This window comes from Glycine soja, chromosome 18, assembly GCF_004193775.1.
Source record: "Glycine soja cultivar W05 chromosome 18, ASM419377v2, whole genome shotgun sequence".
NCBI lineage: Eukaryota > Viridiplantae > Streptophyta > Magnoliopsida > Fabales > Fabaceae > Glycine > Glycine soja.
In genome coordinates, this window is record NC_041019.1 from 2379333 (window position 1) to 2522557 (window position 143225).

Sequence of the window (143225 nt, forward strand, 5' to 3'; positions counted from 1 at the left end):
TGATGAGGAGTTGTGGGTGACAATGATTGATGGTTATGGTTTTTGATTGTGGTTAACTAGAGGTGCTCTTTCTGGAATGAGTTTGATATAGTTAAAGGGTGATAGTGTTGGTTATTGAATGACAACCTCCGTAGTGGGTGACAAGTTAATAGTAGTAATTGTTTGCGGAGCTAGTAGTAGTAGGAGGAGTTTCTATTTAAAAATCTTATTTTCTTTTTTTTTTTATATTTTTTTATAAATCGAATTTAGTGAATTGTCTTTTACTTAAAACTTAGCTAAAATATCAAAATTCACTCAGAATTAAAAAAAATTAAAAACTTCCATCTTAAAACCCTAATTTCACCTTTTACAAATTTGTTAAGTTTTTCGTAATTTTTTAAAACTTTTAAAATTATTTTATTTATTGGTTTCATTATAAACCTCCACATCTTTAGATAAACAAAAGAATTTGATATTTTTAATAAAAATTAACAAGAAATAAATTCACTTAATTTTAAAAATAAGGAAACTATATATATATAACAAAATAAAAATAAGGAAACTCAATTAACTTTGATTTTTTTAAAAAAAAAAATAATAGAATGGTATACAATATAATTTAAACAAACTACATGTGTAATTAATCAAAGGAAATTTGCACTTGTGTGTGCCATTAGCACCATAAAGAAATACACAGAATGAGAAGAACACGTCTTATCTAGAGCTTCTTCAGTTCTACTTGCAAATAGATGCCAACCACCAAGAAAAGAACCAAGAGCTACATGACAGATAAAAAAAATCTAATTAATATGGTCGAGCTTTTCTCATGATCTGTCAAGAGCAACTTGCCCTTATTTAAATTACAAGGATTTTTCGACCGAAAAAAAAATCCAGATTTGGACTTGAAACAATTAATAAATAATAATCCCAAAAATTTAGCCTCCAAAGGATCTTCCTGACAAGCCGCTGGGTTCTGTTCTCTAGTGGACCCTGGGATGCAACTGCAGCAACTAAAGATTATACTTTAAAATTAGAATCTAAAAGAAAAAAATTGTTTATATAAAGTGGATTTTAAAATGTCAAAAGATGACTTAGAAATGCCTCTTGGACAAGAAATATATTCTCCATTATTGATTGATATGCACAGTTTTAATTCATTAAAGATAAAGTACGATCTACTGGTGGTGATAGATCCTTCTCTGGGGCAAAATTTCAATGGTTACAGCCCCCAAATTAATTTTTTGAGTTCATAAAATAATCGTTCAATTAGGTGTGACGGGTTAAGTTGCATTATTGCCAAGCACGGCGGCATGCTTCTTAAAGTTGAAGGAAACTTGACGTGCTTTTCAATTAACAGTATCACCTTCTAGATGATTATAGCTTTACAATTTAGCCGTGACGCATTCACAGAGTGGCTTAAAAATTCTCTTATATGAGGGTTAAAATTTTCAATTCATGCATCTGAAGTCTGCGTAATGACTACTATATAAAAATCAATATTTGCAACTTTCTTTTCTTTTTTCCATTATATATTATTCTTTCCATCTAAGCATGAAAAAAAAATTCAAAAGTTTGTTTTGTTTCTTCTTTTACAAAGAGAGGATTACATCACATATTTAAAACATATATATATATATATATATATATATATATATATATATATATATATATATATATATATATATATGATCATAACAAAATCAAAATTAAGGTTAGATTTACAATCACTATTGGTTGAAGCTAGGTCATGTATATAATAATAACCAGCCGTATGGTTGAGTATGCTTTAGTTGAAATTGGTCATTTCTTTAACAACTTAATTACTATGTATTATTTTTTTTTATATAATTACTACTTATTAAATTTAATACTTATATTTATCAGAATTTGAACACGTTATATTATTAATTATTTTAATTTAGTTAATAAAAAAATTATATAACAACAAATAATAATTCATTAATACATTTTTAAAACATTGCTCTCACGTATGCAAGCCAATTAGATCCAATAGAAATTAAATTTGTTTAGATCATTAAAAAAAAAGGTAAGGAAAGCAGTTGGTCTTGATATTTAGGGGGGGTAAAATAGTATAAATATATTAGACACTTTGTGCTCAGTCATAGCTTCAATTAAAAAAGAAAAAAAAAATCCAGCACGTTGACGAGAGTGAGTGTCCACTAATAACTAATTAATTACGACCTACTTCAGTCATTCTTCATTTATTTTTTTTTTATTGTTGGTTCATTCTTCATCTTTATTCAGTTTCATTTTTAAAAATATGCAGCAATATTTTATTTTTTTTACACAAATACGGGGCAATAATAATGACAAATCTTGCGTGGCAGTTTAGCACTACACCTCTGCTTGAGTATTACTCTTCCCTTTAGGGAGTTAGTTAAATTTACTCTTACATTTTTTTTTAGGTTACAATTATATCTGCTTTGTTGAGAAAAGAGACTGGCCATATTTATTTATGTAATAAGGCTGATACTTAATTGCCTTCCATAATGGGCAGAGGGCTCAGCAAGATTCGACCTGATCACTAACATGACATTTTATAGCTCTGAAACGAAATAATATAAAAGCTCCTAATATATAAATATTAAAATGATATATTGTTATTTATCTTTCTTTTATTCATATATGTTTCATTACATTTTAATAAACCTTAACAAATTATCAAAGTTTCAGACTAGATAAGAATAAAGATAAACTTATCTTAACTTGTCTCATGCTCACCCCTAATAGGTAGTTGATAGATATGCTTGGTGACGATGTAGTAATACTCTTAATCCAATGCATATCAGTACGTAAATCTTCTTTTCTTATTAACACTATAACGTCACATTAAAATATATTTCATCCGAACTCAAATATAAGTAAACTAATAAATTTTTGTGCCAATTAAGAACTTAATTAATATCATTTAATTTTATTAATCATATTAAAAAATATTTGCCAATTGATTGTTGTATAATTTTTTTTGAATCGTATCAATTCTGTAAAATGGTTTCTGCGCATATATTTTTTAAGTTGGTATTTCAAAAACAAAGTAATGCTACCAGATTAGTGCTGCTAGATAAGGTTTGAATCAATCTTGAATTGCCAAGAATATAGTTTGGCTAATAAAAGTGAATAATAAACTAATTTCAATTGACTAAAAACTGTCAAATTGTCGACAATTTCAAACTTTTTATTTTTAATAGCAAATAAAAACGTATTTTTTTTTTGAAATTAGGACGTAAAATAATGAGTACAAAAATGGTAAAAAAATTATGAAATTCAAAATCTTGTTTTGATGAAGATTAAAAAATATTATGAGAAATATTATCTAGTGTTATCATATAAGATTTAGATCAATTAGTTTAATTAGATATAGCAAATTATGTCACATTACACATTAATTAGTGTTTAATTTTTTTGAGTAAACTTTAGGTTTTAGATTATCTAAATTAAGTGACCGAGATTTGATATAAGTCTAATAACTTACACATATGGTGTAAATAACTCATACTCTCTATATATATAATATTAGCATTTTGTGTGTGTGTGAAGGAAGGCTAAATGTCCCAAAAGAAAATTACAATTGAATCTTACAAGGTATAGATAATCCCATTATCTCTCTAAGTAACAAGTGAGAACACACTAAAAAAAATCTACCAAGAACATGCAATAATAAACTATGCAAATGGACTAATAAAGATACACAGATAATTTGCTAACAACATTTATCTTTCGATAAGTAAGTGAGATTTTAACTCTTAGCAAGTCAGGTTTTGACTGAATCTATCCCAAATTCCAACTAATATATATCTTCTAACAAACATGAGAACATGCAACCTAAACTATGTAAATAAACTAATAAGAGTATATAATCTACAACAACATTTGCCTCCCGATATGCATGTCAGATTTTAACTCTTGATAAGTCAAATTTTGATGGAATTCATTCTCAATTCAAACTAATACCTTTTAACAAACACAATAATATTTATATAATATCATAAATTATTTAATATGAAATTTGCCTCCCAATAAGCACGAGAGATTTTAACCTTTAACAAGTCAGGTTTTGACTGAATCCATTCTTAATTAATTTAAACTAATACAGTATATTCTAACAAACACAATAATATTATATAATATCATAATTTATTTATAAAAAAATCTCGAGCAACTTTCGCTTGTTATTTTTAAAATTTTACATTTTAATTTAATTTAATATTTTAGTTAATATAGGTTATAAAAAAAATAATATTATTTCCACAACAATTTTTTTGTCACATCATTTATCGATCTCATCCCACTCTTGCCTTTCTTCTCTCTATAACTCTTTTTCTTAATTATGAAAAATGTCACCTCCAAAACATCCCAAGGTTAAAGATCAACTCACATTCATATGAAATTTAGGGGAGATCAAGACTATTTATTTTGTTGGAGAATAGAAGGAAAATAACTAGCGACAAATAGAAAATAATGTATCTCTGAGTTATTTTATTGTTTGGGTGGCTTCCTTTTTAAATACTTGGGTGTTCCCCTTTTATCATCTAGATTAAATGTATGTTACTATGCTCCCTTGCTTTCCAAGATTACTGACCTGATTCAGGGATGGATTATCTTATGCAGGTAAGCTAGAGTTGATCAGAGCAGTTATTCAAGGAATTGTGAATTTCTGGATGGGGATTTTTCCTTTGCCTCAATCTGTTCTAGATCGGATCAACGCTTCGTGCCGTAATTTTTTGTGGGGCAAAGCAGATATTGGCAAAAATAAGTCCTTGGTTGCATGGTCAGTAGTTTGTTCTCCGAAAAAAGAAGGGGGTTTAGGTCTTTTTAATCTCAAGGACTGAAACCTTACGCTTCTTTCCCGTATCCTGTGGAACTTTCATTGTAAGAAAAATTCTTTATGGGTTCGGTGAGTTCACCATTACTATTTCAGAGGGAGCGATATGTGGAATTACAATACTTCTTCATCAGATTCAGTTTTGATAAAAAAAATCATTCAAATAAGGGACTTTATTATCTCAAAAGAGCTAAGTACGGAAGATGCCAAAAAGAGGATTCAATCTTGGAGCACCAATGAACAATTGCTTGTTGGCAAAGTCTATGAACACATTAGAGGTGTCAAGCCTACTGTTAGTTGGTGTTCTGTTATATGAAACCCAACAATCCCCCCTAAGATGTCTTTCATTCTATGGCTTGCTAAAAGGAACCGGCTGCTTACTCTTGACAAAATTATTTTTTTGAACAAGGGTTCCCTCTGCCCTTTATGTTCAAATGAGGCTGAGTCAAATGCTCATTTGTTCTTTTCTTGCAGGAAATCTCTTTAAGTTTGGACTCACATTCGTGATTTGACTCCTTTTCGCAGGCGTTTCACTTCTTTGCAGTGCATTACTGACTTTTTAATTAGGGGCAGATCCACATCAGGTGTTCAAGGAAAATTTTGTTGCCTGACTATAGCAATTACAGTCTACTGCATCTGGTTGTCTAGGAACAAGCTGATTTTTGAAGATTATCAATTTTCTGTAGTAGAGGTTATTAGCAAGATTAAGTTTCTTTTGTATAGACAAGCGCACCTATTGCATTTGTTTTAGCATCTTGATATAGACTTTCTTGTATTAGGGAAGCTTTTGATTTTCTCTAGCTGCGGGGTATGCCCCGTTTATTGTTGTATCATTTTGGGTTTAATATAATTTAAATTTTTCCCAAAAAAAAAGAAAGGAAGAAATGCAATTCACATGAGTCCCACGAAAAAATTATGTTCCATCCAATTATCGACAAAGTAGAAAGGAAAAGAAACTATTTTTTGATAAAAATGAGACAAACCACGACTATTTTTCATGAAAGAGAACCCTACTCGAACTACATAAATTTTTGGCAAAATTGCATTTTTGGTTCCCCAATTTATTTTTAGTTTTAGATTTGGTCCCCCGATAATTTAATTCACGAATTGGGTACTCCTATTTTATAAGATCGTGCAATGTTGGTCCCCAGGCTATAATTAGACGTTGACCGTTAGCAAGTGATGTTGACTGCTACGTGTCACACTCTTATTAGATGATGACTGTCACGTGTCATGTTCTGATTGATCAATGAAAACAACGTATTTCATCTTTCATGGAGTTGACATCCAATCAGAACATGATACGTGATAGTCATCATCCAGTAAAAACGTGACACGTGATAGTAAATTGTTAACGGTTAACGTCCAATTGTGCCCTAGGGGACCAACATTACACGATTTTACAAAATAAAAAGACTGAATTCATGAATTAAAGTACTGGGGACCAAATTCAAAACTGAAGATAAACCGAAGGATAAAAAATGTAGTTTTATCTAAATTTTTATAGATAATAGAAATTTTTCCTCAAATATTTAATAAAATTTTATGATCATTTTTAGTTGAAGATTACTCATTAAACTAAAATAATTTTATTTCCTTTCATATCAAACAACTTTACAAAAATATTTGAGTTATACTGTTATTTTTATTTATTTATTGTCTTTTCTTCTACTTTCGTGAATCAATGGTACCCTTGATAATCTTAACTTTGAACACCATTATACTTATCTTATTTTTTTTTTGTTATTCTTATATCTTTTGGTCCACCACACGTCACACAGGCGACTATGGTTGCCGGAAACAAATCCGGATGGGAAAGGGTGTATGTAGCTGTTCCTAGGATGAATATTGTGATAACAGAACGGCGTTTGAAGCAGTGACGTGTTACATCAGTACATCACATCACATCACGTAAATATAGGTAATAAGCTCGGAAAAAGTTTTGTCGTTTCACACCCATCTGTTTGGCCCTACCATTTCCTCACTCATCATCCCCATAACCCATTCCCCTTTTGCCACTTGAACCAAAACCTCTGCACCTTTTCTTTTCACTCTCAGTCTCCGATCCAATATGACGGAGGAACGGAACGTGCGGAAGACACGTGTGGTCGACGTGGTCCTCGACTGCGTCATCCCTTACATCGACGACCCCAAGGACCGCGACGCCGTTTCCCAGGTGTGTCGACGCTGGTACGAGCTCGACTCGCTCACCCGCAAGCACGTCACCATCGCGCTCTGCTACACCACCACCCCGGCTCGCCTCCGCCGCCGCTTCCCGCACCTCGAGTCGCTCAAGCTCAAGGGCAAGCCCCGAGCCGCAATGTTCAACTTGATACCCGAGGATTGGGGCGGACACGTCACTCCCTGGGTCAAAGAGATTTCTCAGTACTTCGATTGCCTCAAGAGCCTCCACTTCCGCCGCATGATTGTCAAGGATTCCGATCTTCAGAATCTCGCTCGTGACCGCGGTCACGTGCTTCACGCTCTCAAGCTTGACAAGTGCTCCGGTTTCACCACCGATGGTCTTTTCCATATCGGTCGCTTTTGCAAGTAACTAACTCAATTAATTGCCCTTAATTATTGTTATGTTTCAATTTTTTTTTTCTTTCAGAATTAATCATGCTCCTAATCCTATATCCTACCACATCGCCTGCTGTAAAAAATTAATGAGTTAAACACCAAATTTAGTGATAGAAAGTTGACTTTCTCTAGCTAACTATGGGGTAACTAAATTTCAGTCACGAATTTTCTAAAGTTCGGGTATTAATTGAAGTGGTTTAATATAGTTTGAGTTTTTCTTTGAATATGTGTATCCTTATTCGTTGGATTATGTGACCTAAGATTCGTGGACTGCGTGTTTCGAACCTGCTTTGTTGTTGATACTTATTAAATACTGTGAATTTGGCTGATGGTGGTTGTTCTAGTTACTGTTTTTTGGATTTTTCAATGGTTAACTAGCAGCGCCAGGTGTTATTACCTGTTTTGCCTATCCTCCCTGCCTTTATTGCTATGTTTCCGTTCCAATTGTTTGGCAGAAAGTTTTTGTTATATAGCATTCAGCAATAAATTGTGCTTTCATCTGTTACGTTGACTCTTGAGGAATCATAAATTAATGAGGAGCGTACACCCCCCCTCCCCCTCCCCCCCCCCCCCCCCCCCCCCCCCCGCAAAAAAAAAAAAGAATGATAGAGAAAATAATAGATGTAGGTGGGAGGACAAGACCTACTAGATCTGAAAAGAGTGAAGAAGTAATGAACTCTGGTAGATCTCTGAAGACTGTACCGAGTTGATATGAAGCCCTAGCTTGGCAAGTCCATCTACGCAGAAATTCTCCTCTCTCTAGCTAGCAATGTCGAAAATATCTCTCCCAGTCTCTAGCAAAAAAGAGGTCGAAATGATGTGATAAAAAATGAAGAAACATTTTTTTTAAAAAATAGAAGTAAAATGAGATGAATGAGAAAGTAGAGAGATATATTAATAATGACTACTAATTATTGGTGTATACGGTGGCAGATGTAGCTGTTTTAATTTTGTTTTAGTCCCAACGTCCAGCAATGCTTTTCTATTTTCTCTTGCAGAATTCCAAACGATTAAATGATTTGAATTTCATACTTCTGAAGTTTCAAATCTTCAAATTGAGAGAATTTTCTAGGGATTAATCATTCATTGACTTTGAGTAAGTCTAAAGAATATGAAGTTCTTATGTTTATTGACTAAAAATGTGGTGATCAGTTTCTGTTACTTGTAGCATAACTTTTATTTTTCATCGTATTTTTTTTAAATAAAATTTATATGATATGATGATAATAGGCATGTTTATTTGTAGGGGAAAATTCTAAACATATTAGAGCTTTCATGTACATTGATCTGAGACTTTGTTTCTTGGAAGCTAGAATTTATGCCTACAGTTAATTAAATTATTGTGGCTCTCAGTAAATTTTTCTTTTTGGCAGGAGTTTAAGAGTCTTGTTTTTGGAGGAAAGCTCAATTCTTGAGAAGGACGGAGAATGGCTACACGAGCTTGCTTTGAATAATACAGTTCTTGAGACTCTCAATTTTTACTTGACAGACATTGCTGTTGTGAAGATTGAGGACCTTGAACTTTTAGCTAAAAATTGCCCCAACTTAGTGTCTGTGAAACTTACTGACTGTGAAATACTGGATCTTGTGAACTTCTTTAAGCATGCCTCTGCGCTGGAAGAGTTTTGTGGAGGCACCTACAACGAGGAACCAGAAAGATACTCTGCTATATCATTACCAGCAAAGTTATGTCGATTGGGTTTAACATATATTGGAAAGAATGAGTTGCCCATTGTGTTCATGTTTGCAGCCGTACTAAAAAAATTGGATCTCCTCTATGCAATGCTAGACACGGAGGATCATTGTATGTTAATCCAAAGGTGTCCAAATCTGGAAGTCCTTGAGGTAAGTTCCAGAACTTTGCTTATCAAGATTTTCATATTTACCTGTCAACCTCTCTATTCTATATATGCATTTCAATTATGAATCAGCATTATATTGCACATATATGTATATATATACAAGGGTTTGATAATGTACTCCCATTTGTTTTATAAAGCAAGTATGTTAACTAATTATGATCTTGAATTTGTTAAAATTCTCCAGTTAAAAAATCAAGTTGGAGGGATATTTTGTTAACACTCATTTGTCAAATAGTGGAATGAATACTAAATTACTAATATACTCCCACTTGTTTTTTAGAAAAGCTACAATACAACTTATATACATAGTCTATTGAAATAGATTACTGGATATTTTAAATGACCAGAACCGCATTTGAAATGTTTATTGTGAACTGATACCTTGACAGACAAGGAATGTAATTGGAGATAGAGGGTTAGAGGTTCTTGGTCGTTGTTGTAAGAGGCTAAAAAGGCTTAGGATTGAAAGGGGCGATGATGATCAAGGAATGGAGGATGAAGAAGGTACTGTGTCCCATAGAGGGCTAATAGCCTTGTCACAGGGCTGTTCAGAGCTTGAATACATGGCTGTTTATGTGTCTGATATTACAAATGCATCTCTGGAACATATTGGAACTCACTTGAAGAACCTCTGTGATTTTCGCCTTGTGTTGCTTGACCATGAAGAGAAGATAACTGATTTGCCACTTGACAATGGGGTGAGGGCTCTACTGAGGGGCTGTGACAAGCTGAGGAGATTTGCTCTATATCTCAGGCGTGGCGGGTTGACTGATGTAGGCCTTGGTTACATTGGACAATACAGTCCAAATGTGAGATGGATGCTGCTTGGTTATGTGGGGGAGTCTGATGCAGGGCTTTTGGAGTTCGCTAAGGGGTGTCCTAGTCTTCAGAAACTTGAAATGAGAGGGTGTTTATTTTTCAGTGAACGTGCACTTGCTGTGGCTGCAACACAATTGACTTCTCTTAGGTACTTGTGGGTGCAAGGTTATGGTGTATCTCCATCTGGACGTGATCTTTTGGTAATGGCTCGACCCTTTTGGAACATTGAGTTGATTCCTTCTAGAAAGGTGGCTACGAATACCAATCCAGATGAGACTGTAGTTGTTGAGCATCCTGCTCATATTCTTGCATATTATTCTCTTGCAGGGCAGAGATCAGATTTTCCAGATACTGTTGTGCCTTTGGACACTGCCACATGCGTTGATACCTAGAGGCCAGAGCTGTGTATATATACCAGTTTTCTTTTGTTTTTCTTCTCCCCTTTCATATGCTGTTTCTATGTTCCTGCTCTATTTGTAGTTCATTTTAGACAATTAGTCTTGTAATAAGCCTGTGTTTTCATTTGAAATTCTGAAACGCTTCCCCTAACGCTATTGGCTCCCTTAAAAACTGAACATTCTCAATTTTGTGAATAAAAAGCAATTCTTCCCCCCTTTTGGATCTATCCTTTGAACAGAGCATAAGCAACCCTTTGAGCTTGGGTCACCTCTTATAGGTTGTTGGGTCACAACATAGGTTAGGAATGCAGGGGTGGCGCCGGCGGTACAATACAATGATAATATGAATTAAATATGTTTTTAGTTTCTCAAATACAGAATATGTCTGTTTTAGTCTTCCAAATTAAAATTTATTTGTTTTAGTCCCTCAAAATTGGAAAATGCATTTTTTAGTCCTTCCATCAAGATATTATTAACTAAGTTTGTGACTAGCAAACGATGTTATGATTAATGGTAATTTTTAACTGCTAAAATTCTGTTTTTAATTTAATTTTTTTAAATATGATTTCTAACGGTTAAAAATTGTTAGAATATAAAAAAATATTAAAAAAAAACTTGACTTAAAACTCCTAAATCCCAAAGAGGTCAAACCAATAATCCTCCATCTCCATAATCAATCCCCACAATCAATATGAATAACCGCTGGGTTGAATCAAATCTTCAAATGAGAAATTCAAAATTTTCAACTCAAACATTGTTAATCCCAAATCCAAATAATTAAGAATAGATTAAGTCAACCAACATGAAAGGGTACTGTTTATTTATCGAAAAGGGCTAAAACTTAAAACTTTGATTCTAAGAGCTATACTCATCCAAATGGGGTGAATTTTATATCAAATCCTAAGTTTTTAAGACCTAATGAGTTCATTTTTGAAGTCTATGCACAGATATCAGCCCCAAAATCAAATTTCACGAAAAACAGAGGAAGCAAGTATCTTTATCTTAATAAGCAACCAGACAAGAATTTAGCAAAGTGTAAGAAAGAGCACTAATGTTTCTTAAACGCTATTAAAGATCAAACAATTGATTTCACATACTTCTAAAGCAATAAAGCTCCCTCTGCGAAAAAACCAAAAGCGCCAATCACCATTTTCCTTTCATTAACAAATAATCCTAAGAGCCCAGTACCATGCATTCACATAAATTCTCCTTCGTGCTTTCTGTTTTGTAAAAGAGACAAGTTCCCACACAATATATTGAACGACTGTACACATCAGAATTTGACAACACCCCAACTAAACATAACTCCAATATGAGAAGAAATGTGCCTTCTTTAAAGCAGAGACTCTGGACTAGAGTTCACGAAAACTGCATAAGGTGCAGTTGCCAATCTCAATCACCCCTTTTTATTGATATAATGTTTACATTTTACTATATAAGAAAATACTTTTCACTATTGATTTTTTGTTGATTATATTTTTTTCAAATAAAAATATTTGTAAAATATTTTAAGTATTATTTTAAAAAATCCAAAGTTACCCCATATTAATATTCAATTTCTCCTAGTTGCGATACCAAAAAACAAAACAAAACTCCAAGTTCATGTTTCTCTCCAGAGGTCATAATCTCATATCTAGATTGAATTTAATTTGATGAACTTATTTGAAGTTTTTCGCCCATCCATGTTTATAAAACATGCATTTTTTTCCCTCTCCAAAATTGAGCTTTACCTATCTCAGATTATACACTCACTTAAGTTCAAACAATTATTGATCTAGGCATTCCTAGTAGTACCCATGGATCCATTGATCTAGGCTTTACCTATCTCAGATTATACATATCTATGTCGGCAACATTATAGTACAGTATGATCATGTGTGAAAAGGATCCATGGATATGTGGGCCAAACCAAAGTGTGAAGGAGCAATCCTTTTGCATAAGCATGGCAAATGCATCGTTGCTGTAAAGTTTAGCCCAATAAAGTTGCCAAGTAAAGATTTGTCTTAAATCTATTGAGAGGTTAAAAAAAGGGTAAAGAGAGGCAACTTGTACGGTTTATCTTTCTCTAGATACGATCAATCTTAAAATAAAATGTGGCCTGTGTAGAGAAGATTCGAGGGGAATAAATTTTCTCTAGATACGATCAAACTTAAACTAAAATGGGGCTGTGTTGAGAAGATTCGAGGGGAGTAAATATCAGATAAGTTTATATTAGTGTAGTACAAGACATCATATAATGAAACTTGATATTATATTTTAATCTAAAATCTTTAGATTTAAATTTATAAATTTTTTTCTCACTTTTATATGGTGTTGAATTTTTTCATTTTTATTCGATGTGAGATTTTACTTTAACTCACACCATGAAGCTGAGCTTCTCTAGATATACTCGGCCATATATAATTCTAAAGTCGAAGGTTGCGTCATTTACAAAAGAAAAGTTAAGACAATCACATTCGTTGCATTGGGTTGGACCTTTGATGCGCTAATATCGTCATGCGTAGTTTGTAAAATGTACGACTGGTTAAAGACATGAGCACGGGCAATGAAAAGTTCATCCCTTCAAAGATGAAAATGTTGATGAATTTAATCATTCCTAGGAACTAAATTAATATTACAAAGGATTAAATTGATCGACTTTTTTTTTATCTCTTTCAAAGATAAAAGTGATATTTTTCAATTTTTTAAGAGACTAATATGCCTAATTCCAAATCTTTTACAGAACAAAAAATGGTGTTTTATTATAGAATTCACATTGTAGCTCCAAGAAAAACCGATCGAGTGACATCATTGCTTATTGTTGTTCGACATATTTTGAGATGGTGACAATCCATGTAATCCCACCCCACTCCCACCCCTCCTTTTCGAAATAATTAAGCTTTTATATATTTATGCAAACAAAAATGTTTTCACACCTTTAAAACTGAAAAGATTACCAAACAACTTGTGCTATTAATTTCTAAAATGAGCACACACAAAAATTCTATTGGGATGCATTTCTATTATAAACTCGGAAAGAGAGATATATATGCTTCACAAAGTTTAGTGAAATATATATTATTACCAGGCCAAGGAGCAGAAGTATTTAGGAGTTCAATGTACACTACGCATAATCTAAAGTTGGCGCTGCATTTATTCCTATTAATAGTTTTAGAGAAAACAAAATCCTCATAATGCATGCGGCTATAACATGTTATTGGGTTCTCAAGTAAAATAAAGAATCAAAATAAAGCATGATTGTTCCAGAGACCAACAAAAGAAGCAACAATGCTGACACAACAGTATTGCCCCCACAAAAAGGTAGATTTGGCCGAAGCAAAAAATATCAAAGAAAAGGAAGAACCGGATTGGCTGAAAAATCGAAAATAACAAAAGATGGCTATGATAGTGTGAGTCACATTGGCATTCCTACGTGAATCTGCCTATTTTTCTGACCCAATGAGCATGAGATTCAAGTTAAGTGGAATGCAAACTCAGATTCTACTACCAATAAAGAGATGCTGATTATCAAACCTGGTCAACTTGGCCATATTGGTCTCAAAAAGCATATGATTAATGATGGTGGAAAGTGTCTAAAGACAAAAAAGCTTACTATATCATCAGAATCTACCCAAAATTTCAATTCAAGTGCTCATGTGAGTCAGCCACATCAGCAAGTGAATTGGCTACCTACCAAAATATATGTACTATTACAAGCTATGTTTATGTAAGGTATATATGTCAAATTGTTTATATGGGAGTATTTAAGGAGCGTGTGCGTAAATAAGTTTTTGCAACAGTTATAACTATCTAATAAGTCCATTATTTTGGCTTGGGGTTACTTTTTATTTTTTATTATTATTTTGGGAATTGGAACCCCGAAGTAAGAATTGAAAACGATCACCAGCTTTTAGATTCTCCTCACGTATTGATGGCTGAACATTGGTACCATTATGTGCTTTAATTTATAGTTTATTGGACAAGAATGAAAGGCTTCAAATTGAAAGTAAATTACATCTTAAAACCTTGATATTATTATGACACACGATTGATCTAATGGAATTCAATGATTACTGAATATTGTCTCGTTGCCCGAGACTGAGAATACCTGAATGGCGCATCCTGTGATGCAGATTGAGTCTATACAAAGAAATAGACATGTTAAATAACTGTCTGACTAGGAGTAAACACAGGGAAACTTGAAAAGGGTACATTAAACAGCTGAAGGAATGAAACATTATTTATGTTCATAACATAAAACAAGTATCCTTGGGTCTATGATCTATGTAGTAGAACCGGTATGCTGTTCATAACAAGATCAGAGTGCATGAATACCTTCCTTGTTGAAGTCTCTAGAAGTTGTCCTGAAACCCGAATTTTTAAGCTTAGCATAAGTCTCATGAAAGGCACATTCATAGAAATCTTGCCCTTGCAACTTGAGGGTCTTGGAAGAGATGCCAGATGAAGGTGACATGAACATATCATAATTTGGGTTGACAACCATACGTGACCCATTGTCGTGGTGATTAATCCATTCTAGTTGTACTTTTGGCATGCTAGTTAGCTTCTGTTGCTCAAAAGTCATGTGAGACTCATCATTGAGTAAAAGAGGCTTCTCTTGATCTGATGTAAGATTAACAATGGTGATATCATGGATACTAGGCCTCCTTTTATTGTCTTTCCCTCCAGAAAGCTTTTGCCTTATGTAATACTTTTGAGCATGGCTTGCCACTTGGGTGGGAGTTTTTGTGACCACAAAATTACGAGAAATGTTTCTCCAATCCCCTTTACCATACTTTAAAAGTCCCATCAGAAAACGTCTGAAACACAATACCCCAAAATCCATGTCAAGCACAGGAACCAAAAAAAAAAAAATAGAGATTGAAACTGCATAAATAGTACCTAATTGAGCTAACTTAAGATTATGTTTAACATGTCAGCAGTTTCGGAATGCACACGATTTAAAATTTAATTTACAAGTAGTTTTCATCTGCCAAATTGGAATGTAACCAAGCTAGATTGACAAGGAAATATATCATAGAAGCCACAGGTATGAAAACAAACCAGTACGAGTTGTTTGTACAAGTTGAGTTGCTTGTGTCATATAATCATGATTCAATATCCTATATCAGTAAATAGTTATTGTACTAAGTGTAAAAAGTTTTTATTTTGTCATTTAATTACAAATTCACAATTAACATATATGAGAAGTTTGTTAACTTTCATAATAATTATCTTAAAAATTATACTTACTGTGATTTTTGATTGATTGATAGTGTAAATTTTTTTACACCAGAGGTGCATTGAAATTAAACTCCTGCTATATTTTCATTAACTCCCCCCAAACCAATGTAAAACATAAACAAAAAAAAAAGACAAAGGAAGATGATGAAAGTCACCTGTGTTCCTCTTCTGTCCAAGGAACCCCTTTCTTCCTCTCCTGATCAGAACTCCTGAGAGTTGCAGGCTTCTTTCTGCATGCATCATAACATTGGTTGTCAACCATCTTCAATGTGAAAGAAGAGATAGGGTATCCAGGAACTGGAATCCTCCCTGCTTCTATTTCACAAACATCTTCTTCCAATTCTCTGTATTGTTTGATGACATCATAGACAGTTTTTCCAGGTAGCATGGCTGCAACCCTCAGCCATCTGTCTGGGGTATCCTTATCATATATGGCAAGGGCACTTTCAAACTTCTTATTCTCTTCTCTTGTCCATTCTGTGTAGTGGCTTTCTTGAGAAAACCAACTTGAATTTGACATAAAACAAGTTTGATGTGGAGTCTCGAATTCCATACTTTATAACACAAATTGCCCTACACTAAAGAGATGGAAATGAGAAACTAGAAAGAAATGCACAACAGTTAAGAACTTATGAAACTTTGATTCAAGGGGCATGGAATTGAGAATCCTTCAACAGTAGTCAAGAATCTACTTTCAGTGAGAGCACAAACTAAAGAATCTGAAAAATTAAAGTTGAACTTCTACCCTTTAGAATCGAGGAGAATCTTGGAAAAATCATGACGTACCCAGAAGTGAGAGCTTAGAAATATGATAGCAGTGATAAATGTTAAAATCCAATAGCAAGTTGATGCAGAGTGAACAGTGATATCCCAAATGATGAGAAAAGAGAGATTCTATACAATCAGGTAAGGAAAAGCAAGAAGGTGTTTCCTTTTGTCATTTCTTCCTGCTGAAGCAACTGTGAAAGCAAATTGCAGATGACACTAACAAAGTGAAAAACTGGAACTGAGAGATAATAGGAATGGGGGTTAATGAATTTCAAAGGATTAGATTTGGATCTGTTGGTAACTCTGGTTGCGTTGTGTGTTCAAAAGAGAGAAGAAGCAGGAATTGATGTGAGAGAAATGGCTTGAGATGAATGTAAAAATCAGTTGCTAGCAGTTAGAACTGGTGACAAAATTCAGTTCTGTTTTATAAGCATTTAATTAATCACATTTTTGAAACAAAAAAAAAGACACTTCTAAGGAAAAAGGAGTTAATACAGAGGATCAGTATTTGTCCATAATTTCTTAATGTCAAATATTACCTCAAACTTTAGTTAGAGCAACTTAATATGCTGGTATTCAATTAGAGGATACTTAACTATATTTTTATTTAGTGAAAAACTAGGAAACAAGTTAGTTTTTTTTTTAATGTGTGATTTAATTAATCCCTTAAGTATATTAATTAAGGTTTAATTAGTAGCCGTGTGTATGAAAGTAATTTTATCAAAAATAAAATTCATTTCCTCAATCTATTTCAAAAAGAATTAGTCTCTACCTTTCTAACTATTAATACAAAAATAAGTAAGAGATCAAATGGTTTAAATGCATATATTCAAATAATTTCCAAATTGATAATTTTTTTATGCCAAAGACAACATTGAAAATGGTGAGGGGGAAAGAGTGTGATGAAAGTATAAATAAACTTAAAATAAAGTAATAAAATTATCAATTTTCAGAGTAAGGAAAATACAGGTAGAATGAAGTTTTTCATTTTGATCAAGACAATGATAAAGAAAAAATACACAAGGAAAAAAAAACGAAGGTAACATTATAATCTTTGAATCTTCAAGAAATATTGGGATTTTCGTTTAGAATTGAAAGCTGAAACACCAAACGTGTATAACTTCAGACCACTCCATCCCAATTTACATTAATTTGAAGGAAAATGTTTTGTGAAAAGCTATCTAATTGACAAGAAAGTAATTAAATTATATAAAATAATAAATATCCTATACATTGTATAAATGAGTACTTTTAAATAAAAATAAACTATTCTGAAAATATATCAATAAATTAATTTAATAAAAAAATAATTTTATTAATGATAAAAATATAAAATAAATGCCAATTGCAGTTATTTGACTTTTTTAAATTTAGAAAATCTTAAAAATTGGTTTAACTGATGAAAGATTATTTTCCTAGCGACTTACAAATATCATTATATCTAATATTGATGAAAAAAAGTTTTAATATAAAATTTTAAAAATCTCGTATCATAAAATGAGGAAGATTTTATGTAAAAAAAATAAAATAATATGAGGAAGACTTTATTGTTGAATTTGTAACTTTAGAATGTTATTTCGTCTTTCTCGTTTCCCATGAGTAGTTTTCGTACAAGGCAATTATATTCAAGTTTGACAATAAATTTGAGTATTTTTTCTCAACAATTGAAATAGGATTTGTCATTTTTTAAGAAACTATTCTCTTTTGTTAAACTCATTTCACTTGATAAAATGAATTAGGTTTTAAACGTTTTACCATAAACTTTAAAACTTTGTTCAAAATTTTATTTCATCTTTTAAAATCTCAAAATTAATTGATTGTAAGAATTTAAAGCTAATTACTAATGATGCTAAAAAGAGGAAAAACATCTTTATATATTTTATATATTAAAATAAGTTAAAATATAATACTAATAATCTTTCAACATATATAGGAAGCTTAATCTTTTAAACTATAGAAGAAGATGACGTCATTTTAAACTTTATTAAAAAGAGAGAAATATTTTTCTATCATGTTATAAGAACAAAATAATTATCTATAATAAAGTATTTTTTATTAAATTTTTTTATTCACACTATAAAAATCTAAGACTTTGTTTAAGATATCTAAATATAATTTTCTTCTTACCAATGTAATATTAATAATACAATTTGTACTATAAATTTCTATTAAAATTTATGACATAAGAATGGGTCAATTTAAAGATAAAATTTTAAATTTACATCAAAATCATTTTACTAAAGCAAACCAAACAAATGTTGGTACTTTGAAAATTTCAAACTTCCTTTTCACAATCAACATGTATTGGGTTGCATACTACTAAGGAAGTTAACAGTCCTTAGTATATAAATAATAAAGGAAGCCCTTCAAGTTAGCTAGCGCTTGTAGCTCAGTGGATAGAGCGTCTGTTTCCTAAGCAGAAGGTCGTAGGTTCGACCCCTACCTGGCGCGCCTTTTTTGGTTATGTTTATAAACTTTAAATCATGCTAACATCATAAACTTTTATGTCTCTCTTAGGGTTCGTGACATCGCATGTTGTTTAATGTAGTGTGCACTCAAATTATCTCTCCCCAATTCAATTTTTCATGCTTTTCTAGCGCTTGGGAATTTCCATTTTCTACAAAGAATGCCATTTGATGGTGCAACCGGTTAGTGTTCATGGAAGGCCTATGAATTGTTTGGTGGCAGATCATATTTTAGAGCATGATTATGTACACCTTCAACATCTGATCACTCATACTAAAAAAGAAAAAGAAAAGGTCAACCTCACATAAAAAGAAAATTGTATGTGCATGGAAATATTTAAGCCCCAGATACAGGTAACCTCATTAGGAAATATAGCTGAAATAATTAACACTTGCAAAACGTTAACACATATTTTAATGTTAATATGTGAATAAAAGTTGTTAAATAAAGTAAAAGAAAAGTCGTTAAATAAAAAGTTATGCACGTTGTTTTGTAAATCTCAATAAATCAAATCTTGATCATTAATATATAATTAGTTTTTGTACACATGTTATACACATGGCATTTATTTAGTTTTTTTTAAGAACTAAGATTATATTATTTCATTGATAATTAAAGACTAAATAGAATATGAGATACATTTAAACATCTTGACACCCTTATTAATTTATGACTAACAAGAATAACTTGTTTCCGAGTAAAACTCACTACTACTAAGTTTGGAATATTTGATAGAGTTGCCCTACATTTGGCTAATATACATTAATTAAAATCAGAAATACTTCCTTTAGTTTCAAATGTAATCAACAAAAATTTCTCTCTCTCTCTCTCTCTCTATATATATATATATGAAAATCTCAACTAAGACCCTATTTAATGAAATTATTTTTAAAATACTATTTATTTAATAAGAAGTTTCAACCAGAGATAGTTTAAAATATGTATTTTTTTTTCTTATATTTCAAACAGAATTAAGTATCCTTTATGGAACTTGCAACATTATCAACTACTGCTTTACAATTACTTTCAAAAATAATATTTTGCATACCCAGTTCAGAAACCCATTGAATTGCTTTGAAAAGAGCCCATGCTTATGCTTCCAATGGACAAATAAAGGCTTCTGAAAAAACAGTTTTGCTTTAATGCTAATTCATCAATGTTGTTAATGCATTTGAAAATGGTTGCATCAACATTGCATTTGAAAAAACCAGTTGAAGGAGGCTGCCACGTTGTTGGAATTGGAACATGAGAAATGATCGATGCAGCGTCGAAAATTGTCTTATCCTGAAATTCACGTTGCTTAGTGTACACTGCAGTGCTCGTAATCTTTATTAGTGTTCTCCGCCGTGAATGAAACTCCTCCTATCGCCTGATGAATTTTTAAGGTTTAATTTTTTTAATTCTAGCAATTTAGTATTTTTTTTATTTTTCATCCTTGCAAGATTATTCTTTTATTTTTTGTCTTTACAAATTCTGTTTAATTTGTTTTCGTCCTACAAACCGTCTAAATAATACTTTTTTCAATTGTTCAAAACGATATTTAAAGTGTTTTAAGGAAAAAAATAAAATAAAATAAATACTTTTTATATAAGCAGTCTTACAGTAATCCCATATATCCTACGGCCAAGATGATTTTCCCATTCGGCTCTCCCACAATAGACTACTCCGGTTAAGGAATTCTATTGGTCTTTATTGGAGTGTAGTTAGATAGTAACTAGTAGTTTCTCTATTCAGCACAGTACTATAAATATTACCATTGTAGTAGAATTTAGTAAGTGAATGAAATACATTTTCTAAAGTTTCATTTATCTGTCAATTGCAATAGTCTTAATGTATTATGGACTATAGTTGTATCCTTGTATGGTACTTTTGGAGTGTTTAAAACTATTGAGGTGATTTATGAGCAGAATTCTGTTTGGAGGTGTAGATTGGTGGAATACTGGATCGTGGGGGTGGAGGTCACACGTTGGGACAGCAGTTTATTTATATAGATTCGTGCTGAATTGTATTTGTTACTTTTCACTCTTTGTATTTAATTACCATACATCACAAGATGAGTAGAGGGAATGCATTATGCTATCAGGAGGTTGGTTAGTTGGGACTTGGGAAAGGGTTGTTGTTTTGGTGGTATGCTGCTTTATGAGATGTAGGTCAACAACCAAAACACTTGCCACTTTTTGTACTGTTTCGGGCCTGGTTTTTGCTAGAACTTGTTACAATACTCAGGCCCATGTTATAATATATCCTTTTGCTAGAACTTGTGACAAGACTCAGGCTAATGTTTCGGGCCTGGTTTTTGCTAGAACTTGTGACAAAACACGTGCCAGTTTTTGTACTGTTTCGTAGACCTTTAACTTAATAGTTGTATATATTAGTTGTTATGCATAAAATATATGTAGGTAATACTATATCACAGTATAATTTTGAAAGAAGATTTCATCATTTTGCATTTATGCTGGTATGTACTATTGAATTGTAATCTATATTTATAGACCCTTTAAATATTATGACCATGTTGTTTTCTATTAAGGACAGTAACTTTTCTTTTAGTTTTTTTATTTTTGTCCAGATCCAATCAGCCATACCAACATAATTTACCTTGTTATTATAGTGATAAACAGAAATGTGACTAAATTGCAGGTACTTGTCTGAAGATAGCATATATCTTTTTCTAAAAGCAGATAAAAATAGACAATGAATTGCAGGTTTAACAGATTAAGCAGCTGCTCCAACAGCTACACCACCCTTGAGCCTGGATTTACCATACAGGGTTTCTTCAAACCGGATTATCTCATTCTTGGACCCATAAGCAACTTGAGTTCTCTCATCAATGTTACTGATGACTTTGTCTAGCACAGACTGATGACCATCACTGCTGTAACCTCCAGCTTTTTCAATCAAGAACCCCAAAGGAGCTACCTCAAACAACAGTCTCAGTTTGGCTTTGGCTGATGGTGATGACACGTTGGTGAAGATTCCTTTTTCTTTTACAATAATCTGCAGATAGATGACATTTTGAAAGCATATAACATTATTATCCTAGCCTAGGTTGATAGTGAGCTCACAGAACATTCATATCTCTGAAATAATACAAAAAACTAGATCATATTAAAATGTAATTTGATTGTGTTAAGAAAAGAACCTGGTTGACGTCTGGCACCATTCCTCCAGTGTATCTCAATGTGTACTTTTCATTGACATAGTAATCGATCAACTATTGGATGACAAAGAAAGATGTAAGTATTCATTTATACACACCATAATTACACTAAAATCTTCCTTTACTGATATAAGAACACAGGTAGACCTTAGCATAATCGGGGTTGTCAGATGTGGCTCTCAAATTTCCTGGGGAGAACAGTTTTCCTTCACCAATTTCTGTGGTCTCTTTGACATGCTGCCATTTTCCTGAAATATGAATATATGTTAGATATTTTTGTCATGTGATAAAGTTTGAATAAGACTCCTCTAAATCTAAAGGGAGTTTATCTAAAATGAGCAAGGATATATGTATAACTGAAAGTTCATTGTGATCTTAACCCACTAAAATTTAATGGTGGACACATCCTTGTTCAATTCAGAGACAAGCTCGCCTTGGGGAATCTTTATTTTTTTTTTCAAAAAAAGATTTACGCTAGTGAAAAACAATGAAGGAACGAACATAAACAATTTTCATGTTGAGTGGTCTGGCATGTCATTGACAAGTTTAATTTTAAATAAACATATGGTAATGTGTGACACTACTTCTTTACTAGATTCTTATAAATCTTATGGCATCAAGCTGACCTTCATCAAGCAGAAGAAATTCATGGGTGCCAGGGAAGTCTTTTAGAGCAAGCACATATGTTGTTCTAGGACCCAAAACCCCCATGGCTGCAGCAACTTGATCTCTTCCGGTGATCCCAGTCAACTTATCTCCAGGCCACACACCAAAGATGGTGCCTACTGTGAAATTTGTGTCCACAATGCTGGAGCCATCAAGGGGATCAAATGCGACACTAAATCCACCTGTTTTTTTTTGCGTATTCACACAAATGCAAAAGTGACATTTTTGTATTAGAGACAAGACTCAATTTAATTGCCAGTATAATATAACTATTATGGCAGACCTTCAACTGGACCTCCCATGTCCAGGAGCTCAGGATTTTCTTCAGAGCAAGCATACTTGCAGAAATGAGAGTAATTTAAGGCCTATGCATAGAACATTGGAGACGTCAGTTTCATTGCACATTGAATATAATGACACATATTTTATATGCATTGACTGTGTAATGGTTTTTTTTTTACACTATTTTTCAATTCTAAATCGTTATATATGATAAGATTGTTGATTTTTATAATAATTATCTTAAAAATCATATCAACGATGACTTTTGATTGTTTGTTTGTGTTTAAGGGTGCATGTCTATTAAACTCTATATTTGTGAAAAAAACCAAGAGTTCAGTTCTATGTAAGATCAAAGAAGTTCATCATCAGTCCTGACATTAACATAACCGAGTGCCCTTTCATAAATGAACTCTGGGGAAATAAAACTTTAGATGGAAATGGTTTGGTACATCAGATCCCAACTTAACAACCTCTTTGAATATATGGTAATGTGTGACTACGAGGATGTGAACATTTTTTAGCCTATTCTAAGTGAAATTTTTGGAAAAGCTAAATTGAGAAGACTTCTGCATATTAGCTCATTTAATAGGAAAAGCTAATTTAAACTTATAGGAGAAGTTTATTTTAATTTTTCTCTTACTTTATTCTCTCATAAGTCCTTACGAGGAAGTTTATTTAAACACGGTCAAATAATAATTGAAAACTAAAGTACTTCTCTTGCTAAAAATACTACCGTTGAAGGGAAATGATTCATGCATGTCATTTTTCATTTCAAAATCTTATGCAAAAGCCACACACTTATGTGTCCCCTGTGTTATGACCAATCAATATTGCATGAATTGGGTTAGTTAAACTATAAGTGTGGAGAAATATGATGCACGAGAATCAGGATTTTAATTTATTGTTTAATTAGGAAGAAACTTATTTACAATATCACTGGCCTAACCTCAAAAAGAAGCTGATTAGCTAGCAAATCCACTGCAAGCTGCTCGTCCCCAAAAGTATTAACACATTGTGTTCCACCACAAGAAGCCGTCTTCACTTTGAAGGAAATTGTTCTTAATGCTTCTCCCATGGACACCAACAACCTGATCAACCCCTTATCTGGTGTTGCTTTTGTGAGGAATTCTTCCTACAACACACAAACACCAACATCACTTTATTTCACGTGCATGTAAACCAAAATACCAAAAATGTTGGCTAGTTTGACACTGCAAGAACTTTCTACTGAGCAAGTAACTACTCACCAGACTGTCACCAATTTCACATCTGGTCACGAGTGAAGTATTCTTTGTCTTTGAAACCTTTAGTGTTGATTTGGATGCCACTCTTAGAGATTCTCCAAATAAAGAGCTCGATTTCAGACTCTGTCATTGCAAACAAGTTTTATTTGATTAAACATCCATCCTCTTTTCTTCAATTTGGTGTCTAGATATCTCACATAGAAGAAGTTAGTCACATAAAGAAAAAGAATAAACTATGTATGGTAGCACTTTCAAAGTGTAATCGAAAAGATTCAATCATGCAAATGAGAACACTGATTCTGCATACCCTCAAGCCAAAAGATGGAGAGATGGAGGGTGGAGAGTGCTTGGAAGAAACACTAGGCAAGAAAGGCCCGCGAGTGTAGCATGCTATGCCTGTTTCCATGGCTGCAAAACGATGTTCAAAGGCTTGAGGATGTTATGTTGTTTTGTACTTATGTTATTGCAGTGATATTTGATAGTGAGACTAAGAAAGGAGAGGAGGAGGGGATAGCAATTTTAGATATGTGGCTAACTATGTGTGTAGTGCCACGTGGCAGGTGCTGAGTAGATAGGCTAATGAAACTGCATTTGGGTATGAAATATTTAGCATCGCAAGTATTTATGTGGTTGTGCTATGGCCCTATATAAAAAGAGATATGGTAGGGAGATGCTACTTGCTAGCCCCCACTGTTTTTAGTTAGTTAGTGACTTTGTGCATATATAACTCTGTTCTTCTGCATACGTGTGGTGTGGTCGTTAATATTTCACTTGTTAGTGCCATAACGTTTAGTTAATTATCAAATGCACTTTCTGTGTAGAGAAAGCTAAAAATCTTCACCAAACTTTCTTAAGCCACGAACACTGTTTTATCATTCATGTGGCCTAGAACGTGTAATTAAGCAAAGGAAGAAGGCATTCATTTTAGAAAAATCTAATGAGGTTGTTGTTACAAAATTCTTAGCAAATTATGCTTTTGGATTTTAGAATGAAATTAAGATGACAATTTTGATTCGACTTGCCTTACATCAAACATAAGTGGGATGAAAATAGTAGCTAACTAGCTAATTTAGACACGACTGAGGATGGGGTCTTAGTCTTTCAAGAGATTTCAGTTTTTTTTTTTGTCCTTATGGGGATTGTTAGGGGTTCGTTGCTCAGAAGTTTAATTTAGTTGTTAATCCTTTTTAAAAAAAATTCCCGTAAAACAAATCAAAGAGTATGAACTTATTGACATTTCCGGCAAAAGAAGGGATAAAAAAAAGAATATGAATTTATTGAGATTTAGAGTGAGTGAGTGTGTTTTGTTTCAATTCATCCTTAAACTTTATCATTTTTGCAAATATACATCTTGAACTTGAGTTTCATTCTAATTGATCCTTAAAATCTATTCTTCTTACAAGTAGTTAACGTTCTTTCTATTAAGTTAGAGTTAAATTATTTATCTTTTTTGCTGCAATTAAAAACAATTAAAAAGTCTTATTTTTATTTTAAATTTTATTATGTTTTAATGTTTGAAAAAAATATAAAAATAAAATTACTAAATGATTGGGATTTAAAATAAATAAATAAATGGTTGATATTTTTTTAGTAGTTTATCCCCGATTTAATCTCAGAGACTATTTACAAAAGGAGTAAGTTTTACAAATTATTTGAAATAAAATAAATTAAGATTTTTATGTGCAAAAAGAGATAAAATTTAAAGATCAATTAAACAAGGCAAAATTAAAGTTTAAATTATTTATTTGCAAAGACAGTAAATAGTAACTCTAAAGATGTGAGTTACTTGTTAGAACCATAAAATTTTGTGAGATGGGAAATAACTTATCTAAAGTTATTTTTTAAATAACTTGATCCATCTTTTTTCAATAAACTTATTAACCTACTTATACTAATATGTTTATTGATTTATTTATAGGCCTTATTTCGAAACAAACTCTTAAATAGATTTTAAGTTAAGTTAGACTTTTAAATAAGTAAAAAAATGACAGATAAATAAGTTAGGCTAGACTTTGTAATTATGAATAAAATCATTCTCAGATTTTATAAAGCTTAAACTAACTTGACCCACTTCTATATTTAACTATTTCAAAGACAAAAAAGTATTGATTTTGAATTGTTCAAATAAAAAATATTTTTCACACCTTTTCTATAATAATATTTACAAAGTAAAAATTTCTTGTATTTTATCTATTGTTAGAACAAAAATTAGTAGTAATAGCTCTGTAACAAAGAAAAAAAAAAGTCTTCAAGACACGTGTCAAACATTGCCTCTAACAATATATCTCAATAAATTTTGAATGTAATAATAGTAATGGTGAATTTCTTTCGAGATATAATGGAGTCCCTTAATTAGATTTGCACACCCATAATTAAGTCTTCAAAGAGACATCCTTTTCATGAAAGAACAATATAACTATATATAACATTTCACACTCGTAAATTTTTGTGAAAGAACACACTTTTTATGAAAATGATACAACATTTAATATACATTCTGATGGAAGGATTATATCTTTTATGAATATATATATATAATTTCATGAAATGATACTTTTCATTAATGTGAAAATCTCTCACATTTATGACTAATTTTTAAATGTACGATAAATTTTCATATTACAGCACATCACAAAATATTCATTCCAAGATAATCAATATTATAATTTTTTTATTAATTATATAATATAATTAGTCATACTTATACTTTACCATAATAATTTATATGTATAGATTAATAATTTTCTTCTTTCAATTATACTTTATCCTGTATTCTATTAAAAAATATAATAATGTATTTTCTAAATTTAAACATTATAATTTAATATATTTATATTTTTTTAGTTGTTTTTAATTTAATTTTAAGTATAGATGAAAAAGACATTCTATAATTTCAATTTCACACATGAAACAAACAGTAAAACAACACGCAAAAAGGCAAAATCAGAAACAAAGGAAAGACACACAAAAACAAAGGAAGCTTCCTTCCGCGTCCGCATTCTCTGCTGTCTCAAATGCAACTGAATGAATCTCACCGTTAATTTCACTTTTGATATATTAAAAGGTTAATAAAATTTAAACTAGAAAAAATTTAAACCGTTGGATTGTGAATGCAGAATCCTACAATCACAGTACGGTTACTAGCAAAAGAAGCGGCGAAATATATCCATAGCAAAGCATTTGTTTTGGCATTCTTAACGAAAATAGATAGATATCCTATTTTTCTTTTGTCAAGATTTTTGTTTTGGCACAGAGTGATGTCTTTCTCAGGTGCTTTTTCTCATTCCACAATATAATTTCATCATCTCGTTCTGAAAGTTTGAAAGAAAAAAAAATTACAAGTTTTTTTTAAGAAGAAAACAGCTAATTATATTTAGTTTAAGAATAAAGTTTTGTTCTTTTTCTGTGCCCCCTCAGTGAAAATTGCATATCTCAGACCCTTGTGTTGATGCTTTTGAATTTGAGGTTATGAATGATGAGCAAATGAATTCATGTTAAATTATATAGGCTATTATTCCTTTGGCACCTGGAAGCAAAGTGGAGGTGCTACTTGAACTGGATTATAGGTTCATATTAGCTTGCAGCTTGAAGCTATGTCTGCATATGCTCATCAAATGGAGCAGCAGTACTCTGCACCTAGTCTCTCGGATGATTCTGGTATGTAATGCTAATTTTCTCACCCTTTAACTAAGAATTATTAGAAAATAAATAAAAGTACTATGATCTATTGTAGAGCCTACCCCTAAATAGTTTAATGTTTAGAGTTCAGTAATTATTCCATGTACTTACCTTTATGCAATTATCATATTCATCAATGGATTAACTTGTAAAAAGTAGTGTTTTAGGGATCACAACTTTGTACTCCCCCTCCAATGACAACAAAAGCCTTATCCCGCTTGCTGAAGTCAGTTACATGGATCACATGGTGTCATTCAACTTAGTTAAAGACTGAGTGATCCATGTTAAGTATATTAATGAATTTTACGTTAGCTGGCGAGAATCTAGCACAAACCTCCTCTTCTTTTACCCGGGCTTGGGACCAACTTTGTTCTCCCCCTCCAAGAACCAAAAAAAAAAAAAAAGGCTCTTCAATTGATTTGATTCAAGTTGGACTAGTTTACCTTGAAGAATGACTTACTAACTGTATTTGATGCTTGTGTTGGCTGATAACAATTTCTTGGTTATCTTATACTTTTTTGCTTCTTCCAAAAGAATCCTTTTCTTTCGCGTTTGCAGAGACAGGAGGCCATTATGAATTAGAATCAGGATTCTTCATGAAATCGTTTACTGCAACAATCTTCGTTGCTTCACTTGTCACTCTTGGAGTTCTACTAATTACTTTGGTGATTTCCTTGGTGATTATGCTGCAATCCTGTCAAAGTAAAAGTGCCGGAGGAGTTATCGAGCTTCTGAATATAAATGAATACTACAGTTATTGCAGGGTGTATTCTCTGCATGCTGAGCTAAATAACTTAGAAGGATATAATCTTCCTAGAATCTGCAGAGACCTGGCTGTACACTATATCAAAGTAGGCCAATATGCTAGAGACTTGGATTTGACTATGTCTTTGATTGACGATTATTTCAAGAGTGTTAGACCTGCAGAGGATGGTTTGGATGTGGTTTTGATGGACATAGATGACATTTTTCCTCGGAACTCTGACTCTTTCAATTTGTTTCACAGGTAGTCTCTTGCAATTTATGTTTCCTAATAATACAGGATGATCGAAAATATAGATTATTACATCAGATACAACTAGTATTGTGGTGACTAAATTTTTTGCTAGTGGTTTGTTACTCTAACTTGCATCAGTTCACCAATTTATATTTCTTTCTTTTTAAAGCTCTGTTGATTATTAATCTAGCACCCTTTATGTTATTTTCCAACTTGATGCTGATCTTTATTATCTGTTATTGTATTGCATATAACATAACTTAACAAGGGGTTTCTTTTGGTGTAGGTTTTACAATGACAGCACTAGCAACTGTATTAAAGAGGCAAAAAATGTAAAGCTCATGTTTGTTTCTAGACTATACATGTACCTTCAAACTGGTGGATGGTCTATAATTTTGTTATCGAGAGAGCCTAGAACACACCGAAACGTCACCATTAATCATCTTGACTCTGCGGGACTTAGAAGTTGGTCTGCCTTGATGATGAGGTATAGTGATCATGTTCCTTTTATATATCCAAGATCAAGCCTTGTTATGAATAGAATATTTGGATTAGATTTAATTTTTCCAGAATCAATTTCAAAGCCATGTTGAAAGCCAAAGCAACAAAACTTCCACTTTTTTTTAATTTTTCACCATGATTTTGGGTCCTAGAATCTATTATAGTAGCTATCCAAACATGCTAGAAGTCTTATGGGTTCTCAATCAGTTATGCTTTAAATAGCTCATCTCGGATTGAGGTTTACATACATATTTTAGAAGTGCTGTAAAAATTTCAGAATTTAAGTTGACTTGTTATCTAGTTATCTATCGGGCTACCATTTAAGTTAGCTTTAGCTTTTCCAAAAGCATTATAGAGGTGCATTTTTACAAACTTAGCTTTAGCTTTACCAAAAGTATATTATAATAACTGAATCTTATGCTGCCAATAATTTGCATTTTTGCAGAGCAGAAGATTCAGATCCTACCAAAGGGTATGAGTATTTCTCTAGGCAAAGGAATGTGATAAGGAAAAAGGGCTTCAGAATAAAAAGTATCATAAGTAGCCATATGGATGCAGTGACTGTTCCAGAGACCGAAGTGCGAAATTATTTGCTTCCAGGCCATCTATGTGACAAGTTTGAGAAGCAGGTAGAGCATAGATCCTGAACGTTAGTTTCATGATTCATCCTTCAGGAAGAGAGTTCCATTCAATTATATAGGTTCTTAATCTCTGAATCTAAGTTTGTTCTTGCTACTCATTTAACATCAATACTACGTAATTTAATCTTACCTCGAGGCTTAGAATAGCTCTCCACCTTAGAGTTTGGTAATTGGTTTGTAGTTGTAGATACTTGCACACTACAATCAAATATCTTTTTTTTAAGCTGTGACGTGTGACATAAACAGTGTTGCATACATATATGAAGTTTTTTTTTTAATGTATGATCACCGCAATATGCTTGAATACAAGCATGGACGTGCGAGGCGTTTTATGCAACCAATGTGAGATTTACCAAACACAACGTACAAAGTGGCCATAAAAAATATTTGGAAGTTACTGGAATTTCAGGAAATTACTGAAATACTCGTAATCATGTTCCTTTGGAATGTCTAATGATCACGCTTAAATTATGGAACTAAACCTCGATGATGAAAAACATACTACAAGGTCCTGCAACTTAAAATAATAATGAGACTTCAAATGTCTATAAACTCAAAGTTGCACAAACGTGGTTCCCTATTTAACTTTTTTCACCATTTGGCTTTTTTTCTTCTTTCACAAAAAAAAAGAAAAAGTTGACATGAGGTTGCAATTTGCAAATAATAGTATCTGACTGGTTTAAAATCAAAGGCAAATGGAAAAGTAACTGCAACAAAATAACGTCAAAATAATATTAAGAGATTCCTCTTCTATTTATCAGCCATTACATTAATGCGTCAATAGTTATTGATATACATTTTTAAGCTTCCAAGTGCAGTCACGTTTGGGAAATCACCCCCTGAAAAGTTATATCATCGTCATATTGTAAGGAACAGACCATTGCCTAAGCACACCACATTCTATGAAGAACTACAAACTAAAAAAAAAACTATGCAAGTATGACAAAACCCTAGACTGGAGGTGGACCACAAGACTGAAGCCGCTGCAACCACGAGATCCTCAGATTAGGCGTTTTCAACTGCAGAAAAATTTCCCTATATTCCTGCTTAAGGAATACATCTAAAGCAAACATGTAGAGATCACTTCCTTGCTCTATTTCTTCCATTCTATCAAGGCATTCAATGCATTCACCGATACTATAATTGCGTTTACCTTCAGTTGATGAAACTGCACTAGCATTCTTCTGAATACTCACACCATTTCTTGACGCAACAACATCACAATGACATTCAGCTTTCTCGTCGAAGTTGTCTGTATCAGGCTCTTTTATGTGTAAAGGGAAAGTAACAACACTATCGTCACTTTTCCTTTGTTGCACAGCAGGTTCAGTCTCTCCAGTAACAGTAGTTCCATTAAAGATGGTTTCCAATTGGTCAGTGAATTTTAGTTCCTTATAGCGAAATTGTGCAGCTTCTGGGTTTTCCTGCACCAAAACCACTAATGTGAGATGAGTTAAAGTGGAAATCATGAACTTCTATAATGGTGTGTTTGGTAGAGAGGAGAGAAATAATCTTGAAGAGAAATTTTGTACTTTTTTTGGGACCCACACCTTTTACACTCTACTTTAAAAAAAATCTCTTCTATTTCCATCCTCTAAACCAAACACACCCTAAGATTTGGAAACTTGCATGGACTACAAATTAGATGCACTAAGCAATTTAACATACCTGTAAATAGTTGGTCCAATCTTCTTCACTAGCCTCAAACTTCTGGTCAGATGGATCCCATTTCATGTAACTGGTGCCAATAAGCTTACACCAGGTTCTCCATTGTTCCTTGGTAGAATCCCAGTGATTCTTAAGTTGTAGTCTACCATAATTCACACCAGTTTTTGCATAAAATGATTCCATAATGTTCTTCCAACCTTCCTTTGTAAAATGTGTCCCAGGCTTATTCCCCTTTAATGTCTCTTGCATACATAGATCAACAAAGATCTTGTGCAGTGTAGGAGTCCACGTGGCTTTGACCTTGGTATATGATGAACTGGACATGCTCTGCTCACTTGGAATTGTACTGATTGGGATGGCATTAACCATAATGGCACTCTTTAATCCACAATCCCGACCAACATTCCTGCGTTTCTTCTCACGCTCTTTTCCACGCAATGTAGCTGAAGCATCATTCTGCCTCTTAAGCCTTGTTATCATTTCCTCAGTTGGCATAGCTCCATCAAAGATGACGTTTAATTTGTCAGAAAACTGGAGTTCCTTAAACCGAAATTGTGCAGCTTCTGGGAATGCCTGTGACAAAATGACTTCATTACTATTAAATCAAAGAAGATCTATTACAACATTGAATGAATATTAATAATTACCCTGAATACCTTTATACAATTGTGCCAGTCTTCCTCAGAAGCACCAAAAGTATTGGTTTGGGGGTCCCATTTCATGTTGTCATCACCAGTCAACTTAGCCCAGATTTTCCATAGTTTCCGGGTTGAATCATAGTGATTCTTAATTTGTTTTTTGTCATATCTCATACCAGTCTTTGCATTAAAGGATCCAACAATATTCCTCCAGCCCTCCTTGGTAAAATGCGTCGCAGACTTGTTCCCCTTCAATGTTTCTTCGATGCATAAGTCAACAAACATTTTATGGTATGCAGGTGACCAAGAAGCTTTTGGTGTTGGCGAATAGTCAACCACAATGGTACTATCTAATTCACAATCCCTATCAAAATTCTTGCGTTTCTTCTCTCGCTCTCTTCCACACAAGGGAGATGTAGTTGAAGAATCATTCTGCCACTTGAGATTGGCCCACCTTTTCACTTCCTCAATTCGATTCCCTCCATCAAAGATGATATCCAGTTTGTCTTTAAACTGGATTTCCTTAGACTGAAACTGGGCAGCTTCTGGAATTGCCTGTGACAACATGGCTTCATTATTATTGATATGGAACCATGAAGATGTATATTACAATCTTGGATGAACATTAATAATAAATTAATAAATTAAAAATTACTATCCATACCTTTACATAATTTTGCCAGTCTTCCTCGGAAGCACCAAATGCCCCCGTTTCTGGATCCCACTTCATGTTGCTATCTTCAGTCAACTTGACCCAGACTTTCCATAGTTTTCTGGTAGAATCATAGTGATTCTTAAACTGCTTCTTGTCATATCTCACACCAGTCTTCGCATAAAAGGATCCAACAATGTTCCTCCAACCTGCCTTGGTAATTCGTGTTGACCCGGGCTCATTCTTCAGCATTTCTCCAAGGCATAAATCAACAAATACTCTATGGAACCCAGGTGTCCAAGTGGCTTTTGAAGCTGGACTGGACATCCTTGTACCATGAAAATGTTATGCTATTTTTTACCTGCAATTAGCTAGTAAGTAATCCTTATTTTCAATTCCCCCATTTGTATCCCTACCAATCACACCCCAAAGAATAATAATATCTTGCCAAGACTAACGGCAATAACTATTAACACATGAAAAAAATGACATTAAAACTAAAATAACTCTTGAGTGGGTACAATTGTACAAACCCTTTTTTCCTAAGAGGAAAAATTTTACAAATTTGACAAAAAAAAAAAACAATTTTCCAACCTCAAATGGAGGCTCTGAGCCATGATATCTAAGATATACCTACATGCACGTGCATGCTCAGCTTATAGAATGAATCAAAGTATGGGGGAAAAGGGGTTTCAGTAATAATGGGACTAAAATTTAAAGAAAGATTCATTAAAAGCATTGAATTGGTACTGTCTTTGCATGCACGATGAGGTATAAGAGTCGAAAGGATAAGAGGGAGTTAGAGCGAAGACGCGAAGAGGCGAAGTGTTATACCTGAAGTTCAAGGACAATGCTGCATTAGGAATAAACGTGAATTTGATCGTCGTAAGCGCTTCCGAAACTCAATACTCGAGATATAAATGTTTGTTCTTTCTTTTTCCCCTGCGATTAGCTTCTGAAACCTTCTCTCATTTATGATTTATTGTTTTGTTTGGTTATGATTATTATTATAAACGGAGTCCATAATTAAATGGGCCTAAAGTCAGTTCTGTTCACAACCCAAGTTAAGAGAGCCCAATGTATTTTGTCAACTTTCTATTGACAAAAAAAAAAACCAATATTTTCTTTAAGAGCTAGACATTACGAATGTTTTAAACTAGTATAGTATTTTGTTTTTATCTTGGCCATGTCTGAAACTTTGTTGTCTTTATTGATAAAATAGGTTATGTACTGAAAGTAAAATGTTTTTATACTTTCATTATTATATATAATAAGTTTATTGATTTTATGATAATTATATTAAAAATTTAAAAATTATATCATTGTTTATTATGATTGAATGAGAGTATAAAGTTATTTTACACTATGAGTGCATCACCATTAAACTCATTAATTAAATATAAAAACTTAACATGACTTAAAATTAAAAAATATATTTCTATTTAATTCTAATTAATTAATTGTGTGGTTGTTTATGTTTTTTTTTTAACTTTTATCATTTTAGTATAACAATATTATTACGATATATTTTATATATCTATTAAATAATTTAAATAAAATGTAAACCATTGTGATTAATATATGATACCATCAAGTTATAAATCTTTTTCGCTAAAAAAAAGTTATAAATCTTTTCTATATTTGTCCATCAGAAAGTATCTAAATTATCAAGTTAAGCTGTACTACAAAATAAATTAGTTATGAATGATTAGTGTATGCAAGAGTTTGTTTTCCTTTGTTAGGCCAAGGAAGCTATATCGCGAACAATTTGATAAACCATTGTGGCAAGCCAACGTCATCTTCTTTATGATACTTCCATCCAAATTAAATTAAATTTAAAGCAATAAATTGTTTTTTAGAAGGACATAAGAGTAGTCATATATTAGATACCAGAGTTGTTACAATGTAACTTATTTATGAGTCTTTATAACGAGCTCAATAGTGTAGTCCGAAGCTTTGAAGACTAGTAAAAATCTCATTTTGTGTAACTAACGTTTTCAGCCTTCTGCAAGCTGCAGTTAGATTAGAAAAAACAGTAAGTATATGGTACGTACTTCGTAGCAGCCAAAAGTGATGACTATATACATGTTTAATTAATTTAGTTTAGTTTAGAAATGTAATCATTTATTAGCTTATTTGGATAAATTAAGTTTGTGAAAAGTAAATGATTATTTTTTAACAATATATCTACATGGTAGAAGAATATGTTGACATTTATTATGATAGATAAGTACCTCCATGGAGTGGGAGAAATCATGGGAGGCTTGACGAAATGACAACGATTGGGAATGACCATTGCAGTTTTGGGATCAACGCCAAATTTCTTAAAGGCATCGGAAGCAAAGATATATATAGCATGCAAGCAAGTGATGCTAACCTTTTCAAGGTCTTTGTAACACTGTAAAGAAAGAAACAAGAGTCTTCACATCTTGATCTTGTACAACCTCTTTACAATGAAGAAGCTCCTTTTCTGTCAATTTTTCCAGTGTGCTCAACTTTCCGCATGGACCATGCTTATTGTGTTTAGAAGGATACACATTACTATGGTCCTTGTGTTTAAATTCACAATACTCAGGACTATAGTCTATAGTCGTATTCAGCAACAACCACAGTAAAAAGCAGCAGGACCAACTCAATAAACTTACTCACCATAATTAAAATCAATTTGATTCCTTTATTTTTTAAGTGTTCAAACTTGGAATACAACTCACATAAATTGTCTAACACTATGCTCTATATATAAACAATCAACCATACTCTATATAAATTTTGTATTCTTTGAATATAAAAACCATGTTTAGATTCTTATTTTTTTAGTCAATAAACAAATTATTTTCATTAATTTAAATAAGAATCAAGTCCTAAATCTTTAGTGGTTAAATTTTCATTTAAGGAACAATACTTATCAAATAAAAAGTCAAATACATACATAATAAACATAAAAATTTATCCAACGTATTATATTTCATCGTAAATCACAATTTGGTCAAATTTATAACAAGTCAAATTTATAACAACATCTTCATGTTTACAAAAATAATCTTAAGTTTTCTAAAAATGAAAATTTCCTTTAGTTGTTAACTTTTTACTTGAGAAGTAATACTTATTAAATAAAAGTCAAATAGATAATAAAAAATTATTCAAAATCTAAAATTTCATCGTAAAATCACAATTCAGTCAAAATTATACAGTCTAAATAATCTCAAGTTTTCTAAAAATGCAAATATTGAATATACTTGCGACTTTGACTTGGGCTATAATTTTGACCAAATTATAATTTATGATAGGAAATTTGATAAAACTTTTATCAATTTTTCTATCATGTTCCTTAAATAAATGCTAAACTACCGTTATTATTATAATTTTCAATTTACGATAAACAAATATTTTAAATTTTAGAAAAAATGAGATTATTTTGACTTGTGATATAATTTTGACCAATTTGATTTATGATGAAATTTAATATTTGAACATTTTTTCACCTGTGGTATAATTTTGATCAAATTTTGATTTATGATGAAATTTATTTAAGAAATATGATAGGAAAATTGACAAAAGTTTATTATGCTTGCGATTCGGATTAATTTTAAACATGAAAACTAAAAATCAAATCAAATAAACAAATGTGATTGCTTTTAATTTTTTAGTTTTTCTAATTAAAAATTTATTATTGTGGTGTTTTTGCATGCCTCTTGTTTAACAAAAAACAAGAATTTATTCAATTTTCGAAACTTTATAAATTTGTAGTGGTTTAAATTGGTTTTTGAACACTACTAGTAAGTATGTAAATTAAAATATTCATAAAAGTAAAAAAGAAAATGCATATGAATTTTTTATTCTTTTAAATACATAGATAAATAGAAACAAACGTTTAAAAAGACTGCCAAACTTTCTTTCTTATTTTGTTGAATGAAGTCATACTTTCGTTATCCACACTTTAATTAACTGTGAAAATTAACGAATAAAAAATTGACTATGTATTTTGTTTAAAATACTATTGAAAGTTCTTTTATAAAAATATTAATTACAAACATATATAATTATAAAATATTACAAACAGTACAATAAACTTCCGTAGTAATAAATAGTTAAAATTTTAAGTTTTAGTATTTTTCAAAAATCTATTAAAAATCTCTTTAAAAACTATTAAAATATTAATTACATTAATTAGTTGTAATTATAAAATCAGTATTAGTTATACAATTTAAAAAGACAACAAATACCTATTCACCTAATCTTTAGAATCAAATTTTTGAAAAGGTTATAAAATTAATAAATGTAAATATTGTTTTAATCCAATAATATTAAAAGAAACTAGAACATGAAAATAATTAAATTTCTTGTTTTGAAAAGAAAGTAAAACAATTAAATTCGTGTGCAATGTTACTTTTATCATAATATATTTTTTATGCATTATTTTTTTAACTTTACCTCTATTATTATTTTCTCTCATTTATGGTTAGTATATATTAAGATTTAAGAGTTTTCATAATTAGGTTTAAATCAGTTTTAAAGTAAACAATCATTTAATCCAATCAATCATAAAAAAATTTGATTCAGCTTGTATTAGTTCAAGAACTATATCAATTTTTTCTTTAAAAAAATAGATGAATAAAAACCATTGAAAAACAACAGAATAAGCAAAAAGTCAAGTAAACTATACAACCAAGAATTTTAATTAAAATCCTGATTAATTGTGAATGATCAGTGTATGCACAAGATTGTTTTATGCAGCTAGGCCAAGGAAGTTATATCTCGAATAATTCAACAAAGCATTGTCACCAACCAACGTCATCTCTTCTTTAATCTTTATGATACTCATTCAAATAAAGTTAAATTTAAAACAACCAAGAAGTTGTGTTTTAGAAGGACGTCAAAACTACTTTATACTAGATTATAAAGTTGTTGCAACTTAACTTTTTATGAGCCTCTAATGAGCTTAAATACACAAAACACAACACTCTATAGCGTAGCGTGAAGATTTGAAGCCTTTTAGAAATTTCATGTCAACGTTCTCAGCATTTTATCAACTGCAATTAGATTACAGAAAACAATGAGAATAAGCATATGGTACATCGGTACTTTATGGCAGCTAAACGTTATGACTTAGTTTATTTTAGAAAATAAATGATTATTCTTCATAAATATATCTATATACTATAATAGTATTTTGGCATTTATAATAGATAGGTACCTTCATGGAATAGGAGAAATCTCGGGAGGGTAGGCGAAATAGCTAGCAATTTGGGGATCAACATCAACTTCCTCGAAGGCATATGAAGAGAAGATAGCATGCAAACAAGGGATGCAGACCTTTGTGAGAGCCTTGCAACTCTGAAGAAATAGGAACCTTCACATCTAATTATTGTTCAAAAGATATGCAAAACTATCATCATCGATTCGTTTAAGAGAATATGCAGGACTATCATCATTTTTTTCAAAAGGATATGCAAGACTATCATCCTCATGTTTGGGGAATACACAGGATTATCATCATCGTGTTTGAGAGGATATGTAGGACTATCATCGTCGTGTTCAGGAGGATACGTGGGATTATGATCATCGTGTTTAGGAGGATATGTGGAACTATCATTCTTGTGTTCAAGAGGATACATGAGACTATCCTTGTCATGCTCAGAAGGATATGTTGGACTATCAACGTTTCATTCAGAAAAATATACAAGACTATTGTCATTTTGTTTAGGAGGATATGTAGGACTATTGTCATTGTCTTCAAGAGGATACATAAGACTATCATTGTCTTTAGAAAGATATGTAGGACTATCGTTGTTGTGTTCAGAAGACTAAACAATATTATAATCCTTGTGTTTAGAAGTACACTCGAGGTCATGGTCGTATTCAGCAACGACCACATTGATCAAAAGCAGCATGAACAATCCAACAAACTTACTTGTCATGAATAAATTCTATTTGATTTTTTTTTAAGTAGCTTCAAGCTTGGAATGAAACTCACAAAAATTGCCTACCACAATATTCTATATATATTCTGAGAATTAGTGAAATAAACAAGCTAGTGAAGTCACCAATAAATAAAAAAGGTCAAATACATATTAAAAAATGTAGTCAACTTTTCCATTTATGTAATAATACTTATTAAATGAAAAGTCAAATGTATATTCAAAAAATTAATATATCAATTTGCTCTAGAATTGCAAATATATGTTCATAATAAATTGAACAATATTATAATGACTTTAGGTTAATTTTATTTCAGCAATATGATAGGAATATTTATAAAAATTTAATATGCTTGCGATTTGATTTAATTTTGAACATGGAAACTAAAATCAAACTAAACATAGAACAACATAGAGGGAGACAGAGAGCGACATCAAGGGAGACAGAGTCGTGAGTGAGAGCTTCAACGAGCGTTTTCAAGAAAAAAAATTCAAATTCCTTAGATTTTGAGAGAATATAAAATTCTAACATTTTAACTAATTGAAATACTTTGTAAAAATATTAGAATTTAAATTCCTTTTTAAATATTGTATCCAAACAATATATTTTTCTATGAAACAATTTAAATTCCATAAAAAAATGAATTATCTTGTTAAATATTATCATCCAAATATACCGTAAGGGTTCTATTTAAACTATTAGGTAACAAAAATTCTAGGTCCCAGCAAAATAAAAATATTCAAATTGATAAAAACAGTCACAGATACGTTTCACGCGCGGGTAAACTCTATTTTACAGACTACTCGTGAACTTTACTGCCGAAGGTTTGGAAGTGCCAGGGGTTGATTCACGGGCTAAGGGACTGCCACTAAAACTTAATATGTTGTTACCTACGATAACCAAGGTTATTTTATTTAATCCTTTGATTGAGAAAAATCTCAATGATTCTCTATACTAAATTCTTTGAAGGAGATAAAAGGTTATTTTGATGGTGATAAGAGAAAGAAAGTGAAAAGAGATTATGAGTTGGAATTTTTTAGTTAACAAAAAAACTAACAAATTAATAAATAATATTTGTTGAAATTTATCTTCTTGGGTAATCAATGTTGCACTATTTTTCTATTTGAAAGTTTAACGTACCCAAATGCGTTGTTCGAAATGGCCTGCATTTGCAGATTAGCAAAGCAAGCATAGCATCAGTGGCAGCATTGGTTACGTGTAGAAGGTGATTCATGCACACACGCACAAAAAAGGATGTATGGGAGAAGAAACAAACAATTCTTCACTAATAAACATCACTTTTGATGGAAACGTAAACATTCATCAAGGATGAAGGAACTAACAAACAGCCTAACACCAAGCATACAAGCATTAATGATAGGCAACAAGGTTTTTTAAGTGTCTGCAACCACATTTGGAACGGCATTGGTCGATATTGAAAACTTGATTATAGGTGTATTATTAATTCCTAATCCTAATAGGTTGTTGGTGGGTTGGCAGAGAAATAGGCAAGAGCACCTACAAACGGCGCATTGATGTATGTTGCTGGCTCAGACTGCTGATAGTTATGTCGATCATCAGAGAAGTTGTCATTGTTATCAGGACCACCTACGATGGCTCCAACAAGGATATTAGGGTTGGGCGAGGAAGAATGGAAAAACTGAAAGCCGTCGTTGCATGAAATGTGTTGAGTGTGTGCGTGGATGGAAGGCAGAGAGGAACCCCTGTGGTGGATATGCTTTGGATACCTCTCTCCAAAACCCACCATATAAGACATCTTTGTTGGATTGTTGCCCAGAATGTAGTCCACTTGTGCTTTAGCTAGTGTTACTAGGTTTTCGCCCGTGACTGCTGAAGTCCCACATCGAACTACATTACCGCCGTTTGTGTTCAGATATTTGGCGTATGTCAAGAGAAGGAAGCTAGTTGATGTTACGTACTGCAAATTGCTCTCGCTCCCTTTGTACAGAAGCCCCCCTTCAAAATTTCATTTCATAGTTTCTGGAAAATTAGTCTCATAAATTGTAACCAAAAATTCTTCATAAGATAAAAGTTACTATGGTGTTTGACGTTAATTCGAAGATGAAAAACTAAGTTTAGTCAAAAGTTGTTAATTAAGTTAAATTATTGAGTTAGAAATATTTGGAGAAAAAAATGTTGGTGAAATAATTTATAAAACGTATAAATGTAAAGTAAGATAATAAAAAATATGTTTAAATAAATTTTATATGTTTTCTATTTTGTATATAAAAAAATATACTTTTGGGTAGTTACAGCTCGAACTCTTGTAATTTTTTTCTTCAAAACTCAAATATTTTACTATAAATAATATAATATTAAATAAAGCAATGAATGAGATATTTTATGAAAGTATTGAGAGTAAAAGTGAGATAAAATAATAATAATAATAATAATAATAACTTGTAAGTTCAAAGTTTAAACAGTACTTCTAATAGCATATAAACAGCGAGATAATTAAATTGATTTATCATCAAATACTTTTTAGTTGGGTTAACTATACAATTAAGTTATAAAATAAAGAATTAAGTATCTTTTATAATTTAATATTTTTTTATTTTTGTAAAATTACTTTTTTTTATCTCTACAAATTATGTTTATTTTATTTTTTACTTTTTGTTTTAAAATTTTGCAGAATACCACACTTATTTTTTTCTCTTTGACTTTTTCAATAAATTTTGTCTAACTGCAACTGAACCAAGAGGATAAATAATTCGAATTGCTAACCTCGGGTGTACTGAGCCTGGAAACCGGGTGTTCCCGACATTAGCGAACAAATGTAATTGTCTGCATGTGCCTTATATAGTTGGAACTCTTCAGAATTTTCCTCTAGGAATTCCTATCGTCGTGTCCGTGCAAAAATAAACCTTTTAAGTGATACATATATACATGTGTGATGGCATTTAGCGTCTAAAAAAATGAATTGAGATTCTCTTCTAACTTCAAAACTTATTTTTATACAAGTTATTTTATTTAATTTCTTCAAAAGCTAAAACTGAAATAATATATAACTCGATTTTAACTTCCAAAAGGGTACCTTGGAAAGCAGGATTTTTGTTCCAGGTCGCTTGTCATCCCAACTGAATGTGTAACCATCATCATCAGCCCCTAATATGTGGCCATTGGATTGTATATATTGTATATAAGTGTTAATTCCTGATGCTTTATAAATCCATGATGCACCCCACAGAAGCTCATCCTATTTACAACATGTTTAATTAGAAGCCATGCATATCAAGGCCTCCCAACAGAAAAGAGTAATATATAGGATCTTTTAGTTCACATACGTGACCTTTTTTACTTTAAAAAATTAATACCAAATGTTTGTAGGCATAAAGTTCAAGCTTTAGTTATTTTATTCATTGGTCGATCCTAAATCATATTAACGGGCTATGTTTCTAACTATAATTTAATTAATAATTAAGTTGAAGGTATATATGTCTTACATGGTATCCAGAGTAAGAGCAGTAGAATGGACAGACAACCGAATTAAGAGAATCACTATAAGAACCCCTGTAACGGTCTGCAAAATTGAATACCTGCAAAGTAACATTCATATGATTAGAAAATGAAGAGTACACAACACTTAGCAATGCAAGAAATGAAAATGGGGGAACAGTTTATTTATTTATATATGTATTACTTTGATGGCTGCTTGAAGCAATTTGGAGGAATAGCTTGGATCAGAATCTCTGAATACTATTGAAGAAGCAGCCAATGCAGCTGCCGTCTCTGCTGCTACATCCGAACCTGGGTTTGTAGCTGATACTTTATACACGTTGCGTGGAGTGTCCATATCTTCAGCCCTTTCCCAGCACCTATGATCCATGTTCGGCTCTCCTACCTGCATTAATTAATTAACCTCTTTGTTCATTTCTATCAAAAAAATTTCATGACTTTTCTTAGAGATTTCACGTCAACAATGATATATCTAAACATAAAGTATATAAATATACACAACCCTTATCTTATCAACTAGTTTTTTAAGTAAAGTTAGGCTTGAGTTTAAATTATAATATTGTTAGACTTATCAAACCACCTGGAAATGAAACTTTTATGTTCAATATGTCTAATTCTCAACGTCTATATTATCTTTTGGGATTTAGCTTAACTTAAACTCAAATTTTAAGGATTTTAGCTTGTTCTATCCATGCTAGCACTATGATATGATAATGATTTATGTAAGGCAGTTAAATTAAGTTTGCTCACTTGGACATATAATGTGTCAGGGGTGGTGGTGGCTGCCTTAAGAAGGTAATCCGTGCTCCAACGAATAGCAGCTCTGGCATTTTCAAGTTGGTCCTGCATTGAGCTTCCAAATTCAATCACACTCCATGCTAACAATGTAGTGGTAAAGGCCATTGGCAACCCAAACTTGACGTTGTCTCCAGCATCATAATAACCGCCTACTAAGTCCACCTGAATAACAAGAATATTAATCATGATTAAACTGTATGTGAGCAAAACTAATCAGTTTAATTTTCAATTTTACATATATCTATATACATGGTAGGAAGAGCCATCGGACAATCCAGAATCTCCCCTCCATGTTTGTTGCTGGTTGGAAGGCAATTTCCCAGATCGTTGTCCCTCGAAGAAGAGAATGGATTTCTCAAGAGCCTCATGGTACTCTTGCGACGTGAAAGCTAAGCTTAGCTGACCAAACGAAGAACATAGTATAAAGAACAGAAACTGTAACATTAGTGAAAATGTGGTGACTGAAGCCATCCCTTTTGGCATGTGCGCTTCTTTCTTTAACTGACACACAGAATTAGAGGCTTCAGAGAGAATGCAGTGATGGTTTGTTTAAAACGTCCAAATGTATTGTATTTATAAACCTTGAGAAGTAGTAAGTTTGGAGGTTAGTTAACTTGAACAAGCAAGATCAAGTCACGTAGAATTATACTCAATTAATAGTCTAGTCTCCGGTTCAATTTCTAGATATATAGTTATATTTGTATTTGGAGGGAAAATTTTATCATCTATATTAGGGTCTCTTTGAGTAGGTTTCTCTAAAAGTACTTTTAGGAAAAACAAATAAGAAAAAAAATATGAAATGAGATTCTGCATAAGTTAAAATGAGTTATTAGTTAACCATTAATTAATTAGTAGATGTCATTTTATCTTTTAGAAAAATTATATACAAAAACTTCTATAAATTTAACTAATAAAAAGTTTATTAGAGTAAAATTTGGTCTATTTTAAAAAAGAACACAAGTTAGATAATTTGAGGTTAATGCTGATTGGTCACAGGATCAACTGCGCCAAACCGGGCTAGCAGAAAGTCCAAACATCTGACTTGTTTATTATCCTTGTTATTATTGGATACTTGAGCTGAAAAAACCATTTTCACAAGAAAAAATGCACGTTTTATTAGAATATAGATATAGATGTTACTGTAATTACAATTGGCGTAACTTACGCCAGGAAATTGGACTTGAAACTTGTTAGAAGTTGGGTATATAGGATGCCAAAATTTAAGGCGCAGTATGGAAAACAGTAATTTGTCTGTAGCAAGCAAGTCACGGACACAAAATTAGAGTCACATGAGGGGCAAATCAACCAAGTTGACGGCCACGAGTGAGACCGGTGGAGGTAGGGATGTAGAAAGGTTTGCATGAGAACATTTTTAATGAATATAGAAATGCCTCAGAACCAATCAGAAAAACCATAATATATATCACGTGATAGGGATGTTCACATGAATGGTCAAGGATTCCTGCATTTCTTTCGGTGGGAAGAAGAGAAAAGAAGTGCAGCCTTCTAAATTGCAATGCGTGAAAGAAAGTGATGCGGCATGATTTTGGGTTACCCAATCTAACGCCTCCCTAATTAATTGGATTTCTTTCTGAATTGTGATCGTTTAATCTAGGATTTGGTCGCACTTACTCCTTGCTCTTGTTTATTAAATTCTAAATTTTGAATTTAGATTTTATCATCTGATTCGAGTAATCCTTCAAATTGGTAATTTAACAACAGACTAGTGAATCCATAAATGATTGTAAGTATATAATTAATATTTTAATATTTTTCTTTTATAAAGTACATATATAATTTGTGGTTAGATGCTAATGAAGTTTTAACAGTGATTATATTACCTTTAAGTAATCTCTTGCCATTAATCCAATGGCTCTCTGCCTAACATGATAGGCATATGTAGATGTCTTGGCCTTTGTGGCTTTGTCCATGGATAGCCAGAGAGGTGCTTGGCCCTAGGTGGGGGGATAGCTTTGGCCAGGAGTGTTGGACTATGATTGGAGGGGTTCTTAGCCATATTTTTGGTAGTGGTTTGATCCCTATGGGCACAAAAGGCAATCTCCCTTTTAAGTCTTAAGGCAACTACAAATTTAAGGATCCAATCCAAGATTATGCGTTCAATGTATGGACAATACACAAAATAAATTTTAAAAACAAATTAATAATTATATATTTTATTGATGTAAACTACTACACTATCATTGTCAACCAATCAATAATTATTATAAAACTCAATAAATTAATCATAACAATAATTTATGATTAAGTGAAAATATAAATTTATTTTATATTATTAATACATAAATTATTTTCTCATTAAATGTGTAAAATTATGCCATAAATAAAATTTCTATCAAATGAATATTTTTAAATATATCAAATACATTTTAAATTTACAAAAAAACATTGTATTGTGATACAAAATTATTTTTATTTATTGACCTTTTTATAAAATTATTGAAATTCAATACATGAGCATATTTTCAGATTTAATCAGCTAATCAACTTTCATTTTTCAATAACTTAAAATTTTCAAAATTTGTCTTTTTTTAATCTCATGTTCTGTTCTATTTATTTTATTTTAAAAACATACTTCCACAGGAAATTTTCATTCCATCAAGCTTTCAATTCCTCAGTTTGATGCTCAATTATATTAGGAGTGAGACAAATGGAAATTAACAACACGAGATTTTTTGTACAATGTAAATCAGAAAGAACAACTCCCCGACTCCAAAGCAGAACATACATTAGAATGAAAAGCATGAGTTCAATTGACAAATCAATAGGGTAGGCTGGTGAAAATCCTAAATTACTTTTTCACATCCATAGGTGCAAGTTCCACATCTTTCTATATTGGTGTACAGCATTAAAATATTTTTAATTGAAAATTCTTGGTATAAGCATCAGCCTAATCTTGCTTCTCTTCGTAACACCTGGAAGATAGAAACCCAGAAACGAAACTATCAGTTTAGAATGTAGCTAACAGTATGTGCACACATGACAAACAAAACCACTGACAGTATACCTCTTCAGCAAATTTTATCAAAATTGTTGTCCGTGGTCGTTGTTGACCTTCCATGGGGACAAAATGAGCTGTTACAACAGCTGGAAACCCGGCACCATCCAAAACGCCCTTCATTGATGAATGAAACAAAATAAAACCACTCTTTAGACCTTTCTCTAAGAATCAGATTACTAGTTGACAGTTACTGAACAAAGCAAAGCAATTACCCGTACTATTCCAGCAACAAATGCTCCACAGTTAAACGTTCCCATGTCCTTTGGGATAGAAATGAATCTATAAAGCAGAGATCCATAAGCTCACTACTTAATGAACAAAAAATCCAGTATGTGTAATTGTCGAATAAAATGTAGAGACTGAAATTACTTGTTTACTAGGAGCTCCTTTTCACTGATCATGTATTCATCTTCATGTTCAGTTCCTTTCTCCAGTGAATCAGCTACCTAATATAAGACAAATAAAAAACAATACATTGAAACTTAGGGAGCTGCTAAAATATTAAGATAGCTGACAACTTTACACATTCCAAGAAAAACGAGTATATGATACAACCAGAACAGAAAAAATAGTCCTTGGTTGTTACAAGAAATTGGTACTAATGCTCCATTGGGTTCAAGTCACATCTCTTACACCATTGATTATGATTATAACTACTAGATACATGTCTGGGTATTGAATAATTTTCACAGCTAATGCATTCTGTATGTGTTTCAGGTCTCTAACACCAGATCTGCAAAGTGAACCATGCATACAGAACACACATGACAAAAATATACCGGTAGATCAAGAACCAAGGTTGTATCAATGTATTGATGATTCTTTGTATAAATAAGTAAACATAATGATGATCAACCCAACCCAATATGCCTTTGAGCACCAAAGCCATGGTCTGTTCATGAGTAGTGGAATATAACACTTTGACCAATAGAATGTAAGATAAAAACACTATATACTTAAATGTTCAACATTTACAGGACCACATCAAGTTGAACCTTAAGAATCACTGGTTAAATTACTCCCACAAGCTTGCTAAAGCTGATCATCATAACTTTCAAGAATGAACAATCAAAACAGCTTTTATAAAATAGTCTATCTTGTCATCTTATGCATGCATCACAGCCAAGATAATCTTCTTTTCAGGATAGTAATGTGAATATTTCTTCTCTCACAGACAGAAACATCACAGAACCTTTTTGCCAGTCTGGAAAGGCCATACCATAACAGGATGACAAAGGTTCTCAAGACTAAGAAATATCATGTCTCTAAGCAAAGGTATTTTATGTCATTATATCAGCATTTAATTCACCTTTCCAAATATTGAAAAAATCACGGTAATGGGGGAATAGAAGCAAATTTTGATAAAGAAGCTCACCTTTCCAAATAATACTTTCCACACTGTACTGTGTACAAAAGAAAGAATATTCAACAGCCGTGTCTCTCTTCTGTTTCCCTGTAATTTCAAAATAACTCTAAATCAATCATGCTAACCACATGCAAAAATACATAGATCTTCCACCCTCGTGACCATACTCAAATCAGTACATGTCAATTTTCAATATACACAAGCAATCAACTTGCTGACACAATGAATTTGCAAGTCCATCTTTGAACGATAATATCAAATGGACAAAACAAAATTGACAGTGCACAGGATGTGCATGGATTCTCTCACTTTAGAGATAGAATTGGATGATCTGAACTCAAGTGATTTTTCTCCCCTTCCCCCCTTCATTTCTTTGATAAAAGTATTGAACCTAAGGGTCTGTTTGGATTGATGGAAGGGAGTGGAGTGGAGGGGAAAGATGTTCCCTCGTTTGGTTTGCAAAAATGAAGATGGGAGATGATGAGAGAGGATGGCACATGATGGATCCCATTCCACTATTTAATCCCATCTTCTTCTCCCTCCCAAATTGGGGTACAAGGGACGGAACGGTTATTGCCAAGTTATAAAATGTCTAATTTAACCCTGTAACTATTAGCATCTCTTCCTCACATATTTTTGTTACGTGCTTTATTTTTTTTAACTGAACCTCCATCTTTCTCTTCTTGATAAGTTACAGTGTTATAAATTATAGAATTCCATATTTATATTGCTGTCAAGTTTTTCAATTGTTGTTAAAAGGGAAAATGTAGAATTTCAATTGCTCTTTTTACAAGTGGAGCAACCAGCCAACTCTCTGCTTGATGAATTGTAGAATATAATGGACTTAAAAAAATGAAATAAAATGTCAATACACACTTCAGGCAGCCATGATAATAAAAGAAAAACAAAATAAAGTCACTTTAAAATAAGGGTAATACAGAAAATGAAAAGTTATAATTTATTCCATTCCATTCTCTTTCCAAACGATGGAACAAAATATTTGTCTTGTTCTTTTATAAATTACCTAAACAATGGAATGATATTTTTAATCCAATCCGTTCCACTCCATTATTTTCCAATCCGTTCTGCTCTATTATTCACCGTCAATCCAAACATAGCCTAAGTGATACTGCAATCTTGATAGAAAAAATTGCTTACAAGTCCAAGACTCCAAGCACAAGCTAATGGATCAAACTATAACATTGATGCATAGTTGTATATCATGGGTGTATGAATGTAGAACTAATTATACCATTCAAAATGATAAATCCTTCAAAGAGAGGAAACTGCTGGGTAAATTAAACTATAGTCCAAGTCTAAATATCCCATCTTATCAGGGTCCAGGATTGCCAGATTCGAATTTGATTTCCTTGATATTTAATCTTGATTATGCAAAACAATGAAAAATTTTACAAGAACTAGTGACAGCCGGCATACCTTATCTCTGTGGCAAAGCAGCTCAAGAACTCGAGCCCCAACCGCATATCCAGCATCCTCCAGTCTGGTGGATTTACATTGTTAATTTGAATATAATATATACATTACAACAATAAAGCATCAGGAAAATAGTGTTTTCAAGCCAAATCAATCTAGAATTTATATATCTTCAAGCTTCTTAAGTTTCAAACAAAGTACAAAGGCACTATTGAATTGTAACTAAAATGTTAGATCAAGTGTTTACAGTCCTGGATCCAGGGAAACAAATCATCCTTAACAATCAAATACCTACTTATTATCATATGATCTCCCAATTTAAAACCAAAATCAGCGTTTCTCTTAATTTGAGAAGGCAACGAATAATAAAAGAGGTTTAAGAGGATAATAACCTTCGTTCGAGCTCGCCAATGTTGTCGACCTGCGTTTGGTTGTACTGAACAAGCTCCGAGAACAAGAACGCGAATGCACTCAAACTAACCTGCACCAACACATCAAATTCGAAACACGGAATCGAAGTGATGAATTACGCGAGATCTGAATGGAAATAAAAGAGGAGAAGAAAAATAAGAAGAGAGAGAGAGAGAGAGAGAGGACCTCTTGCTTGCCCTTGGTGAGGGGCTTGTCGAGGACGTTACTGTACTGCTTGATCTTTCCGACGCCGATCATCCTCTTCCTATTACTACAGCTACTTCTCTTTCTTAGGTTAACGGTGAATTGGCTACCTGATCATTTTTCCTATGCTATATTCAGGATTTTAAAAATTGACAAAAACCAAGGGTTATTTATTTATTATTACATTGAAATTTCTTTTTCATGTACCCTTAACAAATAAAATTAATTTAAATACATTATATTGATAATGTAAAAAAATTACAGAAATAATGAATTTATATCTTTCTCACGTCACAAATATATTTTTTTCTTTATTGGCATGGTGGTGCACGGTAAAGTTGTGCCTTAGTGACTTGTTGATTGATTACAATATCCCTCCCCCATACCTTCTCATAGCGAAGAGTGTAGTGTAATGCGGTACGAAGTTTTTTTGACATGGTTGTGATTTAACTTTATTTTGTAAAGAAATTTACTTTAACTTTATACCAATTTGTTGGTAAGTGAAATTGAATTTAAATTGTTTTCAGATTAATATTATGATGAACTAAAAATAATAATTATTTAAAAAATATTTAATTCTTTAATTCAATATATAATTTAATTTTTACATGTGTTACAAATTTTAAATGTAACCTATATACTTTTTTTAAGAGAATTTAACCTATATACTAAAAACTTCTTAAATCGATCTCTAGTAAACGTTACATATTTGTGGTTTGAATCAAAGAAGCAAATTTCATATAAAAAAATGAAACAAGCAAAACATGGAATAAAAATCTTAGGAAGGGTTTTAACATAACTAAGCCAAAATGACTTTTTGAAGCCTAAACAACAACCAATCATCAATAAACTTCAAACAAAGTGACACCATATTTTTCAACAAAATATTCCGTGGAAATAAAAGGATAAATAAGCTCCCTTTTGTTTTAGTGTATCAATCAACGAAGCTTTGGATGGAAAAAATTGATATCCGTGCTTTGACCTTTTAAAAACAAAAAATATCAACAATCCCAGACGTTTTATGAAATGAACCAAAGAACAAGATGTTAAGCTCTATTTGGGGTGATTTTGGGGTTTGAGTTACAAAATTTTGAAAAATAACAACTAATTTTAGTTTTAAATAATTTTAAAATATGATTAATTTCAAAATAAATTTATTATGAAAGTTTTATATTATATTTAGTTTTATAATGTTTTTGTGTGGGGTGACTACAATAGAGATGATGTCAACATCAGCGATAAAGATACTAGTGATGATTGCGGTAACAATGGTGATAGAGATGGTGGTGATATCAATAGTGATAGTAATAGTAGTAAAGGCGATTGATGCGGTAATGGTTGTGGTGATGATAACATTGATGGTGGTTGTGACAACAATGTTAATGGTGTTGATGACAGTGACAGATGGTGACTGTGACAGGTGGTGGTGCTAGCAGTGGTGGCAATGACATTGATGGTGACAACCAATGTTGGCGGTAATGATGGTGGTGACAATGAAGAGGTGGTATTGGTGGTGGTGATGGTAGTAGTAGTAATGTCGATAATGGTGATGGTGATAGTGATGTTGGTGATTGGAAAGACATTGGTGACAGTGATGAATGTGGTATTGATTTATGGCGATGATAATGACATTGACGGTGATAATGGTAGTAGCAATGATAGCAATAGTAAAAAGTATCATTTTCAAACGTGGGAAATGTGTTTTTTTTTTTAACTAAATCAATTTTACAAAACCTTTTTTCTTAGTTTTGAAAATGAGTGTAAAAGTATTTTGAAAATGATTTTAAACAATTTCAATTCTATTATTGTCAAACACATTTTGTTTTAAAAATTACATTTAAAAATCAAAAATCAAAAACTCACAACCACCCAAAATAGGCCTTAAGAGGAGGTTTTGAGGTTTCAAGAAAAAAGTGTTAGAAGGGGTGACAAAGAAATCATGAAGAACTTACCTTAAATGAACCTTCACTGGCGCTTTAAGAGACAAATCGACGCACAACCACTTAAGCTTTGACATATTTAAGAAGAGGAGCATTCTTTGGGTCATGCGTGTAGTATAACTAGGCAGTAACATATGCATAAGTAATTATGCTCTTTACAATTTTTAGAGTCTATGTTATTGTTGGCTCATTAACTTTTGTTGGAAAGGTACACATTGGCATATTTCATGTTATCGGTGGAGTTGTAGTGTAGCTACTACAAGTCTTTGCCCTTATCATTTTCTTGTTTAGGGTACAACTTGTACTCATCTCAAGACCTTTTATCTTAATAAACTTCTTTTGCTTATAAAAAAACTAAAAAAGCTTTGACATAGGAATTTTTTATGAAAGGTTTCTATGGATGAAAAGAAAGTAAAATGGAAGAGAACTTGCTTTCTATAGGTTCGACCAATAGAGAAAAAAGGAAAAAAAGAATAAAAAAGGGATCAATGAAGAAGATATAAAATTAAGATGAAGGTACACAAATCAAATGGAATCTTTTATGGTGTTAATAATGGAGGTACACAATATAATAGTAACTAATGGAGAAGATATAAAATTGACCTATTGGTTAAAAAGAAGGGACTTAAGATGAAGGAAAAAAGAAAAAAAAAAGAAGTCGTGAGTTTGAATATCTCTATTGATAATTCTAATAAAACTATCAAAATAATATTTGTTGATAAAAAAAATCACAAATGAATTTAACTCAATTGATTTAACAAGATACACGAGTTGTTGTAAATTATATAGTATATGTCTTTAATTCTTATGAATAATAAAAAAGACAAGATAATAACCAATAGTAAAAGGAGGTTAAGTGATTTGGTTGATGTAAAAGCAAGTCCATCACAAGTATTGTGCACAATTTTTCATAAAAGAGTATTGGTTCTCATTGAAGAAACTGCATGTTGGAATGTTGTATCCAAATTTCACATAATCTTATTCCTAAATAAAGAGTAATGCTTACATACGAAATGGTGGGGACACTATGTAACTTTTTTAATTAAAAATAATAGTTTGATGAAATATAAAGACTTAGAGTGCGTTTGGATAGAAAATTTAAATTGAAAAAAGTAATTTATTAAAGAATTTAAATTTTTGTAATCTAAAATTTATTGTTTGGATTTTTTATGAAGAATTTAAATTTTTAGAATTTTAAGCAACTAAAAATGTAAAATTTCAATATACTTCTAAAAGGTGAGAAATTGAAATTCTCTTTTAATAGAAGAATCTTCTAAAACGTTCGTGTATTTTCTTTATAACATTCATCATCTCTTCTACCTGAAAGGTCTTGAGATCTCGTTCTCAAACTCACAACTCTTCCCTCACGCCGATGATCCTCTTCTTCAAGAAATACCGTTTGAGCTCCTGGAATATTGATCGAGTGTGGGCATAAGGGGACATGTAGAACTGCCAGACCCTGGTTTCCCTGTGACTTCCCATGCCGCATCAGTATTCTTCTCTTTGGAAGCACACCAAACATATATTCTATTCTCTTTGTATTTATTTTCTTTCACCCTCACAATTTTAAATTTTTTTTATCCAAACACAAAATTTTAAAAATAAAAGAATTTCAATTAAAATATTTGAAATTCTTACCTCCAAATACACTCTTAGGGTTATTTGAAAAAGGTAAAAATAAGTATATTATAAACAAGATCCACCTAAGAACCCAAAAAGAGATGTTGCATGCGTGCATTACATATGGTCTAGGGCTTTTTACACTTCAATCAACTTTCCAATGAAGGCTTCAGATGATGTAGAGTAGAGCGTCCAAATAGGTATAAAAAAATGGGTGGAAATTTTCAAATTTTGCTTATCTAAATTGGCCAGTAGGATTATCAAATTAAATAATAAAAATATAGGAAAATTAGGTAATTAAAGTATAATTAACTTTAATATCTATGCTAATCACTTTCTCTGATACGTCAATGAGACTTTAAAATCAATTTAAGTAATTAAGAATAGTTTCAAGGTTTCAAATCAACTTTTATTCTCCCTTGAGTACCAGATACCTAATTAGAATAAAGTAATTTTAATAGACAGTGTTAACATTAATAACAAGTAATCATAATTAATTCCCACAGTTTCATAACTATTTGCTTAATTTCATAGTATAATCTTATATTGTTAGCTTACAATATACTCTCAAATTTTAGTGAAAAATCTTACTGAAACAATGAAAATTAGACACAAAAATTATACATATTTATTATTAAATTTTCTTAACTAAATATATTTTACCACTTATAATTATTTTCAATCAGTTTCACAAATTAGAAAAGACAGAGTAGAGTGGTTTCAAGAAATATTTTTAGAAAAATAAAATAAATACAAGTTTTATTTGTATTAACCTTTTGTTTCGAGCTAGATAGAGCAGAATAAAATTATGATAGTTTTGATGAAGTCCACGTGTCCCAGATCTGTTTTGGCAAAAAGAATCAAATCATCTGCAAAACGGTAGATGATAAAAAAATATTTATTTTATATAATACACTTACTAAAATATTAGTTATCGAATAATTTTAAATACAATCAATAAAATATTTTTTATATTAAAATTCTAGATATTTGTATCAAAGTTTTAGTTATCAAAATTTCAATTGGTTTATTGGGTCAACGTTAAATTGAATTGATTGTTGAGATTTGGGAAAATTTATTTTTATGAGACTTTTTTAAGAGTTTAATTTTTATAGTGTACTATTATAATTATTTTTATATAAAAATTTTAAAATAATTATTATAAAAATAATTATAAAAATAATCTTGTTATATAGTAACAGACTGTAATTTGATAATGATCAATATATTTAAATTAGAATAAATAATATATACATGAAGTGCAACGATTTTCTTACATTATATTCAATTATAAATCAAAATATTTACATGATAACTTTGTTAGTTTTTATCGTAATTATTTGAAAATTTACAAAAAAAAGAAGTTATAAACTCTTAAAATCAAATTATTTTTTTATTTTTTATAATTAAGATCGTAATACATTCGCGGGTCTGTTGAAGGCTTCAAGGTTCAAGAGGCAAGCCGGATGGCGTGTCTGAAATTCATCGACAGATATTTGCAGTTGTTTTTTTGGTAGAATGTGAAAACTACAGTTTAACTTTGTATTGCATTACTTCTTTGTTTTGACAAATTAATAGAAATAATTCTGTTTGACTATTTCTCTAATCAATATTTTATGTATTTATTATAATTGAGTTCTTTATCTGTTTTACTTCTTTCTATTTCATTTTTTTTTCTTTCAAAACTATCAAATCATGTATTATACATTATTACATTAATAACATTATCATTAAATTGTTTATGACATGGAAAAAAATTAACAACAAATGTTTTATTATTATTATTGTTGTTATTATTATTTATACATAAATATTTTATTACTGTTTATGTATTAAAATCGAGGAATCATTTCACGACTTTTTTTGTCAACTTTTTCCATTCATTTGCATTTTTTTCCTTCTTTTTCTATTGATGTAAAATTGTAAATGATATTTTCTCGGTCTTTTTATTTTTATTTTTATGCCTATTTGGACATTTTTTCATCAATTTAAATTATTTCTCCGTGCATCATTATATATATTTTTTTACCTTTTTTTTGTTGTGTAGTTTTTTTTTTCGTCTGAATGATTTCTCTTTCCTATTTTTAAAGTTTATTTTTTTTGTTCATTTAAATATATATTTTTCAGAATTGTTCCACTCATTTGCATTATTCCTTTGCCCAATTTTCCCCGATAATTTCATTTGTTTTTATCGTTATTTTCTTCTTTTTATTTGCATGATTTTCTTCATTCATTTGTATTAATTTATTTCCTTTTATTTGAATAATTTTCTGTCACTTTTTTACATCTTTTTCCCATTCATCTAATTTTTCTCACTTTTATTTATTTATTTTTCACCTATTTGATGTTTTAATAACAATTTTGTGCAAATAAAATGTAGGTTGTTTAATTGTGATTAGTGATTATGATTATACGTGTATTTAGTTAATTTTATTTATAAACAAATTATAAATATTATTTACTCCATATTTTATATTTATAAATTTTGGCGCGGGAATTATTGTACTTACAATTTTTTCTTAAAAAAGTATATCATTTTAGAAAGAAAAAAAAAGACTTTAATTAATTGGTATTTTTATAAGAAAAAACCAGTTCTAATTTTCGTGCTCTAATTGGGTTGTTGCCCACGATGGACCACGACATTGAGACAGAAAAAAAAAACAGCGTTAGTGGATTCTACCAAACGAATAAAAAAGTGTTAATGGAGACAGCAAGGATATTTGTATCCAGGTTCCTAATAGTAGTAGTTATTATTTGCAATTAAAATCTCTTCATTTTTCTCTCTTTATTACATTTTCATTATGGTGACCAAGATATGATCTGTTATCAATATATATTCAATGACATTCACAGTCCCGAGTCCTAACCTGAGTTGTGTCTCAACTTGCTCTTCTTCTTCTCTTTCACCCTCCAAATTTTCTCACTCTCTCTTTATCTTCACCTTTTCAGTTTAAAGCTTCAGATCACAACCGATCCACCATTCACCACTTTCTCTTCACAAGGTATGCTGAAAATGAAATACCCACTTTGACTATGTCAACTTTATACTATTTCATTTCTCTGAACCAAACAAAACAAAACAGATTCATTTTTTACGAGTATGTTTTTTTTTTTTTCAAGCTTTCAAAATTTGACCCTTTTTTAACCGTTTGCTGAAACTGCTTTCTGCTCATTGTTGTTTTATGTTTTTTGTTCATATGAGTAGCTCAAGTTACTGACAGGCAAATCTAACAAGAAAAGTAGTCTCTGAAGCCGATCCAGTGCCTTGTGAATTTGGAATTGGTGGTGAATTTAGATCTAAAAGCCATAGCAATGTCTTTTATCGGTACCCAGCAAAAGTGCAAGGCTTGTGAGAAAACGGTTTATCCCGTTGATCAGCTTTCTGCTGATGGTACTGCTTATCACAAAGCTTGCTTCAGATGCTCTCACTGCAAAGGAACATTAAAGGTGCCTTTTTTTATTATTGTATTTTTTTGTTTTTTGCCTGTTTTGTTAGCTGCATTATTTATTATTTTATTTGATAGCATATAAATATTCTTCTTATTTTTATTTGTTCAATACTGCTAAAGATCCTTGCTTTTGTTTGACGCTGCCTTGCATCCATGTAAAATTTCCATGAGAAGTTCATGATTTGATCAGAAAATGAATGTAGACACCACTCTCCTTCTTTTTGAGTCTGATGAAACTAAGAATTTTTTAAGTGTAAAATCTTCACTTTATTCCTGCTATGACACAGATCGGCTCCTTTCATGTCATGTTTGGATAAATTGGAAAAGAAAATAAGAAGGCAAAATGCATTGAACTTCTCTCATAAGCTAAAATCAACTTATGTGCATCTTAACTTCTATGATAGTGCTTCTATAAAAGTTAAGTGCTTAAATTGATTTTAGCTTATGGGAGAATTTTGATTCATTTACTTTCTTATTTTCTTCTTTTATTAGTACATATGAAGTTTATTCAGACAGGACCTTAATAATGTTGGACACTAATTGACTTAGCATTTGTGTGTATGAGCTTAAAGTTTTACACGGATTAAAGTTGATGATCTTTATGTTTCAGCTGAGCAACTATTCCTCAATGGAAGGTGTTCTTTACTGTAAGCCTCACTATGAGCAGCTCTTCAAGGAGAGTGGCTCCTTCAGCAAGAACTTCCAGTCACGTATGTGTTCTTTTTCTTCTTTGAGGATGAAGTTGTGTTTGTGTGGTTTTTTAATCATATGCCTCTTTAATTGGCCATATTTTCATTTTGAACAGCTGCAAAGCTAGCTGATAAGACAACTCCTGAGCTGGTAAAATGCTTAATTTTGCAATCTTCAAACTTCATTGTGATAAGTAGGTCTACAGCATTCGATCTTATTGAATAACTATTGGCATCTTTTGTTTATTCCAGACAAGGTCTCCTAGTAAAGCTGCGAGCATGTTTTCTGGCACACAAGAAAAGTGTGCCACATGTGGCAAAACTGCTTATCCATTAGAGAAGGTAGGATTCAAAAATCTTTGAAACAAATTAGTTGATGATATTCATTATAAGGTTACAAAATGTCTGTTACAATTTGGGTATATGGATGTTCATGCCTTAAGCAAGGAAATTTGTTATTATTCCTATCTAGATCCTGTAGATTACTAGAGTATCCTTCTTCTCTACCTGTATATATGTGAGTTACCTTATTGAACATTGGCATGTCTTTCTCTGAAGTTGTAAGGGGATAGTTGGTGTAAAGTCTCTCTTTATGTCATTTTCAGGAAATATTGGTAAGTTTTGGCTTAAATTACCAGCATTAAAGCACATGTATTAGTTAAGGTACTCATGGTTCTGTGAAATCAAGCAACATGTGTTACTGCCTCCCAAAATATCTTTGTGCAAACTGCAAAGTAATAGGAGTTTGAACCTTTTTTTTTTAATTTGGAAGATACATGTGCCAAGATAAAAAAAAAATCGTATTCAGTTTCTGTTCTTAAGACGATGAAAACTATATTCTGACTTAGTTCATAATTCTCACTAATCAAGTAAACAAAATTGCATTTGCTTTTGAATAATTCTGTAATTTCTTTCTCCACCCACAAATAATTATAATAAAAATTCCACAAAATGAAATCCATGCTGATAGTGACATATGCCTGACAACTTGTGTTTGTGGTAATACCAAGTTCTTGTATCAGTTTATTCTATTTTTTTGTCACTAGAAGGGAAGAGTAGATTGGCAAATAGAAATTGTTTTGGAAACAATTTTCAAAACTTAATAGATTTTGAATGATAAATTGATTGCTGAGTGGTAACTCTCTTAAGAAACCTGGTGTCTCGTTGACCATTTAGCCCTGTTTAGATAAACTTCTCCATAAAAACTTATATAAGAAGAAAAAATGAGAGTGTTTTTGATTTGAGAGAGCTAGCTCTGCTAAAATAAAAGTAGATAGTATATAATCAAACTGAAGAATCTACTGATTTTATTTGTCAGTAATTGCATGAATGAGTAAATGCAATTCTAATTATTATAAGTCTTCTGTGTTGCAGTTAACCTGAAATAGAATTTCATCTTGGTTTTCTTGTTACTATATGTAAATATGTATATCTGTTCTTTGAGTGTAGGTAACAGTGGAAGGGCAGGCCTATCACAAATCATGTTTCAAGTGTTCACATGGTGGATGTCCCATAACGCCATCGAATTATGCAGCCCTTGAGGGCATTTTGTATTGCAAGCACCACTTCTCCCAGCTTTTTAAGGAGAAAGGGAGCTATAATCATCTTACTAAGTCTGCATCAGTCAAACGGGCAGCCGCAGCCACAGCAGCAGCAACAACAGCTGCCTCTGTTCCAGAATCTTGAATGTTGGTTCCTTCAATTGCCTTTTCTTTTTCAAATACATTTTGGTTTGTGAAGCAAGTGTTTGTATGTGTGGCCTTTTTGGTTTTTGATTGTTCTCTCGTGACTTTGATCATTTCTGATATTTTTACTTACACATGCGTGGCGTGCAAATCTTGTGTGGTTTATTCATATAATGGACATTTAGTAAAGACGAGACTAATGAGAGCGTGATTTGCAAGATATATCATTCCAGGTTGATGACATTGCCTCTCATAGCATTTTCTACCAAATGCTATCCTATATTTTATATTCTTATCATCTTATGCAATTTTTAGAAGATTGAGAAATATTGGAGGGTTTGGGTATCTTGCTGCCTTTAGTTTCCTGGGCGTCTGGAAAGTGATTTTTAATTAGAGTCTCTCCAAAATCATTATTTGAAATAAATAATAAGGTACACATATCCTCATATATTTGCAATTTGAAATTATTTAAATAATTTTAATTATGTATACATGGTCAATAATTAGGAAAAAAATGGTCAATAATAATGACCATGGTTTTAATAAATTAGAAACATTTAGCAACAGGTACCCAAGTAATATTCAACTTAAAAAGGAAATATTTTTATTAAAAAAAAACTTAAAATGGAAATATATTGGTAAGAATACTTGAGTATATATATAAAAGTTCCTTCATAAAAAATTATCATTGGGTATTTTTTAATAAAATAGAAAATACATACAGATTTTATTGTGTAGAATAATCTAAATTTTAAAAATTATACATACTGTATTTTATACCTTTACACTTTTAATTTTTTGTAGCTACTTTTCTAATTTTGCAAAATAATACAAATTAAAAGCATATTAATTGTTCATAAATCATTAGAAATATATTTTATTTTTTATATTGATTATAATCGAGAATTTTTTAGTATGATAAGTAAATATTATATTATCTTATTGATAAATTTTGTTTTCTTTTAATCTCATTCTTATAAGTTTTCTTGAAAATTTAATTTATTTTTTCCATAATTAGTAATGCATGTCAATAAATACACATAATGTTATACTTTTAGCATTTCACATTTTATTTTTGATGCCTTTTTAAAATAAATAGAAATAAAAAATGTGTTAATTCTTACTAAATAATTTAAATATGTTCTATTAATATATTGATCATAACTATGAGAGATTATATTTTAATAAAATATAACCAAGCATTTTATTAACTTAGTTATGAATTCTATTATGATTTAAAATTCAAACATGTTTTAATGGAAAAAAAATATATATTTGAATAACATACCTGTTGGGTTTGGCTATATCCATCATTTAATCTGATCGAAATTCTATGAGTTGGATGAGATTTGCCTAAATCTTTTTTTTACAAATTCGATCTTACACAATTCGATCATAAAATGAGTTAGGTTAATTGGAACTAAATACTTTTAAAAAAATTATTTTGTAAAATAAAATTAGAATAATAATTTGTTTTTATCTAAAATTTAGTAAGTATATAATGATTAAATGTAATTAAATTGTGATAATATTTGACTAATAGAATTAATGATTTCAATGTTAATACGATATTTTTATTTTAGATAGAAATAAAATATTATATTAGTATAAGAAAATATAAACAAAATCAAAATAGAGATAAAAACAACTTAAAAAATTATGATTAATTTAATTTAATAAATTATATGAGCTATAAATTAATGTATTTTATATTTAATAATTAAATTACATATAATAATAAATTTAATTATATGATATTAGTTGAGTTCAAACAAATAAAATCTGTTATCTAATTTGTTTATGATTAGATTTTAATTGAATTAGATCAAATTGGATATGAACATTTAGAAAATCCAATTTCATATAATTGAATTGGATTAAGTCACATGTAAATTCAGATTCATAAGTATCCTATTAAATAATATGAAATTTATTTAGTTTTTACCTACTTAATTCATAATATATTTCAATAAATATACATTATCTTATCTTGATGAAGAAAGAAAAAGAGAACAAAAATTGATTTAAAAAAAAAAAAGAACACTTAAAGAAATTTACTTTACTCTCAATTGATGTACATACTCTACTAGACAGTAGATACCACTAATTGGACACTTCTACTAGACAGTAGATACCACTAATTGGACACTTAAGTGGCATAAGAAGTGCACATCATTACTATTTATGGTGTTAAGTCCTAATAAATATTTATTTTAAATTAACATAAAAGATGATATGCAATTTTAGAGTTATTTTTTTCCCCTCATTTAATTTTAGGATCTATCACAAAATTAAATTGGAAATAGTGTAAAAACACCGTATTTACTTAATACTATTTATTATTATTAAGATTATGTTTGATTTAAAGTTTGAAAATTGTTGTTTTAAATGTAATGCATAATCCAACAACACTCTTCGCCAAAGACATTTAGATAATTTTAAATGTAAAATTTTAATGATTTTTTTTATTTTTTTAAAATCATATTATTGATATAAAATATATATTAATATTATCACTTTTTTAGTAAAAAAAATTTCTTTTAATTATATTCTAGTTCAATATCCCTTGAATAGTCTTAGCTTTTAACGATCTGTTTATCATTACTTAAAATTTAATAGAAAAAAATATAGAATTTACTTCATATTTAATGAATTTTAGTAGTTTTTAATTAATAATTAAAAATATGTTGAGATTAAATCCATATTAGTACATCTTTTTAAAATGGCCGCAGCGCAAAATGTCGTCAAGCCTATTACGATGTCGTTTTTAAGAAAACCGGCAGTATTGCCGTTAGCGACGCAGCCAAAACCCTAATCAGTGCCAAACGATGGAATCACCGTCACCACCTTCCCCGTTCCGAGACCTTCTTCTCCGTTTATCGACCGGAATCGCGGAGTCTCTGGCCACCGTTCCCTACACTCCACACCAATCCTCCAACGTCTCCGTCAAAGCCTTTCTCGAACCCCTCCTCGTTCCCACCGCCACCGTCAGAGACTTCGCTCTCGCGTGCGCTCTCATTTCCTCTTCCACCGCCGTCGACTCCTCCGGCATTCTCTCATGGATCCCCAGCAACCTCTCCTCTCTCGCAACCTCGTCCTTCTCCGACCTCTCCCGCGCTTACCTCGGAAATCGCGACCTCGCTGTTCCGCCGGAGAAGAGGCTCGTGCTGGAATTGATGCCAGAGGTTTTGCCTTTTCTGAAAGAGAGGATTAAGGAGAGCTCGATTGATGTGTCGGATGAGACCGACGAGTTCTCCGCGGCGACGGCGAGAGTCCCCGTTGGGTTCGCCATTCTCGCTGCTTTTCAGTTTAGATGGTTTGTTACGCAAGTAAGATACTATGGGTTTGGTACTTTGGTTGTCTTTAAGGAAAATAAAAATGAAGATTATAATTTAAGAGTTTAATTTCTATGTAGGTATAAAATATTTTATACTGTTAACTAATTAAAAGTCATCGTTGGAAGGAATGACTTTCAAGTAGTTAATTAGTTATTGTAAAAGTCAGCAAACTTATCAAGCTGTGATTAGATATTGGTGTATCAAAAAATTATACTATCAGTGCATACATTAAGATAATAATTGGATTTATGGTATGGTTTAGTTATTTGTCCATGATGAGACATTGAGATGATAATTGGATTTATGATAGGTTGATTATCCTCATTTGGGCAAGTTGTGTGGATTGGTGATTCCTTGTGCACTGACTGCTGTTGATCATTGGTCTCCGGTAGTTAAGGTATGTGCTGGGCTGTAATTGCTACTAAAATATGAAGCTCGAAAGTAATCTAGTGTTTGTGTGATTTGTGATTGTATTGAAACTTAGGAATCATTCCAACTGTATGTATGGAAGGAACTGGAGTCTCGAAATAGTGTTATAATTCAGTCGGTGGTGAGTTTTTTTCTTTCCCTTGTGTGATTTCAGGGACAGGGCATGATTAGCCTTATGCATGTTGGAAAAAATGTGGATGCTGCTCAGCTTGGTGGGTATGTGGATGTGATTCTGGATGCCTGCTGCCAGAACACGGCTTCTGATGATGAGATATGGCACCATGTTGTTGAGGCATCTGTAGTGCTTGTGACTCTTACTCAGAGAAGTAATCCACGTAGTCCATGGTATATTCATCCATTTCCATTCTATTTTCTTTCAATTGTAGATGTTATTGCTTCAAGGGAATTTTTTTATGATTTTTGCATGTTGAATACCATAGGGAATTCTGGCATTGGAATGATTAGCTAACTGAATAAGTAGGAAAGTGGGTATCATTTAGCTATGAATTCCTGCATCTTCATGCAATTGGTTCTTGACTGTTGTTCATACTTAAACTTGAAACATAGTTTTCTCTTTTCAGAAATATGGAATATTGTAGTACCCATTGATTAGTCCATTAGTATTGATTTTTTTCATTTAATTAGAAGGGAGTAACAAATTACATAGGTTTGTTTTTATAGCAAAGGAAGTTTTGGCCAGGGGAGCATAAACTTAAAATTTTTTTACAAACTTTTACTATGATTAATTGATATCAATCTCATCAAGTTGAGAGTGAAGATATAATGCTATTGGGGCAGATTTTGATTATATGTTGCAAGTGAAGAATTTTTATTTACTACTTGAGAGGGTGTTATTTAGTTTGAAAAAAGTTATATAACTTCCCCATAAGCCATACTCATATATGTCCGAAAGTTTCCTCAATATCTAAGGTGTTGGAATAATGGGCCATCCTTTTGTTTAGACTCTTGGCTCTTTGAAGCATATCTTCCATCATTATCTTGAATAGGTTTGAAAGAATGCTAAATGAGATGTTAAGTCACTTGGAGCGCCAGCCTAGAAACAAAGAGCGCCGCATCGCATGGCTTAAATCTGCTGATTCACTATTTAATGGAGTTGGTATCATGCTTTTAGCTCACTTCAGGCGCATTTTCCCATTATTTTTTCAGTGGATGCATGCTGACGACAATGAGACTATTATTTTGGTGAGTACCTTTAATTTTAAATATGTATTGAAACTTTGAATGACACTTTTTAAAGTTTATCTTACTGAACCAAAATCATTGGTTGTAACCTGCAATGTCGAAATAGATGTACATTCAAAATAGTTGCAATTATTTTAACTTGGAAAAAGTTTTGACATTGGCTTTCCTTTTTTGACATTGATGAACATATATGCTACTTTGTTCCTTTAGTATTTGGTAAAAAAAAAGTTATTTATGATTAACTCTTGGATATGTTTTTATTCTGCAGGTTCTAAAATGTACATATGTAATTTTGAGACTGACGTGGATAAGGAACTCACCATTTGTTGCAAAGTAAGTTAAAATATTACCCTATGAAATTTTTATTTCAGATAAATGTGGCATTGGTGTTCCATCAAGGAATGGTGTTGTTCTTATATTTTTCAACGGTGATCATCTTGGTCTCCAACTCTAGAGAAGGGATGCCTTAGAAGTTAATTTCACTGTAGGCATCCATTGATATAATAGAGATTTAGGAAAATTCCAAAGTTACAGAAATTAATCTTGGTTTCCCACTTACGTGGCCGAATCCTGGGTCTGTGGATATAAACATCTTTATTTCCTATTCTGTATTTGCCTGGTTGATATAATTCATTTGAAGCACATGATTTGACTTCAGATTGGTAGATAAACTTGCTCTTGTGTATAAGGAGGCTGCATTAAGAACAGCTCGGGAAGAGATTAGAGCAAATATATGTCAGATACTGATCCTACTTCAAGAGTAAGGCTTTGTTTTTGGATTAATTTCTACAAGTGATATATTCATTCCCTCATATAGTCCATCTCTTTTCTATGTACCCAGAAGCAAAGGACTGTATTTTAATGCAGCCTGGGACAAGCATCGATCCGATCCAGACTTGACCACTCTTGATTTTTCATTAAGTGGAAGAAGTAATACTAATACTGTGCCTTCAGAGGATTGTCCTCAGCAGGGTTTAGTACCCGTTCAATGATAAGTTAATTGCATTTCTGATTATTTCAATGTACCACAATTTTGAGTTGATATAGGTTAATGTAATTAAAAAGTAGAATTGTTGGAACGAGAATAACAATATGCAAAGTTTGAATTTGTTTTGTATTCTTTGAATTTGTTACGATTCTCTACTTCAAAATATCTCAAAAGAGATATTAAAGAAATTCGCGATACTAAATTTTATCATTATCAACAAACAAATGTTAAACAGTAGATGTGTAGATATCCAATTTTACAACTCTTTTTCCTCCAAGAATAAATGGCAATAAGAATTCAATTTTTTGCAACATAGGTAAGCTGGAGAGACATCAGTCACTTAATGCAACTTTTGGACTGTGGGCTATTTCTGCATCGTTGCTAATTCAATTAGAACTTAGCTAACGATTAGTGAAGACACACCAATGAAAACAATATAACCCAAATTCAACATTTTAAAATGAGGGCGTCTGGTTCTTAGTGTATGGAATACAATAATAAAAAAAAGAAAAACCTTCAAACATTAAGGGCAAAACTAACATACACTGTAGAATAAACAGTAAAAAGTGAATCGCTGAATACAAGACAAATGTAAAGTTATATTAGTATTTGTATAAGAAAAAATCATGAATGATTTTGTGTAAACACGCACATAATTCGAAAAAACCAAAAAACAAAAGGCTCAAAGATTAAACACAATTTGCAAAGAAAAAAAAAGAGCTTCAAACGTTAAGGGCAAACACACTATAGAATGAACAGTGAAAAGTCAACCACCGAAAAGGAACAAATGTAAAGTTATTGATAAACAATGCGAGCACCATGTTGCAATATATTAGTACTTGTATAAGAAAAAAATCATGAATATATTGTGTCAACACGGACACAATTCGAAAAAACCAAAATACAAAATGCTCAAAGATTAGACACGCAAAAATCAAAGCAAAAAAAGAGCTTCAAACATTAAAGGCAAAATTGACTGCAAACTGTAAACACCATGCCGCAATATATTAGTATTTGTATAAGAAAAAAACCATGAATGGTACTGTGTTTACACAAACACAATCCAAAAAAATCAAAAAACAAGAGGCTCAAAGATTAGACACAATCTGAAAAAAGAAAACAATAGAAAAAGAAAAAGAACTATAAACATTAAGGGCAAAACTGACTACACTGTAGAATTAACAGTGAAAAGTGAACCACTAAATACGGGACAAATATTAAGTTATAGATAAACAATGGGAGCACCATGCCACAATATATTAGCATTTGTATAAGAAAAAACCATGAATTATATTGTGTCAACACGAACACAATCCACAAAAACTAAAAAACAAAAGAGACTCAAAGATCAAACACAATCCGCAAAAAACCAAAACAAAGAAAAAAGCTCCAAACATTAAGGGCAAAATTGACTACAAACTGTAGAATGAATTGTGAAAAAATGAACACCACTGAATACAGGACAGATGTTAAGTTATAGATAAACAATGAGAACACCTTACCGCGATATTTCACTACCACCCACAAAGCTCTGCATCCTGATTATAAGAGCAAATAGCTGTTGTAGAATGGAATATCCCAGCACATGACTAAGCAAAACAAAACCAACCAAGGGCACACATAAAAGACTAGGAAGCAAATGAAGTAATCATAAGATACTATTTTTATCTTCAAAGTTACCACAACCATCCATAACTTCCAAGTTACAAGTTACCTCACAAATTTGATGACCAATGGCTGTAACCTTCAATGTTGAAATTAGCAATTGTTTTAAGTTGGAAAGCATTGACTTTTCTTTCTCTTTATATGGTTTTGACATTGATGAACATTTATGCAACTTTGTTCTTTTAGTATTTGGTTTAAAGAAAAAAAAAGTGATTTCTTATTAACTTTATGAAATGTTTGTTATTCTCCAGGTTCTAAAATGTGCTTGTATAATTGACTGACGTGGATAAGGAACTCACTAGATGTTGCAAGGCGAGTTAAGAAATTACAGTATGAGTACAGAGTACTTATAAGTTAAAAAAATCATGGAGCATGAATAACAAATATGTAAAGCTTGATTTTCGTTTTATTTTATATTCTTTGAATTCATTTATTACTATTCACTAGTTAAAAATATCTCAGTTCTCAAATGATATTATAGAAATTGGACGATGGGCAAAAGTATGAATTCTATCATTAATAAACGAATGTAAATAGAGTTGAACAATAGATGTGTAGATATCCAATTTTACAACTCTTTCCTCCAAGAATAAATGACAAAAAGTACTCAATTATCCCAACACAGGTAAAGTAGAGAGACATCATTTATAGCAATTTTGTTCTGTGGGCTATTTCTGCATCGATCATTGCTAATACAACGAGAAACTCGTTCAATGAGGTCTGGCGTGTGGGTAAAAAAAATGTATATTATAGTCAGAAAACTCTGGATTCTGATCACTAGCATGCTAAACAAATTTTCCTTCAGAAATCTTGAGGTTGACTGTGCAGTAACGAAAACTAAATGTTGTAATTGTAGGGTATAACTAAAGGTTGTCCTTTCACTGCAGCCGAGAGCATGAATGATGATGCATTATAGTATCACTTGCTTCTCTTTTTGGCTTCACTGTAGAGTATAACTCCAAAGACTGTGAGTGAGTAACCCATCATTCCAGTGACTGACACTGGGTTTCTGAATATTAGAATAGAAACTACTACTGCTACCGCCCCTTTAGCATTTCCTAGTACCTGCATGAGCCAACTCTTACTTAGATTATCAATTGAAATCAATTTAAGAATAATGATCAGAAATTAAATAGAAAAATGGATTACTTGAGCAAGGGCAAAAATCAGACTTAAATAAAATGACATCTTTCCACCAATTTTTCTACTTATGCCATCATTTGAATCACACAGCTTTCAGTAATCAATCCAAAAGCATATTGTGATATACAAACTCTCACGAGAAGAAAAACAAAACAAACATCAACAAAAGCTGTATATCCCACCATGCGAAGAGGAAAAACAAAAATCAAAGAGAAATTAGAAACATGTGTAGATTTCATTTTTGAATGTATGTTTTCATGACAGATAGCCTAAACACTAATTGTATAATTTTTGCAAATTTACACATTAATTTATCATCCTAAATCCATTGCTAACTTGATCAGGGATTTACATGGCATAAAGTATCAAATAGGATCATAGTAAAATGGGAGTTCAACAAATTAGGTTAACAGTTATAACAGTCACCCTACTGGGTGGACAATAATTTACTCATCAGCAAGTTCTGATCACAAGTCATCTCGAACAATTGGTAACAAATACTGCTTAGCAACTAACTTGAAGACTGGGAGCACCAAACTTGAATAATTGAACCTTACAGACAAAATTTCACTAAACTATTCAACCACATTAGTTTTATATGCTTATGAACTATCAGTAGCAATGTTTGAATATAATGGCCTAGCATTAGCTTTAGAGATCCAGCAGAATGTTTGAATATAGTTGGCAAGAACTAATTTTGAAATATATGGTAATCACATGATCTAAATTCCCCCCTTCCGTAGAAACTAGAGAAAAACAATACATATTTATGAATTTTGAGAAACTAGATTGCAAATGCAAAATACTAGGCAATGTAAAACTTCACATGACCTGAGGTAATTTGTTTTAAAAGAATTCCATTCTCAAACAAAAAAAGAATAATGAGGGAACAAAATAACTCAACTACCGGTCACATTGCAACAGAACTAACAAAAAAACAAAAAAGTGACCAAGACAATGCTGATAATGTGATACATATCTTGTGATTTGACAACCACCAAAATCTGATGTCCCAACTACCAACAGATGAGACAACAGACAGTTTGTTGGAGTGAAAAGTACATTTAAAAAAACAAAAAGGAATGAATGCCAATTTGAATAAATAATCAGGACTTACCTGAAGGGTTAGAGCACTGGTATGTTTCGTGACCAAAAAGTTGGTCAGGTTGACAAAATATGCAAGTGCTGAATTAAACAGCAGATACCAAATGATCTTGGAATCATCTCTGGCAAGAGCCAACGTGATGCCAACCACATTCTCTTCCATTATAAGTGTTGCAGGAAGAAGGAAAACCACAGCCATTGGAGACATGTAAAGGAGAAGGTTCATAGAATTCAGCTTCTCTCTGCCACACAAGAACTGTCAGTACCCATTTGAACATGTAACTCGAAAACCAAAGACAAACATAGAAATAATTTAATCACTTGAACTATTCACTTGATTAGTCTCTATAATTGTCCTCTGCTTAATTTTTAGTCCCAATAGGAGAAAATTGCAAGTTTTAGTCCCATTTAGTCCCACGCGTTAACATCATATGAAACTTTCTCGCGGTGTAAAATCATTTTCCGCTAAAAAAAACTGTGCAAGGACTAAAACTTACCGTTTTCTTGTATAGGGACAGATACTTAAAAAGGGGACAACAATAAGAGGATCAAATGAATAATTTAACAAATGTATCTGGAGTATCTTAATCCTTACCCTTCAGAAGAAAGCAAAATCCCTTGTAGCACTGATTTCAGAGCCCTTGCAGCTGTAGCCGCAACACATATAATAAATCCAAACAGATGGAAACTCGGTTCCCCCTAATGGCCATATAGAAGAAGACACGCACACACACAAAACATCCATATCAGAAGCCATTAAAAAAAATGTTATTTTTACGTTAAACCAATCTGAAATCACATCAGAAACAAACCCAAATTAACAAAAACATTTAAAAGAATCAAAAGGGTGTTATGTTGTGTGACATACATACCCCACTGGCAATGATGACTCCAGTAACAACAGGAACAAGGGTGAGGTAAGTGAGCCAAGCCTCCCTCTTGAAGGTCATAAGGTAAGCGAAAACGGCGGTGAAGAAGGGCGTGGTGGCGCCAATAGCCTGGTTAAACGACACGGGGAGGTAGCGCAAGGAAATGTTCCCGAACACGACGGAGACGCAGAAAACGAGGCTGAGAGCAGAGATCTTGAAGAATTGCACCCTGGATCGAATGCTCTGCAAAGGCACGACCTTCATCCACGCTATGGCGACGTAACTGAGCAAGGAGCACGCCGTCATGTGGCACATGGTGAGGAAGATTGGGTACTTGAAGCCGTAGTTGCTGAGCAAGTACTTGTTCAGGAGAAGCACCCCAATGTTTGAGGAGTACCACGCCGCCACCAGCGCCACCGTGAAGAACCGGTTGTTCGAACCCTTCATTTTTTTTAAGCCTTCTTCGATTTGATCTTCTTCCTGCGGTTTCAGAGGGGGAGAGAAGGGGGGTTAAGTTTGACTGGTAAAGGGGTTGACTTTACGAGGACAAGCCATGGATCTGGGAATCCATGGCTTGCTTGTTTCTTTTTGTTGGGGTCGGAGATATTAAGGAGGAAAGATTGTGGATTTTGAGGATGACAAAAGAGAGAAATCAAATGTTGTGTTGTGAATGTGTTGTGTGTGGGATGTCTGCAACGCAAAAACAGACCCAAACTACGGAAACAGGAAAAAAGAAGAAACAAAAATACAGCATTTAAAGCTGCACAGCACAAGATCTAAGGTACAGAAATATTAATTATTGTTGCTAAATGTTAAGGAATTAAAAAAAACTTAAAAAAATATTTTTATTGGGATGAAAAAAATTATTACTGTTCATAATTCTTTTGATTTGCTATGTTTTATTAGTATTAATATTAATACCTGTTATAGCGAATTGAAGAAAGACCCCTATCAGTTACTACTCCTTAAAGTGATTTGATTTGGGCTGATTTGCACCATTTACTCGTTTCGTTTGCAATTATGATAAAATGTACGCTGCAAGAAAAGTATAGAGAGGAACAGTAAACTTAGGAATAAGTTTGATAGCAGTTGATAGTAATTTATTTTTTAATTTTTAATTCAAACTGAGTACGTAAAACAATCGGTACAAAAGTAATTTTGTTATCTTATCTTAAACAATAATGTTGAATTAGAGCTAATTGCGTTCAATATTCAAAATAAATTTTTATTGAACTTGATAGGATTGATTCTTTTTATAAAAAATACACATGAGATCTTAAAAAATATAATTTGTGTGGCGGAGGAAAAATAGACAAATCTCTTTAAATATTTTTATAGGATTGTTATTATAAAATATAAAAAATAAAAATAAGGAGTAATAGAAAAAATAACGTACTTATTGCCTAGTTAACGGTTTGATGGAAAAATTTAAAAGGTTCTCTGTATTGTTTGTATATATAAAAAAGATGATAATAGGGTAAGTGTTACGAAATAAAAAGAAGCCAAAAAATATATTATTATTATTATTATTATGTAAAAAGATGAGTAATAATTTCGTAGGAAACAAATAAAGGAAGGGAATCGTATATGCATTTGGGAGGATGAATGAATGCATGATCCATGATCCACCCACGATGAAGCGTGCGTTACGTGTGGCTTTCGATGGAAGGGGAAAATATTTATTAGTAGTGTAGAATTAGTCCAACTTAGGCGCAAAAATTGGACTATTAATTATTATTGCTGAACTCAACGCGCTTCCAATGCTAGGTGCTTCAAGTTAGGCACAGCGAGTTGACCAAAAAAGTTTGGCTTAGGGAGGTGCCAGGAAAGGCCGTCCAAACGCCGCCTTGTTTATTTTCTTCTTTTGTAACTTTTTTGTGAAAATAAGAAACATTACTAACTCACAACACAAGGGGTTTAGCATGTGATCGTGAGGACCAGTTTGTTTAGTATTCTCTCCTGTTTCTTTGCTCAAATTTGGTTCACGCAGAAAACACAATTATGTTCCCGGGGGAGTCATGTTTTCCTTTAAGTGCATTTTTTTTTTATCCAAAAACGTTAAACTTATAACAATTAGCTTCTGGTTAAATGTAAAAAAAATCACATTCACAACACCGAACACTATTAACCATATATTATTATGCTGTGAGAACTCATTAAAGCCCTTTTGTATCTTCAACCCAAGAGAAAATCTTTGTCGGTAAATTGATCTGCTGGTTGATAAAGACACTTAGACACATTTAGGGTATCCTCACCTTTTGTTTAGGACATTAATTTTAATGAGGCAGGTAATTAGACAGAACAAATGGAAGGGAGGGAAGAAATGGCAGAGTTATACATGTAGCTGTTGTCTTCGGATCTTCTTTGCATATAGAAGCATCCTAGTTTAGTAGACTCTGACATGTATGTTATGCTTGCAAATTGGAACTGAAAACAGAAAGCATGTTTCATAAGAAGAACCATGTCCTCGCCAAAGTGACCAACTGAACTAACCATTGAATTCATTCATAGTCTTGTCACTTGTGTGCAGAATAGGGGGACCTGGTGTATTTAATAAATAAAAGGTTGCAAAATGTGAACACTAGAAATATAGGTTTAGGAGTTAATTAATAATTTAATATAGTACGCGAAAGATATATTGGGTCCTTCAATGCATATTCGTTTCGAAGAAGAGTATTAGAAATAATTATCAAATCCTTCTTTTCTTTTTGGGACCATAAGACAATCCAATCCTTTGTGGATCATATTTAATGTGGGCCTTTGGGCCCATTCAGTCCGGTTTTGAGCCTTCTTTTTTTGCAAGAACATTATGGTTAATCAATTAAGTTTCTTCACTTTTCGTTAAAAAATGGAAACTGATTAATTCGCGTTACTTTAGGATTTAAATAAAAGTAAAGATAGTGAAAATATCAATCAACTGTATTAAAATTTTTTTACAGTATATTAAAGACAAAATGTAATATGCTTTCTTTAGCTTTTACGAGTATTTCAAGAAAAGTTTAAAAAAAAAATTGTTACGAGGGAAGAAAACAAACAAACTACTGAAAAAAACTTTTCCTGCGGCATATCACTTCGTAATGCATTTATTTATCATTCTTTAACACTTATAATTCATACACAGATACTGTAATTTAAAATATTTTTTCTAATTTATAATAATAGTTTATTTATTAAAATAAATAAAATGTAATTAATATTTTTATTATGAATGATTAATAATTAAAAAACGAGACTTAAGGGCATATTTACAGAATGAATAAATAGAAATTTTTTGTTGCAAGATCATATTGAATCATGAAAAAGTATATAAGTTTTCAATAAAAAAGTTTCTTACTTTTTATTTCTTAACCAATGACGTGTTTTTGCTATAGAGACACAAAAGTAATAATATGAAAAGTTAGTTTGTGCTGGCCAACCGTGAGGGAGAGAGATAGCTCCTCCATCAGATACCTTCACCACGACACTTGTCCTTCTATCATCGCCTGAATCATTATTATTTGATGAAGCAAACGCAAACGTTGGAACCCTTTGGATCCTCCAACTACGAACCAGTGATGCTAAACCCACTTTCTTTCTTGCATATGACAGTTTTTGTTGTTGTTGTTTCCCCCTACCTGAAATTAATTAACCCACCAACACACATCAATTCCTCAAATTACATGACACAATCGAACTATATATCTCTCTGATCATGTGATTTTGCTTGCTTCCTACTTCCTAGGAGAATACATGTGAAGTGAGAAACAAAATAGGAAAAGAGAATAGTGGATGGTGAATTTGATAACATAAGAGTAAGTAGTACATGCCAGTAATAGGTATAACAGTTGCTGGAGCAATAAGCGCAATTTGAGCCATTGAAGAAGCAACTACACTAATCTAGCCAGCTAACTGAGACATAGGAGGGAGAGAAGAGAATATAGAAAGGAAAAATGAAAGAGGTTTGAGTTGATAGCAAAACAACAAGAAACTAAATATGAGCTTGGATTGAGTACCGATTCATGAGTGACACAGTAATTAACACAGTAACATATTATATATATATATATATATATGCATAAACAAAATTAAATATTTTACTAATTTTAACTTAATGACTATCACAGTAACATATTTTTTGGCTACTTAGTACAACAAATCTTAATTTAGATCCAACAAAGCAACAAACATTTTTTGGCATACTAAATTTGTCTACTTCTTAATGTTTACAGTTAAAAGAAAAGTAATAGAATTGGCCCTTTGATATTTGTCACTAAATTTGTTTACTCCTGGCACGTGGAACAACCCCTCTAATTTTACCAACTAATAGAGATTTGCCTTCTGTGTTACTGTACGTAATATATCCTATAATCCTTGATACCGAGACTTTTCTTTTATAGTTTTATACTGTATACGACTAAGGCTCAATGTCAATCCATTAATTCAATCTCTTTGTTTGCACTGTTAAGCACCGATTCTTCTCTTGAATTTAATTTACTTATAATCAAATATTGAATGTTTTAGCAATCATTTCTAATTCATATAAAAGGTTTTTCTGTCTTTTTAAATTTATATTTAAAGAAGATTAAACTAAATGATTTGATATAAATGATTAATGTGTTAAAATTAAAATTAAATAATTTTTTTTTATCAGACTTTACTTAAATTTTAATCGAATTTCGAATTAATCAATGTCTTTTTTCTTTGATGAACAAAAGAGTTAAAGATAAAAAAAATTACATATTTTAATCTTAATAAACTTTAGGATTAATTCACGTAATATTTATTTATTTTTACTTAAATATTACATTCAACTTTCTAAAGTAATTAAATATTATTTTAGTCTCAAATTGTTAATTCACCCATTCACCTTAGTTGCTAGCATAGCAAGATAAATGGAACAACTATGTTAAACAAATTGTGGAAGAAAAAATTATTATCGACTGCACTGTTATCACTTAATGTCAAGATTTTAATGATTCTGTAAAACAATTAGAAAACTGAGTTTAATTAATAACGATTATGCTTGCAATGCTCTTTAGTTTATGGGTTAAGTTTAAACGACTCAAAGTTATGTTAGGTTATTTTTTAATGTTATGTTTAAATTATTTAAAAATAAATTTTTAATTTAGTAGTTATAATTTTTTAAATAATATTTTTTTTATTAATTTATTAACTCTATTCATAAATAAATAAAGAGTGGATCACATTTACAAATACACGTATATAAATATCCACGGTATGAAAAAGATAATTAAAGTTGTTATATGTACAAACATAAAACATGAAGAAAAAGAAGTTTCAAAGGCCAAATTCGCTAGAGCATCATCGCATCTATTTCCTTCCATGAAGATGTGCACAATCTGGACTTGCCAGTCAAAGAGAAGTAACTTCTTGATTTCACAAAACACACACCATCCTGTTGCATTAGCAGACAGTTGAATCCACTTGCAACACCAAAGCTCTTAGATCTAGCCAGCAAAAGCCCTTCAAAAACACTCCAAAGCTCTGCTATATAAGCTTACCAACCAATTCCCATTATGATCTCTTAGCAAGGCACCACAACCTGTCATATTTTGGGAACTCCTTGTAGCTCCATCAAAATTTAGACAAATCCACCCATGATTCGGAGCTACCCATCTAACCTGGACTTCATGATTAGACAAATCAAATATTGTAAAATGATCTAAACTCTGATTAATTTGATGAGTACCTTGAAGAAAAAAAAATCTTGAATAAAAAATCTTTGATATACAGGTTTGTTTGACATTTACAGTTTGTTGTTGCCGAAGAAGGCCACCATTCAGAAAAAGAAGAAGCTGTGACACAAAATTGGCAAGATGTGTGTTCAGAGTTTGTTAATCATTCTTAAACTTAGTTTTGTAATTGTAACCCAAATATCTTTTTTTTAATTAAAAAATATTATATCTTAATCTTATCAATTAGGATTTAAGGCGACAGTGAAGAATTACTGCGCGCTTATAAAATTATCATTCTCATGGTTTTCTTATATAAGTTCTAACAATGCATGATTTTCAACTTTTTCCACCCGTGAAGTTTATCTTTCACAAACATAGACCAAACCGAGAGTTTTACTGATGAAAAATGTCAAATATGCATTAAATTGAAATGAAAACTCACTCAAAACTCAAAAATACTATTAAATCTTGGTTTATCAACCACATGGAAGTGGAAGAGGTAACCTGGTACACAGGATCAGCTGCAACCTCCTACTGTTGCGAGAAGGTCAGAAAGGCCACGTGGAAGTGGAAGAGGGAGCACACAACACACACTAAGTAGCCACAACCTCTTGTTGTCGTTGAAAGTAAAGGAAGACCACGTGAAAGTGTAGGAGGGTGAATAAGTACTGGACTTGAATTCATAAGAGTTTTCGTCGCCGGAGGAGGAGGAGGATGAGTAGGATGAGGGGAGGTAAACGTTGTTGTGAGTATACCCACAGACCTCAACTACATCTGCCTCCACCACCACCGCCTTCATTGTCTCCATCACCACCATCACTGCCACCTCCATCTCCACCGTCATCGTCGCCGCCTCCACTGCATTGAATATGGATTTGATCACAGGAAATATGGATAGAATTGTTAATCTGAATTCTTTTGCAGTGTGTTGAATTTGGTTAGTATTTTGAATTGTGTTGTGCAAGAGTTTGCAAAGTATCATGTTCATGCATAAATAATTTACGTACCTCTTTTTAATCTTCTAAATATTATAAGTGAACTTCTGATTGTTTACTCTTATTGTTCAATCAATATATTGTGGTGACCTTGGCAATTGTATTAGGGTGACCTTTGTAGTTTTCTAAATTTTATTATGATTCTTGAGATTCTAAAATTGTTGATTTCCTAGACGACACATTGAAGTGTCTTTCAATCTACCCGATTATATCATGCAAGAGCTTAGAATTACATGATTAATTGTTTTTTGATTAGTTGCTTTGTAAGATTGTTGATATAGGTAGCTTGTGTTTCTATGTACTTTGCCTTTTCAATCTACCTATTACTATGTCGAATAAACTAGTTTTTCAATTAAATTTTGTAGATATTAATTTATGTGGACTATTCTTTTCACAGGATCTGTTTCTCTTAAAAAAAATTAAAGATTTGAAATTTTTTATATATATGTATATAAATTTAATATCATACTTATTATTATTTTTATAAATATTTTGTAATTCTCTTAATATATAATTAAAATGTTTACTCTCTTTTTTCTTTCCAAAATTCCATTTTCAAACACTTGCTAGAAGTTTTCTAACATTTCATTTCTTATTTTTATGAATAATTTTACACTTGTCACGTTGTTTTTATTTTTTTAAAAGTTTGTTTAGAAAACAACAAAAATAAGGTAACTTTTTTTGTAATTGAAAAAAAAAATATTTTTTCAAACTAAAAAAATTAAATTATTTTTTTCCAGTTTTGCTGTCGTCAAATATAAATTCATTTGTTAAAGTCAGTATACATTATAATTATTTAAAATTGTTTTTAATAATTTAACAATTTGATCTATTAGAGTCCATACATGGAACAGGAATTTTAATTTGAAATCTAGTTCTAAAAAAATTAAAATTGGTCTAAAATCTTAAAATTTTATGTTTAGATCCTTATGTGGTATAAACAATTATAGAATGTAGAAATATATTTTTAAGTTGGCTTTAATTCCATGAGAAACCAAAAACCCGACAGTGACACGCTCGTCTTTGTTTTGGGTTTTTTTTTCTATCTGAGTGTTTTGGGTTTGCTTTTCGGTTATGTTCTCTCATTATTGGGCTTACGGGTCCAACATAAATATATGATTCCTAGTAAACTCTTGGCTTCATTCAAAGAAACAAGAAAAACGGTGCGTTTTTGTCAGGTTGGTTTTCTCCTTCCTCGCTCGCACTTCTTCGTTCAGCATCAGCATGATCTGATTGTGTTTCGTCTCATCCCACCGTTCCGTTTTCAGATTTTTACAAATCTTCTTTTCAAAACTAACTCATTTCTATCTTAACTTTGTTCCACTTTTATTGAAAAAAAAAAAAAAGATCATCATACTTTTTCCTCGTTGCTTTTTTTTTTTTTTTTTTTATGAAGATCTAGGATTCCGCATCATTCTCAATCCTTAGTTTTGTGGCATTGGCTGAATGTTGTGATTTTTTTATTTGAACACGATTCCTTTATTTTTTTGTCTGTCACGTCGTAAAATGTTTGCACCTGTTTCTGTTAATTTTTTTTAATTTGAAATATGGTTTTTGAATTTTTAGTAGGTGCAGTGCACCATATTTCTTTAAATTTAATTAGAAATAGTAATTTAATTAGCGTATATGAGTGAATTTGAGGTGTTCCAAGCCAACAACTGATTGCAAAATTGTAACTTGTGAGTGAGATATTGTTATGAACCACCAACCTTCAGTTCATGAAAAGTGATGAATCATGAAACTCTTTGATAAAAAGCTCTCTTTTAAGCTCCCTGAAGATGGAAGCATACTCATTTGCCCTGTAACTGTCAATGACTAAGGTGATTGTTTCCTATTGGATTAGTTATGTGATGGCCACAGGGTTGGATTTCTTTGCAATGCAGGGAAATGGGTCTTTGGACTTTACTTGAGGGGTTTCTTCTTCTTGCAAATGCGCTAGCAATATTAAATGAGGACCGCTTTCTTGCACCTAGAGGATGGGGCTTCCAAGATTTCTCAGGTGGAAGGACTAAGTCGTTCAAAGGCCAGCTTATAGGCCTCATTTATGCAACTCAGTACCTCAGAGTTCCTCTCATACTTCTCAATTCCATCTGCATTTTTCTGAAGTTGGTGTCTGGCTGATGCTTGACAAGGTTAGACTGAGATGTCTACTTCAAGCATTTTATTCATTTTATATACGATTATTCATTATATATTTTAATAATTCAAACAAACATTTGTTGTTATTGGAGTGCCTTGAGCTCTTCATCTATTTTAATAATGAAAGAAAATATGTGAAAATGGACATATATGTTTTTTTTTTAAAAGATGAAATATGTATTTTCCTGAAAGTGATGTTTGAGCCATTTCGACGTATATTTTTCTGGCATCATAGTATCATACTACTCCATTGTATGCTACGTATTGACTTTATACGTATGTGTACATGGGCTGTAATGTGCTCACAATTTTAGTGATTGGTCATTTACTTCTTAAGTATTGCAATACGTATGTGTACATTTCGACGTACATGGTCATTTACATTACATTTGTTTCTTGAATTATTTATTAATTTATCCATTTATTTATTGATACAGATGTTTACTTCTTAAGTATTGCATGTTCAGGAGTTTTTGTCAGATGATTTCACGAAGGTCTTTAAGATAGTAGGTTTGCCAAATTCCACTGGAGACATATCAATTGAAATATTTGTCCTGTTTTTTGTGACTTTATTTATTGCCACAAAATAGTGTTCTTCTTTACAATAGTAACATAGGAAGGGCATCATGATTTTCAATTCAGAGTTGTATTCAATTTATTGAGTATCAATTATCATTTCTCATTTTTTTTTGTTCTACTTGATTCTAGCTTTGCTTGACCGAATTGATGCTGATAGAGTAACTCCCGATATGATCAATTTCTTAACTAGTACCAAATATGTGTATTTACTGATCTGAAAAACCATTGTTGACCAAAAGTGCAAGGTTTACGCAACAGGATACATTAATGCATTGATACAACACGACACAATGTTCTTCTAGGAAATTCTATACTAATTTTTATTTTAAAATGAAAGCATCTGAAACACTAAAGCCTCTGGTGCTACAATTGCTGAAAGAATACAATGAATTTAATCACAAATCAGCAAAAACATGGTATGTTTTGGAGTCTACAGAAATGAGCCGTATGGCTGAAATTGTTGCTGCCAGAGACATAATGGCAAAGAAACCAATATTGAACCGGTGCCAGAGCTTTTGTGAGCTGTTTAGTTTGTCCTTCTTTGCCTTAAGGTACATGTGGTTTGCAAGAATAAACGTAAGGGGAAATGTGCTGATCGCCCCTGTGAGGCTCATGAAATCTCCAAGGAATGGCAGGAAAGCCGCCACAAATGTGTTAAAGGCTAGGTAGCCACCTCTTACCACGACTCGGAATGACAAGTTTTTAGCATTCAGTGCACTTCCTTTGATCCCATATTTAGTATCCAAAAACTCGTACATTGGACTTGCAAAAATCTTGTAGAAGCAGAACAGGGAGAATTGTTAAGCCAGGGAAATAATTCAAGTAACACATTCAAGAGTAGGGAGAATTGTAGTTTAAATGTACGTACATGCAATGCAATGACTGATTGAAGAAAGGCTGTGATGTTGGCAGAAGCCTTCACCCAAACTGGACCATTCACACTATTCAGCAAATACACTTCTGTGGAAGATCCATAAGCCCAGTATCCTGTAAAGGCAACCAGGTACAATGGTAGAACTCCAACGGTAAACTGAAAGTACAAGGCTTTCATCATGTTCTTAACAACTGGTTGCCTAATTGTTGCCTGCAAGTTATGCAAACAAATAAAACTCAATTTCTAGAGCACATATGAAACCAAAGAAAATTGTGTATCAACGAACAACACAATATATGAAGATTTACAAGCTTCTGTCTTACCTGTATCTCAGGAAGCATGCCGGTATTAAATGCAAACACAAGGTTAGCAGATGCTCCAATTATTGTAAAGATTTTGCTTACACCATCTCCTGGAATCTCGTAATCTCGAGGCGGTGATTGTAATCCTGATAACGTTCTATTGGTTAGTACGCAGACACACTGGGCATGTCTTTCATAATATATTCAACATAACAAAGTAAACATACGAAACCATATTGCAAGTCAATTTTTAGTATTGACATGATGCAAAATCAAACATATACTTAATGTGTGTTTGGATACCCGTTTTAATAAGAAAAGTCATGTCAATTCTCTTCATAGACGTGAAAGCTTAAACTACTTGTTACTCGTTTTGACTTGAAAAATCAAACTATTAGTGTGTTTGCTTTTGCGTTAAAAAAACACATGCATAAGCTATTTGTATGTGCTTCAAGTGACGTGCATTACTTTTTAGACAACGCTAAATCAAACAGATTTATTAACAAGTTATTGTAAGATAAGCAGGAACAGATATAAGAGATTACCATCTTTAAGCGACAACACAAATGATATAACAATATATGCCAGGCTGAAGACTGTTGAAAATCCTAGCCAAATTCCCAGAGCTGAAAGATGAGGAATGCAGATGGCAAACATTGCACACACAAATCCACCTATGGCAATACAATATGGAAGTTTCAGCAGCCCATCATCCCTGAATAGAACATAAGTAGCCTGCAATCACAATGAACAAAAAATTGGTTTAGAAAAAAAAAAAAAAAAAAAAAACTTCAATAGACATGTATTTGAGAGATTCAATTTTAGTTTGAATTGAATGGCATGAAGAAAAGATATACTTTTGTGTCCTAAATCTCTCTTACTTTCAAGGCTGAACCGGCCAAAATGATGTAGCCAGTATTTATCATGAAAAGATTGATATACTGCAGAACCCATGTGAGATTATACGCTTTCTTACCTGAAATGAGAATGAAATGAACATAAGCTGCATGGAAATAACATAGCAAAGTGAAGAGATGATGAAAGTAGCTTATGTGTCCTACCGTATATAAATCCAGCAAGATCTCTATACCTAATGTGCCTTTGGCCTCCTAATTCATGGAGATAAGCAATTAGAGCATTTGCATAGAGTGACACCATGGTAGCAAGAATTAGACCAATCACACCCCCGATCCAACCCAGGGGAACCATGACGGTCCCTGGATATCCAAGAACAAAGGCACTGTTGATTCCGGTTGTGAGGATAAAAGCCACTTGAAACCATGAATCTGCACACACCAAAAAAGAACATAAAAAAAAGGCATTAAAGGGGAAGAAGGGTCAAACACTTAATGGCACATAATTCCTTGCTACAAAAAATCTCGTTAATTGTTTTCCACCTCCAACTTTAGTGCATGTTTAGAATTCCAAACATGCTCTTAATTTATACTAATGTTCAGATACAAATTGTATATTTCCCTCAGTTTACAATTTCAATATTTAAATAGTAGTACAATAAAATTGTAACATAAGCACGATTCAATCATAATCAAAAGAAAAGAACACATTGAACATAGGTAAGAGGCGGTTGAATAAAGTCAAAATTCAGACATAAATGTATCACACAAGTCGAAACTTTGACTCAGCTCGTAGACAATCAATAGGTAAAAACAAAAGGGTAGTTTTGAAAATTCAATTATTTGCCCGTGACCTCTACATTTTTTTTGTTGTTAAAGAAAAAGCATGGGTTAATTGCGTTCTTCCTACTTCCTACCATTTCCATAGATTCAGCTTCTCAACCTTGGACTCTGCGGATTCCGTAAACATATGAATTTAGTAAATGTAATGAATGAATGAATGTAAAAGTGAAAAGCAACAAAATTACAAACCAGTGCTTATCTGATGAGCGGTATCTGGGACTTCAACGTCCCCTCGTGCATCCTCGTAGTCATAGACCTTGTTTGTCTCGAGTTCCATGTTTCCTTTTCCCATTATTTGATGTTGTCACACGAGGTTGTCGTCGTCTTCGTAGAGCAGCGTCACGGTGAGAAGCTGCTCCCACCAAACACAAGCCTTGCAGCCAGCGTGAACCAAGGAACCAAAAAGAAATAAACTCTGTTGTTTGTCTATTCAAACACTACCAACAAGAACCGGCCAATTGCACTTCCTTTTATAGACCAAAAATATAAGGTAAATATACTAAGTACCAATTTCTCATGTTTTCCACCAAACTCATCATTTCATCCCTTTTTTTACTTAATTAATTAAATTTGAACTAATTCTTATTATAAAAAAATTCACCCAATATAATATAAATACTGTTCAACAATTTTTTTATGAAATTATTACAAGTATTATTTTATTCGATTTATAAGTAAGCAATGATTTTGTGGAATTTCAAATAAAAAAATAAACATACTACCAAGTGTATGAATCAATTCACATAGAATTATTCCAATTTAAGCCAACTTCTTGAGTTTAAGTTTTTCACATGCAATAACGTTAAATACTTAAAGAAAAATCTTGTCACTTTTAATGATCCTAGTGGTGTGAAGGAGTGTCTTCATCCCTTTTTGTAAATGTGTTAAAATGAGTTTTTTTTTTCATAATATTAAATAAAATGATGTCGATTATGGTTGTCTCTCCTAAATGATCCTTCGGATGTCTATGATAAAAAAAATAAAACTAATTTAAATTATCATATTGTTAAGTACATAATTTTAAAATAAATAATAAAGTATAAAATCAATTTTTAATGACAATAATAGATGAAGAAAAAAAATGTTATTATAACAATAAAAATAATTATATATTTTATAAAATAAAATTTAAAATGTTACAAAATAAAAAATATTTACTCTCTTGCTTGGATGAAATTGGTACAGAGCCTAATTGTTTATTGTTTTAATAGTCAACAATAAAAATAATTATATTAACAAATAAATAGTTTAATCTTTGACTTTGTAATAATTGAAATTCAAAGAAAAATCATAAACTAGAATGCAGATCTTGTTACAAAAAAAAGGCATCAAAAGGTATTGAATTTTGTTCTTTTTTTCATTTTCCACTTCAGTCATTTTTATATTTTTTATTTTTTATTTTTTATTTTTATTCTATTAAAAATATATTTAAACTTTTTTTTAATGCGGTACCGACGTAGCGTAGATATCATAGATCGCGTAGATAACTTGGCTGGCTTCACATTTATTCAGTGTGTCCAGACTTGTGGGGACCCACCGCTCCATCCATCATCATCCTCACATTCAAGGGCTTCACTCCTTGGACTTGGATGAAGATGAATCATCCTAACACTACTAATTTGTGTCTAAATTCCTAATTGGTTTTTAAAAAATTATAACATTATTGTATTTGCTTCTGTAAAAAAAAAACTATAATAGGTAAAAGAAATATCTTCACATTTAATTTTTATGGAAGACTAAATTAATGATGCATAAAGTCATGTTTAGTAATTAATTAATTGTTTTATATATTCAAAGGATTGATTTAATAAAATAATTGTCCTTTTAAAAGTTTAACTGAAATTTTAATTTTGAGGACATTAATTGAAAGGTTTATTTTAAATTTTCAACTTAAGAATTTGATTCATTTTAGAAGAGAATTTTTCCCCCGTATGAATAATGACAGTGTTAGAGGTTTAAAATAAGAGAATTTATTAGGAAACAATTTTACTACAATATCCTTATTATCTTTCTTAATTTTAATAAATATATTATTAAATATTTTATGACAACAACATTTGTTATATGAAAAAATTAGAAGAAATGTTTGAATATTATTTAAAAGTGAAAATATCATTTAATTTGATTTTTTTTTCTTCAAAAGATTAAAATTACAATCACTTTGGGATGCAAGAAGTATTATTCTTTTATCATTCTTATATTTGCAAAAGATGGTGATAAAGTCAGTGAAAATCTTGAAAGGTTTGATAATGTTTTTAAAGATTTGAATAAGTGAAAAGCTAAAAATAAATAAATTAAATGTGTATACTTTGAAGAAGTGTAATTGTGTTGAAATTCTAATTGAAAAGGTGATTTGATTATTGATGAGATTGTTCAAATAAAGTGAATTTGATGAAGAGTGATAATTATGTATAAAACAATTTATAAATATATTTTCACTATGAATTCAAATGAACTTAAACAACAATTTTAATTTTTTTACTTCCTAAATAATGTAAAATAATATTTTTATATAATCAAATGAAATTGTCTCAGCTTAATTATTATATATGCATATATATATATATATATATATATCATAGAAATTATTTAATTAAGGAATTATAATATTTTATCTAAAAAATAAAATATATATTTCTAGAAAAGATATAAATTATAGTTTAGTTACTTATTATAATCTACACGAAATATAAAAATTTCATACATCACACGGGTACAGAGATTAGTACTTAATTATATAAAAATAAGAAAATTTCCTAAATTAAAACTATATAAAAATATTTATTTTAAAACATTAACAATCAAATTAAACACTAAAAACTAAATTATATGTTTTAATAGTAGCTCTTATATTGTATGCATTTAATCAATGTCATTAGGGATGAAAATGAGTTGAGTGTAAGATTAACTTTTTATAACACTGACTTATTTATTAAATATAAGTGACCAAAGTATATCATTGGACTTTGTATTCTCAAAATTAGTGAATTTATGCCGAATTTTACGTCGCAGGTCATAAAATTACTTTAAGCTTAGGAAGGACTACTGTGCAAACAACCAAAAGTGTGACAAAATATCTAAATGATCTATTTGGCTATTTGCTGACATTGCTTTCATTTTTCATGTAAATACTCTACACAAATACCCCTTTTAAGTATGTTCTCTTCACTTCTTAAAAAAAAAAGTATGTTTCTCTTCACACTAGTACCCAAATTTATACTACTAATTTATGGCTATGCATCGAAATATTTACAAATGACCATGACTGTTGGTTTTTTTCTCTCTACTGTGACCGTGTGAAGCATCTTCCAAAGTCACCTTTGTCACTTGAACAACAATAATCATATCCATCAACTTATTTTATGATAAGAAAGTTCTATCTTTATATTTTATTTTTATTTGCAACGAGCACTTTTTTGACTTCATTGGATGGTAAGCATTCGGTTGAAAACAAAGTTAAGGAATTTCAGGAGCACAAACTATTCGTACATTAGAAAATGATTTGCCAAAGGAAATGTGCGGTGAACGACAATGGCACTAATGAAACCTCTCATTCGTCTCTTTTTTACTTTTCCTTCCCATTCATTTGTTATTATCTTTTGGTTAGGGTCCACTATTTCCAACTTGCTAATTAAGAAATTAACTAAAAGTTATTTTGTTGGAATCAAATAAGACTAATAAAACGTTTTTTATGAATATTATTTAACGCATACTTACAATTTATTATTAACATTTATCTTTCTTAAGCCTTTTTCTGTTTATATTTGAATGAATCAATGATTAATACAAATTTTGCACGTCAATTTCTATTGTCATATTCGTAAAGTGAAAACGTGATTATTTGAATAAAGAGGTGATCGAGAATCCACTATTAGTGATTGATTGATCAATTATAGCTGTTATTAGTTCATACCAAAAAAAAAGAAAAAGAAAAAGAAAGAAAGTTGCTGCTGTGATGGTGGGCGTTTTCCCGTCCTATGTGATTCCAAGTTAAAGGTTGGTCTTCTCTTCCTATTGGATATGATTTGATCGAAGGATAACCAGATATATATTCGTAACTTTGTATTGGTTTTGGGTGACTTGTATAAATCGCTTGAAACTAAAGACGCCTTGTTTATTACACTTGACATTCTTTTTCTTTTGGATTTTCTTCATATGAAAATGACACTATATTCACTACACAGCAAATTTAAAGTGGGCAAGATTCTAACAAGATTTTTTTAAAGAATGTGAGGACAAAGATTTTTAAAGAGAGTGATATGATATCGTTTGGAAATCAAAGGGTCGTTTCCCATTTTGACCATCTTAATAATTGATATAATGTTGACTCTCTTTTTTAATTAAAAAATGCAAAATTAAAATCAGTCATTTAGGAGCTGAATAAATTTGTAAACATCATCAAAATTACTATTGTTTTAAAAATTACAAGTTATAAAGAAAGACTATACTAAAAATATCAATCATGTTTTTAACAAAAATAGTTCTTGAGTAATAATTAAGCAAGATTAGTATTCTTAATTAAACAAGAAAGATAACACTTCGCATTAGTGCCACAGTGACACAAAATATTATGTTGATCACTTCACTCATGAGTCAACTTAAGCAAAATACTAGTATTCCTTTCATGTTTTCATAACATTATTTCTTTCTTTCCTTTGCTTTTCCTTTTATGAAATTATACGTGGAAATGGTTAATTTTGAATGCAAATCATAATTAATTTCGGGAACGGATCAGAGTGATATAATTTTGCGTATGAACTTTTGATAAAATAACCTTTATATATAATAATTTATAAGGTAAAGATAGATTTCTAAAAAGGTTAATAGGGACGAAGTAGTGCTGTTAACCTTTTCTTAACAATCATGCATGAAGTTGTCTCCTTCGTGGTGCATCTTTACTTTTTTAATTTCCACGTTGAATGACTTTCTTTAATTAGATGCTTTTCAATTATCACTGATGCTAAACCAAAGAATAACTCTTATCAAGACGTGTGGAAAACTTTCTCCTTTTTAATTAGCACTAGCACATAGTGCTGCTGGTTTTAAATTCAAAGGCAAGAACGGAATTATGTTGGGGGAACTAACCTGGCGTGAGGAAAACTGACTTCTTCAGCAGCGTTTTAAAATTCAAAGAAAACGAGAATGCCCTTGAAATTACGACGAAGTTATAAATTAGGATAATTAATAATGTTTTGCTAACCCACGTTTTGATAAAACATATAGAAGCCAGTCATTTTTCATACTTCCTGGTGAAAAGTAAGAACTAAAAGTAGAAGGATATAAATTTAACTATATATAACATTTTAATTACTTGTAACATTATTTTCTAATTAAAATTAAAGTTTTTACCTTCATAATTAGTACGTATTATATAAAAGAAAAGAAATGTAATACACCTACAACATTATATGTATGTTTATCTTCCTTTATGTTATGTTGAAATTCAAACTATTTTAAAATAATTGTTATTTAACAAATATAATGATTAGAAAAAAAATATTAAATTGACCTGGTCATTGGAAATGAGGGTTTAAGGATGAATTGAGAAGGATGAGTGGGGGAGAGGTGGCGATTGCGGACTTGAATTCTCCTTAGGGGTGTTCACAAGTACGGGTTATTTGTGAATTCGAATTAATCCAAATCGATTCGAATAGTTTAGGTTGGATCGATCATTTATATAGTTGGGTCAAAATTGAATCAAATCGATCAAAATTATTCATATATGGTTTGAAACACGAGTTTAGATTTATAGATCTGATCAAAATCAAATCGAACCGATCAAAATTTTTAGAGTTGTTTGATTTGACTTTAAATATTGCTAATATTGAGATCCTAAGTGATGGAATGGGTACGATCCATTTAAAAAAAAATAGAAAAAAAAAATAAAATTGGAAACACTTTCATTATTGAGAACCAACAGGTCTTGACCCGACCGGACCTGACTCGAATATGAGATCCAATATCCAAAACCACAACTACCACTACACACAAACGCAACGCAACCCCACACCCCACCGCTATTTAAATTTCCTTCGAATATTGCAAAAGCAACGTCGCTCTAATTCTCAAACGCAAAACCTAGGGTTTTTCCTCCGTTCCCAATTCCGATCACTCTGATCGATCTTCGCTTATTGTTAGGGTTAGGGTTGTTGTGAACGAGGATGTCGCTGAGGCCGAATGCTAGAACCAAGAGTTTAGAATATTTTGTTTTAATTTGTATTAGTCTATTTTAGAATATTATGTTGATGATACTAAATGGATCAATTTTACTATTTTTAGATATTTGATAATATTGTGTTGATTGTATTAGATATTTGGATGAATCATGATATAAAATAGTAATTTTAAGAAGAAAAAAAAATCAAATTTAAATGAGTAATTTGTTGGTTCGAACTGAATCAATCTATTTATGAATGAATTGGGTTGAGTTGGATTTTAAAAAAATTCTAAAAATCAAACCGAACCAAATTGATCAAATTTAATTTTAGATCCTAAATTTGACCAAAATCGATTCGAAGCAGCCTGCGAACACCCCTCATTCTCCTACTTATATTTTTAACAAACTAATATTTGTTGATAAAAAATTATTAAATGCTCTTAATCTTTATAAAGATAAATCTATTATTAAATTTTTATTGATATTCTCCTACCTCATATTTAATTGAAATAGTAAGAAAAAAATTGAAATTAAAAAAAATCACCAATGCATTTTTATTTTAAAAAAATAAAATAACAAAAATATGAAACAAATTAAAACTTTAAACTGACAACGATTTTATTAGAAATGAAATATTTAATGATAAATTAAAATAAAATCTCTTTAAAATATTTTAAAGCAATATAAAATTTGAAACAAATAAAGTTTGAGTTTGAAAGAGTTTATATAAAGCTTATTTATGCTAAAGAAAAGTAAGTTACAACTCTTTGTAAGTTTCAGTAAGTTATGACTTTTATAAGTTTTTTTAAGTTATTTGAGTAACAAAAAATTATTGAATAACTTTTATATTTATTTACCAAAATAACCTTAAAACTTTTATTTTTATTTGTTCTACATTGTAAGTTTTCCAATTAAAAAAAAACAATATAAACTTTCCTAACACTATTTTTGATTCACAGGCATAAAAAATGACCTTATAAGATAGTGGGGACTGATTTTTTTGGTGTGAATGATTTTTTTGGGAACCTTTTATGTTTCAGTAAATGCAAGAACTTTAAGAAAGATTAGGTACTGGGTATCTTGTATTCCAACTCAATAAGATAGTGGGGAGGAAAGAGATATGCCCGTCGCTAGCAAAACCAGGAATATGCTTGAAGGTCTGGTAAAAGAAGGATCATTGAAATGGTTGCTTGGCAAGAAGAGTTACTTTGGTGAAGAATTTGAAGAGATGGAAAATTCTCCTTCTGCTGGGAAGAACTTTATACGAGAGCTCTCTCCTGTTGCAAACCTAGTTGTTCGTAGATGCTCAAAGTAAGTGCATTTCTGTACATCTTAGCATGTTTTCTTGGAAATTATTGCTTCATAATCAGTTTTCAATTTTCAGTCTTGTTGGATTTAGTTTATTTGGTATATTGGACCTTTCACTCCTTTTTGTTTGACACAATGGGTCATACTTTTGATTGGAAATTCAACTGTAATATAAAACAAATAATGGAGAATCCTTAGGACCTCTTCAAGTGATCTTCTGGAGAGCTTCAATCAAGAGGCTTCTGATTCTATGAAGCATCCATCACGATATGCGAGGAACTTTTTGGAATATTGTTGTTTCAAAACCCGGTTAGGACTTATCTTCGAAGACCATGGAAGCAATATTCAAGAACAATTTTAATGAAGACTTATCTTGATGGCTTTATCAATCCTCAAGGTTCGATGGAATGGAGTGGTAACTTTGCATTGAACACACTTTATTATGGAGAGTACATTGAACAGCTACAAGTTCTTTTTTCCTTTTGGCTTCAAGCTTGACTGGTCTTTAACTCAAGAAGAAAAAAATGCTTTAATATTTACCTTGTTGATCATTTTATCCAGCATATACTTTTCACTTTTTATCAATTAGTAGGCCATTTTGATTCCTGTATACAATTTGTATTTTATTCTTTAGTGTTGACTCTTGACTCATTTTTTTTATTCTAATTGTTGTTTCTCCATTATACTTCTGCTTTTTAAAAATTCTCATAGATACATTAATTAAAAAAAAAGCCAATGCAATACCGAAAAAAATTAAAAAAAAAGGCAAAAAAAAAAGTCAATACAATACCAAAAAATAAATAAAAAAAGATAAAAAAAAGGCAATACTACGACGGTTATTGTATAACCGTCTTAGTATGTTGCACCTACTACGCCGGTTATTTTACAACCGGCATAAAAATCCATTTTCACATGTCATATACAACGACGGTTCGTGGCCAACCGTCGTAAAACTCGTGGACATACAACTACGGTTCATGGCCAACCATCGTAAAACGCATGAACATACAACGACGGTTTATGGCAACCGGCGTAAAACGCATATACATACAAGGATGGTTTATGGCAAGCGTCGTAAAAAATATTATTTACAACGACGGTTTAGAAGACCGTCTTTAAAATACTTACACCTTCTACAACGGCGGCTATTACGACGGTTCAAAACCGATGTTAAAATAACTATTTAATCGACTTAAAATGTCGTATTTGCAGTAGTATTATAAGCTTTGTAAATGCCTTACCAAACAATATATATATATGTATGTATCAAATTATTTTTTATTTTTGCTCTACATTTGTCATTAGCACATCATATCCAATGACTCACCACAAAAATGTAAAAGGAAGGATAATTTTTTTTACAAATTTTAGTTTGGTTCAAACTTCCGTTTGCAATAAATATGCATCGACACTTTCCACTTGATGCCAAAGACTTCTCATCCCAAAGTGATATACTTCTCTATTGGTTTTGGTTTTGGAGCAACCTACAATCTGCAAGCCACCCTAATTTTCATATTTTTATCTAATGAAATTTTTTTGTAAGTCAGAAGCAAACAGTGAAAGAAAAATAGTTTCTTTTAACAACAAAACATATTTTCTAAAAGTAGCAAAAACTCACTTAATAGCAAGTTCATACACAGAACCCGAAAGTAAATTTGCCCTTTATAAATGGATGCTACAAAACTTGGAGATAGTGGTGGATTTTGGATTCCTACAAAATTAGTCTTGCTCCCAACTAACAATAATTACCCAAATATCTTTTAAACACTTCATCCCACCCTTTCTTACCCATCATTCTTTTCTTTTTTCCTTTCTTCATTTCTTTTATCATTTTTTCTCTCTCTTTCTTGCGTTCGTTTCTTTCTTTTCTCTTTGTCCTCTCTTCACTCTTTGCATTATGCTCGTGAAGGTATTTTTTTTCCTGTTTTTGTAAATATAACAAAATTATGATTCCTTTTTTTCATATTTTTATATAACATAATGAAATCATAATTTTGTTAGATATTTTTTTACAAAAAATATTAATTATAAAAATAAATTACCTTTTTTATTTGTATTAAATTTTGATACAATTATATTAATTACAATACATATTGCTTTTTTTAATAGTAATTAAATTATAAATATAAATTAATGATAACATAACTTACTCTTTTTAACTATAATTAAATTAATATCATGAATTAATTTGGTTACTATTAATAAAGGTAATTCTTATAATAATTAATTTGATTATTTTTATAAATAAAAACTTGCATTCAATTAATTTAATTTTAATTAAAGAATACTAAATACTATTAAAAATAATAAATTATATCAAAATTAATTTGATTACTTTAAAAAAATATCTTTTATTTATAATTAATAAAAATCTTAGAAGAACACAACAGAAATATAATTGTATTGTATTCTTATAATAATTAATTTGAAAATACAATTTCGTTGGACAGCTTTTTCATAAATCATAATATATTTATTATGATTCCATCATAGTAGAATTATGTAAGAGAATGCAAAAAAATATATTGAAATCAAGGTTCCGTTGAACAATAGTTTTTACACCTTTCTAATGTAACAGAAACATATTCCATTGTGTATTACAGGTAAGGGTAAATTTGAAAATTTGGAATGATAGTAGGAACCAATAGCAATTTGGTTGGTGCCCGAGCCAATAACAACCCCCTAATTTTTTAATGCCATTCATGTAAGAACCGAAGCCCACAAAAAAAAAAAATCTTATCCCCCCCCCCCCCCCCCCTCTCTCAAACCTATGAAAAATGCAATATAAATTATGTTGGTAAAATTACTTCAAAATATATTAACTTATTAAATTATAAACATTTAAATATAAAATGACAAAAAAATAATAAAATTATTATATATTTAAAATAATAATTAAGAAATTGGATAAATATATTAAAAATAAAAATAAAAAAAAAATAAAAAAACTAGAAATGAGATATTATAATTTTAAAAAATATTACTTGAAATTGCATTTTAAAAAATATTAAAAATTACTTACAAAAATTTGTTTATCAAATAATAAACAAATTTTTTAACTAATAAAAGAAGTTAAAAATTGAACATGACGTCTGGTACAATATAATCATAACTGCCCAAACATAATCATAACTGACAATTTATTCTATCTAACAATCACTCTGCCATCATGTCAAACTTCTTTTATTTCCTGGCATTGTTCTCACCTCAGTTTCATCAAAGTAAATTTCTTTCTTAAGAAGAATGCCACCAAGAATAAAAACATGGTCGGGCACAAAATTCACCAAGCACTTTATTTGCCACTATAAGTGGAAATGAAATTGACAAAGAATATGTTTACGTAAACCACTAAATTAAGTGTTCATCTTGTCAGGTCAATATGAAACTTATTACAATAAATTGAAAAAGAAATTTAGATAAGTTTTCTTTTTATTACGAATAGGAAGTATTAGTTTGGTTAATAATTAATGTAAGAAAAAAACCTAGCTAACTAATTATAATAAAGTCTATTTTTTATTTATTCATAAAACTTGAATTTAAAACATGATTTAAAAACTTATTGAAATAAACTCACAAGAATTTATAGAAATTGCAAATTATTTTCAGAAGGCACGGAGAAGTTTTTCTAAACACCTTTAAAGACTTTTCTCAAAAAAAGTCTTTGGAGAGACCAAGGGATATAGGATTTCAGGTAAGATAGAGGTTATGTTATATATGTAGCCCTTATGTCAGGGGAGAATACCACATCCCTCATTTCAATATTGTTGGAGGATACCACATCCCCTTCACTCTAATTGGAAAATGCCACATTCTCTTCAGCACATGCACATATAAATATTAGTAACAGGAAAAGGCATCACAATTCACCACTCTCAAACAAATTACACACAATTTAACAATAAGCTTACATCCACGGATGAGAACTGCCAAATTTGCAATAGAACACAATCAATCCTATAAGCTTCGTTACAAAACAATCTCTCTTGCACTCTTTCTCATAAGTAACCACCCTTAAATAACATTCCTAGCTTAGTTTTCTATTACAATCAAATCTCTCACATATCTTTTCAATCTTTCACAGACATTCTAAACATCTTCCGCATATCCATGAATACAACAATAAGAAACTATCCATAATAATATTTAATGAAATTTCGCTCAAACCCAACACACGACAACGAAGAAGTAAACAATAACTAGAATATCACAGCTGCAACTGCAAGCATGGCCATTATACGCTGTCAAGAATCAAATGTTACAATAAAATTAAAACCAAAGTGGTTCCCAAGCAGGGCGTGCACACGCACACATATATTTTACATAATCGATTACAAATAAATTTACAGTATCACAATCTCCTACAAAAGTGTATATATCCTCCACATCACAAAAACAAAAGTTACATTACAAAAACAACATTGATCATCAGGGATCACCTACACTCTAACTCTAACAAAAGTTTGAAGAATGCGCATTCTTGTCAACAGCCACATCAATTCTCTCATACCTGACATCCGAAGAAGGGTGATTAGGGATTTTCACAAGAGACTCCTCTTCACCCTTTTGGAAGAAAATCACCCACATAAAAAGCACCACGAACGTCACCATCGCAACACACCCAGTTCCAAAAATAACCCCAGCGAGAACCGTCAAGGGACACAGCTTCTTATGCTCATCCTCAAACTTATTATTATTATTACCATGAGGATCCGCAGGTAGAGAATGCAACCCATTTGAAACTGAAACCTTCTTCAAACTAAGCTTCCATGAATAGACACTAACAACCTGAACCGAGTGGGCCCCATTGGAAGAGCTTATGCCCGCAATCACAGGATTCGCACCCCAAATCTTGGAAAAATCAATGTCATGAGAAACAATGGGATCAGAAGGCTTTTGTGCACCCCATTTGCTTAACCTAACTTCCAAAACCTTAGAACTGGCTTCGTAATCAACCCAAGCGTTCAACTTTTCCCCGTTGTTGAGAACCAAATGCACGTCGGAAACATTCGCGACGGCGACCGACACGTGGCTTCCGACGTCGATGCCGACGTGGTTCGCGTTCGGGTCTCCGACGTTGTCGTCCTTGGACGTGTCGAACTCCACGCCGACGTAATTCGAGAGGTTGCCGCCGGCGGCGAGGACGAGGAGGAGGCCGTGGCCGTGGCCGGTGACGGAGAAGGAGAACTCCGTGGAGAGCGACGTGGGGTCCGCGAAGGCGAGTGGCTCCCGGCGGCGGAGGATGCCGGAGGAGGAAGGCGCGGGGCGCGTGAGCCGCACGTGGGAGTCGGCGTCGGCGGCGGTGACAACGTGGGCGTCGCCGAGGAGGTAGATGCTGTCGGGGTCTAAATTGGGGGGTTGTTGGGTCGAAGAAGAAGAAGGCTGAACGAGGAGGATTAAGGAACAGAGGATGAAGAGGGAGAATGCAACCATGCCGCTATGTTTTTTCGATGGAAGAAGAACAATGCCTCTTTCTTTGTCTCTTTGTTCTTCAACCGTCATTCTTCCAAGCATTGTTTCTGTTTCTGTTTTTGGTGTGAAATCGCTCACAACAACCTTTTGCGTTGTCTTTTCTTTTCTTTTCTTCCGCTGCTTGCTTGATGCTACTAATGTTTCCTCCACCGCCCAATCAACCTCGTTTTTAGTTTGCTTTTGTTTGATTTTGTAATGTGAACTTAAAATAAGAGAGAGTAATTAGAATTTGTTGAGACAATGAGACTAATAGCTATTTTTGTCTTAAAGAATACCCTTTCTATTCTATGATATAGTGTAATAATTGGATGAATGAAGAGCTGGCTTCCAGTGGATCTTATGGCAAGTTTGCTGTACTACTAACTAACAACAGGAACATGTGACTCTGCAAAGCGAGACCTGACTCATTTTTATAACAATATACTTTCTTATCTCGTATCATGTGTGTTTGTGTCGGTGCGAAATTAAGGATTTGGCACTTTTCTAATAATAAGTTTACTTTTTTTGGTCCTAGCATGAGGAAGATGATGACCAGCCTAGCTTCTCTTACTCTTAGTCTTACCTTTTGGGCCTTTTCATTTTATCTCTTGTTCATCTGTACAAAATTATATGGAATTTCACTAACTCTTAAAACGTGGGTAGTCTAAATTTAAATACGATTGTGAAACTGTATGGTTAATGTTTTTTTAACTTAGTTTATGATGAAAGTTTATAATTGCAATTCTATATTGATCTATTCCGGAAATAGATTCTCTCAGAAAACTGGATGCAACCTTAACCCTTGATTAATTTAATTTTAATATATAAAAGATAGAAAATCGTGTATTGAAAGGTGAGATTTATAAACTGAACACTCTCTAGTTTTTTTTTCAACTTCAGAGAATATTGTGAATTGTGTCTTTGTGATGGTGAGATGAGACGTGATTTTTTATTTTTGGGTTTGGGGTGATGAAACGTGGTTGAGGGAGTTCAATAGACTATAGTTGGGTTGGACCCATTATAATGTGGGCTCAAGCTTTCTGCCCAAGGTTTAAGTCTGGGTGTTGCTAGGTGCACCCTGCATTATTGTTGGTGCACCCAGCACTTTTAATGAATGGACAAAAATGTCCTTGGTTAATTTTAAATAAAAAAGCGAGACCCACCCAGCGCCACTACCTTCTTCCACTTCTTCTTCCCCATTCCTCTTCTTCCGCAGCTTCTCGCTTTTCGTTTTCTTCATTTCCGCAGCCATTTCCACCTACATTTGCTTGCATCTTCTCTGACGTCGAGGTTAGTTTCCTTTTCTTACCCTTTAATGGCTTTTATCGTTGATTATTTTTGTAGGGTAGATGACTTAGAGCTTAGGACTGCATCCATGGAATGACGTTAGGGTTCACACATACGGATGAACTTCATCTGTATGTGTTTTTGCATTTGTGTTGTTAATATGGAAGAAGTTCTTCCGTAAGTGTAACTTCTTTCGTATGTGTCATACGAATGAAGTTACACTTACGAAAGAAGTTCTTCCGTATGAGTTTACGGAAGAAGTTCTTCTGTATGAGTCATACAGAAGAAGTTATTCCGTAAGCTTTAAATTACTACATACGGATGAAGTTCATCCGTAAAAATCATATGAATGAACTACTTCTGTATGATTCTTATGAATTAACTAAATCCATATGTTATAATTCTTACTTACGGATGAACTTCATCCGTTTACAAACTTACGAATTTAACAGATCTACTAGAATACCAGTTACCCAGAAAAGCCAAAAAATGTGTATCTCCGTCGAAATAAAAACACTACTGTTAAGAGTTTCACCTTCACGGAACCACTACCTCTCTCAACACTTGCAAAAACTACCACCAACGATAGAAAACCGGACCGCAATGAAAAAAACAAAGCTTTAAACACAAAAGAAAACGCATAATCGGTGCCAATTTAAAGAAAGAACATGAAGGGGCAGAATTGGAATTTTGAAAAAGTGTTAGGTGCACCAGCAAAAGTGCAGGGTGCACCTAGCAACACCCTTGTTAGACGAACTCCAAGCAGACTCATATTTCTAGCTTAACTGCAAAAACAAAGTTCCATAGCTGAAATGATTTGGGCATGCACATGTTTTTTTTGGAGAGAAATACAAGTATAGAACACATTCGTACGTCAATATACTTTTTAAATATTTTTTATTGTTTTATTAATTTCATTTATTATAAGTTAGAAAATTATCTGAATCTAACTCTTTGTCTAATAAATTTCATTTATGATTTTGTAGTTTATAAATGTATTGCTAATAAATTTTCATTATTAGTAATTAATAAATGTATTAGAAAGAGTATATTGTTAGTGTATATATTTTTCCTTTTGTAATTATGGGAAAGTCTACCAGAGCCGGTACTTAGAGAGTAGAAAATGAAATTGTAATCCGTTTTTTATTAGTATTAGGTTTATTTTTAAACAAATATTTTTTTAAAAATCCTTTTTTAAAACGATATATATGTTGCGATTAATCTATTTTGAGACTCACAACTTTCTCTATAATAGTTTAATGAAAAAGTACTATAAAAAAACTGATTATTTATATATTCATAATTAAACGTTTTTAAATTTAAAAGGTTGACATAATGATATAAAATTCTGCTGTATTCACGGTTTACATGTGAAAAAATAATATATTAAGCAGAATAATTTATATTTAATTCTCTTATAAAATTTTCTTAAACTAACAATAAAATTTAATTCTTGTTGTGATTTTAGTCTTTAAAATTAAAGATGCTGTCAAGCAGATTTATAAGTATTTTTCTTTTCTACATCTTCGTGTGTCTTTCCTATTTTATGTGCATACGTGTCAGTTGATCATCTTCCTTGTTCCATTTATTTTCTTGCCGTGCGTTTTAATATTCTGAAACTATTGTTACACTTACACCAAAACCCTCTCGGGGTGTTTAATATTCAAAACATTCTAGTTACACTAAGGTTGGATTTCAACTCTTTGTTAAGGCTGCCTATCTATCTATCTATAGCATTATCCCCCCAAGAACAAGGGAGGGAGAGAGCACAATAAGTTAGACTATTTTCGATAACTTAAATATTTGGCGTTCAATTATGACGCACGTTTCTCCACTATATTATATGGTCCTCCCACCTTGCTTAGCTATCAAATAGTGCCAATATTATTGATAGCACTGCCATGGTTGCAAATGCTCACTCGCACGTGCAGTGCAGAAGGGCACTGGATCAGGACCACGCTAGCTACCATTACCATGTCGTTACCTATATGCAATGCAAACTTTGGCACACAACCCTATAACGCTAGCTATAAGAGCCAATGTCGCTAGCTGACTATGTCTCATCACACTACACCATACATACTAGTATCATTTTAATTAATTCATTATAACTCCAAATAGTGAATGCGTGGTGGCATTCATTGTTTTTTTCTGCACCAAAAACTAGGGTGCATTAGTTGCTCAATATGATGCTACACCTATGTGGGACTCCCCATATATATATATATTGAATTTGTTCTATGCTTTCACACAACATTAACATATATGGTCATTCCTTAATCATGGAAGAGTTTTAAGAATACATGAGTCCATACTAATTAATTAAACAAATACAATGAAATTTAGTGAACAGTTATGAATAATTGTTTTAATGACATTTTTTAATTAAATATCCTTATTCCTTATGAGACTTTTGTTTTCTGATTAGATAAAGATAAAAGAAATTGTTTCTTAATTTAGTATATTGGAATCATAAGCCTGTCTTAGAATTTAAATCTATTAAGATTCTCATGATCTCCTAATGAACTAAACTAATTTATGCTCATTAAACTCATATTAATTTTCTTTTAATAGTCTAATAGACTCACCAAATTAAATTTTTTATATTGATAATATTATAATATAATATGTCATCCACATTAATTAATTAATTAGAAATTATAAAATTCGTAACAGTTTCATCTAAATTTGTGCTTTGGCTTCTCTAATACATGCAGTATTACCTAAAGCTTTGTGCAACCAGGGTGTTGAAACCCCCAAAAATCGGGGATTTTAGTTTGGTCATACAAAGTTACAAAATCTCCAACTGATCACCACCAATACGGATTGCCCATTGTTAATATAGCTAGGTGTAGTTGATCGAAAAACTAATTAGCTAGCTAAGCTGTTTTTTTATTTATTATTTTGTTAACGTGCGAGAAAAAAATAAATAAAAACTATTAAATGACATTTGACTAGTATAAAAAATATCTCGTTCCAATAATAAAAAGTATAACAAATAAACATCTTATAATTTCAAGAACTTTAAATAGGCGAATGTTTCTTATATCATTCGAGGAATAAGTGTAAATACTCAGTTTTGTTTGAGTATGTAAAAATATTTGAATTATAGAATGGAGATAATTGAAATGGAGAACTTTTAAAAAGAAATGAATTTAATAAGCTCATTTTCGTTTTATGCTACGACAACATGAAGAGACAATATAAATGTCTTATATCTGGAACTGTATTTATTGAAATGAGATGATCTTAATATTGTTGGAAAGCAAAGAAAAAGATTGACAACTCATAATTCAAACACTTAAACCAAAATTGACGTCTATTTTTTATTATAAAAATAGCTCAAAAGTAGACTATATAAACATGGCAGAAGTTCCTTCAACCTTGCACCAATCAATAAGGGAAATATTTTTTTTATCATAATTAAAGGGTTTATACTTATTTTTAATTGAAAAAATTACATTAACACTTCTTATTATTTTATTTGAATTACATACAATATTCTTCCTTTTTTAATGTCTGCACACCATCCTTTGAATTACATACAATATTCTTCCTTTTTTAATGTTTGCACACCATCCTGACAAGAGGTGACAAAATAACATTAAAGAAGTATTACTGTAATGTTTCTTTTTTTATGAATATTTTTTTTTTCAAACACAAACAAATCTACTTCTATCAACAAGTGTAAGTGGTATCAAAATCGATCTCTTTAGATAAAGTTCTATATTTAAATTTTATGAATGAAAATATAATTAAAAAAAATCATACTAAAGATAACTAACTAAATTTATCGATTAAAATTAGTCATTAACAAAATGGTTAGATACTTCACATTAATGTTATGATGACGGAAAAATTATTTTTAGTTCTTGATAATTTTCTAAATTTTGTTTTTTTTCCCCAACTTTTAAAATCAATAATTTTCGTCACTGTTTTTCAAAATGCTTAAACTTTAGTCCCTAAAGCTAATTTTTTTCTTATAGAATAATTAAAATCTAGAAATTTCAAAAAATATACGAATTAAAATCAATGTTTTAAAATTGTGGACAAAATCAATTGTTTTCAGTGACTAAATAAACGGGCCCAACCAATATCATCGTTTAAAAATAAAGCTATTGTGCCTTCATTATTAATATGAGAATCCATGCACGATTAAAGGTTAAGAATTCTCTATACATTTCGTACAGTAATTGGCAATTCATATGTTACTGTATGATAATGGCAAAACAACTTTTTGTTCTCCATGCAATTATTTTGGTCCACCGCGCGAATGTTATTTCTTGTCAAAAAAAAAAAAAAACAAAAACAAACAGTAGTGATGTCTTATGCTAGAGTTACAATTACTTTTAATTTACTCGAGGGTGAAAAATAAAGGAGAGGAGAATTATAATTAAGTAATGCATATCTCTAAACTTTATACACAGATCTCAATCAACTGATCCCATCCATAAGGAAAAGAAATCAAATCCTTAGATCCTCAATTTGTGGCAGCAACTTCACAAAGTGCAAAAATACTAAGAATGAGAAGAAATTGGGGAAAGGAGTTTGAATTTGGAGACAGGTCAAGGGCTTTTGGGGCCCAAATGCATGGCCTACCCACAGTCAATCTCTCCTCCAAAGCATACAACTTTTGATGTAAAAATGATATCATTTTAAACTGAGATTATAGTCTAACTGCTCCACAGGAGATTTTGAGATTACTCTAATTAATTTTTGCACAAGATATATCATGCACAGAACTTCATCCTACGAAGTAATTATTATAGGAAGGATGGTGTACGATTTTTTTCTTCTAAAAAAATAATTTATTTAACTTTCTCTTATGATTTTTCCCCTTATTTCTTGAAAGAAACATTTAGTCTATTTTTCTTTTGTCAGCTTATGTCTTCTATATAAAGTTTGTGTAGTCCAAGAGGGAGACATTTGAACTACAAATTTCATATTTGAAGACAATCTGTACACTCTTTATTTCAAAAAATTCTTCATCGTCAACCTTGGACCCATCCTTGCATACAATTTCAATTCAAATGTCATTTTATTAGAAATTTGAATTACATGCACCTCTATGATTTAAGGAAAGGCTAACCGTAAAATGACACATGCTCTAGCTTCTTAGAACAGGTCTTGTTCCAAGACGTCTCAGTTTTTATTGATTTTTTTTTCTAACAATACTGATATTTAAATATCACCTTGAATATTCAATTATTTAGGTGGGTGACAAAATTTTTCCTCTAATTTTTTTTATTGCTGTACAGGTTTATTAATGAAGGTCATGTTTAACTTTTTCTACTATTTTGTTGTTTTTTTAGAAGTATCAAGTTGGACATGGGATTCTTTGTTATCACAAAAAGTGATCAAAAAGTGATCGTACGAAATCTTAACCATTCAAAATAATTAAATTATATATAGTAAATAATATAATATATTATAAATAAGAGATATAAAATTGAGTAAATGATTAAGAAAGAAGGAAAGGAGAAAAAGATTGTGGACTCCATCCTTCCAAAAAAAATTAATAAATTAACAATTAATATTTATCAATAAAAAATATAATATAACTAAAAAAAATTTGACCCTAGAACTATGAGTGTATGATTCTTGTGGTTACTTTATAAATGCATAGAATCATGGTTCACATATGTATGATAAATGCTAGCAACATATTCTTTAAAGCATTCCTAGCCTAGTTTCTTATTAGTTAAAATTCTTTCAAAACTACAAAGTCATGGGAGGAATTTATTAAATAAATATGAGACTTATAAAATTTTTGTCATTTTTAATAAATTTTAATTAATGATTAAGAGTGAATGTGTTAAAAAAAGTGTGCTAGAGAGTATATTATTAACAAGCATTTCTCAATATCAAATGGCTTGTTGCTAGTACCTACTAGGGTGCATGTCTTATTTGTGAAAAAGTGTGCTAGAGAGTATATTATTAGCAAGAATTTCTCTATATCAAATGGCATGTTGCTATAACATACTAGGGTGCCTGTCTTATTTGTGAGGTATTATTGAAGATTTAATCATTTTTTTGGTACTTATTAAACATTTATAATTGATTACAGGTTTTATCACAAATGTTTTTTCTTCGTTAAATTATTGTAACAATTGAAGAAAAAATGGGCTTAAAGTATAATGTCATTGTCAATTTCTTTAATTACGTATGGTAATTGAATGTAATTTATGCTTTACATGCTTACGAATTTTGTGGAAACAAAAATAAATTGTTACAATAATTGTAATAGCCAAATACAGAAAATTTTGTTTTCCCATGAAAAATCTCATTGTTTGAACTTATATCAGTTGGTGGAAGATTATTTCTGAGACATTCAAAGACGATTTTGAACGATCTTTGAGATCAACATCGTGAAAATTCCTGGAAAGTTAAGACTTTCCATAACGATTCCTAAAAAACCGTATTAGAAAAACTATCATTCTAAGAAGGTTTTGAGACAAATAATCATCTTAAAATAGTATCCTTCTAAAATAATTTTTCAAAAATTATCTTAAAAAAATAGATTTTCTAAAACAATTTTCTCAAAAATCGTGTTAGAATTCTCATTTTTTTAAAAAAAAATCAAAAAAATTTGAGGATTCTAAAACAATTTTTTAAATAATCATCTTAAAATATATATTTTTTAAAACAATTTTTCAAAGATCCGTCTTACATACCCATAATATATAAAAATTAAACTCTAAATGCATGGAATATATGAGATGATGGTTCATGATGAAGCAAGGGGGAGTGGGAAAGCCCTTCATTGTTGCCTTTCCCTACATTAATATATTAGTCTAAAAATCTTTTGCCATTTTAGGAAAGCTGATAGAGATTTAACGATTCATTTTTTTGACAGAAATGGAAAAAAGTATATAAAAAAGGACGAAGAAGAGATATAGAGAGTCAGGAAGGTTGGAGCCATGTGATTAAAGGGATAATGAAGAATATATAATTGGGTTTATGCTAGAATGTTGGGTTCATGTGCCAACATACAATAAGGAAAAAGAAAAATACACCCTTTTATATATTTAAAAAACAAATAATATAATATTGGTAAGACTTTTTAATTTTCAATTCTTAAGCTCTTAGCACATGTATCAGTCACGGTTTGGCCTTTGAACACACGATGTGAGGCCCAAAGTTACAAAGTGTAATTGACTTCTAATGCCTTGGATTCAAATTAAAGTCCATAAAAGCAAGAGATTTTAGAGTATAATTGACTCAGGGCCACCACTACGCTGTGCCCTGCGTGACCATGAATACTATATATTAATTCCAACATTTACATATAGCCATGAGAAGAATATATATATATATATATATATATATATATATATATATATATATATATATAAAATCACCTCAACACAAAACAACTCAAGTGTGCATGTGACCAGAAAACCATAAGTTAACTGTTATATATACCCAAAAGATTTGATTTCAATGAAAACCTAAAGAAAAGACACTTTATCAAAAGGTGAAATCAATTTGTTGGACATAGGCAATGATCAAAAGCTTCCAAAATGGGGTAGATATGATTTTTACCAAGCAAAAATGCATAGAATCATTTCCTTCTCATCAATCATTTGGTACTGTTTTATTCGTAGTACTAATTGCTAACTAGCTTGCTCCCACTTTGTTATTGTACTTAATCATGATTTCTATTTTGCCAACAGTGGCACCCTCTAACTGTAAAAGCCAGAATATGCGCATCTGTAGCACTTGCGGCAGGATATTAGAATTTTCTTTCTTCCATTCTAATTAACAATATAAACCCGTAAAAGATACGGTGCTGATTTATTAAGATCAGGAAAGTAATTAATTTACTTGCAATGGGTGAAGCTAGGTTATTTATTCTTCTTAAAGATATATATGACACTCACAAACACACTGAGTCACTGACACATAACTAGCATTCTTGGAAAACTATACATCCGTAAAATTAATATATATTTTTTGGTTATCTTGTTATTGGTATCAAGTATATATCAATTGGATTCGTTGATGACTAATGTCCATTTGGTAAAATTAATATAAAGTAAGTATTGGATGAAGAAAATAAAAAGGCAAACGAACTGAGAAGGTGAAAAAAGTTCTTCCAAAAATAATTACTTTCTACCTCAAGGGTCGGATCCAGTCTCTCCCTGGCTGGCTGCAGTGCGAAGTGGGTCTATGGGAATTTCAAAAAAGCTTATATAGAAACGTGAAATAACGCAATCAAAGACCTGTTTTTACGAATAGTATACTATATATTACTGGATTCTGATCATAGAAAAACTATTTGCATCTGTGAAATTATTAATTTCTTAGATTGAGAAAGAAGATATATATATATATATATATATATCGAGAGAGAGAGAGAGAGAGAGAGCGCTAAGGAAATAGCCAAGGCAAGTGTTAAGAGCAGCTAAAAGGGTTTGAAAAGGAAAAGAATATGGACTTACAGAAATGATCGAGTTATGTGATTTTCTTTGAGCCACAACCACAGAATGCATGAGTGAGTAGTAGCATTAGAGGCGTATATGGAAGTGTTTGTGTTGTGGTGCAGCAAGCAGAATCCATGAGAGAGCCATCATTATAGAAGCCATTAAAGGAGAAATCCAAAGGGATAGCATGATCCCAAATAAATTAATATTATTGAGTGAGAAGAGAGAAAAATATTAAAGCTTGGATTTGGGATCAATGCGATCCCTTTGGATGCCTCCTCCAGTTGCAGTGGAAGAATAACCCACACCTCTACTTCTGATGAATATTGGTTCTGAGTTGAGGGTATTATAACACTATAACCACCCTTTCTCTCTTGTGAGGGAAAGTGGGTAGGTTTGAGATTGAGGCTTTTAGCGTAAGGAGAAACAAACTAGCTTAGTAGTGCTTATATTAATAAAGACCACTGTTTCCATTATCATTTTTTTTTATTTGTTTTCAGAAATTAATTTATTTATACTTGTCAATGTAGATTTGCCAAATCATCCGAGAAAATTAAGATATTTTGTTGAATGTAGACCCCATTCCCTATCAATTCAAACACACGGAAATAAATTTTACCCGGCAGTGGGCCAGCTATATCCATTATTGGAAATTCCCAACTAGTTGCCTAGCAATTATGTACTGTTGTAATTATATTCTTCGCATTGTTTATCATTAAACGTGGAGATGAATCTCGCCCAGGAGGAACTTTATATTTTATAAAATATTAAATAAGAGTTTAATAGTTATGGAATGTTAGTACGGAACACTTCTACATTATCATTTAATCATAATTTATTGTTATTCAATAATAATATACAACTTTTTATATTATTGTATAATTTTTTTCTCATTAAATTATATATATATATATATATATATATATATATATATATATATATATAATATGTCTTGCAAACATATATACTATTATTATTTAATATTAGTACTTATTATACAAGTAAATAGGAGAATTAATAAGTTGATATTATAGGAAGATTTAAGTTTTTTTTTAAAGAGAAATGCTGTAGCTTGTCTTTATGTTTTAAGTTCGAATTTTCATGAATACAATTGTGTTTTAGAAGAAGAATTTTATATATGGAACTTGATCTAAACTAATTACATGTCCAATATATTGTTCACATGTTGGTTTAAACTTAAGCAAATTTCACACTTGAATCATATTTTAATATACTTTATTAATTTTTCAAAAAAAATTAATTGCAATTTTGTTAATTAGACTTAATAATAAAGTAATTTCAATATGACACTCTATACTAATTTATTCTATCTTACTATACATTTATGTCAAATTTAATATGAAAAATTTTAATTTTGAAAAAGAAATTATTGACAATGAAAATAATTATAATTAAGTATTATTAATAATATCATATAAACATATTAAAAAAGAATTATTATTTTTACTTCACTTTAGTATTTTTAATAGAACATTAATTTCTTTTGTTACTATTTCTTCGTGTACTTTTGATTTAGGAAAAAAAGAAAGAAAGTCAAGACCACTATTAAATTAGATCAATGGTCACTAAAACTTCAATTTGTTTCAAGATCAATAATATTTTTTATGTATTCTCTTTTAAATTTTTAACTATTGGGATTCAAATAATTAAGTACAATGTAATTTCAAATTTCAAAATTTCTTCAAATAAGTAGTGAATAAAAGAAAATAATTTGACTTGATATGTGTACTAAATAATCAAAACTAAAATAATTAATTTACTCCCTCTGCCCCAAAACTCAAGCATTGTTAGAATAAATACTTTTAAAAAAAACACACAAGTGTCCGGGTGTTTAATAATAAAAAAGTAAAATTAAAGTGGGTTGTCATGTTAGTCACCTAAGTTAAGTCTCTAATTGTGTTTGAATAAAATACTTAAATAAACTTCTTTTTTTCTTTCAAATTTCAGTGACTAAAAAAATTAATTTTAAAAATTTAGATGACCAAAATAAAATTTAACCAAAATTTAAGAGATTAAATACATATTTAAATCTAAATAGTATTTAGAAAATACTATAATTATCCTTTGTCAAACATTAAAAACATGTGCATAGCTTAGGTCAACACTATTCAATAATAATGAAACAAATGGGTAGGTCTAGTCTGGCCCAACGAGCCAAAATGTGAAAAGCAAGTATGTCAACTTGAATTTCTTACATACTGCATTTTTCTTGGCTCAACCTGGCCAATGGCTAAGTTAAATTGACTCATTTTTTAATCTTAATTAAAGTAATTTTTTAAAAATATAATACCAAGCCTAATAAGCTCATTTGTTTTTTAGCTTCTAATTTGATAGTTTTGCCAGGTCCAATACATCAATAGACTGACCAGTCGAGCCAAGCCAATTTTGATGGTTCTAGAAACACAAAATAAAATGAATTAAATTTAATTATAAATTAATGTTAACCTTTTTTTCTAAAGGTAACCTTAATTGTCATTATCTAATCAAGTTGAGACAAATGCCAATTAATTAATGAAACTCATTATGTGTTTGATATATATCTTCTTTTTACTTACAATGGTAGTAGTAGGGTTTAAATCAAAAACTTTATATAAACTATCAAACCTCTCTTTCTAGCTACTTTAGCTAGTCCGATCTTAATTATATTAGTGAGTATGTGATTGAATTAAGCATTGATTTTATTTTATTCTTAAAAAGCGAATTTCTTAGTAGTATTTTAAAAAGGTTAAATACATCAAAGATTTATAAAATTGTACCTTTTTTTCCTTTACCATCTGCTTCCATATCTCATGCTTACATGATCATTCACAACACAAAAATTTCCACATAGAAAAAAGCTATAAATTAAAGGAGCTATATCCAACCTCCCTCAAACCAATAGGATATGTGCATTGCATGTGAGTACTACACATGTAATCAATTTCCATCGAAGGAAATAAGAATCATGTACCAAGAATGAGAGAAGGTGTATAGTGCTGGCATACGAGAAGAAAACAGTAGTCTCCAAAAGCTAGATTTTCCATGCGCAAAGACTTCTCATAGTCGTCATAAGTGATCTTATGCTTCCATTAATCTTCAGTTGACGGCTCCAGATTATGATAGATGGTGCTAGATCTTGTCCACACTAATGAGCAAGAAATGACTACTGACCAATGACCACATTGAATTGGGTCAGAAAAAACATTATGATGCTTTGATAGACCCTACCACTATATGAACATTTTATAATGCTCTATGCGATCTCACGTACACACACGCACACACACAAATTTAGGACGATACTGTCTCATGTGATTTGAAAGTGGAAGAGTTTTAGTTCATCTGCGTGACCTCTGAGGGAGAATACATTATGTATATGTGTCTGTTATTTGAAGGACACAAATGTTTGTTCCACCATGCCTTTGTGAATAGTGAGCAATCGAGTGGTACACATTTCGCTTTCAAACATGCACCCCTATTTCATTGCTGCCTCTTAATTTTCTTTTGTTCTCCTTGTGTGTCCATCTCCCACTAACATACAATTTTCGCTCAGTGCCAACTTCCATTCACATTTCAATCTTTTTCTTTGTATGTGTTCCACTTTGAGGGTTCAATTAGGATTGGGGGTATGACAAAGTTTTATGGTACGTACCTATCACTTCCGAGTGAGGTAACAGACGATGTTTTTTCCATTATATTTAAAAAGAGGACATCAACAAATAGCACAAATGACATCTAGAATTGGGAATTGGCTTTCAATTATCACTGATTTGAATTTCAGTTTCCACCTTCCTCTTTTTCTGTACCAGCTTCTGATAGTGAACCTCCCTTGTAAATAAAAATACATCAATAGATGAAAGCAATTTAAAATTAATCTGGCTTCATCAATTCTTTATATGGCTTACATTATTGCGATTTAACAAGACCTCAATAAATAGTTGCTGTAATGCATTTGTCTTCCCATCTGTCTCAGATGGTAAAAAGAAAATGATAATTAATTGTGTATCATGAAATAATAGTACCAATTTGACATGACAGGTTTGAAAATTTTAGTGCCTCTGTATTACAAAACGTGACCATATATAAGTCCCGTTTGGGTTTGGTCTTAATTGTAATTAATTTTTAAAAATTATAACCAGATTCTAGTGTATAGTTTTAGTTTTGTTCTAAAAAGTTGTTGTTAATTTTATAAATTTTAAAAATATATGTTGTTGACAATAGTAATTATTAATACTACTACTAATAATAATTTCACAAATCATGTATTTTTTTAGTTCCTATTACCTAGAATAATAATGATAAAAAATACTAACAATCATATCACCATCATCTATTCTATATGTATAATAATTTTGGTATTGTTGGCGATAATTAATTTGTGTTTGTATTAAAGAAGTCTGTAAAGATTAGTTGGAATCGTGTACCAAGTGATGGTTGAACACCATGAACCACTTAATAATTTCTTTGCAAGTAGAGGAACTATTTATAAAGCTAGGTGTTGCCACCGTCGGAAGAGGGTATGCAAGTAGTGAAGATATGGGAGGGGGTTCATTGTGGGTGGCAGCCAGCAGTGGAGATTTAGAGATAAATTAGGCGAAGACTGAATTGGGACAGATAAAACTGAATAAGATGCAAAAAAAAAAAAAGACTGAACAAGAGGCAGAGAGAAAGAGAGAGAAGGCAGAGAAAGAGAAAGATGGGTGGAGAAAAGTATTAAAAAGTACAATATAACTTCCAAAAAATTTAAAACCAAAACTATAGAAAACTTTATTTTTTTAAAAATGAGTTAAAATGAACTTAAAATTGACTTAAAGACTATTTCCACCCATTTTATTTTAACAAGTTTTGTTTTTAAATTTAAGTTTGAAAATAAATAATAAAAAATTATAACCAACCCCAAACTGGACATAAGGAATTCTAATAAGTTATAACGTGTTGAGACATTGCTAAACCTTCGAAGATCAATTCAACAACAAAAATATAAACCTCAAGGTTTATCAAATAATCAAAATTCTAAATATATTATAGCTCATTTTCTCATATATATATATATATATATATTATAGCTCATAATTAATTATTTTAGTGTATACCTTCATTTCTTCCGCAATGTTCAGCACAATCGCATTTATCTCACGTTTACTGACCATTCTTTTGCATTTTTCCAGCTATCGTCTTTAACACATGGGGTCCATCGATGGCTAACCCCATCCCCCTTACACATCTTTATAAAATGTTTGAAGTCATGCATGGACCACAGTTATTATGCGTGTGCGCTTTGAAATGTAGTATGAAATTCAGCCATTTTCTTTTCTACTAATTAACTAGAACAGTTATGCTTCTTACAATTAATTAACTGAAACTGTAATTCTTCGATTTTAACAAGTTTCATACTTTGTAATAAATTGTCTTTGAGATGAGTTTGTGCAGACGATCCCACAGTGTGCGAACAATCAGTTACCATTTAGAAACCGACTCAAGCAAGTGATTGTTCATAAGTTTTAAGGACATGTTTTTTTTTTTTAATGCATATCTTAAATCTTGACTTAATATATAAAACTTAATGGGGTGTGTACAAAAAAATCGATTACGTTTTGGCACTGGCTGGAGCACTAGTAATTCAAAAGTGTTTCACTGAGCCTCCATTTGTGCAGTGTCCTAGTCACGTCAATGAGATATTGTTTTGTACAACCGAATTTCAATCCCTAAATTAATACATATATTCACCATATATAAAAATGAGATCAGGTGGTAGCACTTGTTTTTGCGTTGAAAAGGGAAGAAAGAAAGACTCACTCTGCTGGTGCACCCACCTACAGTCTTGATATTGCAATGTGCAAATTCACTGGATAGGGTCCATGCACTACAATTTGTTTTAATTGGTAAAGCAAGTGTTAACTGGTTTGGTAAGGGTATCAAATTGTTACAAATAGTAAAATATTTGAAAGTGCGAGTGTTGAATCCTCAAACACTTTGTTTATAGTTAGATTAATGCAACCCCAATTTAAAAATAATATATAAAGAATTTAAAATAAAGATAAAAAAATAAAATAAATAAAATAAAGATTTAAAGATGAAAATAAAAGATTTAAATTAAAAGATGATAAAGATAGAAGATAAAGAAAGTAAGAAAATAAAAGTAAAAGATAAGAAAAATAAAAGATTAAGATAAAGATAAGAAAAATAAGATAAGAAAAATAGGAGATAAAAAAAATAAAATCAGAACGTGATAATGTTGAGACCTGACTTGCTTTGTTTACCTAGGATGTATGAGTTTATGATTTTTCTTATCAATTTAGATTAGATGATTCTGTTCTACCCACATTTATTCAATTACTTGCCCCTGATTCCTCAGGATGACAAGCCTATTTTATTTATCTATCTTTCAAATTTCTTTACAAAGACTCAACAAATAAAATGCATGAAAGATGAATTCTAGATGTTTGCAAGAATGCATGGGCATAAAATAATCATTTTACGTCTAGCAATAACTTTCTTATGAAATCCTTTCTTTTTGTTTTATTATAAATTATCTTATTTCGAGAGTCTAACCCCTAAAACCAATGCATGTATACCTTCTTTAAATCTTATCTAGAAGTTACTCTCTCCCGCGTCTAATCCCTAACAGAATATAAAGATGAATAATACAAGATAAAAACAGAAAAGATAATAGAATAGAACACATTTACATTGATAAATAGTGAGTATATCATACATCGCTTGACTTGTAGGTCTGTGAGACCCTAGTTAGGAGTTTATCCACCCATGACCATTGAGAGCTTTATAATGGATGGGTATAAGAACTGATAGAATAATAGGGGTGAAAGAAAGTAAATGAAACTCCTACTAGGATAATAGGGGTGAAAGAAAGTAAATGAAACTCCTACTAGGATAATAGGGTGAAAGAAAGTAAATGAAACTCCTATTAGAGGGGTTCTTTGGTGTGTTTCATACTTGACTTGACTCTCTTCTTATAATTGTTGGAGTGGACTTGAGTCTAATGCTAAAAATCTTTTTTAGTGATATTTTTTTTTGATATTTTTTGGATTTGTTTTGCGTTTAATCATATCTTCCTGAAACTTTCTCATATTTTGGATATTTTCTTGATCTTTTTCTCTTTCAATCTCTCATTTTCATATCTGTAAACCATAAATAAGACAAATATCAAATCTTAATATTTAAGCCAAAGATAACTGTTAAATAAATATTTTTAATGTATTCTTATCATCAAAATAGCTTATATTTAACAGTTATCAGCAAACTCATATGTTTTTGAAAACATGTCATCTTACTCCTTCATTGACGATAATGATCCAAAACAACTTTCTTTATTTTCCTTTTAATTAACCATCTTTATTTAATTACCTTTTGTTTGAGTATAAATATAAGATGGAGTTTCATATCGAGTAAAAATAAGAAAATTGAACATCATATAAATAAGAAGAAGACTTATAAATTTATTGACCTACTCAAATAACTATGATATGATTATGTCATGTGGGATTGGGGGAGGGGTACTATGAGGAAAGAGTGTAGAGAGAAAGTGAAGACCACTAGAAAAAAGACAACATCTACCATAAGATGGGTTAAAGAAGGGTATTGAATTCGAATATTGTAATACAAATAACTAGCGATCTAAAGCCTCATATACCTGATTACTCAATGCATATTTTCGTATTCTGTGTCCCAGTGTCTGTCTGGAACAACACATAAGTTGCGAACCCCCCCCCTTTTTTACAAATAAAAAAATATATTAAATACGTTGAGTACAAGTGGTACTCAGTACCAAAACTACGTGATATACCAATCTAAATTATCTCAAATTCTACAACTTCTAACAATTTTTAAGATTCAAACCTTGTGGTCTTTTTTAAAACAAAAGAAAAAGTAGTGCAGAAAACGAATATACATTACAGGATTCTGAGTCTATGTAATTATTGCTCTTAATTTTCGGCTTAATTCTGAGCATGTAGCACTATATATATATATATATATATATATATATATATATATATATATATATATATATATATATATATATATATATATATATATTAACCAATGTGAAATCATGAAAAATTAGAAACAACTTTATGTTACTTTGTCCTTAACGTGTAAAATTTGAATTGATATTTTACAACAGTGAAAGCAAACTAAGCAGCATGATCATATCAAATGATTCCAATTTATTAATAATTTCTGAGACGAGAAAAGCCTTAGAGCAATTCCATTTTGCTATATATATTTGGCTTATTTTTTCAAGTTATTTCCTTCATTTCAAAATATATAAGTATTTTTTTAAGATTTTTCCACAAAAATAAAAAATAACTTAATTAGTGGAACAAGTTTACTTCAATTATTGAAACATAAAAGTATATGTAAAGTACCCAAAAGGATAAGAAAAATATCTCTGTATATCATACTTTAGGATCTTTCACTTGAAAAATAACGCATCATTTAAATATATCTCCTTTTGAATATCACTTAACTATATATTAGGTTTTTCTTTCTGATATATTGTTTTTTAATTGAAAGAATATACAAAGAAACATACAAAGGAATGAGGAAATTGGATTCACAAGTAATGCAATTTGTTCATAATTATTTTAATTTTTAGTATGAGTATTTAAATAACTTAAAGTCTGAGATTATTTTAAAATACATTGATGATGTAACTGGTTAACACACTCAATAAACTCATACTTAAACAAATAAATATATGTATGTTAACAAATATTTATAGAATTTATTAATATACACACATTTGTTTTATAATGCTAGTATCTTAACAAATTATAAGTAGATATTTTCTTAAAATATATTATTAATAATATAATTTGCTACATGTAATCCTCCAATTCAACATATACTCTTACCTCTCTATGCACTAATAACATAATTATTTTTTTACAAGTCTCTTTAAGCTTCACATACTCAAGTATGATAAGAAAAAAAATTATTAGGACCCGTCGTTGTTGGCACATCATAAAAAATATTTTTTTAGTAATGTAAAAATTATCTTAATTGCATATCTACTGTGTAGTGGTGTGAAGAAAATCATGATCATTTTGATTATGAATGTAAAATTATTTGGTATCACATTAGTGTTTTCATGTTTTTTACACAATTTTGGGAGGTTCATTGTGCAACCAAACGTGTTGATTTTTAGGCATCATCTCAAACTCTACTAAAAATGATATTCATAGCGCATGTTCAGTCTAAAACGGTGCGGTGAAAGAAAATTATGTACATTTTTTTTATTGATGAGAATTAAAGATAGTACTAAAAGATTTATAATAACTCAAGTATTTAACTCAATTAACTTACACATCCATGACAAATTGTGTCCATTTTTGACTTTGAATTTAAAGTTATTTGATATCACATCAATGTTTCCTTAATTTTTTATGCAGTTTTTGGGGGTTTATTGTGCAACCAAACATGTTCATTATTACACATCATCAACAACCTCTATTAAAAATTATAATAATTGTGTATGTTCGGTGTAGCGGTGCGATGAAAGAAAATTGTATCCATTTTGACTTGGAATGTAAAGTTATTTGTATGCAATAATATTGGCAGGTTTATCACGCAACCAAACATGTTCATTACACATCATCCATAAGTTCTATTAAAATTGAAATTATTAACTGCGCATGTTCGATGATGCAGTGGTGGGGTGAAAGAAAATCGTGTCCATTTAAACTTTGAATGTAAAACTATTTGATATTACATAAGTGTTTCCATTTTTTTAACGTGATTTTGGGAAGCTCTTTGCACAACCAAACATGCTGATTATTACACATCATGAACAAGCTCTAAACCATTAAATGTCACAACATTTGCCTAGAGACAATAATAATGGCCAACAATAAGAGGGAAGGACTATTGATAAATTAACTGAGCTGTGTTCACAATGAAAACTCCAAACCTTGTGAGAAATACAAGATGCCGAATTTAAGTCAGTGATGACCTTCCTATGGAAAAGGTTCAACCTAGCAGGATGTTTAGCCAACTCTAGATGCTAAGAAAATGCAAGGTCCTTGTAAGGAGAACAACATCTCCAAAAAAAGAAAAAAAAAACTCAAGAGAGCTAAATAGGAGCTATATAACCATCTCACCCATAGAGACGTGCTTATTATCGGACAATAAGGACAGCCTTGGAAAAAGCTCTTTAAAGCTTTATTCACCCATCCAACAATCATGCCAAAGGAAATGTTTGACTCGTTCCTCACCCTTTTAGATAACTTGTGGAAATAAGATGAATTATCATCATCAATACAACATAAATCTTGCCAACAAAAAAAAATGAATTTTTCGACACCCATTAATCAACTTGACAAATAGAGTTTAAATTTACATAGCTGGACAATAATAAAGGACATACGATCATGAATCGAACTTGATGTGTGGTGTGGCACTAGCAGTTCAGGATCGTTACAATCATGGATCGATTATGATGTGAATTTCAGTAAGATCTATCTTTAGCTCCAGCCCATTGGATTGGGCCCTCTTGGGGCCGTGTTCGGGACAATATATTAGTTGTTGTTTTATTTATGTGTGTGTGTGTGTGTGTTTAAGAGAGAGAAATAAGATTCTTAAATGAAATAAAATATATTCTATTAAATTTAGTTTAATTTTATTATATACTAAACAGTTCAAATAATAGCAATTAATTTTATTTCATGCTATTCAGGCATACTCTTAAGTTTTTAAAAAATGAAACATTATAAGTATATACTTGTTATAGTTGAAGAATACTTACATGTATGTAATGTACATAATCTAAAGTTCACGCAGGTTTTAGAGATTAACGAAAATGTGAAATTATTGAGGGGACAACTAATAGAACTAGCCTCAAACCAACTAAACGTGTTTACAATTAGACAAAACATTAAGTATGAGTTTGTTTAGTTTAACTTTTAGTAGGGCTTTTTTCTTCTCGTTTATGTCTCTTAATCATTCTTTTTTACATATACTATCTCTTAATAATTCTTAGTAATGACAATTATAGATGTCGCATTAAAAAAATGTTCATATTTTTTCATAACTTTTCTCCCATTTTTTTCTCCTGCGTGTTATTCAGTCTCATCCAGACAGACGTCATGGGCTGAAAGTTTATTGCAATGGTGTCATTTGTGGAAGTTCTGTAACAGAAAAAATAGAGAATACTAAAAGTGCCAAAAAAGGAAGAAACGACGAGGAAACGTAAAAGACATCATTATGTGGATGATTCCCATGTGATACTGTAAGTCGGTCACCACTCACCATGCTGCGTACGTCAAGTCATAAATCTAAAGTTTAATTTCAATGGAAAAAAAAAAATACTACTAACAAAGATGGATAAAGTGTTAGTATAGTAGCATTTTTGCACCCCCAACTATTTTTTTTATTGGTGAAGGGAAATAGGGTCAGAAAAATGAAATTAAATATGAAGAGTGTGTAATAGGACAAAAGGGTATAAGTATGAAGTGAGCAATTAGAATCCTATGATTAACAGCACCGATAAAGAATCATATGATTAATAATTAGTCGGAATGAATTTAGATAGTGCACGGTTGCTGCCGCTAATCGGCGAAATTAGCGCTTGAGTCTCATGTGGACAAATTCATCAAGTTAAACACATGGCACTGCATGCACTCTATATGTTACCAAGGTTCCCACATTGATGCAGTTTATCTCTACATAAACTTAAATTTTGTATTAACATGATTATGTTAACAATTGCATCATTAAATGTTTGCATAAAACCTTTTAATTTTAATATTATTCTTAAAATATTTATGGAATGTTTTAATTATCTTTAATGATTTCTTCTGAGCTGGCTTTGTTTATACTTTTGAGTAATGTCAAACGTATACATTTTCACGCGAATCACTTTATGATCCCATCTAGTTATTTTGAACATTTAGCTAGTCTCTGATTTTGTCCCTATATACGTAAATATAAGACGACGCGATTATAAGAGATATGTACGAAGCATTATTTAAAAATTTGTTGACATGTTCATAAGTGAGATTCAATTCATTTATTCTTCCACAGCAAGATTGGAGGCGCCTTCGCTGTTGATACTTTGTTTTTGTTTTGAGTATTATATATGTATATTTCGTTTTGTTGGGGGGATGAGGCTGGGTATAAACTTATTTATCCTTAATTAAGTAATTATCAATTTTTAATCATGCTTGGTCGGTTGCTTAACAATATGAAGTAGCACATCTTTTTTCTTTTTGAAGTTATCTCTTAAGATATTCTGAATCACTTAGTGGCTTAGTGCAATGTTTGATGTATATGGAAAATTAATAATGCTTTCTTCCAATCATAATTTATATCTTTCTTGGCCTTTTGGCTAAGGTCAAGTATAGGTTAATGAGTATTTAAGATGTATCGTTAATGTTTACTAGCTAGTATGTATGATTCTGTGAAAATTTTGGGGAAAGCAAATTAATGAGAGAATCTTCATTAATTAATGGATGGCATTCAGGTAGAACATGCTTAAATTTGATTAGAGTGCCGTTAGTATTTCTAGATTGATAAAATAAAGTTTTGAGGCTAATTTTTTTATAAAAAAAAAACTTGGAATAATATGTTTGAAATAATCAACAACACAACCTCACTTAAAAGAATTTGACTATTTATCAACCGTGTCTAACTTTTTTCTTTTATGTACAATAGTGAGTTATAAGCCCAAACTAGAACCCTATGAAATAAAGAAACAATAGACAGATCTGCAATCAAGGATTTAAATCCAAGGAGGAGGAGTATGAAAGATAGACACTCCTTCTTGTATACTCAAACTATGTTTAGCAAGTCTATCTATTACTTGATTGGCCTCTCTAAATATATTAGAGCAAACGACTCTATTCTTCTGATCAGTCATACCCAAACTATGCGTGACTTTATTAATAGTTTTAGTGTTTTTATGAGCACTATGTGCCTCTCAATTTATAACTTTTTTTAATTGTGATTAAAAAGTATTGATAAAAGTCCATTATATAATTCTTCGAAAAAAAGTCTATTATAGAAAATTTCAAAAAGAATATAATAATTATTACGTGAAGTAAATATGTAAATAAATTTTAAGTTCTTTATAAATATTTAATTAACTTAACTTCTAACGAAACACATAAAAGTCAAATTGAACCCAAACTTTGTCAACTTAATATTAAAAACACATAAATATCTTGCGCATGCATGTATAAAAGCATACACAAAATTATAATTTTATGCAAGAAATGATATAGAGAATAATAATTTGTCTATTGTATTACTTAATGAATTTATTTTAAGTAGATAATTATAATTTTATTCATCATTAGTTACCTGGCAAATATGTAACTCTAACGTTTTTTTTCCATAAAGGTCTCTTGTAAATTATTTATTAAGTAATAAATTAATAAAGAAGTAAAATAATTCCATGGTAATTTCAATAAATAAAAATAATCATTTCTTAATGAATTATAAAAAAAATAGGTTCAATCTTCATATTTGAAACAATTAAAATAAATTTGTTTAAGTAAATTATCCCAATTTGAACAGTCTCGATATTTTTCACAAGTTAATTATAATCTGCAAATACTCAATCCATTGAGGCATTTACACCTTATTGGGAATGTTTAAAATCAATTGCAGCTTACAAAATGTAGTTACGATATTTAATGTCATTGTTTTACTTTTGTTTGAGTTTAATTAAATAATATTGATAATTAAAGAAAAACAAAATTATAATTAACTAATCCAAGGAATATTTGCTTTAATAATAATTTAAGAAATATATACCATCAAGATTAACTTATGTGAGATTGTTTCGGCTTAACCAAATGTAGTTACAATATTTATTGTCATTGTTTTACTTTTGTTTGAGTTTAATTAAATAATAATGATAATTCAAGGAAAACAAAATTATAATTAACTAATCCAAGGAGTATTTACTTTAATGATAATTTAACAAATACATACCATTACACATGTGGATCAATTTATGTGAGATTATTTTAATTTATTTAGAGATTTTCAATTCAAGTTCTAGGAATGTAGATGCATTAAATATTTGTAAAAAAAGTTTTGAGAATTATAATAATCTTATCTAATTCAAATGAGATTGACTTTAGTATATGATATATGTAGTATAGAAAAAAAAAGTTTAAGGAATATATATTTTATATATAATATAATATTTGGTTCGTGTGTGAGCTGTTGTGCAATCTACAGAGATTTGAGAGGGAACATGATAACCTTAAGAAAATAATGTATTAGTATTAAAGAATACATTGTTTATATATAAGAAATAAATAAAATTCTAGTAGTTGTGACGGGAAGATTGTTACGTGGTCGCCAGCCCCAACAGACAATAAAGATTAGTAACAGAACGTGCATGGCATGATTGGAAACGACAACAACTTAATTTGTCGGTTAATACATCCTCGTCAGCTAAACCGTTGCTTCTCAAATGGATTGGACCACTTTATTCGATCAATTTGATCAGGGCACACCTCACATGGTTGTGCCCCCTACCCATTGGAGTCGACAGGGATAACTAGATTCACTTGTTCCTTACCAGTATCTCATCCTATTCATCAATTACACTTTTGAATGTTGCTGCCATTTATTTTACCAATCTTGTGTGGTTCTCGGACATGCGTCTCATTGGTGTGCGTGTGTGTATGTATCATTTTCTTTTGCTTGTAGTAGTGTACGTGGATAACCATCATCTTATCTAGTTTATAATTCTATATAACTTGGGGGATGCATGCTTGTGGAAGATACATTCCAATATATCTAGTCTCTTTGTAGGTCCTCTTCTTTTTTTAGTTTGTTTTATTTTTCCCCACACTTGGGATGTAGGTTGTTTACATGTTACATTAAAAATCAAATATTTCAACCAGATTAATTTCTAATCCAATGATTTGAGAACACATGTGATTTTTGATGCAGAATAAAAGAATTCAAAGCCATAAAAAAAGTTTCATCTCAATTTTTCTTTTGTTACCCTATTTGCTCCTTTGATTTCATCAAGACAATTTAGGGGCTTTCTTCGGTCACCTTCACAAGTCCTGAGCCTTTCAAAAATAAATTATTTGTGCATAAATTTGTCTAAAGAGAAAGTATCTCATTTAGTGGTGAACCAATTTAGTGTATATTTTACTCTCTCACAATACTGGAAATTAATATTGTCAATTTGTATATAGTTACTATCTTATATAGTTATGTGAAAAAGACTGGATACCACCTTGTTACTATTAAACTATTATCTAGCATAAGCACAATAATTAGCACGACTACAAAAAGAAAAGTAGATTTTTTTTTATGGTTCTAGTACTTCTCAAATTGTCGTATGATTTAATACTCAGCAATTATTTGGAATAACAGGTTGAAATCGAGCCCATCTGATTGAGTAATTAAGAAGGCTCGCAAGAATCACTCAAACTTTATGAAGTCCTCGTTACTCAAGTTATCAACTTGAAAGTGGCATGATTACCATCCTATTCTACCCAGAATCAGATATTTGATCCTATTTTGTTACTCAATCAATAGTCAATAAAATGATAACGGATTTGACCAATTGACTCTCCCTTTCCGGAGATACAAATTTTGAACCGAAAATTAACATGAACAATCACGGTAATTAAGTAGAAACATTGATGTGAAAGACTACCAACATACCAAACTAAGTGTATGGATTAGAGGAGTTTCATTTTTTCTCCAGCTAGAAAATGAAGATCATCAGTACAAAGACAGTGACAGTATATCTAAAATGTAACACAAAACAGTTACTTAAGAGTTCAAAATCGACAACCTAACTTAACATGCTCCCTTTATTAAAAAAAAGACTAACATGAAATTAATGAAACCATACATACATGTCACCATCAACAACAATATTAAATTAAAAGTTAACAATGAGCTTAATTAATGAGTCCCCTATTTAAGTTAGTATGAAGTCTAGTGAATAATAGAGGCGTGCAAACACGACATAGACATAGCGGACCACGTTACATATTAAGGGTGGACCCTCCATTGGTATGGTTGGCAATATTTTCCAAAGTTTCATACTCAATACTACTCTTCATACTACAACTTGCATTCATTCATTCTTCTATCTTTGTATCCAAGACTTGCTTTCCTTGCCTCTCTCGTTACTTTAATTTCTCATATATCCTTAGCTATCTAATTAGTCTTTATAATCTACCCTGTTATCTCCAAAGTATCTCACTTGGGTCCGGAATCAGAAGTACTTAATAAATTCTTCTCAGCTATGAAGAAGCTGTGTCCCAATCTTGATCGTGAGGATGGGCTCGAAACCGTGCTTGAGGTCCCTATCCCGGAGGAGATTCTCACCCACAAGAGTGGAACCACCAAAGCTTGGCACAACATGAAGAATTGGATGAAACCACACGCTGAATCGAGATCAAATTCAGCTTCCATGGCAGCAGTTTTCGGAGGGAAAAACACTGAGATTCAGCTTTTGTTAGGCGTTGTTGGAGCGCCGTTAATTCCTTCACCTATCGCCCCTGACAACCAACCCATCACTCGCAGCATTAAAGACCAACACATTGTCAGTGATCTTTTCTTTTACTTTGTTTTTTCAATAGACAATGATTCAAGGACAAAACTTATCTACAGTTCTTTAAGCATGTTGTTTGTACGGTTCTTCAATCAGAATTAGAGTTTTATTTTGATAATCTGCATGATACTTTATGCAAACATTTATTGTGTAAATTAATCAAATGAAACTTCAATTCTGATTAGAGAATAGTACAAACAACACCTGTAGAACTAGAACTGTACCCAAGTTTCGTGCATGATTCAATTCAATGATAAAAAAATAGAGACCCTTTGGTTTTATTAGAAAAATTAAAACTAGTGACAGAAACGGAACATGCAATTTTTTTACAAATTCATCACTAAAATTTGTTGAGCCAGAATTGGCGATGGAAAAATAATATTTCGTCGCTAAATTTGGTTACTAATGTTGTTATGTTTACTGATTGTTTTATGTGTTGTGTATGCTTGTGCAGGAGGTTTCAATGGCTAAATACATAGTGAAGCAGTACGTGGCAGCGGTGGGAGGAGAGCGTGCTTTGAATAGTGTGGACAGCATGTATGCTATGGGGCAGGTGAAGATGGCAGCATCAGAGTTTTCAGCAGGGGAAGGGAGTGTGAATAGTAAGAAGATGGTGAAGGTGAAGAACTTGCAGATGAAGGGGGAGGTGGGGGGTTTTGTGGTGTGGCAGAAGAGGCCAGAGTTGTGGTGTTTAGAGCTTGTGGTTTCTGGCTACAAGATCACTGCCGGGAGTGATGGTAAAGTGGCATGGAGGCAAACCCCTTGGCATCATTCTCATGCCTCTCGAGGCCCACCAAGACCTCTCAGACGTTTCTTACAGGTAATCAAAAGTTCTTGATAGTTCTAACTATTTTTCTTTTTAGAAAAAAGGGGTGGATTAATTGTTTGTATGGAACATAAAGGAGCATGCTTAATTATGATGTCATGTCATGATAAAATTTATGATATGTGATTGTTTGTTTGTATTGGGCAGAATAGAGCATGCTTAATTATGATTAGTATATGGGTGGGGTAAAAAATTGAATCATTCTACTAGAGGACTTTATTCCTCACTGATTTTCATGGTAATTGGAGAATTGCCTCTAGAGGCTTGCTATGCCTAGTGGGCGTGAAGTGATTTCCTTTGATCAATATGAATAGGCAAACCATGCTTAGGTGCTACTTTATTTTATTGCTTTTCGTCTTTACTTTCTTTCCGCGTTTTGCTTTGTTTCTCATGTGCTGCTTTCCCACTTCAAGTACTCTTTTTTAAACTCCTCAAATAGTCTTTGCTCTCCTTAGCATATAAGAAGAAAAGTGGGGTTGGTTGTTATCAACCTCCGAAACCAACACATGCCAGCAAATTAAGGAAGAAAAGAAGTCCGTGTAACAAAGTGCTTCCCATTTTCTAAAGGAATTAGCAAACGATAAAAAAAAAAAAAAAAAAAAAGCTTGTGTTGCTTTCCCATTGAAATTTTTGTCCCTAATTATCCCCTTCCAGAACCATAAGGTCTAAATATTAAATTTTAATAAGAAAAAGTCAACATTCTAAGAAGGGAACATGGGAAAATCTACCCTTTAAAAGTCACTTAAATAGGGAATTTTTCCTAGTTAGTAGTAGTTGCGATTAAGACAAGTCAACAATAATATCTGAACCTTTCCTCCGTGTGTGACAACCTGTTCCCATCCATTGCGAAGCTGCTTTATTCTTTTGCCTGGACCCCCCCTTCCCCCAGTCTTGAACCAATTGGGTTTTCTATTTACTTGCCTTTTGGTAAAAGATAAAATTTGACCTTGACCTTCATGCCACCTCCATCAATGTAAACGTTAGTAAATGCTAACAATATAATTTTTATTAACTTCTAAATGTTAAAACCTCAATTCCATGTTGCATCTAGTTAGCTCTCATACCATATTAAAATATAAAACCTCAATTTCATGTTACATGCTGTTGAGCTTTCATATCATATTAAAACGTAAAATACGAGTCTAATAGGAGAGTGTAAATGTGAACCAATTGGATTTGTTATTTACTTGCCGTTTGGTAAAAGATAAAATTTGACCTTGACCTTCATGTCACCTCCACCAATGTAAAAGTTAGTAAATGCTAACAATATAATTTTTATTAACTTCTAAATATTTTTTTACAAAAATTTTAACTTCTAAATGTTAAAATCTCAATTCCATGTTACGTCTAGTTGAGTTCTCGTACCATGTTAAAACGTAAAACCTTAATTTCATGTTACATCGGCCAGTTGAGCTTTCATATCATATTAAAACGTAAAGTACGAGTCTAATAGGAGAATGTAAAAGTATATTAAGTATAGAAGGTGTATTGTCCAAAAAATTCAAACCAATTGGCCAGACTCAACCCTTGCATGCTTATATAAACTTTTAGTTATCTTTATTTGTTTCATGTGAGACTTTATAGTTCCAATAAGCCAAGTTAGACAAGGCCTAACCCTAGTTGTATACTCATTTTCTCATAAAGTTAAAGAGCAAGTTTGAAGCAACGTGAAAGACATGCACTGATGCACCCCATCTCATTATTCCCTCCCCCGTGACAAAAAAAAACAACTAAACTTTACCTTTTTAAAAAACCATTTTACACTTTTTGATTTGTTTCCTATATTTTTTTTTGTATAACTAAATTATTTATATATATAATCACTAAACCCTCTTATACAAGTAGGAAATGTGAGAAATAATGGGTTTTTAAGAGTTTTAAGTATAATATGCTGAAAAAAGAGTAAAGAAAAAATTGTAGTTAAGTGTATGTTTGGTTTTTATTTGAAAATGCTATGACTCGCGTTCCAATATATATAAATTCAACTGATAAAAGTAAAATAAATGTAAAAGAAAGGATCATGATCCTTTGGTAAAAGTTCTGAACCTAATTTTGCAACTGATTTCCAAACACGACAACTAGGGTTGCTTAATGTAAAACTTATATACATTTTGATTATGAATTATAGACAAATGATCCAATACTGTTTTTTTTTAACAGGGTCTTGATCCAAGGTCCACTGCTAATCTGTTCAGCAACTCCATATGCATTGGAGAGAAGACAGTGAACAACGAGGACTGCTTCATACTGAAACTCGAAGCGGAGTCGTCCACACTGCGAGCAAGGAGCAACAGCAACGTAGAGATAGTTCGCCACACGGTGTGGGGCTACTTCAGCCAAAGAACGGGCTTATTAGTGCAACTAGAAGACTCACACTTGCTCAAACTTAAGTCTCACGAAAGCGAGAGCATATACTGGGAAACCAACATGGAGTCCCTAATCCAAGACTACAGAAGCGTGGATGGGATCCAAGTAGCACACGCTGGGAAGACACGGGTGTCCTTGTTCAGGTTTGGTGGGGGACCCGAGACACATTCCAGGACGAGAATGGAAGAGGTTTGGCAAGTTGAGGAAGTGGACTTTAACGTTAAAGGGTTGTCCATAGACTGTTTTTTGCCTCCTAGTGATTTGAAGAGAGAGGAAGAAGAGAATGAAGAATCATGTGGTGGTGGGGTGGTTGCAAGCAATAATAATAATAATGCCAAGTTGCCCTACAAGATTCGTTCGGCTTCTTTTAGGATTAGTGCTTCCAAAGTAGCTGCTGTGAACTTGGATGATTCTTGTACCAGCAGCGAGAGTGATGAAGATTTGTAAATTAATCTTTCTTTACGTTCATTACATCGTTTTGTAAATAGGTTAGTACATGGTCGAGTTTGTAGTGGAGCTATCATATTAGCTTAATTACTTCTCTTCTCACTACAAACTAGTATAGGACGAGAAACAATTTTCAATACTCAATAGAAACCTCTAATTTTGCCTTTTCTTTTTGCCATCCAAATCCAATGTAGTCTTCTTGAACATTAGCTAGGCATAAAAATCAAAGGGCAATTTAATCTGCAATGTGAATAACTTACAGACAGTATTCCAGCCATGAAAATCTATTTTCTGTTTGCAACTATCATTGCTTTCTAATTGGGCTGTAGTGTAGATAAGACATGTCTATGATGCCATTAAATTTTCTGTCTACATGAAGTTTTTATACATAATTATATCAATCCAAAGAGTTATCCAAAGTTGGGTCTTAAATGAAATATATTCAGTACGATACATCGGTAGCACTACGTATGATCTTGAATTCTTGATTGATGACAGAAATTGAGCCTGTGATCATTTAATTTTTCAATACGAAGAAGATAACATTGGGATAAAAATAAGACTTTTACGGAAGGGACCTGGCCAACAAGGGCATGGAACCAGTTGACTTGATAGGCTCAGTATTATATATACTCTTGGGCTAAAAGACTGGTGCATTACTCTATTTTAGAGGATTTTGTTGATAGTTTACCTGAGTACCTGGGATTCGTTTCTGTTTGTGTTCTTTTCTTCTTGTGAATAGATCTAGTTTGAGAGTTCCTAACATTAATTAATATGTATGTGTTACAGCCTTACAGAAAAAGTGGCTTCTCCTGCACATAAAACTTATTTGTAGAGAATATGATTATACAGTATAAACCTAATCTCTAATGTTAGGGAAATAAACCTAATGGAATAAACAACAAACAATAAAAGCCTTATCACTACAAATAAACCCAGTGGAGTATAAGCAAAAAATTGTAGACTGATAAAACTATAATTAAATTGTAGACAAGGTAAGAGCAAATGGTAGCTGATATTATGTGCTATATCAGCATTTGATTGAATTGCAATTTGACAACTGATTTTTCCTTCAGTCTATTTTGTTGATTCATAGATTGAATTGCTTTTTGCAACACATGTGACCGGTTAATTGTTAGGAGAGATATCAGTGAGCTCTAGATGTAGCAGATTTCAGTGACAATATGTCACTAACCAAGCTATCCAGGAAACAGTAAGACGAACCACCTTCTTTCAAGAAATCACTTGCCTTTTCCTTCAAATTTAAGGCATTCTCTCTAATCTCATTCGCTTCATCCCCAACCATTAGTTTTTTAATGGTCTTCTCTACCTCTCCTCTCTCTAGCTTATTCTGTAATTGCACCCCAACCTTCCAAACACTGCTTGCATATTTGGCATTGACCTTTTGGTCTGCAAAACAAGGCATACAAATCATTGGAACCCCTTCACATATGCTCTCTAGAGTTGAGTTTCAACCATTGAGTCCAAAATGCTCCCACTGCAGGATGGCTCAGCACTTGTTCTTAAGGACCCCATTTGACAATGTAGCCTCTTCCTCCCAAATTCTCTAGGAATCCACTTGGCAATGGTTCAAGCCATTCTGAGCCATGGATTAACCCAGGTCGAATCACCCACAAAAACAGCTGCTTGCTGTTGGCTAACCCCCAAGCTATCTCCAAGAACTCAGTCTTGCTTATTGCTGCAATACTCCCAAAACTCACATAAACAGATGATTCCAACTCTTTAAAGGTGTTCCAAATAACCCCTGAAGACGCCTTGCATTCCTCAGGATCCTGCGACTGAAACTTAGGAAGATCTTTCACCTTGAGTGGTGGGAGATACACCAGAGGCTCTTCCGATTTTAAACAAAAGTAAAGATGAAAATTTTAGGCCCTTTCATCTCTAGGCATGTTGCTTCAATTTGCACTTCAAAAAGAAAATAAATCATGAAAGCAAAATGACATTTTTATTATAATATCTATAAAAATACATAAAATAAAGGTTTAATTGCATTTTTAGTCCCATCAATATTATGATTGTACAATTTTGGTTCCTCGAGTTCCAATTGCATGAATTGAGTCTCTCAAATTTTCTGCCATTCACAGTTTTCCCATCTTAATTTCATCTGATATTCAATTCATTAATTTTCTCAAAATGGAAAGATATTCCTTTTGATGTTCTTTACTGACATAAAAACAATAAATTTACCCACACAAGCATTGCTAACGCAGAGTTAAGTCTATATGTTGTGTTATTCTCAATTGATACATTCTGTCATGTCATGTCCAAGTTGACATGTTATCTAGTTTGTTAGATACTAGATGAAATAAGAATGAAGGAATGTGATGATAAATGGAAGAAAACTTAAGTGATCCAATTGAGACAATTGGAGGGAAGGGACCAAAATCCAACAAATGTGGGACTAAAAATGCAACTAAGCCTAAAATAAATAAATAAAAACTTTTTCACCATCTACTATTTTACTTAAAAAAATCCATAACTAAGACAATCCTAATTACCATGAAGAATAAAGGCCTAAACTAGTCCTGGAAAATAAGGACTCCCCGGGGACCAGTTTGGCATTCTCAGTATATAAAATGAAAAACATTCTCTAGCCAACATTGCATCTGCCAATCAATGAAAACACCAACAAATATGGGAACTTTCTGATTAAAAAAAAAAACACATCATTTTGGAATTTGGAACCAATCACGTTCGACAAAAGGGTACAAGAAAAAAATTGAAGAAGAACGAACCTTGTACGGGGAGGTAACCCTTTTCCCTAAGGAGAGGAAACGAGGCAAAAACAAGAAAAGAAGAGGCTCCACCAGTTCTGAGCACAAGGCGTAGGAGCTTCAATTAGTCGCAAACAGGTTGAGTGAAGTGAAGTGCAGCATTGGAAATGAAGCAAGAGGTTCATGTTGAGACCGAGACAGCACCGAAGAAGCCAACCGTTCCTTCAAAGGGTGCTTGCATTTGATGTTGATGAGGTCGGTGAGGTGCACGGCATCGATCGAGTTTTGAGGCTTCTGTTTCTGATAAGGTGAAGTGAGGGTAGGAAGAAGGGTCTGGGGACTTGAAGATAGTGTGGAGAATGGTGATGGAGAAGCCCTTTGAGTAGAGAATGTCACCGAGGTGGAGAAATGGTGTTATGTGGCCTTGTAACGGTGATGGCATCAGCAACAGTCTCGATTTCTCCTCCTCCATTCACGGGTAGAAGAACGAAAAAGGTTTAACGGTAATTAAGCTAGTACTGAAGACTGGTGACAAATGATACTGTGGCCTTAAATGTAGGTATCTGATTCTGATCTGAGAGTTGGAATGAAATTGTTATCTTTGAGAGAGAGTGTTTTAGATCGCAACGTCTCTTCTATAGTATTAGGAAGGAATTATGTGCGTGTGCGAGTCTTCATGCTCATCCATTCGTTGACTCCCATAAATTGCGCTGACCTGGGTGATGATACAAATAATAAGAATGTATGTATGTATGCTACTAATAGGAGGAAGAGCTAAGCGACACCAAGTGCATGATAATTTTCATTTTTACTTACATTTTATGGTAGTTTTGGACAATTATGCGATACCTCTGATATACTTTTAAGCTTTAATTTGTTTGTGTTTATTTTAGTTAAGTTTTATATAAAAATTTAGTTTATTTAGGATTTTTAGTTTATACATTTCGTGCTTGATCTTTGGATTTTTTCCTAATGTTTTGTAGGAATCTCAGCTCGGGTCAAGTAAAAAAAGAGTTTCCAAGTAACTACATTAGGAGAATTTTGGAAGCCTTGAAACTAAAAAAAAAGGGAAATTCAGTTGGAAGAAGTCAAAATAGATCACAAGATCATAAGGAGACTGTGGTCATGTCCACGATCAAAAGTCGAACAAATTAAATTTCAACAATCAGAACAGGTCATGAGAGAGTTGTGAACCTGGTCACGCAGATAACTGTAACATGTGAGATTTTTCTTTATTTTTAGTCTGTTTTATTGATCCTATTGTGATATACCTATTGTACGTTTTGAGTAAAAGGAGGAAAGAACGATCTTGATAGGTTGGATGTACAGAGATTCATCTTTCATTGTTTTCTTCATCAAAAGCTTTGTCCCCATGACCATGAGTAGCTATTATTGTTTCTCTTTCATACTCATTGTTTGCTGGTAGCTTGATCACGGAAGTGCATCATTCTTTTTATTTGTTTATAATTGAAGAATTCAATTGAATTGTAAACTGAAGAGAACAATCATGCTTAGGGATAAAATAAATGTTATTGGTCATCCTGAGATTCTCGTTCTTAAGGAAGTCAAATAATTATACCAGTGAAGGAATTGATAATGTGATTAAGGTAGAAAATTAAGTTTAAAATAAATTATGGATTGATGATAATATAGACTTAATTGAATAGAAACGGTTAGTTATCAGAAGATCTTAGATCATTATTTGTTTATGCTCTCAAACTAATCTTTTTGTGACATATTTAATTTTAAAAATTTTAAGAAAAAATCACTAATAATACTTAATTACGTGTTATGTAAAAATGAATCAAAAGCATAACAAGAATTACCTTAGAGCATCTTCAACTGTTGAATGATTTTTGGGTTCTTAATGTAATTTTTGTGAGTCACTTATTGACAAGTCAGATTTAAGAATCACTTGCTATTTTTACTCTAACCCAACAAGCACCAAAATTTGAGGTTCTTAAATTTTTCTTTTTTCTTTTTTTTTCCCCTCCTTTTCTCTCTCACAGCACCCCACTCTTGCTTCTAAAAAGTGATGTGTCCCAGGAACTTGTTTCATGTTTGATCTCAGATGCTTTGTGTTACTTCACTCAAGCGGTTGCCGACAGCCTTCAGCTGCCGAGGATTGTGTTGAGAACTGGTGGAGTTTCTTCCTTTGTTGCTTTCACCGCTTTTCCATCACTTAGAGAAAAAGGTTACGTACCCATACAAGGTTAGTTCCCAATTTTCGGGCTTGTCAAGGCATTTTAGTTGGTAGTCTTACATTACTAATTTAGCCAGCTGAAAATTATGCAGAAGAACGTTAGTATACTTCTATATCAAAGTAGAGATTGACTCTACTAGGGAAATATTATATATTTGAGTTATTATTATTATATACTATTTATTATCTCTTCATTTTTTTCATGATATAACCAACCCATCACATCTATCACTTTTTCCTTTTTTTTTTTAATGTTTTTCTTCATTTTACTCATACACCTTAAAAATTAAGGTTTACATTGATTTTTTTTTCATATTATTTACTCTTGAAAATTGAATGAAACTATTTTAAACCTTAAATATATTAAAATAATTAAAATTTGAAAATGAAAACATTTATATTTTTGTTTCAATTTTTATTTTATAATGTTAAAATCAAACTACATATTTAATATCCTTATATTATTTTTTTACGATAATTTCATATAAAATTTAATTTTCATTAAATTAAACCGTACCTTTAATATGAAGATATAAAGTTTGTGTATGGATGGGATGGTTAAAGAAAAAGAAAATTGAAAAAAAAGTAATGGATTCAATTTTTTTACTAACAAAATTAATATTTTAATAACCTATATTTACTGACAAAAAAATTTACCTTTAATACGAGTCTTTTTTAAAAAAAATCAAAATTTAAATTTTTATTGCATTTTGCTTTCTTTCAATATATTTTTTAGTGTGAAATTACAAAAAATCATTTTTATAAAAATAAAATAAAATAATTCAAAATTTGAATGATCAATAAACTATTCAATCAAATTACATTAAACATGTTTCTCATTTCTTATTTATTGTGCTCAATATGTGACAATTTCATCAAGATTATTAGCTGGAGGCAAGAATTCACATGAATCGGATATTTTGAAGAACATATCGAGAAAGGATTGAATTTTGTTAACATAACATGTGGTTGGTAAAAAATTCAATCAATTTTTATTTCATCAAATATTTAATATGATTTCACGAGATTTAGTTTTATTATTCAAGTAATGAATTTTACTTTAAAAAAATAAAATAAAATAGGTGATATAATAAAAAAATATAAATAATATATTTCTTATAGAAAACCAGTTCAAACTTATCAAAAACAGAGTTTAACCCAGTTTTGAATCAATTCAAACTAATTCACATCCGGTAAATTAAATATGTATCTCAAAAACACACCTGAACCAATTATACAACCAAGTAATCTGTTCCCTGGTGAACTTTAAATAGGATTTTATTATACTTCTTCCAATATTTATAGACATATTTTATATTTTTAAAAATAAATTAGATTTATATTATTAGTAGTAGTATAAATTTATTAACTTTTATAATAACTATTTAAAAGTTATATCAACATTAATTTCTATTTGGTTGATAATATAAAATTATTTCAACATTGCATGACTATTAAATTTTATTTTTAATTTGTAAAATTTTATGCTAATATAGATGAAAATGTCTAAATGATTAAATAAATCATAATATTTTTGTTTTATTTACAGTTATATTTTATCATTTTTTTAAATATATATTCTCTCCGTCAATTTAATATTTATATTTGTATACTTTCTATTATAAATTTTGGACTATCACTATGATTTTTTATTTGGAGGGGGTTCACGGGAAGGCAACAAACCCAAGAGGCGGACCCAAACCAAAAAACAAAAGTGAACGCAACCCAAAGAAACCAATGGAATGTGATTCTCACAATCGAAAAAAACATGTGCACAAAATCATTATCCTTAATTTTTTTTTCTTTGATACTATATTAAAAAGTTACTAATGTAAAATATTAAAAAAAATAAATCATTAAACTTTGTCATATTTCGTGTCGGTGTTTGCACAAACTTCAACAATATTTTATTTTTACTTGAAGAATGAAGTCATAATTTTCTTTAACAGTCTGGGAACTTTGTAAATTGGATTTGGACATCAAAATAATAGCAACACCAAGTTAATAATCTCTTTACTGTTCTATAGTAATATTTTTCATGTCCTGCTACAATTATGAGTTATTTATCTTTCTTTTCATCTTTTCTCTCTGCTAGTGTTTTCTTTTTTTTAGAGATTTTTTTTTATTACACTCTCTGCTAGTGTTTACACTTTACAGCAAGAGATATCTACCAATCCTAGTCCTAGTAAATTTATCAATTCTAACTACTAGCTTCGCTATTTTTCTTCTTTTTTTTAAGATTAAGAGTTTAATGTGTTTTTATTTGGAACAAAGTGACAAAATTACAATCTAACATTAGCAATGATGTATTACTTTTCTGCATGATGCACTTAGAATGCAAATTGGAGGAGCCAGTGGAAGAGCTACCACCACTCAGAGTGAAAGACTTACCTATGATTAAGACAGAGGAGCCAGAAAAATACTATGAACTATTACGCATGTTCGTCAAAGAGACTAAGGGCTCCTTAAGAGTGATTTGGAACTCCTTTGAAGAGTTGGAATCATCTGCACTCACAACTCTGAGCCAAGAATTTTCCATACCAATGTTCCCAATAGGCCCTTTTCACAAGTACTCTCCTTCTTCCTCCCTTCTTATAGCAGCCTAATATCACAAGACCAAAGTTGCATATCTTGGTTAGACAAACACACACCAAAATCCCTGGTCTTTGTGAGTTTTTGGGAGTGTTGCTGCAATAACTGAGACTGAGTTCATAGAGATAGCTTGGGGTTTAGTCAATAATAAGCACCCATTTTTGTGGGTGGTTCGACTGGGCCTAATCAAGGGCTCGGAATGGCTTGAACCATTGCCAAGTGGGTTCATGGAGAATTTGGAAGGGAGAGGCCTAATAGTGAAATGGGCCCCTCAGCTAGAAGTGTTGGCTCATTCAACAATAGGTGCATTTTGGACTCATAATGGTTGGAATTCAACCTTGGAGAGTATTTGTGAAGGGGTTCCTATGATATGCATGCCTTGTTTCACTGATCAAAAAGTGAATGCTAGGTATGTGAGCCATGTTTGGAGGGTTGGATTGCAGCTAGAGAAGGGAGTGGACAGAGGGGAAATAGAGAGGACCATTAGAAGATTGATGGATGCCAATGTTGAACGGAAGGAGATTAGAGGTAGAGCGTGGAAGTTGAAGGAAGTGGCAAAGGTTTGCTTGAAACAAGGTGGTTCCTCTTTCTCTTCTTTGGAATTTTTGGTTGCTTACATTTTGTCATTGGAGTCATTTACTTTTGAAGCCTCCTGATTATGTTCCTACTTTAACCATTTGGGTTTCATGAAGGGTATTATTGAAAGGGTCTCATGAAGGGAATTGTTGAAAGGATTTTTCGTTGTTTCTCTTTAAACATATGAAAAATTATAGTAAAATTTAATGTTATTTTTGGTCCATTATGTTTTGTAGTTATTTTGTTTTGGTATATTTAATTTTAAAAGTTTTATTTTGATCCTTTATATTTTTGAAATGTGTTATTTATTTTAATTTTTCATTAAAAACGTTAGTGTTTTGTTAATTTTTAAATTTTAAAATAATTCAAAGTTACTTTTAATCTATTATGTTTCGCAGTTATTTCACTTTAGTACATTATATTTTACAAATTTCATTATGCTCCTTTATATTTTCAAAATGCATTATTTTGGTCTTTTTTTCAATTTTTTGTCAGCAACTTTAGTGTCTATTTTGGTAGCAACGTTAGTGTTCATTTTGGCCAAATGAAATGCACCATTCAGCTCGTGTTTGTGCTGCTCACCTCCATCCAATCCAGTTGTAGTGTCGGATGGAAAATCATCTACTTATCTGGTCCAACCGTGTACGACAGTGGAGGTCTTGCTCGTAGACGTCACAAAGAGTCACATCGTGACCTTCTCGTTCAAATCTAAATTAATATGCAAGTTAGGGTCATGGTTTTGTCTTTCGTCAAAAACAATTATTGATCCCATCTCTCATGTTTCTATTTCCAATAACATAGTTATGTGAAAGATTTTCAATTTTCGGTCGTTCTATCGAGATTTCGTGTTGACATTGTTTGATATGTGTGATGCTGCATTTTTTACCTTTTAAGTGGAAGAGATTGGAGGAAATGATGATTTTTTTAGTTGTTTATTTTTTAAAAAAAAAATAAAGATAATAGCAATTTTTAGTTGCTACTATGTAAAGTTAATTATTTTAAAAGGCTTAATATCACTTTTGATTCATTATATTTCATAGTTGTTTCGCTTTGGTATATTAAGTTCTGAAATTTTCATTTTGATCCTTTGTATTTTCCAAATGTATCATTTTTATCATTTTTTAAAAGTTAAAAATTAACTAAACATTAACATTTCTAACGGAAAATTGAAAACAAAAGACCAAAATAAAACTTTTAAAAATTAATGTACCAAAACAAAACAACTATAAACTTAATAGACCAAAAGTCACTTTAAGCCATGTACAAAATAAAATCATTTAGGCAAGGACATTATATTTACAGCACTATGTTATGTCAAAACAAGCCATCTACTCATTTACTTGAGGAAGAAAGGATCCATTCTCTTAAAAGTGAATGGGTTAGGCCTAATATGCTCCTAAGCCACTTAAACTCGTTACTGATTAACAACCAAAGAACAAAAGGCTATTGTTTCATGCACCTCCCATGTTACTTCCTGCACTTCCTTTTTTCTTCCGGAATGTGCATTCATTATATTTTGAAATACACTCCCTTTTTAGCTTCAAACATTCTGGAAAGGTGCAGAAAACAATAGCCACAACAGAACACAAAAACATAGAACTCACAAATCACGACTGATTAATTCGCAAAGGCCCATACATAATTGGGCTAGATACTCCTAACAATGGAAACCGCATATGTGTTGCATACTCAGATCTATTGTGTTGACAGAAAAAAGAAAAAAAAAACAATTACTGTGATATTGACAGAATAAAAAATGGATTCTGCTTCTGCTTCTGCCCAATTCCCTTTCTTCTAAGAAATCTAGGGTACATAATTACATTTTATAGTGTGTGTTCTATTCATTAATTTGGTATGTTCTTTTCTCTTAAGGGATTAGAGTAATGCTATGATGAGTGATTAAAGCAAGCACTCTTAAAAAATCTATTACTTCTTATACCATAATATTGTATTGCTTATATATTTATTAATTACTTTCATTGGAATGCAAGTGAAGTTGTTAAATTTTTTTAAATACATTTTTGTAACAAGAAACGATGTCATTTCTGTTTTGAAAAAAATCACAAAACAAGCTTCTAAAAAATTATGCCTTCTATTCCAATCTCCTATATATCGTGACCTATAAATCTTCATCCCAATTCCAAATCCCTATGGTATGTTGTTCTCTTTTTTTCTTTCGAATTTCATTTCATATGAACCCTAAAATTTCAGACCATCAAATATTGTTGATTAGCATCAAGATATGTCTTAAAAGTTCAAAAAATATTTACAAAAATACTTACACATCAGCCACCAACAATATGTTTGCATTGACAATAGGAATTAAATTCATATTTCGATGAAATATGAGTTCAATTTTTATCAATTGGATTAATCATTATTAGTGACACAAAATATTTTTATTAAGTTAAATGAAGAAGTTTTAACAAAGATTAGTGTCTGCTAGATAAAATTCTCAAATACCATTCAGTGACTTTCTTTTTCATATGTTAAATTAAGTTAATAATTTTTTTTCAAAGGTGAAATTATATCTTTATTAAAAAAAATAACAACTATATTTAATCATACTCAAAATGATTTAAGTGCATTGTATTTTAGCATTTTCTTGGACTTTTCTTTTTAGCATATTCTTAGGATTAACAGTTACATGATGGCCCTTGTGTTTTTTCCGAAGTCTGCTGAATAAAATGGAAGATGCCCTCCTTCGGTTTGGAAATGACAACTCTAAAGTTGATATATTTTGTATTCCTAATCAATGAAAGACTAATATCAAAAGAAATGTCTTAACGCCAAACAAAACAAAAACTAATATGTCTATAGAAAACTTTATTTGCTTCAAGTTCCTTTTAAAGGTAAATATAAGGATTTAAGATTCAATAGTGCACCGTTCATCCCCAAATTTAAAGGATTTTCATTTTTCATTTCAACCTTAAGACTGATAAATAAAAAAATCTATTAGTCAAGAACTTATAATCTGAGTTTTGTAGATCATAGCAAAAAAAATGTCCAATACAACATAAGTTGCGAAGCTTGTCAATACAACATATGTTAATTCCCGACACAAAAGAAACCAACTTTGTTTAGCAACATGAAAGAGAGGAACGAAAGAAACTAGCTATATACGATATATACCTTTAATCATGAATACAAGACATTATATATCTTTAATCAAAATCCAAAATAAATAAATAAATATTATTTAAAAACATCGTTAGTAGCAAATGATTAACTAAGTGCACGCCAGTTAGTGATAAGGTCAGTTCATGGATGTATGAGGGTAAGGTGTGGACCTTCGCGGATCATTGGTTCAAAAAGCAGCAAGCTAAGACATCAAATCATTGAAAGGAGCTTCGTTTTGACTAGGCTCGGCAATTCTTCCCACAACTCTGGAATTTCCGCGGGGACTGTCCCATACGGAGTCTTGCGGTCGGGGAAAAATTTCCCACAGAGATGGGAATGGGGATAAAAAATTTCCCCACAACTAATTCGGGGACGGAGACTATGCTTCCCGTCCTGCAGGTCCCTGTATTCTCGCGTATCTAAAATTTTACTTATATATCCTCATAACTTATAATGTGTATAACATAAATATAAGAGTTAATATATTATTTTACTAGTAAAAAAATACAAAATAAAATTATCATATATATAAATAATATCTCACAAGTCACAAAGACATAAACATTACCCAAACTCTAAAATATCGCATCAAACATTCAAACTTCGTTCCTTGACTTTCTTCTTCACCTTTGTTTTCTCTTCACAGCTTCACCTTCGTTCCTTGGATAGAAGTATAAAGACTTGAATTAGGATGATGATGTTAATTTATTGTATGAAGACTTGCAATCTTATGTTGGTTTTATTGTTTTTATTATGTAATATTGTAACATTAATGTGTACTTGAATATTTCTTGGATGTTTTTATGCTTGTATGATTTTATTACTATTATTATTGATTTATTTTGGTATTTTTAGTCATGTTTTAAACTTAGAATTAAACCTTAAATTTATTATTGTTGAAAAATTAAGATACAACAAAAAAATTATATTTTTTTATAATTTTTGACCTTTTTTTAAGGTAAAACAGGGTCTCTGTGGGTCCCCGCGGGAAGACGGAAAACGGAAACAGGACAAAAAATACCCCCACCACAATTGGAATTACTGCGACTGCTGGCACTTGACTTGCCCTCCAATGGATCCTTGTTAAGGGATTTAGATTACCTTTTTCTCTAAATTTCTTCTCTTCCTTTTCTTATAAAAAAAAATTTTTAGAGCAAGAACATTGATGTTCAAAAGATTCGAGGATTCTTTCACTGCACACGATCGGAACCAAAGGGTTGTCGTATCTTAGGAGAGGAGCGCATTCAGATTTTCCTACCAGTACAGGGCAAACTCAATGTGAAGAGTTTTTCCTCTGAAAACTCTTCTCCTTGAGTTTGAGAGGGGGGGGGGGGATTAGAGTATACGTTAGAATAACTGTGAAAACGGTTTGCAAGGGCTGTTAGCTTTTGCTAATAGCACCTCGCTAGTGTTAGGCTATTAGCTTGTACTTAGTGCGGAGAATTACTTCCCGTCCCTGCCTAGCACGGGTGCCATGCCTAGTTTTGACAAATCGTACATATCAATCATTCATTTGGGATAAAACTAGAATCGTGTTCAAGCACCGAATTATAAAATCAACCTTTTAATAACCATATGCACATGAAGCACACATGAAGCTAATAGATACATTACGCTCAGCTACCTTCGTTATTTTTAATCTAAGGAATGGACATTTTAAGGAAGTTTAAGATAAAAGTATGAGCGTAATCTATTTGTATAAACCGGGTTGGGTTTAGTAGAAATAATTTTTTTGAAAAAAATGTAAATTATATTAAACCCTAAATGATACAACAATAAACGAGACATATCCCACAGCTAGAGAAAATCAAAAACCTCCCTAAAACAAGAAGGTCTATATCAAGATGTTAAAACAAATACAACAGGTGCGTTTGTCTATACATGAGAAACTTAATCTTACTAATTACCTCTATTACAGAAAATTAATAATCTTCAAAAATCAGTTTATTCTTAGACAGTCAGTAGACTGTAATTGCTATAGTCAGACAACAAAATTTTCCTTAAACACCTGATGTGGATCTGCTCCTAATTAAAGAGTCAGTAATGCACTAAAAAAACATACCCACCTTAATGTCCAATGTTAATTATTACAGAAATTTTCCTTGTCCAATGTTAATTATTGTCATTGATGACAAAACATACCCAGCATATTCAATTCGTGTGTAGACTTCTCTTCCCCCTCCCTGGTTTTGGTGAGAGTGAAAGATGAATATATTTTTTTGATACAATTTATTTTATATTTAAAAATTAATCAAAATTTAAATTCTGAATCACTCCATACAAGTCATTACTATTTATATGATCGTACTTGATTGGTTAGGTATCGTTACTTTGTACTTAACATTGAAGAAGCGAAAACGGTATAAACATACGATGTAGCGAGAAAAAAACATATATCTGGATCCAGAATGGACCCATAAAAACGTGGGCCACAAAATAAGTAGGTTTCAGCCCTATCTATCCAATGCAAATCAAATTGTAGAAAGGAGAAGTAATATAAATGGAAAGCGATGATGTCGCAGACTCACAGTAACTACTTGTAAGTTGTAACAACATTGTGACCCTCCACGTGTTGACGACCCATCTCTAGTGGCTTGTAACTTTACATCATTTGCAGGCAAAGCCGAAGCCATATAATATACTGAAAAAACAACACCAAGCTTTGATCATTTGTTTTCTTTATTCCAAGGGAACTCTTCACCCTGAAGAAAGCATAATGCAAAGCTTCTTCTTATTAGTGTATGCATAAATTAAAAATTAGTTTTTGGAAAAGGTAATATCATTTTTTTTTTATTTTCTTCTTCCAAAAGTGTTTAAGAAAGAAATTCATCAAACATACTCTTAGATAATAAATCACGCAATGTCTTTAGTTTGAGAGAAATTGAAGGAAGAGTATTTTTTTTTCTTTCTAACTTCAGTTGATCCAAAACTTTAGACAGAAGAGAAAGAAAAATAAAAGAGTCGAAGATCTGAATAAAAAAAATAAACGGAAGAACTTAAATTTCTAACCACATGTTTGGATTCTCAGTTATTGAAATTTTATGCTCATCCAAGTAGCTTCTGCGTTTTTATCTCAATGTAACGCAAAAATTAATTAAATCCTAATGTGTTAATTTACATTTTTGTCTTTGAACAAAATTTAAGTTTCTAATCACATGTTTGGATTCTCGGTTATTGAAGTTTTATGCTCATCCAAGTAGCTTCTGCATTTTTATCTCGATGTAACTCAATTTTATGTATGTTACAAACACATTTCCAAACATACTATATATTGTGTAAAAACTTCCACAAATTGTTGAAGTCATAAAAAAAACATTATTTTGGGTATCGAATTATTTTATGTTTTGGTGAAATTAAAATTAAAAAGAGTAAAATAAATAAATTTGTAAAATACAGGCGGCAAGGTCAAGCTCTTTACTCATTAAGATGAGGTAAATATAAATTCTTCTATATTAATTATTTGAGCTCAGATTTTCTTGCCTATTTGGTAAAACAATGAGGGAAGAAGAGCGGTTAGAAGCTCCAAGGAAAAACTACAACTAATGTACAGTGTGTTCGGATATCTTTTAAAATCAATTTTGACTTCTAAAATCATGATGGAAAGTTGAATAAGTTAAAGTAACTATTCATTACAGTCTCTCTGTTTCAAATTATATAATGTTTAAGGTTTTGATGCAAGTATTAAGAAATGTAAATAATTTTTTAAATTTCAAAGAAAATATTAGATAACTTTCTAATATATTATTTATCTATTTAATTAATAAGTTTTTAATCTTTCTATAAATTATTCTTACAAAGTATTGATTAAGAATAATCTTGAAAAAAAAATATTTAATATAACAACAGATGTTTTTGGAATAATTTTTAAAAAAAAACGCATTGCATAATCTGAAACGGGAGTACTTTAATATTTAAGTTAATTTGGAAATTAATTTTGATAATATTGAAAGTTAATCCAAACACACTTAAAAATATCACAGGAAGCTAGAGAAGAAAAGTTGAACTTCACCGTGCTATGAATTCCTTGGTTGGCTTCCCTCCCAATATGGTGACACTGGACATAATCTCCAAGGACCATATAATTTTCTTTACTAGCGTGAAATCTAGAAAAGAAGCAACCCTGTCACGCTATATGAACCGTTAAAAGGGAGTAAGACTCAACTATTATAGTTATATTTGTCTAGGCGTTAAAATCACGTTCAACCTCAAAAGCACGATGCCAAAACAACGACCCTCTTGCTTTCAGATGAACGTGGGTTGCGTTGTGTCCAATATCAAAACAAACAAACACTATATTTCTAAACGCATGATTCCAAGTTAAATGCAGTTCAATGTAAGTCCACAATTCAGCAATGGTGATTGAACAATCTCCCACTTTCATAGCAAAATCAAGCAAAATTTTGTTGGATTAGAAATGTAAAGTGAAGTCTCATCTTGAATAAAAATAGAAAGATTGAACATCATATAGTGAAAAGAAGACTCATAAATCTGAATCTTAAGATTTTGGGACTTTCACCCCATCCAATTTGGTATGGAGTGTCATTCTTTTCCTCTAAATTTATGTACTGTGCACAGTGGAAAAAATGTCAAAAAAAATAGGTTACAAAATAAAATTACTTTTAAATTATAAATATAAATATTTTGCAGATTCTATACTATAAATTACTTTTACTAAAAAAATGAAATATTTCTTTCTATTAGGGTTAATTTTATACACCGAAAAATTAATTTAAAGTAAATACTGTGCAAATCAATTCTCGTCACAACAGTTGGGAATTTTGAAATGAAGCAAACAAGCTACATGTCATTTTCTAGTTAAAGGAGTGACAACCTAAATCTTGAATATTAAACTTTTCCTGTGATGATAAAGATTCTGATTGCTTTTTGACGTGACGACAATCAACATTCTAGTTGAAGCGGGAAAATAATTTCTGTCATTAATCAGATTAGTGAAATTAATCTTCGTTGTTATATCATGGCCCTAACTACATGTTAAGTTCAGGTTACAGTTTATGCTAAAATACATGATTGGTTCCTCAATTTATTTTTTTGATTTTAAAATAGTTCTCTAACTAATTTCTTTTAGTAACATGTTCGGCATTAAACCTATGTTACTGGCAAGTCAATTGGGGCCCTTTCATCATGAAATGCAACATTAGTGAAATTCACCCTAAATGATGTTAGAAGACTGAGTTTCTTTAGCGTGAATTTCATCGACGGTTAAACCTTTCCATGATCATGGAACCATAGGATAGAACTTGTGTCGAAAATTACACCGTTATTAGAACAGAACGAGTCGGAGTCGCAAGTGACACAAGTTTAATGTCATTTGGGTCAAAACTAATAGAAGGACAAATTAATTATTAAAAAAAATTAGGAGATCAATTTTAAAAAAAAATTAATTAAATGAACAAATTTTAGCCTACAGTTTATATAGCCGTGAAAGTATTAAATTCCGTCTATTTTAAAATTGAGCCGAATTAATTTTGAATCGTTAGAATATAATTAAGAAATATATACAAATTATAAACTTACATTAAAATGAATGCTTTTTATTAACAAAAATGTAAGAACTAATTTGTTGGCTGAACCATGGTATCTCCAGCTAAGAAATAGAGGCAAATCTTTTCAAGTATTTGGATCTATTATTTGAAGGACTAATATCTCCACAAATATTTTTTTATATACATGAATTTAGGGATTAAACTTTTATAATCACATGCTTAATTAACATAATTATTTATCAACTATATTATTGTATTGATATAAAACTTATTTTTCCAACATTAAAACAAAGTCTAATTTCGTGTTTTTATACATTTGATAAAATCATTTGTATCATTTATTATCAAAATTTGGTATTTTTCTATGCATATAACCGAAATCTGATATTAAAACTTTAATTCGCACAGAAAAAGAATAAATATGTATTGAATCATATATTTTTTTTATTAATCTTATTATTTTATAAAGTAAATGTTAAATAAAAAGAATTAACTTTGATGCACGGTTAATGAAAAAATTAGTAATTGAATGATTATATATATATATATATATATATATATATATATTGCTATCAGTGTATTTAAATTAATTCAAAAACATAGTTAATATCTAAAAAACCTTAAATACATTTAATTCATTTAAGAAGAACATATAATTCATTGTGATCTTATTGTTTGACCATTATGTCAATCCAATAGATAACAAAATAGTAATAAATAATAGGAAATTAATTCAAAAATATAGTTACAGTAATATCTAAAAAACATAAAATACATTTAATTCTTTTAACAAGAAACATTTAATTCACTGTGATTTTTATTGTTTGACCATTATATCGACCCAATAGATAACAAAAACAGTAGAAATAAATAATAGTAAATTAATTCAAAAATATATAGTTAAGATCTAAAAATCATAAAATACATTTAATTCATTTAACAAGTAAGAACATTTTTTGGTAAAAAAAAGGTAAGAACGCTTAATTCACTGATTTTTATTATTTGACCATCAACCTTAGTCTATCTTTTACCCTCTCAATTCCAGAATATGACGATTTAAAGAAAAAAATATTTCATAATATTTCTCATTTTACAAAATCAATATTATATTAAATATTTTTTTCTAAAATATCCTTAATAAATTACTTTAATGAAAGTAATAGATAGGAAGAATAAATAATCTCTAATTAAAGAAATAAATGATACTATATTATTAAAAAGTTACCTAATATTTTTTTAAAAACAATTAATAAATTAATTACATCTTTAATATTTATGTAAAAATCTTAAATATCATATATTCTTGGAATGGAGCAAGTAATAAAACCGGATGGAACGCACGGTAAAACTTAAAATAATCCCGTGGCATAAAGTTGCCCACGCCGTACAGGTAGTTAGACCCATAAAATAATGGAATAGCTAGGGAAGAGGAGGGAGAGGACACGACACAGAACATGCACCCAAAACAATTTGAAATTTTTTTTTAAAAAAAAATTATTGAGAAAGGATAATAATAATTTATACTAGTACATAGTAGTAGTATAGTATGATGGGAGAGTTTGACCAAGTCAAAATCAAGAAATGCCTCAAAC

The 143225-nt window shown here is 31.2% G+C and overlaps 14 protein-coding genes, 1 non-coding gene and 3 pseudogenes across 23 annotated transcripts; 8 read left to right on the forward strand and 10 right to left on the reverse strand.

Annotated features, from left to right (window-relative positions):
• Positions 1-6605: 6605 nt before the first annotated feature.
• Positions 6606-10708, forward strand: LOC114396300 (coronatine-insensitive protein 1-like). The gene is made up of 3 exons (XM_028358208.1): positions 6606-7372; positions 8776-9247; positions 9654-10708. The coding sequence occupies exons 1-3, from the start codon at positions 6894-6896 to the stop codon at positions 10473-10475; spliced, it is 1773 nt and encodes a 590-aa protein (XP_028214009.1). The 5' UTR covers positions 6606-6893; the 3' UTR covers positions 10476-10708.
• A 3746-nt stretch (positions 10709-14454) lies between these two features.
• On the reverse strand, positions 14455-16901 carry LOC114395285 (transcription factor DIVARICATA-like). 4 transcript variants are annotated; one of them, XM_028357024.1, is made up of 3 exons: positions 16450-16901; positions 15860-16282; positions 14455-15280 (listed from the first exon to the last, which is right to left on the reverse strand). In XM_028357024.1, exons 2-3 carry the CDS (start codon positions 16255-16257, stop codon positions 14779-14781), a joined length of 900 nt encoding a protein of 299 aa, XP_028212825.1. In that variant the 5' UTR covers positions 16258-16282; positions 16450-16901; the 3' UTR covers positions 14455-14778. The 4 variants fall into 4 exon arrangements, with proteins under 4 accessions (XP_028212825.1, XP_028212826.1, XP_028212824.1 ...); XM_028357025.1 differs by having other exon boundaries at positions 15860-16277; positions 16491-16900; XM_028357023.1 differs by having other exon boundaries at positions 16491-16900.
• A 1949-nt stretch (positions 16902-18850) lies between these two features.
• On the forward strand, positions 18851-18923 carry TRNAR-CCU. Its single transcript has one exon. It is a non-coding gene; the product is annotated as a tRNA-Arg (tRNA).
• Positions 18924-21515: 2592 nt separating this feature from the next.
• Positions 21516-24774, reverse strand: LOC114397271 (sedoheptulose-1,7-bisphosphatase, chloroplastic-like). The gene is made up of 8 exons (XM_028359356.1): positions 24598-24774; positions 24294-24413; positions 23993-24178; positions 23048-23129; positions 22725-22946; positions 22246-22346; positions 22081-22152; positions 21516-21935 (listed from the first exon to the last, which is right to left on the reverse strand). The coding sequence occupies exons 1-8, from the start codon at positions 24694-24696 to the stop codon at positions 21654-21656; spliced, it is 1164 nt and encodes a 387-aa protein (XP_028215157.1). The 5' UTR covers positions 24697-24774; the 3' UTR covers positions 21516-21653.
• Positions 24775-27468: 2694 nt separating this feature from the next.
• On the forward strand, positions 27469-30389 carry LOC114395433 (uncharacterized protein At2g39920-like). Its single transcript, XM_028357216.1, has 5 exons — positions 27469-27560; positions 27798-27947; positions 28527-28974; positions 29252-29452; positions 29912-30389. The coding sequence occupies exons 2-5, from the start codon at positions 27884-27886 to the stop codon at positions 30111-30113; spliced, it is 915 nt and encodes a 304-aa protein (XP_028213017.1). The 5' UTR covers positions 27469-27560; positions 27798-27883; the 3' UTR covers positions 30114-30389.
• Positions 30390-30825: 436 nt separating this feature from the next.
• LOC114397740 (L10-interacting MYB domain-containing protein-like) lies at positions 30826-34033 on the reverse strand. Its single transcript, XM_028359927.1, has 5 exons — positions 33900-34033; positions 33078-33426; positions 32432-32968; positions 31776-32348; positions 30826-31531 (listed from the first exon to the last, which is right to left on the reverse strand). Exons 2-5 carry the CDS (start codon positions 33390-33392, stop codon positions 31058-31060), a joined length of 1899 nt encoding a protein of 632 aa, XP_028215728.1. The 5' UTR covers positions 33393-33426; positions 33900-34033; the 3' UTR covers positions 30826-31057.
• Positions 34034-35040: 1007 nt separating this feature from the next.
• Positions 35041-38983, reverse strand: LOC114396205 (annotated as a pseudogene).
• Positions 38984-40243: 1260 nt separating this feature from the next.
• LOC114395322 (endoglucanase 1-like) lies at positions 40244-43817 on the reverse strand. Its single transcript, XM_028357069.1, has 7 exons — positions 43509-43817; positions 43212-43421; positions 42646-42846; positions 42449-42541; positions 42040-42201; positions 41730-41841; positions 40244-40961 (listed from the first exon to the last, which is right to left on the reverse strand). Exons 1-7 carry the CDS (start codon positions 43740-43742, stop codon positions 40459-40461), a joined length of 1515 nt encoding a protein of 504 aa, XP_028212870.1. The 5' UTR covers positions 43743-43817; the 3' UTR covers positions 40244-40458.
• A 2070-nt stretch (positions 43818-45887) lies between these two features.
• Positions 45888-49896, reverse strand: LOC114395144 (trafficking protein particle complex subunit 5-like). Its single transcript, XM_028356851.1, has 8 exons — positions 49676-49896; positions 49471-49559; positions 49082-49145; positions 47654-47731; positions 46648-46724; positions 46491-46557; positions 46285-46392; positions 45888-46192 (listed from the first exon to the last, which is right to left on the reverse strand). Exons 1-8 carry the CDS (start codon positions 49745-49747, stop codon positions 46163-46165), a joined length of 585 nt encoding a protein of 194 aa, XP_028212652.1. The 5' UTR covers positions 49748-49896; the 3' UTR covers positions 45888-46162.
• A 6110-nt stretch (positions 49897-56006) lies between these two features.
• Positions 56007-59317, forward strand: LOC114394519 (LIM domain-containing protein WLIM2b-like). 4 transcript variants are annotated; one of them, XM_028356120.1, is made up of 7 exons: positions 56007-56124; positions 56203-56255; positions 56459-56700; positions 57313-57412; positions 57508-57542; positions 57644-57733; positions 58841-59317. In XM_028356120.1, the coding sequence occupies exons 3-7, from the start codon at positions 56566-56568 to the stop codon at positions 59075-59077; spliced, it is 597 nt and encodes a 198-aa protein (XP_028211921.1). In that variant the 5' UTR covers positions 56007-56124; positions 56203-56255; positions 56459-56565; the 3' UTR covers positions 59078-59317. The 4 variants fall into 4 exon arrangements, with proteins under 4 accessions (XP_028211921.1, XP_028211923.1, XP_028211922.1 ...); XM_028356122.1 differs by having other exon boundaries at positions 56475-56700; XM_028356121.1 differs by having other exon boundaries at positions 56020-56255; positions 56475-56700.
• A 2492-nt stretch (positions 59318-61809) lies between these two features.
• Positions 61810-65166, forward strand: LOC114395103 (uncharacterized protein At2g39910). The gene is made up of 7 exons (XM_028356804.1): positions 61810-62405; positions 62725-62811; positions 62998-63188; positions 63851-64046; positions 64315-64379; positions 64705-64806; positions 64888-65166. The coding sequence occupies exons 1-7, from the start codon at positions 61905-61907 to the stop codon at positions 65036-65038; spliced, it is 1293 nt and encodes a 430-aa protein (XP_028212605.1). The 5' UTR covers positions 61810-61904; the 3' UTR covers positions 65039-65166.
• A 2017-nt stretch (positions 65167-67183) lies between these two features.
• LOC114396611 (probable sugar phosphate/phosphate translocator At3g11320) lies at positions 67184-70593 on the reverse strand. Its single transcript, XM_028358684.1, has 4 exons — positions 69819-70593; positions 69542-69645; positions 68960-69188; positions 67184-67764 (listed from the first exon to the last, which is right to left on the reverse strand). Exons 1-4 carry the CDS (start codon positions 70260-70262, stop codon positions 67618-67620), a joined length of 924 nt encoding a protein of 307 aa, XP_028214485.1. The 5' UTR covers positions 70263-70593; the 3' UTR covers positions 67184-67617.
• Positions 70594-77582: 6989 nt separating this feature from the next.
• LOC114396546 (immediate early response 3-interacting protein 1-like) lies at positions 77583-79319 on the forward strand. 2 transcript variants are annotated; one of them, XM_028358578.1, is made up of 3 exons: positions 77583-77663; positions 78369-78617; positions 79062-79319. In XM_028358578.1, exon 2 carries the CDS (start codon positions 78373-78375, stop codon positions 78604-78606), a length of 234 nt encoding a protein of 77 aa, XP_028214379.1. In that variant the 5' UTR covers positions 77583-77663; positions 78369-78372; the 3' UTR covers positions 78607-78617; positions 79062-79319. The 2 variants fall into 2 exon arrangements, with proteins under 2 accessions (XP_028214379.1, XP_028214380.1); XM_028358579.1 differs by having other exon boundaries at positions 79092-79319.
• An 89-nt stretch (positions 79320-79408) lies between these two features.
• Positions 79409-82531, reverse strand: LOC114396545 (proline transporter 1-like). Of its 2 annotated transcripts, XM_028358577.1 has the most exons (8): positions 82266-82382; positions 82151-82184; positions 81441-81665; positions 81261-81355; positions 80925-81114; positions 80401-80525; positions 80072-80287; positions 79409-79976 (listed from the first exon to the last, which is right to left on the reverse strand). In XM_028358577.1, the coding sequence occupies exons 3-8, from the start codon at positions 81586-81588 to the stop codon at positions 79599-79601; spliced, it is 1152 nt and encodes a 383-aa protein (XP_028214378.1). In that variant the 5' UTR covers positions 81589-81665; positions 82151-82184; positions 82266-82382; the 3' UTR covers positions 79409-79598. The 2 variants fall into 2 exon arrangements, with proteins under 2 accessions (XP_028214378.1, XP_028214377.1); XM_028358576.1 differs by lacking the exon at positions 82151-82184 and having other exon boundaries at positions 82266-82531.
• An 11203-nt stretch (positions 82532-93734) lies between these two features.
• On the reverse strand, positions 93735-95386 carry LOC114395437 (lectin-like protein). Its single transcript, XM_028357219.1, has one exon. It carries the CDS (start codon positions 95050-95052, stop codon positions 93991-93993), a length of 1062 nt encoding a protein of 353 aa, XP_028213020.1. The 5' UTR covers positions 95053-95386; the 3' UTR covers positions 93735-93990.
• Positions 95387-120667: 25281 nt separating this feature from the next.
• LOC114397616 lies at positions 120668-125087 on the forward strand. Its single transcript, XM_028359737.1, has 3 exons — positions 120668-121254; positions 121718-122083; positions 124250-125087. Exons 1-3 carry the CDS (start codon positions 120955-120957, stop codon positions 124901-124903), a joined length of 1320 nt encoding a protein of 439 aa, XP_028215538.1. The 5' UTR covers positions 120668-120954; the 3' UTR covers positions 124904-125087.
• Positions 125088-125694: 607 nt separating this feature from the next.
• LOC114396209 lies at positions 125695-128343 on the reverse strand (annotated as a pseudogene).
• Positions 128225-133222, forward strand: LOC114396210 (annotated as a pseudogene).
• Positions 133223-143225: the final 10003 nt, after the last annotated feature.

Excerpts from the sequence above, each read along its gene's own strand:
- LOC114396300 (XM_028358208.1), top strand. The coding sequence starts at position 6,894 with ATGACGGAGGAACGGAACGTGCGGAAGACACGTGTGGTCGACGTGGTC. Across the intron at positions 7,373-8,775 it reads CATATCGGTCGCTTTTGCAA|GAGTTTAAGAGTCTTGTTTT; the intron begins GTAACTAACTCA and ends TCTTTTTGGCAG. Across the intron at positions 9,248-9,653 it reads CAAATCTGGAAGTCCTTGAG|ACAAGGAATGTAATTGGAGA; the intron begins GTAAGTTCCAGA and ends ATACCTTGACAG.
- LOC114396546 (XM_028358578.1), top strand. The coding sequence starts at position 78,373 with ATGGGTCTTTGGACTTTACTTGAGGGGTTTCTTCTTCTTGCAAATGCG.
- LOC114397616 (XM_028359737.1), top strand. The coding sequence starts at position 120,955 with ATGAAGAAGCTGTGTCCCAATCTTGATCGTGAGGATGGGCTCGAAACC. Across the intron at positions 121,255-121,717 it reads GCATTAAAGACCAACACATT|GAGGTTTCAATGGCTAAATA; the intron begins GTCAGTGATCTT and ends ATGCTTGTGCAG. Across the intron at positions 122,084-124,249 it reads CTCTCAGACGTTTCTTACAG|GGTCTTGATCCAAGGTCCAC; the intron begins GTAATCAAAAGT and ends TTTTTTTAACAG.
- LOC114394519 (XM_028356120.1), top strand. The coding sequence starts at position 56,566 with ATGTCTTTTATCGGTACCCAGCAAAAGTGCAAGGCTTGTGAGAAAACG. Across the intron at positions 56,701-57,312 it reads ACTGCAAAGGAACATTAAAG|CTGAGCAACTATTCCTCAAT; the intron begins GTGCCTTTTTTT and ends TTTATGTTTCAG. Across the intron at positions 57,543-57,643 it reads ATAAGACAACTCCTGAGCTG|ACAAGGTCTCCTAGTAAAGC; the intron begins GTAAAATGCTTA and ends TGTTTATTCCAG.
- LOC114395285 (XM_028357024.1), bottom strand. The coding sequence starts at position 16,257 with ATGGAATTCGAGACTCCACATCAAACTTGTTTTATGTCAAATTCAAGT. Across the intron at positions 15,281-15,859 it reads TGGACAGAAGAGGAACACAG|ACGTTTTCTGATGGGACTTT; the intron begins GTGACTTTCATC and ends ATTGTGTTTCAG.
- LOC114396611 (XM_028358684.1), bottom strand. The coding sequence starts at position 70,262 with ATGAAGGGTTCGAACAACCGGTTCTTCACGGTGGCGCTGGTGGCGGCG. Across the intron at positions 69,646-69,818 it reads GAGTCATCATTGCCAGTGGG|GGGGAACCGAGTTTCCATCT; the intron begins GTATGTATGTCA and ends TATGGCCATTAG. Across the intron at positions 67,765-68,959 it reads CCAGTGCTCTAACCCTTCAG|GTACTAGGAAATGCTAAAGG; the intron begins GTAAGTCCTGAT and ends TGGCTCATGCAG.
- LOC114395103 (XM_028356804.1), top strand. The coding sequence starts at position 61,905 with ATGGAATCACCGTCACCACCTTCCCCGTTCCGAGACCTTCTTCTCCGT. Across the intron at positions 63,189-63,850 it reads AGTAATCCACGTAGTCCATG|GTTTGAAAGAATGCTAAATG; the intron begins GTATATTCATCC and ends TATCTTGAATAG. Across the intron at positions 64,380-64,704 it reads AACTCACCATTTGTTGCAAA|ATTGGTAGATAAACTTGCTC; the intron begins GTAAGTTAAAAT and ends ATTTGACTTCAG.
- LOC114395144 (XM_028356851.1), bottom strand. The coding sequence starts at position 49,747 with ATGATCGGCGTCGGAAAGATCAAGCAGTACAGTAACGTCCTCGACAAG. Across the intron at positions 49,146-49,470 it reads ATTGGCGAGCTCGAACGAAG|ACTGGAGGATGCTGGATATG; the intron begins GTTATTATCCTC and ends TAAATCCACCAG. Across the intron at positions 47,732-49,081 it reads TGCTTTGCCACAGAGATAAG|GGAAACAGAAGAGAGACACG; the intron begins GTATGCCGGCTG and ends TTGAAATTACAG.
- LOC114395433 (XM_028357216.1), top strand. The coding sequence starts at position 27,884 with ATGTCTGCATATGCTCATCAAATGGAGCAGCAGTACTCTGCACCTAGT. Across the intron at positions 28,975-29,251 it reads TCTTTCAATTTGTTTCACAG|GTTTTACAATGACAGCACTA; the intron begins GTAGTCTCTTGC and ends CTTTTGGTGTAG. Across the intron at positions 29,453-29,911 it reads TGGTCTGCCTTGATGATGAG|AGCAGAAGATTCAGATCCTA; the intron begins GTATAGTGATCA and ends GCATTTTTGCAG.
- LOC114397271 (XM_028359356.1), bottom strand. The coding sequence starts at position 24,696 with ATGGAAACAGGCATAGCATGCTACACTCGCGGGCCTTTCTTGCCTAGT. Across the intron at positions 24,414-24,597 it reads CTCCATCTTTTGGCTTGAGG|AGTCTGAAATCGAGCTCTTT; the intron begins GTATGCAGAATC and ends TTGCAATGACAG. Across the intron at positions 21,936-22,080 it reads TGGTGCCAGACGTCAACCAG|ATTATTGTAAAAGAAAAAGG; the intron begins GTTCTTTTCTTA and ends ATCTATCTGCAG.
- LOC114395437 (XM_028357219.1), bottom strand. The coding sequence starts at position 95,052 with ATGCTTGGAAGAATGACGGTTGAAGAACAAAGAGACAAAGAAAGAGGC.
- LOC114395322 (XM_028357069.1), bottom strand. The coding sequence starts at position 43,742 with ATGCCAAAAGGGATGGCTTCAGTCACCACATTTTCACTAATGTTACAG. Across the intron at positions 43,422-43,508 it reads CCGATGGCTCTTCCTACCAT|GTGGACTTAGTAGGCGGTTA; the intron begins GTATATAGATAT and ends CTTGTTATTCAG. Across the intron at positions 40,962-41,729 it reads CCAGGCTCAGTACACCCGAG|GGGGGCTTCTGTACAAAGGG; the intron begins GTTAGCAATTCG and ends GAAATTTTGAAG.
- LOC114396545 (XM_028358576.1), bottom strand. The coding sequence starts at position 82,368 with ATGGGAAAAGGAAACATGGAACTCGAGACAAACAAGGTCTATGACTAC. Across the intron at positions 81,115-81,260 it reads TGGCCGGTTCAGCCTTGAAA|GCTACTTATGTTCTATTCAG; the intron begins GTAAGAGAGATT and ends TTGTGATTGCAG. Across the intron at positions 79,977-80,071 it reads AATCAGTCATTGCATTGCAT|ATTTTTGCAAGTCCAATGTA; the intron begins GTACGTACATTT and ends TGCTTCTACAAG.
- LOC114397740 (XM_028359927.1), bottom strand. The coding sequence starts at position 33,392 with ATGTCCAGTCCAGCTTCAAAAGCCACTTGGACACCTGGGTTCCATAGA. Across the intron at positions 32,969-33,077 it reads ACTGGCAAAATTATGTAAAG|GCAATTCCAGAAGCTGCCCA; the intron begins GTATGGATAGTA and ends ATGTTGTCACAG. Across the intron at positions 31,532-31,775 it reads ATTGGACCAACTATTTACAG|GAAAACCCAGAAGCTGCACA; the intron begins GTATGTTAAATT and ends GTTTTGGTGCAG.